Below are 116,592 nucleotides of genomic sequence, written 5' to 3'. Positions count from 1 at the left end.
CGTCTCCGTGGTAAATAGGTACTCGAGTCAATATTGCCAAACAACAAATTCATCTGAATCAATTGCATGTTCTTTGAGTTTGTGATTGCCGAGCGAGTGTCATTATGCAGAGGTTAAGCCGGGGAAGGGTGGAGTGGAGTCGGGGTGCCGGTTAGTTAGCTGTGAACGGGTGCCACAGGCTCTCCCCAATGATCAACATTATAAAGCTATCTTTTGCGTTTTGGGGTATATCGTTCAAACAATTCAGGATTAGGGCTGTGTCTTTTTCCCTCTTCATAGGATCAAGGCCAATGTTAACTCCACCCTCCGTGACAGCGTGTGCAGGTATACATGTATGATAATATGTTGGGGGGGATAACGGTAATAAACACAATACGTTAACAATAATTACGCTGATAGGGTTAGTACTGCGTGGATATTTTGTACTCAAAAAGAAATCTTGAAAATATAGTTGCACGAGTTTTCATTTTGTTTTTAAATCTGACTTTGAAGTGGGCGGGAGGAGAAGGGGAGGATTTTTAATTTTATTTTACCAAGTCATCCAAATTTAGAAGAGGACGCATGTTCGAATAAGGCCGTTGAATGTGAGAGTGATCTGTTTCTTGTTGTTTTCAGATACACTAGAAAATATAAAAAATAAACAAGTTTTAATTAAGTGTGAGAATGTTAGTTTTCCCGGCTCCCTAAGTAAATCAAATAACGTGGTCAGCATCGACGTTCATTATTCATGCGTCACAGTGCAAGTCAGTAGACTGTGTTCCCAAAGTACACTTGGATACATATTTATTCTCTTGGTATGGTTGTTTTTTTAAATCAAGCCCTTGGATCAAACACTCCAATGCATAGACCTCAAATCAGAAGTGTGATTTTTTGTTAAGACTCGTGGCAGAACATTTTAAAAATTGTTCGAAAACGCTGCATGTACCGTATATATTAAAAATACTGCAAGTGAGACTTGCGCAATCTCCCTGACAGTTTTTTTTATAAAGTCAGTGTCCCTAACCAAAAATGGAAGATTTCTAATGTTTTAGCAATAGTGAACTTGACCTTTGACTTGTCGGTCCCAAAATCAATAGGCTCGATGAGACTACCAAGAGCAACCCACAAACCAAATGTGAAGTTCCTCAGTAAAGTATTTCTCAAGCATTCGTGCTGACAATATTTCTATTGTTTCAGCAATAGAGACCTTGACCTTTGTCCTGTCGGCCCCAAAAGAAGTACGTTTCTTAAGGTCACCACGAACAACCTGAGATTCAGGTAACACAATGACTAACACAAAATAGAGGAGGTCTCTCTGCCCATGGGTGTCACAAGGATGGGGCAATAGGGGGAGGTAAAAATGAGGAATGAATTTATATTTTTTGTTAATTTAATACATATTTAACAAAATGGGCGTCTGCAGGGGTGTCAATGAAGATGGGATGGGTAATGACCCCCGCCCGGTGCACCCTCGAAAAAAAAAAAAATATTGAGAATATATGCCATACAAAGGAAAAGGCTTTTGAGGAAAAAATGTACTTTGTCCCCCCCCCCCCCACACACACCCATGAAAAAAAATCCTAGCGACGCCCATGCGTCTGCCACATATCTTGCTATTAATTATAAGGGTGAGGAGAATTCCAGGTGCAACAACAATGGCATCGAAAATACTAGCCTGAGGTTATTCAAACAGGAGAAGGTAAGTATGTTTCAGAGATTCCGAATGCGCTGAAGTGCAAGTCATATTGCTTGCATGTGGCCCGCACAATGGGCCAGATTTTGCCCATTCATTGGCTTTTAGGGGTAAGATGAGATTTAAGCAATTCTAATCCACAAGGAACAGTCAATAGGGGGCGCTCTTGGTAGTAGCATAGTTGCTATAACTGACACATGAAAACACCAACTTTTCAGGGAGAGGTGTGACAAGCTGCGCCCCCACCCCTAATACGCCACTGAGGGGGGCCGGTTTCTTTTAACTCGCAATAGTCCTCGAAGTTTGTTTTCTAAATAAGAAACAGCAAAAGTCTGCAAAGTTTGTTTTCTAAATTAGAAGTCAACCTACCTTGCTCTGAAACTCCCAAATGTACCGGGTCCGGGACTTAATCCTTAATTTTCCATGTAGCACAATCCTGGTTCGTTGACACTTTTCTTGACACAGTATTGGCGGGATGGACACTCTGTGGTTAGCTCGCATTCCTGACCATTTGTGTACTCTAGATGGGATTTCGTGTCAAAAAAATGTCTTTCATTTTAAATTTAACAGTCGCTAGTTAGTTGTGCAGGTAAATAGTTTGCAGAATGGTTTAATTTTTTATTTTTTTGGGGGGGGACCAAGATTCCAAGATTCAATTTTGAAGCGAATCTTAAGGATTCAAACACCGAGTTACCTTTATTATTTTAATCACGTGTATTATGACAAAACATGGATGAAGTAAGACATAGTTGTGAGAGTATCACGATTTTAAGGGTAATGTTCATGTCACAAAAATGTAACTGAAGTTGAGTTTGAGCTTATAGCGAATATTAATTTCATTTACTTGGTTGCACATTTTTGGAATCTTAGCAATAATGTCATAGAGCAATGTGTTTAACCTGATCTTTAAAGGGATTTTCCCTGTGTATTACTGCGTGGGTTTGCCTGTCCTTAGTAGACTACGTGCCCATAGATCCTGTGTTGATTTAGGCCATCAGCCTGGGGTTTGGTCAGTATCAAATCAGGGCATAAATGATTAAAGGGCACATGCTCAAGGTATACCGCCCCTAGAGTGGTAACAAGCATTTTGATGGACATTTTGAAAAAAAGGGGTGATAACACCCAAAAAGCTGTCACCACTGCAATGCTATCACATATTTTCAAATCTGGAGGTGTATACCTTGCCAAAAATAGCTATTACAATTATTCCCCTCATTTGATACCGGTGGCCAACATTTTGGACCGAGGCTGATGGCCTATTGGGTTCATATACCACGCAACCGACTATTTAAGTTCTGTGCACGCCAACCAACCAGCGTGTGCATGCCAACCAAGTTGGTCCAGTGTGACACGACATACGTTGTTATGACGTGACCGTGAAAGACTTTATGACGTGACACAAGTCATTAGGACATGGCACAAATCGTTTTGACACGACATAAGTCGATATGACATGACATGAGTCGTTTTAACATGACACAAATCGTTAAAACATGACATGAGTCGTTATGATATAACGTGAGTCGTTATGACATGACATGAGTCGTTATGACACGATATTAGTCGTTATGACACGACATAAGTCGTTATGACATAAGTAGTTATGACATGGCATAAGTCGTTATGACATGACATGACCATGACTGTTTTGACCAATTATGACATGAAGACTGACTTACCTCTCTTTACTTGCAGGTTGTCATCACGACGAGCCCCAAGTGCCCCGAGAAGTTCTCTGATCAATTCTCTCTCCTCCGCTGAAAACGAAAACAGTATTTATTTTAAAGACGGCAAACCTTTTCGATACATGCATGTGACACATATACTTTTGGAGAGATAATCAACCCAAGTCCTTTGCACTAATCCCTGGTTAAAAAAAATTGATAGCCAGTCTGAGCTGTACTGAGCCTGCGTAATGCACTGTGTGTGGCGGGCGAAAACCTCGTTTTTACGGTTTGAAATTTCGAGGAGTACCTCGAAATAAATTCATGAACACGGAAAATACATGCAGAGACAAGAGCGATCAAGTTTTGTGAATTAACTTGCAAAAATGTTCTTTTTTCCATCAGTGTTTTCTTGGCATTTGTACGGTGTCTAATCTTACCATCTGCATCGCGCGGCCATGCCCACGCATAGACAGGTTACCGCATTTCCATCATGCCTTCTTTGCCTTTCAGTTCGCGGCGCGACGGGAGCCAGTCATCGCTAGCGCTGCATGCATGCAGCATTATACGCACGTTTTTCATATCGTCAGTGCGAGATCATCGAAAGGCGTTGTTTAATCGCGAAGCAAACTTCTAAAAGAAATTGCGAATGTAGGTAGGCAAACAAATAAATACAAGTATTTTTGACGCAAAAAGGTTGTTGAGAGGTGTTTTGTGAAGACAGAAAAGATATAAGTTTTTTTTATTTGTTTGTACATTTATTGTTTTATGTATACAAGTATATTTTATTTTACTTGCCGATAAAATGTTTACGGTCGCAGCCTTAAAATAGGGTCGGTCGGGAACCGGAATCAGAAGTATTTTTTGGCCTAATTTGTTGAGTAAAAGAGTGAACATGTCAAATAAGATATGTCTTTCTTCACAAATTTAAAACTATTGTTCTTGAATGCTGAAAAACAGAAAAACCCACAGGTTTTATCGTCAGAATAAATTAGAAGGGGTTTGTGTATAATGTCGACATAAAATGCTTAAAATTATACATACATGTGCATGTGTACGTCCACATACATGGTTCCACCTACCCTTGTTCGAATCGCCCCATGCAAAGGCACAGCCGATAACCACCAGCAGGACTAGGAACACAGAAGACTTCATCTTTGCGAAGTCTGTTCAAGAAAAAAAACAGTCAGGTGTATTTACAAACACAAATGCCCCGCAACCGTGACTGTTCCCATGACATGACACTACTCTTTTAACATCATCTTACATGTACCTGGGTAACATGGAACGTTCATTGACATCGTTGTTGTTTTCTGTTCGTCATATATGAATTAATCACTATAATCTCAAAATAAATATACAAGGTGTTTCAAAAAAAGGAAACCAACCATGCATCACTGAGCATCATTGTTTTGAAAACTGGATGCAAAAATGCAGTTGGTTCACTTTCATTAAAAAAAAAACACTGGGCCCGGTGTGCCTATTGTTACGGAAATATCTGTGAAATGGCTTGAATGTTAATCCTCGGGAAAATGGCACATTGTTTTGAAGGTGGCTTTGGCAAAACGAGAAATTCATGACAAACAATAAAATCCACTTTTGAAACCAACCCAACTTGTTTTTATTTTGTTTTTTGTTTTGTTTCTTTTTATGCACCCGTGTCCTCTTCTTGAATACTTATTATCATGCACACCATTCCTATTGTGTTTGACATGAAAGTGAACCAACTGCAATTTTGCATCAAAATCTCATGACAATGGCGCTCAGTGATGAATGACCCTGGAAATGTAGACAAGATATCATTGAAATGCACAAAGATTACGCTTTCAGATTATGCCAGTTTTATAGCCAGTAATCGTTTAGTCATACTGGTTCTTCAAAGTTGGGTCTGCTTTTTATTGAAACACCCTGTAATGTTTTGTTTTAATATTTTCTGTTGGGAAGTCATTGTATGTGATTTAAAAGAGCGAAAGAATGTGAAGAGATCCTGTACAAACAGGCTGAATTTAAAAACACACACACACATGCACATAAAACTAAGTAAAAGATCACATTTCTATTGTTTTAGACACTGTGAACTTGACCTTTGACATTTCGGCCCGGCTGGCAAGTCAGATACTATTGGGCTACGGCAAAGATGAAAGGACAGGAATAAATAAATCACTAAATTCAAAAAGCAAACCTCATCAATTTGTCTAATTTTATCAACTGTTTTAAAGGGTTAAATTAGATCTGTTTATTTAAAACACTGACAAAATTGCCTCCGAATTAAGCCTGAAAATACGGCATTTTGTATTTGAGCTAAACAACAATGCAAGCTCAGGACAATGCCCCCGGGCTAGTTAAGAGTCTGTTTCAGTAGCCCGGCTGGCTAGTGAACAAAAAAGTTAAGGTCGAACCCTGGCAATTTAGTTCTTGGGACTACCACTCGCAATCCACAAACCGAAATTGAAGTTCATACGTTAAGTATTTCTCACGTTATCGCGCTGACAAGATTTCTATTGTTTTAGCCACTGTGACCTTGACCCTTGACCTTTCGGCACCAAATGCAATAGCTTCTTAGGATCACCAAGAACAGTCCACAAACCTAATTCGAAGTTCGATCAGACGATCATTTAGATTTAGATTATTTTGTCATCCTGTTTCAGAGGTCTGGTTTTAAGGAATTTAACCCAATGTCGCACTGTTCCAGAGAAGAGACGAATCACCCAGTTGTTTACTCGTGACACGGCGGATATTTCTGTTGCCCACGCATACTTAATTCTAGCCGTAAATAATGGCCTCTTTTCTGTTCCCAGCTACCGTCCCTTTCATTCGGGTATGCAGGTACTTCCTAACAAAATTTGAAATGTTTCTCACTCCCAGATTCAAGCATTGTCAACATTTTTGCAATGACTTACCGTTATACATGACAATGAAGGGGAAAAAAGGGGGGCGTGAGGTTGCAACATGCTTTCCAAGAATGAACAAGTTGACGTTCATAATAACTTTCGAACGCTCTTTCCAAAGAACATCATTTCGCTTAAAACAAATTTGTAGCCCAATTGCGCTTTCCAGGACGCAGTTCCCTTTAAACAGTAAACACAGATCTCCGCGAAGAAATGTGCTTCGAGATGTTGTAAATGAATGCATACATCGACTAACTATCGCACGACTAAAGGCACGTCGAAAACATGACTAAAAGAACGTGAGTAATCTTGCATTGAACGGCTTTCCCTAATTATTGAGGCCTGTATCTGTTCTCGTGTACGGAAGCGTTAAAGGGACATAAGACCAAATAAAAACAAATAAAAATAAGTCATGACTTATTAAGTCATAATTATGACCTTTATCTTATAAATACGATTGAGTGTTAAGTCGTTATTATGATTTAGTGTTAAGTCATTATTATGAGATATCCTAATTCATTATTATAACATATGTCATAAATATGACTTAATAATAAGTCATAATTATGAGCATAGTCATAATTATGATTTAACAATTACCTAGTCGTAATTATATATCTCATAATGATGACGTCATAACTATGACTTAATAATAACTCATAATTATGAGATATAAGTCATAATTATGACTGAATTATTTTTTAGTCTGTATTATGTCCCTTTAACGCTTCCGTACTCGTGAATTACATTTGTGACAACTGCGTAGCATCATGTTCGCACGCATCAAAACTGCACATAGCCACGTTCACCAAACACGTACCTTTCTTGGTGATAGTTTTGCAGATAAGGCTACGAAATCAGCAGGTGAAGAGATGGCTGCTTCCAAGTCGATCTGTGCTGGAGACTCGAATGGTTTCCCAGGCATTAAGAAGGAGACCTTTTTATAAAGATCCAGGGGACTACAACACTAGCCATTTTCCTCGTAGTAGACAATGATGCAATCGGTGCATCAATTATACAAGGAGGCAGAAGAAGGCCGGACTTAGTGAAGGAGGTCGCAAAACAAGTTTCAACAATAGTTTCGCCCCGCGAACCCTTTTGGCGAGGAATTTATTACGTCTTCTGGGGGCAACCTCATTCTTTTCCCACTTGTGTTGATTATACAATGTAGATACTGGAACCACTGACAGGAATGCATTCCTCTTTTCTTCGTTTTTTATAATTGGACCCGTTTTGCCGGGGATTCATTTTGTCTTCTGGGGGCCACGCTTCATTCACGCCCCCTTATTGTTGAATTACATATTACTATAATCGGCATATATACATGTGGACGAGTTCAAATGAGAACTGAAAGCGAAAAACTCTCTCAGGTTTTTACCATTTTTAATTCTCTCAACAAGATACAGCACCGAGATCCTCAGATTAAGTGTCAATTTGATATTCCTTAGGCGATACTTGGGGAAAGAGGCCACAACATTGGTTTTGTTTTAATCAAAGAATCCCCATCTAACTTTCAAGTCGGAGGATCATACGTTCACGCATGAGAACCATACTAAAACGTCCGATATAATTTATGCCTGCAAGTAACTTTCATGCGTCCCCGTGCACTAGCCAATCGAAGACATTTTTGGAATTTGTGGAGTCTTTTGGAGCAAAAACTCGGCCAAAGCTGTTTTTTTCTCTTTTGCCCTTCCCAGCCTTTTATTATTGGCATTTCTCCAACATAAAATATTCACTTAGTTACACACTGAAATAATACTTTACAAACTTAAATCACAGAAGACAGATACATTGAAATTTGATGAGTGATTCAGTAAATTTAAGTTCATTTACAAATGTCGTCCAAGGAAACCCGAGGATAAGAATTTTCTTAGAATTGTGTGTATTGATGGCTCTACATTTGAAAACAGTAGAAGAGGCAATTATTATAAAAAGGTTGACATTATCGAAATTTGTGTCGTTAGTTCTATTACCTAGCACAATCACTTTGAAACTGATGTCTTTCTTAAAGTTAGAATTAACAGATAAAATAGTGTGATTTACACGTTTCCAACCTTGTTTTGGATCTTTAAGAAAAGAACAGCTTATGAAAATTGACAAGGACCACAAGGTGCGTGCGTACATCTGCACATACTTATACAGGGTATCAGTGTAAATCCCAATTATTATTATGCTTAAGCTAGAATAACGGTCAGCTAGGAATTAATCCTATAGCAATAATTGCTTATGTATGTAGGGTGTATATACACAAAAAGTAGTGCAAAAGAAATGGTTTAGCACGTGACAGGTGTGAACATGAACACTTTTAAAGTAGTGTCCTCGGTTTTCCAAGTAGGATTACTGACAGAAGATGGCTTGAAATTACAGAAGTAATTTGGAAGGACAAAACGCTGTTAAAAAAAAATATGAGTCCTACATTACACAACTGCCGAGAGAGATATGGTGAGAATACACCTGTTGATTCGTAATATATATGTGACACATGGACCCACCTCTTTTGTGTTGGTCATTGTGTAACCTGAAGTTCAGGAATTCTTTTCAGATATCTAGGGGATGTATTTTAGGTAATATATTTTATTATGTATTATTATACCGGAGTCTTATACAGGGTGGATAAAAAAAAACCCGAAACCGAGATATTATTGCTAATTGGAACAGAAGTAGGGCACATGTGAACCAAAGGAAGATATCCTCTGTTAGGGTCTCCTCTTTTACAATAACACCCTGATCATGGCTTTACATTTACGGTTGACTGAGCAGTGGCCAATTTTATGAAAGGGTATATTTTAGAGAATTATGCCACTTTTCAATTGTGGTTTATGTAAGTATATGCAGATGCACGCACGCACGTTGTGGTCCTTGTCAATTTTCATAAGCTGTTCTTGTCTTGAAGATCCAAAAGTTGGAGAGTCCATAATGCGTGAAGATTATGCAAGACAGCGCTGCGTCTTGCCTTCCAGATTCTGACCATTCAGCAGGCGCCTCCTATCGTGTCTTTGGTGACAATTAACAGCCATTCGCTCTTTTCACACTCCACCTTTGGGTATCCAGAGCCTCGATCTGGCAACTTTACGCAATAAAATAATAGCCCGTTCGCGTAATTTTTATTCCTAGGAGGGTTAGGGGCAATGTCATGAATAATTCATGTTTATCCATGAGAACGGACAATGACATCAACAGCATTGTTGTTAGTTACTCAACTAGTTACAATACATTAAAGCATTTTAAAGAACGGTTGTCGTCGAGCTACCACACAGTAGCCTAGTGGATAGCAAGATGAGCTATGGATACAAAGATCCCAGGTTCGAATCCACGTCGTCGCTGCTCATTTTCATCAGCTATTTTTCTTCTCCAAATTATCACTGAGATAATTTTAAATTAAGGGGAAAATAGAACGAGAACCTAAGTCTTGCAATGATTCAAAGGAAAAACTGAATTATTCATGACATTGCCCCTAACCCTCCTAGGAAAAAAAATTACGCAGCCCGTTCAGTGATCTGAACCTCGACACGGGAATCCTAGAACTGGCTATATTTATTGTGCAAAGTTGCCAGATCGAGGCCCTGCATGCCCATGGTGGAAGTGTGAAAAGAGTGCATAGACCAATCAACAGCTTTGGCCGAACTTTTGCTCTAAAAGATGCCACAAATGCTAAAGGTGTCTTCGATTGGCTAGTGCACGGGGACGCATGAAAGTTCCTTCCAGGGATATAGCAGACGTTTTAGTATGGCTCTCATGCGTGAAAGTATGATCCTCAGACTTGAAAGTTAGATGGAGATTCTTTGATTAAAAAACCCAATGTTATTGCCTCTTTCCCAAAGTATCGCCTAAGGAATTTCAAATTGACACTGAAACCGAGGATCTTGGTGCTGTATTTTGTTGAGAGAATTAGAAATAGTAAAAACCTGAGAGAGTATGAAACAATCCTATATTAATCGCTGAACTTTGAGGGACTCGCTTTCAGTTCTCATCTGAAATTCGTACACATGTATATATGTCGACTATACGGTAGTAATATGTAATGGAACGAGTGGGGCGTGAATAAAGCGGGGCTCCCCAGAAGACACCATTAATCTCTAGCAAAACAGGTCCGATTATACGGACAAAGAGAGTAGGAATGCAGTCCCGTCAGTGGTTCCAGTATCTGAAATGGAACAAGAGGGCGTGAATAAAGTGGCCCCCACAAGACTCAATCAATCCCTGGCAAAACGGGTCTTGCGGGGGCGAAACTATTCTTGAAACTCGTATTGCGATCGTTTGTACTAAGACCGGCCTTCTTCGGCCTTCTTGTACAATTGATGCAAAGATTTCATCATTGTCTACGAGGAAAATGGCAAGTGTTGTAGTACCCTGGATCTTTATAAAGGGTCTCCTCTTGAATGCCAAGGCAATCATTCTAGCCTCCAGCACAGATCGACTTGGAAGCAGCCATCTCTTCGCTAGCCCCATAAATGTGGCCAGTTTACTGGACTGCCTCCGTGAACATAGGCCACACATCCGCCATTACTGAAGCTACTCGAACAAGTTTGCAAAGTGATTTCCACATTGCGACTTCAGACCCAGTTCATTTATGCTTTAAAAATACACTCGCCCTCTTAAATAACAAAGTTTGAACCTGCTTCCAGTGTCAGTTGGCCAGCTGCTGCGTAATTTACGATATTTTCTGGAGGCTTCTTGGCAACTTTTCGGTCCAACTGAACAATAACCTCGCGCAATACCTGACGGGATACGAACCAATATGCAGGAATCGTTCACCTGTCAATCACGCGTGCACGAGGCACGCCGCAGGCCCGGTGGTAGTCCGGTTCCCAGACCAAAAGATTCTGACTATTCCTGATGAGGCCGTGTCCGAAACGGGCTTCAGAGCTACGGCTAGGTCTATAGTCAGCGCGTTCTCACGCATTTTCAATGGGCGTGGACATAGACCTAGCTCTAGACTGTTGATTCGGATGCAGCCTTATGCGTCCCCATGCACTAGCCAATCCAAGACATTTTTGGATTTTGTGGATTCTTTTGGAGCAAAAACTCGGCCAAAGCTGTTTTTGTTTTACTTTCGCCCTTCCCGGGCCTTTTATTATTCGCATTTCTCCAAGTTGAACATTAAATATTTACTTAGTTACACACTGAAATAATGCTCTACAAACTTAAATCACAGAAGACAGATACATTGAAATTTGATGAGTGATTCAGTAAATTTAAGTTCATTTACAAATGTCGTCCAAAGAAACCCGAGGTTAAGAATTTTCTTAGAATTGTGTGTATTGATGACTCTACATTTGAAAACAGTAAAAGAGGCAATTATTATAAAAAGGTTGACATTATCGAAATTTGTGTCGTTAGTTCTATTACCTAGCACAATCTCTTTGAAACTTATGTCTTTCTTAAAGTTAGAATTAACAGATAAAATAGTGTGATTTACACGTTTCCAACCTTGTTTTGGATCTTTAAGAAAAGAACAGCTTATGAAAATTGACAAGGACCACAAGGTGCGTGCGTACATCTGCACATACTTATACAGGGTATCAGTGTAAATCCCAATTATTATTATGCTTAAGCTAGAATAACGGTCAGCAGGAATTAATCCTATAGCAATAATTGCTTATGTATGTAGGGTGTATATACACAAAAAGTAGTGCAAAAGAAATGGTTTAGCACGTGACAGGTGTGAACATGAACACTTTTAAAGTAGTGTCCTCGGTTTTCCAAGTAGGATTACTGACAGAAGATGGCTTGAAATTACAGAAGTAATTTGGAAGGACAAAACGCTGTTAAAAAAATATGAGTCCTACATTAATCAACTGCCGAGAGAGATATGGTGAGAATACACCTGTTGATTCGTAATATATATGTGACACATGGACCCACCTCTTTTGTGTTGGTCATTGTGTAACCTGAAGTTCAGGAATTCTTTTCAGATATCTAGGGGATGTATTTTAGGTAATATATTTTATTATGTATTATTATACCGGAGTCTTATACAGGGTGGATAAAAAAAACCCGAAACCGAGATATTATTGCTAATTGGAACAGAAGTAGGGCACATGTGAACCAAAGGAAGATATCCTCTGTTAGGGTCTCCTCTTTTACAATAACACCCTGATCATGGCTTTACATTTACGGTTGACTGAGCAGTGGCAGTTTTTATGAAAGGGTATATTTTAGAGAATTATGCCACTTTTCAGTTGTGGTTTATGTAAGTATATGCAGATGCACGCACGCACGTTGTGGTCCTTGTCAATTTTCATAAGCTGTTCATGTCTTAAAGATCCAAAAGTTGGAGAGTCCATAATGCGTGGAGATTATGCAAGACAGCGCTGCGTCTTGCCTTCCAGATTCTGACCATTCAGCAGGCGCCTCCTATCGTGTCTTTGGTGACAATTAACAGCCATTCGCTCTTTTCACACTCCACCATTGGGCATGCAGAGCCTCGATCTGGCAACTTTACGCAATAAAATAATAGCCCGTTCAGTGATCTGAACCTCGACACGGGAATCCTAGAACTGGCTACATTTATTGTGCAAAGTTGCCAGATCGAGGCCCTGCATGCCCATGGTGGAAGTGTGAAAAGAGTGAATAGATCAATCAACAGCTTTGGCCGAACTTTTGCTCTAAAAGATGCCACAAATCTAAATGTGTCTTCGATTGGCTAATGCACGGGGACGCATGAAAGTTACTTGCAGGGATATATCAGACGTTTTAGTATGGTTCTCATGCGTGAACGTATGATCCTCAGACTTGAAAAATAGATGGAAATTCTTTGATTAAAAAAATTCCCAATGTTATTGCCTCTTTCCCAAAGTATCGCCTAAGGAGTTTCAAATTGACACTGAAACCGAGGATCTTGGTGCTGTATTTTGTTGAGAGAATTAGAAATAGTAAAAATCTGAGAGAGTATGAAACAATCCTATATTAATCGCTGAACTTTGAGGGACTCTCTTTCAGTTCTCATCTGAAATTCGTACACATGTATATATGTAATGGAACAAGTGGGGCGTGAATAAAGCGGGGCCCCCCAGAAGACACCATTAATCTCTAGCAAAACAGGTCCGATTATACGGACAAAGAGAGTAGGAATGCAGTCCCGTCAGTGGTTCCAGTATCTGTAATGGAACAAGAGGGCGGGAATAAAGTGGCCCCCAGAAGACTCAATTAATCCCTGGCAAAACGGGTCTTGCGGGGGCGAAACTATTCTTGAAACTCGTATTGCGATCTTTTGTTCTAAGACCGGCCTTCTTCGGCCTTCTTGTACAATTGATGCAAAGATTTCATTATTGTCTACGAGGAAAATGTCAAGTGTTGTAGTACCCTGGATCTTTATAAAAGGTCTCCTCTTGAATGCCAAGGCAATCATTCTAGCCTCCCGCACAGATCGACTTGGAAGCAGCCATCTCTGCGCCTGCTGATTTCGTTGTCGTCTCTGCCAAAAAAAAGAGAAAGGTACGTGTTTGGGAACTTGGCTATGTGCAGTTTTGATGCGTGCGAACAAAACGTTACGCAGTTGTCACAAAATTCACGAGAACAGATACAGGCCTCAGTAATTAGGGAAAGCAGTTCAATGCAAGATTACTCACGTTGTTTTAGTCACGTTTTCGATGTGCCTTCAGTCGTGCGATAGTAGGTCGGTGTATGCATTCATTTGCAATATCTAGAAGTCCATTCTTCGCCGAGATCTGTGTTTTCTTTTTAAAGGGAACTGCGTCCTGGAAAGCGCAATTGGGCTACAACTTTTTTTTAAACGAAATGATGTTCATTGGAAAGAGCGTTCGAATTCATTTCACTTATTCATTCTTGGAAAACATGTTGCTACCTCGAGCCACTTTTTTAATTTCATTATCATTTATAACGGTCAGTCATTGCAAAAATGTTGATAAGACTTGAATCTGGGAGTGAGTAACATTTCCAATTTTGTTAGGAAATACTTACATACCCGAATGAAAGGGACGGTAGCTGGGAACAGAAAGGAGGCCGTTATTTACGGCTGGAATTAAGTATGCGTGGGCAACAGAAAATATCCGCCGTGTCACTGTTAAACAACTCGGTGATTCGTCTTTTCTCTGGAACAGTGCGACATTGGGTTAGATTCCTCAAAACCAAATCTTTGAAAAAGGATGACAGAACAATCTTAAACCTAAAACTCGGTGACTCCAAACCGATGTGCCCCTTTAACCGTTCGCAATCATCAAGTGTTAAGCTGTTTGCCCTGTTATGCTGATATACGTGTAGCCGTGTGCTTGATCTTGTTTGAAAACATCATAGAGCAAGGACCCAAGGAGTCAGAACTCTTGGGCGATTTACATTTTGACCATTAACATACCAATCCCTCGGGAATGTCTATAGCTACAGCACTGTGACCGCAAGCCTCGACCATTCAAAGCGTGAATGCCAGCGGCCTTTAAACAAGATGATCGTCGCCGCCTTTTTAGTTGGTAACCAACAACCGGCCTATATGCTGCATAATAAGTCATGTCACGTCGCTGCTCTTTTTTGAAAAATATATTTTACGACAAGATAGGTTTTTACAACTGCGCAGTTGTTAGATGTGAGTTATGAACTCAAGTTAGCAATGTGCAGTTGTTGGTGCGAAGCGTTATCTGTCCCTGTAATTTGGAGATAAATTGGATTTCTTTCAGATAAGTTTTCATGTATTTTCAGACATTTTTATTTGGCAATATATCATTGATGAAATGTGTTTTTTGGGGAAAATTTCACAAGTGTTCACACTAAAGGTACAGAGCATTTTGTTCTTCACGAAATGATTGTTCCAGTGATGTTGACCAAATTTATATACAGTATCATCCAACTGCGAACAAACACTTCAAAATCATTCATTTTTAGCGATGTATGACAACTGCGCATGCGTATTTACCATGGTACTGTCTACGAAGCCATGCAAACTCCTTTTATCATTTCAACACCATTCTACACAATAAACAATCAAATCATCCTGATTTTGGTATTATATTAGTGCTTGCAGCAGCAGCAACCGGGTACGACGACCCAATGTTTTAATTACATCTTTCAATAATTCGAACCTTTAAAGACTTGATAGTATTTACAGAGCTATCATCTATTATCTAGGCGTAAGAGCCTTTCATTATAGACACATTTAAGTAATCAATTAATTATACAGAATTATACCTGAGACAACACTCTTTTTGCAATTGTTATGATTATTTCTAAATATTCGTACCCCATTTGATATTATGTTTAGTCTCATCGCTGTGATGACTACCAGGTACGAGAGTGTTTTAATTACGGTCATTCAAACATTTGAACCTTAAAGACGTTTTGATGGAGACAATATTTACAAAACTAGGGTCTATCATTTAGGCGTAAGAGCTTTTCATTTAGCATATTTGCGTAATCAATAATAGAATTAACCTTGAGACTTGCCTCCTCTTTACAATTGTTATGGTTATTTCCGAATATTCGCACCACATTTGATGTTATATTAAGGCAAGCTTTTCAGAACTATCTTTTTTGGTTTTGTACCATACCAATTACCTTCCGCTGATGATAAATCACGCATACTATTGTGCAAATCTATTCAAACTTGTTTGCGTTCTGAACGCATTAGATCGCTAGAACAATTCTAGCATCTCATCTAGTAGATCTGATCTTTATGAATCTTACTGCCAACCTGCAAATCTCGTTTTATACCTCCGTCAGAAACTACTCCGACCATACCTTGATTGCCACTTGTGGATTTCATTTGAACCTTTAAGCTTTACAGAACTTTACAGAATATTTGGAAAAATGGAAACGTACACCTGAACTATGCAAGACAACTCCTTCAGGCAAGGGTAGCAATGTTCGTCTCTTATAAATACTGTTTGAGACCTTGAACAACTATGAAATTACAACGAGACTTAACAACTGTGTTAAAAATTGTGTGTTGTCGTTGCTGCTCGCAAGCGTGAAGTGATCTACCTTCAATCCAACCACGCATGTGCCGCTCCCTATTCAAATTACCCGCCCTTAACCACTCTACCGTGTCTCATTTACATATCAATGATAAAGCAGATTTATTCTAATTCGTCCCGGTACTCAACCGAATAAGTCAATACTTTTTGGCATTAGTGAGCGCGGATCTCTATTGTGTCGAAATTAGCGTAGTGAGCAACTCAGCAAGCTGGCGCCAGGTGCTTTCTATTGTAGCTTTCGAGCGCGGCGACCATCATTTTACTTTTGAAGTCTTGGAGTACGAACTCCTTGGGTCCTTGCTCTATGAAAACATGAACACATTGTTCCATTTACACCCTTGTATCATTGAAGAACATGTTTCCCATCTATTCTGTACCCCCCTCCGTAACTCCGTAACTCTTTTTGGTTGAACCGACTCAGTCAGGATGAAGACTTCTGTGTTCCTGGTCCTGCTGGTGGTCATCGGCTGTGCCTTTGCATGGGGCGATTCGAACAAGGGTAGGTGGAACCATGTGCGTGGACGTACACATGCACCTATGTATAATTCGAAGCATTTTATGTCCATAACACAAACCACTTTCAATTTTTTCCGACGACAAAGGCTGTATGTTTTCCAGTTTTTCAGTGTTCAAGAAAATGATATATATTTGTGAAGAAAGACATATCTCATTTGACGTGTACACTTTGTTATTCAACCAGTCACTTTTGTTTGTTTTCCGTAAACATGACAACGACATAATTTTATTTCAAATGCCTGTTTATACAAAACAAATCTTATTCTTTTAAACGTTGTTTATTTATTTTGATCACATGTACAGCTCAAACTGACTGACGAGATATCCTGTTTTGTGTGTGTGTGTGTGTGTTTTAATCAGTGCATATGACTTCGATGTCGGGCGAAGTACATGCATGTAAAGTGCAAAATGCAACTCCTTTTGCAGTCTTTAAAATAAATACTGTTTTCGTTTTCAGAGGAGGAGAGAGAATTGATCAGAGAACTTCTCGGGGCACTTGGGGCTCGTCGTGATGACAACCTGCAAGTAAAGAGAGGTTAGTCAGTCTTCATGTCATAACTGGTCAAAACAGTCATGACGACTTATGTCATGCCATAACGACTTATGTCATGTCATAACGACTTATGCCATGTCGTAACGACTTTCGTCATCTCATAACATAAGAACATTCGTCATGTCATCACAACCTCTGTCATTAACTTGATCAGTCCTTGTTCCTCTCCTACCAAACCTTTTCGATGTCGGACATTGAAAAAAAGGTTTTAATCCAAAAGTTAGCTGTCCTAGCCTTTTTCGGACTAACATGACCTTTTGGCCAATTCACCGGTTAGGCCAAAAAAAAATAAGTCGGCCTCTGGTCAGCGCGGGCGTCGATCTTTTTTGTTTCCAAAATGTTCCGCGGTAGCGCCAACAGCGCCCTCTATTTCCGCACCTCCTCAATTTTTTTTTTACCAAAGAGCACCAAGGAATGGGAAATTGCACCAAGGCAAATGATCGAAAGCACCAAGGCAAATCATGGACGACACCAATGTACATGAGGACACCAAAAAAGCAAAAGGGAGTCAGGTTGGCGTAGCGGTACTTTCCTCGCCTTCCACCGCTGTGACCCGGGTTCGAATCCCGCCTGGGCCAACATATGGATTGGGTTTTCACTCCCTGCCTGATTCCGTGGGTTTTCCCCAGAATATTCTTCTGGGCTTTTCCTCCCACCTCTAAAACTGTAACTTCTTCTCATTGTCTTCTATCCACATGTTTCTCCAGGCTTGCGAGCTACAGTGCCAAGGGCGCTTTTGAGGAATCCTTGGTTTCATTACCAGAAATGATTAATAATAATAATAATAATAAATATAGTACCCCACCTTGTCTGTACAATCCAAGCTTGAAGGAAATAAAAAGCGAAAAAAAAAGAAAAAAAAAGCCGCGTGGCCGCGTCTTTTCCGGAACTTTGATCTGACCAGAGACCGAATATATATATTTTTTTGGCCTTAGTACCGAATTATTAGGCCTTGCATTGTCGACGTACCTTTTTAGGGCCCCTGTCTGAAAGCAATTTGCAGCCAAAAAGAAGGGGTTTTTGCCTTGACATAATAGGAACTCTCGGGAAATCTGACGCTCCGTGGAAGAGATAAAAGACGAGATTATTAAAAGTACATTTTTGACACACAATCTCGATCTCAGGTCAGGAATGCAGAGCTACTTTAGAATGTCCATCCGGCCAAGTCTGTGTCAGGCAAAATCGCCACGATCCAGGAAATTGCCAGTAGGGACATTATTAACTCCCGGAATCTGGAACTTTTGGGAGTTTCGGAGCACGGTAGGTTGATTTCTTTAATATTTTGAAAACCAACTTCAAGGATTTTTGCTATTTAAAAAAATGCCATCCCTCAGTGGCGTATGCTGGGGGGACGTTGTCACCCAGAAAAGTTGATGTTTTCACATGTCATCAGCAACTATGCTACAACCAAGAGCCCCCCCCCCCCTATTGACTGTTGCTTGTGAATAAGAATTGCTGAAATGTCACCTTATTGCCCCAAAAAGCCTATGAATGGGCAAAATTTGGCCCATTGTGCGGGCCACTTGCAAGAAATGACTTGCACTCGGAATCTCTGAAACAGAATTACCTTCTCCTGTGTAAATTAATTCCGGCTAGTTATTATCCTCGGTGCACCTGCAATTCTCCTCACCCCTATAAGTTATATGTACATGTACTAAAATATGTGGCAGAAGGACCCCCCCCCTTCTGTTGGTCATTGTGTTATCGGAATCATAGCAATTCTTTTGTGATATCTGGGGTATGTAATAGTCTAGATTGTATATAGTGTATAGGGAAATGGGGGTATTCCTCTGTCACAAATCGTTCATGGTATGCCACAATTCTGGGTTGGGTTTTTTTGTGTGGTTTTTTTTTTCAAAGAAACCTATTAATTACGGCACAAGGTTTTCAAAGAATTTCTTCAATGTTTTACCCAGAGTCTTTCCACTTGCATCATGAAATGGGCATCAATATAAAAAACACACACAATACAATCACACTTCTGATTCAAGGTCTGTGCATTGGAATGTTTGATCCCAGGGCTTTATTTGACCAACTGTATCAAAAGCATGTGTATGAATCCAAGTGTACGTTGAGAACACAGTCCACTGACTTGCACTGTGACGCATGAATAATCTCTCATATGGATTTATTATTGATATCAAGATGCGTTTATCTTGGTGTTGAAACTTCGTTTCTGTTTCACTTTTTCTTGCAGACGGTGACAAGGCAGATGGCTAAGATTTAGATGTTGACCACTTTATTTGAATTACTTAGGGAGCCAGGTATACTAACGTCCTCGCACTAAATTGAAACTAGTTTATATTTTAATCTTGCAATTTGTTCAGCGATCAAGTGTTTCTGATAAAAAAAAAATCAGCAAACCACTCTCACATTTAAAGGCATTATTCAAACATGCGTCCTCTTCTAAATTTGGATGACTTGGTAAAAAAAAAATGGTCCTCCCGTTCTCCTCCCGCCAAATTCAAAGTCGGATTAAATAAAATAAAAGCTCGTGCAACTATCTTTTCATCATATGATATCTTTTGTATATTTAGTTTATTACCGTATAACCCCGCCCCCCAACATCACAATGTACTGTGTTATTCACGTGAAGCAATCGATACATGTATACCTGAAAATGACGGCACGGAGGGTGGAGTTAACATTGGCCTTGATCCGATGAAAAACCACACTGCTAAAATCCAGAATTATCTGAAAGATATACCCCTCAAAGCAGAAGATAGCTTTATAATGTTAAAAAATTGGGGAGAGCCTGTGGCACCCGTCCATAGCTAACTAACCGGCACCCCGACTCCTGAATTTGTTGTTTGACAATATTGGCTCGGGTACCTATTTACCACGGTGACGTTTGCTGTTCATTTGTGATGATAATCTGGCAGTTATGTAATATATTTGTTATTCTCGTAATATTAAAGAAAATAACAGTTATAAAATACTATTATTTGTGTGTCAAAATGCTTTGTCCGTGTCTAAGTATTTTTCCCTTCCGAGGGACTATTTGCCCTTTGCATTGTTATTGTGTTAGAACAAGATGGCGTTCGTTCACAGCGACCATCCTGCGACAACATAACGGGTAAAGCCTGGTTCATACTTCACGCTAATTTGAAGTCACGAAGCATTCGCTGTGAAATTCGCCCAAGTTGAAATATGTAAACTTTTACGAATTTGCAGCGCGAATACTTGCCACGACGTCACACATTCGCGTTTGCGTTCGCTTTCGCGCCGAGTATGAACCGGGCTTTTAAGACCTAAGTGCTTTGGACACGATGATCAATAACCTCACTAAAGAATATCGTGGGACATCTCCAAAAACTTTTAATATGGAGGAGAGGTGTGGTTAATCGAAAGCGTACTCGAATGCGTATGAAGGATGGGGTATTGAGGATTTGTTTTAAAATAATCCAGTTTGTTTTCTCCATGCCCCCTTACTCCATTGGTAACTGATGACTTCCGGGTGATTTTTACGTGCAGAGATGGCAAGCCCTTATAGTTTTGTCGATAATTAATCTTCCTGAATGGGTCCAATTTGGTCCATGGAAGTACACCATCCTCGCTCACATTGTTCATGCATGCATTCATCTTTACCCTGTTTGAAACGGCCTGTAAAAATAAGTGCCGTTGCACTCTGAATTTCTGACTTTCGTCCTCTGAATTTCTAAATCGTTTTTTTTTCTTGAAGATCCTAATGGGGTTAAGAGTGTACGGTCCTTTCCCCCAAACATCGCCTACGTACGCTAATTGCTTTCAGATGAAGAGAGAATGAATGCATTCGGTTCGAGAACAGAACAAGTCGGGTGTGAATTGAATGAAGCGGGGCTCTATAACCCACAATGAATGCCTGGCTTAATGGGTCTTCTGGGGCAAAACTATTGTTGAAAATCGTAAACAACTTCCTTCCTAATAAGAGGGCCTCCGGCCCCTCTGGCCTTTTGTGCTGTTGATGCTACGATTATCTGCGGGGTTAATGGCATGTTTGCACAAGTGAGTCAAAGGACCTGGATTTATATATAAAGACTTCCTCTCTTGAGTCTAAAGACAGTCAGTTCCACTCGTCCCATCTTGTTGTTGTTTTTTTCCGAAGAAAACTATTAAAGGGAAGATACAACATTTACAAACATCAAAAAACGAAATGATCAAATTATCACGAAATACCGTACTAAATTGTTGGGGATTGACAGTCTAAAGCATCCTTTAAAATCGTGGCTCCTGGTGTACTGACATTTTCAAGAAAAACTGTATTTATTTAGCGTTTGTCGGCCGACCCGCGTTGGAGAAAACTGGACTTTTTTCAAAACCTGTACCTGAGTTTTCATATTATTTGTAGTTATTCTGACATTATTCTTTGCAATTGATTACACATGTGAAGGGGTACAAGCCTGCTACACTGATTCTCTGACCTTACAATTCCCCAAAGTGTATCAATTGCTCAGTTTCATCTTAACTGGGGTCAGGGAGCCAGACTACAAGAAAATGATAGGTTTTCTTGGTTTTTCCAGCATCTACAAGCCCAAAGCGTGAAACAAGTCAGTTGAACAATATTTTCTGTGACACACTAATCTTTCAAATCCATGTATTGCTTAAAATTGCAGCAAAAGCAAATGTTGTACATTCCCTTTAAAATGTGGTACAGGTTTGGAAAACACGACATTGAAGAATTTTCTGTCGAAAACATGTCTGATTGAAAGTCTATGTAACTGTTCAGTGTTTTTAAAGCTCTGTCAGGAGCTTCTTCATGTCACGAGGTCGGTCGGTTGGACGGTCAATCTGACCGTGCCCGATATTTACTAAAAATATTTGACCAAAAATTGACCAAATGCCATGCAGTCGTCAGTAAAAATAAGTCATTTTTTCTTATTTCTTAAAAATGTGGTTTCTGTCACGTCTGCGAAAGGCGAATAGCTGCAAATAATTTGATGACATCAGGATTTGCCAAGGTGTGATATTGGACACTCCACATTAGTCCCACCTACACTTATCTATATTCGCATACGAGGTCGTGCGCTAGAAATCTAGCGCAATATAAACAAAAACATACGCTTTTGCCGACGATCACAACTGAACCAAGGCTCTCGATCGTCCCCAACTGATTTGCATAAAAATAGTGGCCGCATGAGGTCGCTGTTCGCGCTGTATTTTTTACATGCACTGCATAGCGGCAGCGCACGAGGATGGCCGCCGATTGATTAACGAGAGCATTGACCAAGGCTAGGACAATAATGGAACCTTCTATATGTTTAAAGAAGTGCACTTATCAATAAAATTAACCAAAAAGGGATGTCAAATGGTTACCATACATTTAAGATGTGTTCCTAAAAAAAAAATCACTGCACTGCCCTTTAACATGGTACGTCAGATATGTGATGGGATTAAGCAATTGATGATACGTGCATGGAATTTGGCACACAGTCATAGTATGTCATGAGAAAGGTATTTGGCTCTGGGCTCCGTGCGCCGACTAAAGAGGGCGTCCTTTTACCTAGCAACAACGTCCCATGGGCGGGACATTTCGCTGGTTGACGCGCACCGTTCGTTGTGTGACGCACGTACACCAGGGGATTTGTACTATGTGCACGCATATATAATCAGGTTATATTGAACAATAAAAGAGATATTTATACCTTTGAGAAAACTGTGAAATATAATGCGTTTCCATTTTGCTCGACGTAAAGCGAGATTTTCTTCGAAAGCCCTCCCTTCCAATATGTTATTCCACTAGTATGTTTTAACTTGCGCCCTCTTGTGGTGTGATCCCAGTTAGTCACCAGCTAGTTGAGATGATTAATCCACAGGATGTTTGATCCTATAATTCACTAGCAACCAGGTGGGATATTTCATAATATTCTGGCAATTTCATTTGGAATGTTTACAAAATGGTCCATTACCGGTATAAACCTTAAAATAGTCTGGAGTGTTCATATATGGGGTGAGTAAAAAAAACAAAACAAAAACAAATGTCGGGAGTATTGTTTTAGTGAAGTTTTGCATGTATAGCACTTTCAAAATCTAAAATGCTAGTATATTTATGAAAGCCCAATTCATAAGCTTTCTTTTAGTACAAGAATCATTCAAATCACTCATGTACTTTTTAAGTATACAGAATTTTGAACACAACCACCGTTTTAAAGTTGTGTCCACGGATCACAAAAAAAGGTGTGCGTTCTTTCAGCAAAACGAAAACAATTCACACACATCCCATGTGATGTGCTGTGTTTCAAATTCCTTAACCTGAAAATTAAGAGAGTGATTTGAAAAATTGTTATATTAAAAGAAGGCTTATGAATTGGATTTTTATATCCTATATTTTGAAAGTGCTACATGCAGAACTTCACTAAAACAACGGTCCCGACATTTGGTGGTTTTTTTTTTTACTCACCAGTCTTTTTTCTCTTTTGTTTATTGGATCATCTCTTTTTCCCCCGATTAATCTGAACGCATACCCGTTAAAGCCGAAAAACAAACCAAAAGAAAACGAACTTAGTTAAGTATAGTATAGCCCTTCTCCCACGAATAAACTGAAGTATCATGACCAGCGCCAAATCCGGCCGTTATCTGTCCATTACCACGTCGTCATCTGTATGAAAGAAACGTAACAGAAAAGAGCTTTATCATTTCAACACCATTTTACACAATAAACAATCAAATCATCCTGATTTTGGTATTTGTGCTTGCAGCAGCAACCGGGTACGCCGACCCAAAGTTTTAATTACATCTTTCAATGATTCGAACCTTTAAGACTTGAAAGTATTTACAGAACTATCATCTGTTATCTAGGCGTAAGAGCCTTTCATTATAGACACATTTAAGTAATCAATTAATTATACAGAATTATACCTGAGACAACACTCGTTTTTGCAATTGTTACGATTATTTCTAATTATTCGTACCCCATATGATATTATGTTTAGTCTCATCGCTGTGATGACTACCAGGTACGACAGTGTTTTAATTACGGTCATTCAATACTTTGAACCTTAAAGACGTCTTGATGGAGACAATATTTACAGAACTAGGGTCTATCATTTAGACGTAAGAGCCTTTCATTTTGCATAATTGCGTAATCAATAATGGAATTAACCTTGAGACTTCCCTCCTCTTTACAATTGTTATGGTTATTTCTGAATATTCGTACCACATTTGATATTATATTAAGGCAAGCTTTTCAGAACTATCTTTTTTGGTTTTGTACAATACCAAATATCTTCCGCTGAGGATAAATCACGCATACTATGGTGCAAGTCAATTCAGACTTGTTTGCGTTCTGAACGCATTAGATCGCTAGAACAATAATTCTAGCATCTCATCTAGTAGATCTGATCTTTATGAATCTTACTGCCAACCTGCAAATCTAGTTTTATACCTCCGTCAGAAACTACTCCGACCATACCTTGATTGCCACTTGTGGATTTCATTTGAACCTTTAAGCTTTACAGAACTTTCCTTTAGGCTTCAGAGCTTTTAGCTTTACTTAATTGAATAATCGCAAGATACCACTCGTCTATTACATTATGGCTGTTTCTGGATTTGTACCCCATCTAACATTGCTGTGTTGACTGCCAGATACGAAAAACCAAAACCATATTTGGAAAATGGAAACGTACACCTGAACTATGCAAGACAACTCCTTCAGGCAAGGGTAGCAATGTTCGTCTCTTATAAATACTGTTTGAGACATTGAACACCTATGAAATTACAACCAGACTTAACAACTGTGTTAAAAATTGTGTGTTGTCGTTGCTGCTCGCAAGCGTGAAGTGATCTACCTTCAATCCAACCACGCACACATTCCTGTGCCGCTCCCTATTCAAATTACCCGCCCTTAACCACTCTACCGTGTCTCATTTACATATCAATGATAAAGCAGATTTATTCTAATTCGTCCCGGTACTCAACCGAATAAATCAATATTTCAACTCTAACAACAAAATGCTTCAATGAATCCAGAATGACGAAAAAAGATATATTTTGGGGGGGTTGGGGTGATGTGCAACTATGAAAAAAGACTTTCAGTCTTTCACGTTGGCTTGCTTTTGTAAATAGACAGGTACCAGTCTACCCAGCGATAACTGTATTATTAAAAAGATTTGAAACTTTGCCTGGCGGTAGTGTAAACTATAGTGAGGGTTTACGGTGAGAACTTCTCGTGACAACGATCAGAGCATACTGATCGGAACGTCGAGTTAGTTCTGAACCAACCGGTTCATTTCAGAACCACACATCTTCTCGAAAGAGATTTTTCCACATGATGTTACCACAGACCCTCACTAGTTTAACACATACACTCACTAGTTTAATGCAGACACTCACTAGTTTACGCAGTCACTCACTAGTTTACGCAGACCCTCAATAGTTTAACACAGACACTCACTAGTTTAACACAGACACTCACTAGTTTAACACAGACACTCACTAGTTGAACGCAGACCCTCACTAGTTTAACGCAGACCCTCACTAGTTTAACGCAGACCCTCACTAGTTTAACGCAGACCCTCACTAGTTAACGCAGACCTTCACTAGTTTAACTGAATTATTGTCGGGCCTCAAATAATTCGCAAGTTCCCAGTAATCTCTGAACACAGACGGCTTTTACTGTGAAGTCTCTTTCAGGTATAAAATTGCTCGGAAAATGTCAACTTAATTATGCGTGTATTTTATTTTACCCTAGAAATTCGAAAATAGCACGAACAGTTAAAGTTTCAAAATAAGGAGTCGGTAGCTACCTCGTTGTACAGGTCTAGTCTCCAGAGTTCAACGGTTTTCTCTTTACTGGCAAGTACCAGGATCCATAGGGTGACTCTTGATGCACCGTTTATTGCCTGGGCACTCATTGGTGGAATGACACCCTTTCGGAGAAAAACAAATAACGAATGAATACAAGAAAATACGTTGGGGTGATTTTTAGTCCCTTTTTTAAAATATAGTTCCCAAATTTGTGGCGCCAATTGTCTATAAGAATACAGGGTGACATGGGCGTCGCCAGGATTTTGTTCTAGAGGGGGGCAAAACATATTTTCCCGAAAAATTCCTGTATTTCCCAACATATTCTCGATTCATCAGTTTTAGAGGGGGGTAGGACATTCCCCCCCCCAAAAAAACACCCCATTAAATTAACAGCAATATGACTTTGCGCCTCTTTTTTTCTCTTCTTTTCCTCCTTTTTGGGGTGCTTTTTCAGGGGATGGGGAAGCCCCCGCCCCCCTTGCCCCCTCCTCACGACGCCCATGCAGGGTGAGTCAAAAAGAAAGTGAGCCTAATTCAATTTATGCATGTATTAAAAGAGCATGTTCTCCCACTCATCTGAAGAAAGGAAATACAAGAATTGATCCATGCCATCAGAGGTTATGCATGTTTTCATGGCTGTCCATGCAATACCAATGGTATCTAATTAATGAGCTGATTGCAAATTACACATTACACATATATATTCAAATACAAATGAGACTTTAATAATTGAAATCAAGACTGAAACATTCTTTTGACTGTCAGATTTTGTGTTTTGAATATGAGGAACAAGTCGACTCTTATATTTTGTGAAACATTGCAAGCAATTTTTTTTTGTATGTGTTCCTTCGCTGAGTTTTGTGATTTTGTTATTGGAATAGCCATAACTTTGGAATAGAGTATGCAAATTACGTGAGATTTTCACATTTATAAGATGTACTTTATCCTTATTTTTTATGAAATGGAGCAAGCTAAATATTTTCAAAATTGGTCACTCTCTTTTTGACTCACCCTGACCTGTATATTGTATGCTAATGACGTTTCGGACATTGATTTTGCTTTTGATGATTGTGTGGATGTATCAGTTCAATATAACCAACATAAAGCATAGGTTTACCTCCACGTGCAACTTCCAAGGGTAAAGGAAGAAAACATGTCAGCTATTTAGGTGTAGAAAATAGCTATCAGTGATCAGCGAAGTTCTTATTTGAACTGTCCATTTCTGACTGGATGTTGTACTACAGGGTGAGTAAAAAAAAAGAAACCCAAATGTCGGGGCCGTTGTTTTACTAAAGTTCTGCATGTAGCACTTTCAAAATCTATGATATAAAAGCTCCATTCATAAGCTTTATTTTAGTACAAGAATCATTCAAATCACCCATGTATGTTTTGTGTTACGGGATTTTAAACACAACCACCATTTTAAGGTTCTGTCCACGGATCACAAAAACAAGTTTAGTGTTCTTTCAGCAAAACGAAAACAAATCAGATAGGGATGTGTGTGAATTGTTTTCGTTTTGCTGATAGAATACACACCTTTGTTGTGATCCGTGGACAGAACCTTAAGACGGTGGTTGTATTTAAAATTCCGTAACTTGAAAAGTACAGAACCGATTTGAATGATTCTTTTGCTAAAAAAGCTTATCACATCATAGATTTTGAAAGTGCTACATGCAAATCTTCACTAAAACAATGGTCCCAACATTTGAGTTTTTTTTACTCACCCGGTAGACTGCAAGTTTAATGATGTGTCAAAAGTACTGTTTTTGTTAAACGCGACAAAAGAGGAATTATGACCAATTTTTTAATAACTAGAACCATTAGCATTAAAAGAGATACACCTGTAAATAATGTAGAGCCCTAATGAAGACTGCACTCACGTTTCTCAATGGCCGTGTCAAGACGATCTTCAAGATTTGCAAGAAGTTCTCAGATCAACTCTCGCTCGTACTCTGAAAGGGAGGAAGAGTGCCGTTTTATAACACAGCCTGTTGGACTGTTGCATGGGTATGTCCAGTGTTAGGGTGAGGTTGGAGTGGAGATGGGGGTGGGGTGGGGTGTGATAATGAAGTAATGCCAGAGGGACCCTAACGGGGAAGGAGGGGGAGTGACATAGAACGCCCTGGCAGGTAGCAATTTAACCTCTCGTGCACGAGGGGGAGGGGATATAGTGGCCTGACGTCATCCCGAACTTTGACGCATTGACGAATTTTTTTGTTGGATATTTGTGACATTTGCTTACTAAATTTGATTCAAAATGTGCTGTAACGTGATGCAAACGGCTCTCTTCTGCTCTGCATGTATATCTCTTGAAATGTGATTTTTGATTAGGTGGCGACATAAAGTGGGCTAAAGAACATGTACAATATGTTTAAACATTTGGGTTGCCCTGCGGTTGCCTGTCGGCATGACGTCACAAGACACATGGTCTACACAAATCTGCGTTGTGTTTGTACTTTTTTGGTTTTCCGACAACAGATAAGTAGGTTGTCACACCCTAAACCATTCCAGTGGAGCCCGTTGGTTGATATGCTCAAATGATCATGCGAGTGGGCGAATATTACAGAAATAAAGAAACATAGACATAAAGAAACCTTCATAATGTTTACCACCCCTTAAGAAACCTGTAGATATTAAAGCCTATTTTGAAGTGATCACATTACAAATTCAGTTGTTTGTTAAAAAAACAAACATATTACCTCTGTCGTCTTGCTCTCGGAGGGCTGAAAAGAAGAGAAGAGATACCAAACATGTTTTGAATATTTAGTCCTTATTGTAAAATGAGCGACACAAATCACACTCTTTCTTTGCAGGGCGCCCCCAGTACTGGTCTGCCATACCGATGAATAACACCCAAGGTCAAAAACTCTGCAAATTAACATAATAATAGCTTTTGTCTGGCCTGTTGTTAGCTTTCGATGTCACGAGATCACGTACGTTAATCAGAAATCACGACAGCCCCAAATCCAGTGTGTGATTCTCGCTCTCAATATCTAAGTTTGGGCTCTCGGATCTTACAATTGGCGACGAGCACGGATCCTTCGCAACGCTGAGGAACCCTGCAACACTGTGAAGTTGGTTTTGACCGCCGATCTCGAGAATAAAACAGTGCATTTCCGCGTGGGAAAGTCATGAGTGAGTGAAACGTTTTCGTACACACACCCCACATGTACAGTGGCATTGGCTATACACACACCGCCAGTGAGGGTGACCGCAACGTCAGAGCCAAATTCTGCTAAATGCACATAAAAAATCGGTCAGATCTATCAAAAATTTACCAAATTCCCCAGAATTACTGGAATTACACTATAAACACTTACGATGACATGCAGATGGGTAGTTTTGCCTTAATTAAGATTCAAATGACATAATTAACAATTTATAGTCACATACAAATGTTGTGAAATTATTGGTAAATTTTCGGCAAAATGCGGATCCGGCCACGACGAAGTAAGTTTCCCAGTGAACCCCAGCACCTCGACCAGCCAACTTGTCCCATTGTGCAATGTTTTTTTTTTTTTTAAAGGATTGAACCCTTTTTTAACAAATGTACACTTTTTTTTTCAAATTTGCTGTTTTTCTGTCAAAATTATAACCATTTTTGACAATTGTGCCAGAAATCTGCCAAACAAAATCCATTCTGTAAAATTTGCTGTCAAACTCGTTTTTTAACAAAAATTCTGCCAAAGTTAGCCGAAAATCGGCTAAAACGGTCACCTTGCACAACGCATCCTGTACGTGTATTGTTAATGTACCCGTGTTGCAGCGAAGTTTAATAGGAATCCGCCGAAACTTCAGCGTGTCCCACAAACATATGTGTTTTTTTGGTTTTTTTTGTTAGAATTTGTCATCACGGCCCATACTTTCAATGATGTTTCACTCAGGGTCGCTTGACAGTGTATGAAAAAAAACTTGGCAGTAGTATGTTATATAATGATGTAAATGGGGATATTAGTAGCTTCGTTGCGACGAAATTAGGAATTGTTAGTGTTTTTCTTGGAATTTCTGATCAGGGCCCAAGCATCCAAACTTTCTCATCATTGCCCATATTTTCGAATTTTTCACTCGGGGTCTTGATAGAGTACTACAAAACTGAAACAAACGTTGGCAGTAGTGTGTTATTCAATGACGCAAATGAGGAAGTGAGTAGTTTCGCCAGAAATTCCTAATTTTGTTGCAAACTAAATTAGGAATTTCTAGTTTTTTCTTAGAATTTGTCGTCACAGCTAATATTTTCAAATGACGCAAATGGGGATACAAGTAGTTTCGTTGCGACAAAATTAGGAATTTTTAGTGTTTTTCTTGGAATTTCTGATCACGGCCCAAGAGTCTAAAAAAGGTCATGGCAGTGAACTCAAAGGCATCCCTAATGGATCAGAGGGAAGTCACGTCAGAGTTAGACTCAAATGATTTTTGCAAAAGATGCATAAAGCTGGAGAGCGAAAACAGCAAGTTGAGGACCCCCAAAATGAGGCTACAAAGCCAACTTTTGGCAAACTTAGTAGGTAAAAAATTCAGGGATGATGTACTTTTAACCAATACTATAATTTTACACCGTGCCCTGCTTTATTGGAAGTTAGTACAATTAACTTTACCAGTACTTGTGCTACGGTTAAAACTACTACTCTGCCAGTGATCCCGGAGCGTTCGCCTTGGGAAAATAAAGTGCTCTGTCACCTCGGGAGTCGTACTATATACATATAGTACTCAAAGCAGTCAATGTGTACAAAATAGCACCTATACAGGTGAAACAAAGGCCTTTATACCTGCCCCCTGCAGCAGTTGAACCAAATTTGAGAGAAATAGATGACAATAATTCACACGCAAATACCCAACTTGACTCAAAGAAAAAGGGGCTAAATTCCTGTACTTGGTTATGAAAACAGTCTGTGATGATTTTGTTTGTTCTTACGTATTTTTTCCTCCTTTATATTGATTTATTATTCAAGGTGACAATGCCCCAGTCTCCACAGAAATGCAACAGACAGTATCCCCTCCTCCACCTGAAGCCAATGAAACAAGCGAGTGTGTAAGTTTATCATTAATTAAGAACCAAGCTTTTACGCAGGGGCAGCACAAACTCCTGTAGTATGGGCTCCGTGCGCCGACAAAAGAGGGTTCCTTTTCACCTAGCAACGACGTCCCATGGACGCAACATTTCGCTGGTGGACGCGCACTGTTCATTGTGTGTGACGCACGTACACCAGGGGATTTATACTCAAACTCCAATAAAGTAGAGAGACACCAAAGTTGTGTGTGTGTATGTGCCACAGCTCCAAATTTAATTTAAGAAAAATTACCGGAGTACCAAAACGTTGGGCAAACCGGAACATTAGGCGGTACTCCTGACCACCGTAAATCATCAATGAATAATGATATCTACAGGCTACATGTACATGTGTTCCGATAGTGATACCAATACAAGATTACCGGAATACCAAAAAAGGTTGGGCAAACCGGAAACATAGACGTTACACCCGAACTCATAAAGGACTCAATGATGGATAGTGATACCCAAGACCATTATCCACACAAACCATCAACAAAGAACGCAACAATGGATTGTATGTATAAAAACTAGTAAATGCTAGGAAGTTTAAGCAAAAAGTAAAAGCATTTACTTTGGAGTAAAAGCATTAAGGAAAAGCAAATGCTTGATTTCGTATGAATAAAAGTTTTCCTTTACTGTTCAGCATTTACTAGACAACAGGTAGCAAATGCGTCTTACTGTTGGATTGTTTTCATGGACGAATGATTGCCAACAATAGGGTTTCTTTTGTGTGTACGAACTGCCGCACACACACACAGGTTTACAGGTGGTGTAATAGTCCAAATCAAGGTGATGCACACAGTACATGAAGTAGTACAAACATTTTGATCCTCAAATCCAGCAAAAATGATGACACTTTTCGGCAGTTGCAGAATACAAAAAGTATACTTTCATCATTCATGAAAATTGTAAAGGTCCACAGTGTCCTGTAGACGTCTTAATTGCATACAAAATCACAGACACACCAACATTCGATAAGATTCGATAAGAGTTTTGTTTATTGAAATATTAAAAAAATAATAGTTTGCAAAGATTGGTGACCTAATAAACTAAACAAATGATTTCATTTTGTTCAGTCCCCAGGGTGCCGTTGGATAAAATGTATCTTTAATCATTCTGTGCCGCACTGAATTTTACGCTAACACTTCTCATATCGTGAACAAAATGCGAAATTATCGTTTTTAATTCTAGTAATAAAATACATAATAAAAAAGCATTTAAATTGCGCATAAATGTTAGTCAAAATACAGTGTATGGTATTATATGTAGTTTATTAACGTTTTGTGTCAATTTTGGGGCAATTAATATTAATAAATGCAGCAGTTTTTGCTTATATTTTCAAGGTTGCCCCAACCTAGCCTTGAAAAATGACCAGTAAAAATGCTTGAAATCTGAAGCATTTACTCCTTTTTATTCATACGAAATGAAGTAAACCCTTCTAGTCTAGCGAAAGCTTGCAAGTAAAAAGTAAATACTTTTAGCTTTCAGCAAATGCTTTCCAGTTAAAGCATTTGCTACATTTTTATTCATACAAATGTAAGTAAATGCTTTAAAATGGGTAGTAAAAGCAAATGCTAGTTTTTATACATACGACCCAGTGGCTCAATGATAACAGTAGGCCTAACCACCATATAGATAGTGATACCCATGACCACTGTCCACACAAAACCATCAAGAAGGAACGCAACAGTGTGACTGTTCTCTACTCAATAGGAATCGCTACAGTAAAACCATAGACCATAAAGGTCAACAAATTAGTTATTCCAGAAAACTTTCTTGGAATAATAAATTACAATCAATTGTTCCAACCACTGGAATATGCGGCTGGTATAATCCATGTGGGATGTCACGGGTCACTTGTTACACATTCATGTTTACAATAAGGATAAACTCCCAGGTATGGTAGGGAATGGGCCGTCACGGCGCTATATTGTTCCATTACAAAATTACATCTAGCACATGAAACTTTAGAGGAATATGTACAAGCGAAATGTCCCATCCTATTGAAGTTAGGTAACTCCATATCCAAACAAATTTGGTGTTCGACTTCTTATTTGGCACGAAAAAATGCCACACGCGAGAATCGCGACCCACAAAGAAAGAACGAACACACCAATTAAGGCACTTCCAAGTGTGTTCAAACACCCTGGCCCTTCGCCCTTGTTGTGAGAAGCCATGCGGCTTGCCTCATAACGCACCGCACTCTCCCACAACTCGGTCTACGTATGTGCACCAAATACAGCCGAACCCTGATAAGAAGATCACTGTCGATACAACACCTTGCCTATAACAAGGAACATTTAAGGTCCCCAGGCTTTGCTTTCTTTGTTTTCGGTTACTGATAATTAATACAAGGTACCTGTTACAACAAGGTAATGTATAAATTCCCAAGGTCATTGCATTATCGTCAGAACAACCTCCAACACATTTGCGGAGTGAAAAAAAAACCTCAGGGCAAACACACCCTTTCTGATTAAAAAATTGAAGGGTCAAAATCCAAGAGGGACAAACCCCACATATAAGTGCTGAGAAACAGTCCATCGGAATGCAAAAGTCCGGTTGGCTGTAAAAGAATTCGAACTCAAGACTTGTGTAACTAACTTTGAGTATAAAATTATACAAATACAAAAAGGTGGACAAACAAAATATGGTTTCCTGAAACTGGTACAACATTATGCCACAGGTGCGGTTTCGTGATTGAAGGCGAAAAGTTCAGCAAGGCCCAATAACTGATACGTGCACCGAGTACTACATGTACCGCGATTAATGTTGAAAATGCTCTCACAGGCAACGAACGTGCGGCAAATTAGGCCGCTCATGGTAAATTCAACATTAATAAACAAATACCTTCCTTTCGAAAGTATTGATGTACAAATAAAAACAATATTTGGTATTCTCAAAATGCAGAAACTACGACTGGACCATATGGGTTTATAGCTGAAAAATACGCCCACCACAAAGCCACGCAATCATTCCAAGATACTTTGAAATATGAACGAATACCATTTGTTTACAGTAAATACCTACAAGCCGTACGGGGCACTGGTTCGACTATGTAACCCCAAATGATCCAATCTTTCAAGTGCAATCACCCATGCAGCGTAACATAAATTGGTCAATTTAGAATTTGGTAAATGTCAACTCATTCATTCCGTCAGGTTTTCTCCTCATGAAGATCAGAGCCTTTTAATCGGAGCAATAATTTCACGAACAAAGTTGGTTGATCTTCAGATGCACTGATGCAGTAACCCTGAGCATACTGGCTGATTGCGCCATGACGACCAAACGGTTGTTTCAGAAAAACCCCTATAGTCCCCAATGATATTAATACACCTGCTGTTGTCGCACACCCTCATAGTTTACACTAACCCCATGCCAAGAGTCAAACCTTCCCATAATTAACTGGCACTGTACTGAAATTATTATGAATGATCTTCTAAAAAAGCATGCACCCGTATGGTGTTACAACAAACGGCAGGTATATTTAAATGACCAGTGATAACTCATCAAATCAGTGTTATCAGCCAGCTGCATCGCCGACACCAATACACAGTCGCACCCTTCGTCTAACTATGCATAGATGTGACATGTAAAAGATGTATTCAACATGGCCGGCCCAACACTGGCCAAAAAGAAATACGTACTTGGTTTGCATAGACGTTCATTTCACCAACGATTTGTAAATTAAACTCTGCATCTCTTCCACAAGTATTCATATACATGGTGCTACCGCAAACTATCACTAGTTACCACTAATCCAAGCGAAGGTACAAATGTTATGAATCCTGTATTACAAGACATGTACATGTATATACATGTATACCCACAGTGTTACCTTTTAGCCCCTAAATGGATGTTAGACAACTACAACCTGGAGCCACACAATCGGCCTTACGTCGGCCAAAATAAATACATTTCGCTTCACAAACTAACTTCTGATCAGTGTTCTAAAGACGGCAGAACTCAAGTGTAGCATTCATTGAAAGACGTTTATTAACAGCCCGTAATAACATCATATAATATGGATACGGTGGCCGCGTAATGCCACTCCATAACATCCCCTTTCCTTAAGATAAGGAACAGTCTTTAGTTGTTGCTGAACTTTCACTTGAGACTGAGTGTAAAGCGTGTTCTGTTACAGTGGTGATCACGAACGCTAAACCTTTGTGAATAACTCAGCAAACATTATGAACGCTTTAACACTAGAACGTATTTGGAACAGCTCTAAACCTTTAACACTACTTAGTAATAAGGTTAGTTTAAGAACAACTTTAGTAAAAGCAACTTTAACCAATAAACTGCATGCAAGCGTAGTCTATCTAAACTAAGTGCTGGCCTATGGCCCTAAGGCTTTGTGGGTGAGTGTCCCAAAGTTGGTGGTCTGGAGATGCGACCGGATCTGGTGATGGTAGCGTTGGTGTTCAGTCCTGGAGGTTTGTCTGTGGGAGCGGAAGGTCCATCTTGTGCCTTAGCGACTGGACTGGCGGCACTCGAGTTGGGTGGCTCGGTGCTAGCTGGTTGCTGCATGAGCTGAGGTTCACTCACACGTGACTGGTGTTGTAGGTGGTTTCGCGTTTTCCCGACTGTCTCTGAGGTGTATGCGGTTGCGTCTGTAGCATTTGCTACCGACTTCTACGATGTAGCTGCGTGGCGCAACTTTGGCTTTTATCACTCCCTGGGTCCATGGGGAGCCTTCAACCTTGGGTCGAGTTTTGGCAGGGAGGGAGGCTTTTGGCAGTGCGGTCGTGATACAGTTTAGCTGTCTGTCTTTAGGTCACGACTTGCTCGGTGACGGCCTCTACAACCTGGGGATTGTACAGTAAGCTCTTGCAAGGGAGGAATGAGAGCGTTCGTCGAGACATTAAGCGCTGTGCCGGAGAGCTGGACATTCCCGGAGTAGTGGTGTTCCTCCATTCAAGGATAGCCTTCCCACGTCACTGTTGTCTTGGCAGCTTTGGTCACAAGTCCCTTGGCGATTTTGACCGCGGACTCTGCTTTTCCGTTGGATTTGGAGTGGTAGGGGCTTGAGGTAGTTTGTTCAAAGTCCCAGTCATTTGCGAACTGAGTGAACTCGCGTGACTGGTAGTTTGGTCCGTTGTCTGTGATCAAGGTGTGAGGAATGCCATGGGTGGCAAACACTGGCTTCAGTTCCTTGATTAGCGATTTGGAAGTCATGTCTTCCAGGGCGCGCACGTCGATGTAGTCTGAGTAGAGGTCTACTAGTACGCAGAAGTTTTGTCCATTGACCTCAAAACAGTCACTCGCGACTAGTTGCCACGGTGTCTTGGGTACTAGGTGTGTCATGAGAGGTTCCATGGGGAGAGCTGATTGTGACTCCTGGCAGATTGCGCAGTGCTGGACTGCCTCAACCAGTGGTGTACTGCACGCCCATGTGAGATGCATGTGCCCTTGCTGTCATGTCTGCACGGAGAGCTGTTGGGATTACAATACGCGTTCCGCGAAAGATGAGCCCGTTTTGTGTTGACAGCTCATCTCTGTATGGCCAGTATTCCCTGATACACATGGGAACTTGAGCCTTGTCCCCTGGCCAGCCTGCTTTGATGACCTGCATCAGCGTTTGTAGGGTTTGGTCAGCGAGCGTTGCCTTTTTGACTCTCTGCAGACACTCGTCTGTGACGAAGATGGTTGGTTCGATGTTCTCCAACTCCATGTTGAGCTTATGCTCCTGAGTGACGGAGAAGATCAGATAGTCTGGTGTCTGGTCTGTGACTTGTCATGTTGGCAACGATGCTCGCTACAGTGTATCGCTCAAGTACATTCGCGAACCCTGCTTGTACTCTACGTGTAGTGAGTACTTCTGTAGGCGGAGTAGCATACGTTGTAGACGCTTGGGGCTCACCAAGATTGGCTTTCTGAAGATGTTCATCAGAGGTTTGTGGTCGGTGAGTACGAGCACTTTGTCGCGGCCTAGGATGTATTGCTCAAAGCGCTGTGTGGCAAATACGATTGCCAAACACTCTTTTTGTATTTGAGCATAGTTGTGTTCTGTGGCTGATAGTGCTCGTGAGGCGTACGCGACTGGACGGCCATTTTGTGCGATGACGGCTCCTAGCCCAACCTCGGAGCTATCACACTCGATCGCGACGTCTTGGTTGACATCATATTAGCTCTGTACTGGTGCTTTAGTAAAGAGCTTCTTGATCTTGTCCAGGGCCTCGTCATGATGTGTCAACCAGTCAAATATGACGTCTTTCTTGGTGAGACGTCTGAGTGGCTCGCATACTGTGCTCAGTTCTGGCAGAATTTAGCCAGATAGGTCACCACTCCGATGAGTCTCAGCACTCCCTGGACGTCTGTAGGGCGAGGCATGTCGAGTATGGCCTTGATTTTCTCCGGGTCTGGAGATAGTCCGTCTGAGCTGAAGACATGTCCCATGTATGTGACACTTGGTAGCTTGTAGCTTGGCTGCGTTCAGCTTCAGATTCCGCTCTCTGCATCTCGAGAGAAGAGCGGTGAATGCGGCGTCGTGTGAGGCTTCTGCTTCAGCCTGCGTTTCTCCTGAGCCGTAGACTAGGATGTCATCTGCAATCACTGCGATGTTTTGCAGGCCTTCCAGGCACTCATGGAGCCTGCGCTGGAATTCTTCCGGTGCTGATGAGATACCAAAGGGCATCCTCAACCAGCGGTAACGCCCATAAGGCGTCCAGAATGTTGTCAGATAACTGGAGGGCTCATCCAAGGTCGAACCGTCCTTGGCATCTACCACCGAGAAGAGCTTGGCGTTCTTCAGTCTCGGGGCAACTTCGTCTACGGTGGGAATGGGGTAATGGTTGCGCTTGATGGCCTTGTTCAGGCCGTGTGGATCCAAGCATACCCTGATCTTGTTTGGCTTTCTGACGACTACCATGTTGTGGATCCACTTGGTAGGCTCAGTCACCCGGGCAATGGTGCCTTGGGCTGCCATGCTGTCTAGCTTTCGTTTCAGCTCTGCCCGCACCGGGATGGGTACTCTGCGCATGGTGTTCTGCGTTGGAGTGACACTGTGATCAATGTCTATGTGGTAGTGACCTGGTAACCGACCAAGGCCAGTGAATACGTCTTTGTACTCACTGAGGACCTGTTCATTGGTTTGAGTCGGTGACTCTCTCACTGCATGCACTAAGCACTCCTGTGCGAACTGCATTAGTCCCAGAGCTTCTGCTGCTTTACCTGACAGCAGAGATGAGGGGGCATCCTCCACGATCTCGAAGTGGATTTTCCTGGTGACCCCTTTGATCTGGCATCTCAAGCTGGCAGCTCCAACGGGATGAATAATCGTGGCATTGTACAGTTTCAGTTTAGTCCTTGATGGCACCGGAGGTGTGTCACTGAGCTGCTTGTAGTCTGCCAGCTTCATGGTGCTGCAAGTTGCACCAGAGTCTAGCTGAAATCTGATGGGCTTTGTCAGATCCCTTGTTGGCGTCTCCACTGCTAGCTCAACAAAGTATTGCTGCTTGGGCTTTGACTGCACTGTATAGATGCTTTCGTCACTGCCGCTTTCGTCTCCATCCATTTGGTGGAGCTTCTGTGTGGTTTCTGTGGCTGACGTTTGGTGCGGTGTGTGCCCGATGACTGGCAAACCTGTGCATAGTGGTTGCGTTTGTGGCACTTAGAGCAAGTTGTCCCGTAGGCTGGGCACTTGCCTTTGCTGTGCGATTTGCCACAGTACTTGCAATTTATGTTCGGAGGCTTGCTGGCTTTTCCAGATTTCTGTGTCCGCTGCTTGTTTTTCACAAAGTGTGCTGTCTCTGCCTCTACCGGATCCATCTGCTGAATGTGGATCGCTGCCTGTTCACTGCTGCGGCATATGTCTATGGCTTTCTGCAATGTCAGTGACGACTCATGCAGCAGACGAGCACGGATGCTGTTGCCTAGTCCTATGACCAGCCTGTCTCGGAGCATTTCATCGAGAAGCGCTCCATAATTGCATGTGGTTGCCAACTTTCTCAGCCTGTTCAAGTGTCAATGTTCTCTTTGGGCTCTCAAAATGTGCTCCAAGGCTGGTTAGGATTTGCTGTGGTGATTTTCTCTGTTCATGGCAGATTTTCGTACACTTCATAGCACTCCTTCCCCATAACTGTGAGTAATGTAGCCACATGGATGGAAGTATCTTTCTTATCCAGTTCTGTGGCCACTAGATAGTTCGGCCAACTTGCCTTGAAAAATTGCCAGTTGGAAACCTGGTCTCCTTTCATGTCCATTTTCGCCGGTGGGGGAATGAGCGAGTGCGCCATGGTTAATATGCAGTGCGTGCGTAATGTACACCGCGATGTGTCCGTTACAGGCCTCCGTAGTTTACAGCGAAACGCACGTTGACGACAATGGCGTGAACTCGACGTGCAATGTACGTGTACATGTACAGTCTATCGGTCACAGTGTAATACGCACGTGTTCAATGGCGGAAACTCCGCGCGAAAAAATGCACAGTTTATCGTTCTCTTGCACAGCCTACCGTGTATGACAGGATCGGTCTGTGCTGCCGACGGATGCCTTGTGATCCGTTCTCCAAGATTGCCGAGGATTTTGCCGGTTCTTTGCGGTAATGGCGCTGGATTCAGGACTCAAGTGTAGCATTCACTGAAAGACGTTTATTAACAGCCCGTAATAACATCATACAATATGGATACGGTGGCCGCATAATGCCACTCCATAACAATCAGCAAGCCTATATATAGTGCCGTAAGTAATATCAAAATGGATACTTGGGGTCAAATACCCGGTACCGGCATTCGCTGCAAAGCATAGGCCTAGTGGAATTTGAAGTTGCGCATTTCAAGGTCAAAGGGTACAATATCATTGTTTACAAAGCAATATATTGCGACAATTATGCATGTACATGGGTTTAATTGCAAACAGGAAACACATATCTTACTGAGTATTTTACGGATACTAACCATTGTCTTTTGGAAGTGAGGGTATTTCTCAATTTCAACTATATCAACCAGATAACCAACAAACAAATATACATTACTGTTTCCATGAAAAAAATATTAATATAAAAGATGCTGCCCACGCCCTGCGAGTCCGCTTCGCTCAACTCCACGCCGAAGTAGTTCTAGATATTCTTCCTTAATCCCTCTGTTTAGGGCTACTAGCTATCCACCTTGACCACTCAGTGCATGGGGTGCAAAGCTGCCCTTCGTGACTCCGCGTTTACATGTTCCTATCCTTAGATGTGTTTTTCCAAATGTTTACCTGGTCACCCTGCAACATGATAATACTCAGAGCAGCAGCTGTATATGTTTATTATTATTATTATTTATAATTCAGCCGTATTTCCGGGAAGGTTATTCATGTAGTTGGGCCTATAAATTCCATTGCCATAAATAAAAACTAGAGCTCGTGCAATGACCACGAATGTATAAAAAAGGTTCATGCACTACCATAGTTCAAGACGTGAGCTCAGCTATCCATTAGAAGACCATTCACGAAGTAACTATGTGTGTCCTTGGCAGGTAAATATGTAAATTCTAAAGTGTCGATTTATCAGAAATTTGATTTTTAGCCAATATCTCGGCCAATATTGCAGCTAATGTTGACAGAAGGGTTTTTGATATTAAAGCAATAATGATCAAAGTTTATTTTAAGCCATCATATTCAAAATAAACTGTAATATTGGCTGAAATTGAATATAATTTGGCTGAAAATCATTTTTTTTTGATAAACCGGCAATTTAGAATTTACATATTTTCATGCCAAAAACACACATAGTTACTTCGTGAATGGTCTTCTAATGATACATGACCCTCAAAACATGGGTTTAGACACCTTACTTATGTAGTTAAGTGCAATTTTGGCCGAGATATTGGCTAAAAATCAAATATCTGATAAACAGACTCTTTATAATTTACATATTTTCATGCCAAAGACACACATAGTTACTTCGTGAATGGCCTTCTAATGATACTTGACCCTCAAAACATGGGTTTAGACACCTTACTGGTGTAGTTATGTGCTATATTGGCCGAGATATGCCAAAACATGACTTTCCGGTATTAGCGGCACTAATTTGCATATTCCTATGCCACAGACACATGTGGTCACTTCCAGAATATTCTTATTGTGATCTCTGACCTTGAAAACATGGGTTTAGACACCTAGTTTGTTCAGTTATCTGCAATATTGGCTGAGATATAATTAAAAATAGATTTTTCGGTAATGGCGGCACTAATTTGCATAAAAACAATACGTGGGACATTTTTTGAATTTTTTAACATAGCAAATCGTTTTCTACGCATTTTTTCTGACCTAGAAACGTTGATTAGAAATTGATTTCCGAGGGTGCACGATACCCCCCTTTTCCGACTAAACTATTTGCGATCTGTGCAAAACATCAGAGCTGTAGGCTGCCATATTGACGGCGGACCGCTGAAAATGTATTACATTTTGTGCACCTTCGAGAACAGTTGTATGCCGCGCCAACAAGCGCTAAATTAAGTTACAGTATGGAGCGCCGACGGCTACAACAATTAATATGTTTGGCAGCAGATAAATTGACGATCGAGTACGGAACTTTACCCAAATGGAGCAAGTGACTGCAAATGAAATTCAATGTTTCAAGAATACCAGACTATTATTGGAAAATCCTCACCGATTCAACTCTCTCCAATAGCTGGACTGTGGCACCGACAGAACCGTAGATAACTGACGCGGTTCACTGCCTGGAGCCTCGGAGCCTTCCGCTTCCTTCGTGTGGCCGGCCGGACGCGCCGCGGCTGCTGCCTGGGTAGTGGCGACGGTGTCACGGTGCCGTCACCGATCGTGCCCGACCGAGTGTCGAGAACTCCGTAAAATATCTCCACTGAACCGCAGTATCATACTTAAAATATGTCCACTGAATCCCAATCTCACAATCATACGCAAAATATCTTGACTGAATCCGCAATACATACAAATACTGAGTATGATTAAAAGCAGCATAATGATAATTAAAAATTCTTTTAAAGCTAAACTTTCATGTTCGTCTTTTAAAGCCGTGACATAAAATAACACACATCTTTCAATACGTATTCCTGCCTACGGATTGGCCTAGCATTTTGGCGGCAACCCACTAACGATGATTGGCTGTCTACAATCTCAACGCTGATGGCTGCCTAGAATCCCGACTGCTGCTATAAAAAGGCGAGATATTCATACAACGTCCGCAATCGTAAGATATAAGACGGCAAGCATGGAAATTTGCACACGGCACCAAACCTATGTTTTCCGTTGAGTATAATGGATTTTATCATTTACTTGATAATATTTCTTGTACAATGTACATGCAGCGGCTGCGCTTCGCAGCAAATGAATTGCGTTAAGGCCAGATGGCGTCTGTCGATCACCCCCAACTCAACCTCGTCCCCAGGGTGTCGAGCAGTACGCACCCACCTCTACCTGCTCTCCCACCCTGGTATTGGATCATTTGCATGTGCAAGATTTTTGAACACGTATGCAATGACAGTCTGGTACCTGGATATGCGTTACACATTAGCGTTTGTTTTTTTGTATGCAGTGTCTGGGGTAAAAACAGAGTCAATTCGTAGCAGCGCAAGCACTGCGTGGGTTACGAAAACACGATTTTTGAAATCAAACTGTTACGATCTTATCAGACAACATGCAGTATCATATTTCATATTAATATGAGCAACTTGGAAAGGAAATTAGTATTTTCGAGAAGGCGTGGACGAATGATCGCGAAAACACGTACTGCACGTTGTGAATAATAGCACCAAGTACACGATAAAAATCCATTACTAGCCAATTACGGTATCCAATCAGGATACAGGAAGAAAGTTTCATATCCAGGGTTTACTATTGGAAACGCGGTTGGAAATAAAGTAAGCACCGGGGACGAGGTTGCCCCCAACTGTACTCTCTTTGCCGGTGAGGGGGTACTTGTTAATGGAGCGGATACACATGTACATGTATTATTGGCGAGCTGCGAAGCAGATGCGAGCCTATGTAATACCAATTTCCGTCCGTCTGTTCGTCCGTCCGTCGGGGCGTCTGGCTAGACCGTTCTGACCATACCACCCTTGTGGGGTGATGTTCCTTTCAGGACACATCACCCCATTATTTTCACAATAGAAAAACATCACCCCAGAAGGGAATCTTTAGAAAAGGGGATAATGGGAACACAATGCTATCACCCCACAATTCCGTCTGGCTGGAACGGACGTCCGTCCGTCCGTCAGGGCATTGGGACGTCCGCGTTCTGTCTGATAAAAATGTTGAAGTTTTTGGTTGTAGCTAACTTGGGGAAAAAATTAAATGCAGTTTACATGTATCATCTTCATAACTTCAGTTAGGTTCATAATCATTGCAGCAGTAAATTTTATTATTTTATTGAGGATTTTTAATTCAAGGAAATGTTAAACTGTTTAATTGTTACATGTAAATGTATACCGGTAAAACATGTGCATGTATACCGGTATAACATGTATAGATATACATGTATACCGGTATATACCAGTATAACATTTACACTATGCATTTTGGGGATGTCATTTCAGTGGTCACACTGACTTCCATTGTTCTTGAAAATGGTTCATCAAAACTCGCTTGAGACGGTTTATGAATCAATTAATAAATTTGTAAAAAAAACATTTTTAAAAGAAGTGTAGTTTACTTTTGAAATAAACTAATGTGAAATCTACTTGAATTGTATTGTACTGAAATTGTGTTTTCTTAAAATAATTGTGCCAATTTGTTGCCATGCCCAGTTTAACATTAATTCCAACCAGAAATTGCTATCTTGGGTCTAGTTTTTAAAGCTCCAATAAAACCCAATTGGAAAGAAAAAAAAATATTTCATGGTCAAATTAAAAGCGTTTATTTTTCCTATTTGGTTCTGATTGGGTCTAACTTGGACAAAAGTCCAATTAGGTTTAAAATCATTTGGAAAAAAATCCAACTGAATCAAATTGGGTTCAATTGGGTCCAGTTGCTGGGTCTAAACTGAGTTGGAAAAAAAACTGTATCCAATTGAGGCCAGCTGAGTCAAATTGGGTCCAAAATAAGTTGAAAAAAAAATCCAACTAAATCCAACTGAGCACAACTCAGTCCAATTGGTTTAAACTGAGTTGGGGAAAAACGTCCAACTGAGTCCAACAAAGTCCAATTGGTTCCAAGTGGTTCCAATCGGTTCCAATTGGTTTTGTGCCAATTGCCAACTGGAAAAATTCCAATTGGTTCCAATTGGAAAATTGAATTGGAAATTTTAGTTTTTAGTTAACATACTGAAATTCGTGGGAAAAGGACAAGGAATATTGGGTTAGGGCACATTTAAGTTTGAAAAGTTTTGTGCACAAGTCTAAGGAAATGTCTCCCAAAAGTCCAATCCAAGGTAATTATTATTATCACAAGTCTGATCTCGAGTAAATCACGGTTCACAAGTTCGGGATTACAGTGACAGAGGCACGCCTTTTCACAGTTCATTAGAGTAGCTTGCGTCTTAATAATTTGTAACGTTAGTCATGTGTTAGTGCTGGTCTGTTCTAAAAAAAAACTACGTTTATCATGGCTTATTTTGTGTGTTCATTATTTCCATGCAGAGTGCTCGTAAGAGGTGGGAGTTCAATCGAGACAATCTGAGTGTAGAACGGGAGAAGCCGCTAGGGGAAGGTTGGTTTGGCAAGGTGTACAAGGCACTGGCCAAAGGGATCAAAGGTCGAGAAGGAGTCACTCTGGTGGCCGTTAAGGAGCTCAAAGGTTAGATAAGGTGATTGGTGAGATAAACAAAATGGAAACATCCGAAGGCAAGACAGCATTCAGAATTGCAACTTATGTTTATACAGATTGAAAGGTCTAATTATAGGGTACTTGTCAACGCGGCAGAATTTAGAGCATGTGCTCAAGCGAGATTTTTATTATACCTGTTTTTTAGCAAATTCCAGTTGCAAACAATATTGCTGGATCGAGAAAAAAAACCACAATTTGTTAATTCCAACGATCAACAAAATTGTTATCAAGGAAATGCATCACCTTTTCACCCCAACAAAAAAATGATTACATGTATGTATTCATAATTGCCCCTTGAACAGCCTTCGTGCCTCATTCAATGCGAAACCACGGTGCTCACACAATAATTGCATACATTATTGGTATAAAACTTTGAAACAAAAACACTGGTCATTGCAGCATTTATTTTAAAGCTAACCTGAGGCCGGTAACAAGAATAACTATGGATAGGCCTTAACACACACAAAAATAGCTCGAAATGATTTAGGAAGCTGCGACCACATGTCGTAGCATATACGTCATGTACATGATGTTCAAGTCTATTCTTAACTTATAATTCACAACTACTCACGTGATCGCGACTGTCCATTGGAAAGGATTCCCATTATTTTGTTGTACGTGAGTTGATGCATGGAGCGATTTACATAGCATGTGGAACACCCAGTTTGATTTGTGTGCAGTGCCGTGCTAGCCCCAAAGCAAAATGAGTAAACTCGTTACCCAGATTGGTAGCTGGTCAGTAAGGCCAAAAAAAAAGGTCTCCGGTTTCTGGTATGGAGCTTGTCCAAAAAGTGGTGCGGCGACGCGGTTTTTTTTTTACCCGACTTTTTTGCTTCAAATGTCGGCTGATGACTGCAAATGGTGCCCGACTATTAACTTAGTGCAAATATATGGGAGTCCAGAGAGGCCACATCAAGCTTATTCTCGATCATAACCCCATCTAAAAACACGTTAAAATTGTGCAGCAGCAGGATTCCAGTCAAACCAGTGAGTTTGGCGGTTTACATCATCTTAGATTGAAATAAAAAACGTTTTCATTTTGCCGACGCGCATGGCTACGGCGACGCGCGCGCATACCAGAAACCGGAGACTGTTTTTTTGGCCTAAAGTGGATACCTGAAGCACGTGTTGTTGCGAGAGTCTAAGGGACAAGATGATTGGTTGCCATAAAGGCATGTGCTGGCATTTGTTACTAACTAACCATTAGAGAGACATGATGATTTCTTGGGCTGCTTTCCGCAACCTAAAACAGAAATATTAGATTGAAAACAAGAACATTAATAAGCCAAATCAAGGTTTTGTACGAGCAATCAATTCAGGGACAGAATGTTTGATAAAAAAACCCATGAGAGGCTGAAAGTTTTGGAATGGGGTTACATGTCGTCTTTTGTTTACCCCCCCCCCCCAAAAAAAAAGGTTCAGGGGATATGGCACATGTCAGATGCGCAAGCGAAACTTTTGACAGCAATGTTCACCTACTTGTTGAGCACATTTCCAAAATTTAATTTAATGGTTTTAAAATATCGACCTTGAAACATAATGGACAAACTAAATGGTTACAAATGCATAATTTGTCTCTAAGATATGCATTTCACGTGCCAGACCTGTTTGTCCACGGACGGCTTTATTCCATCGGCTTCACTGAGCTCTGGAGCTTGATTTGAAGCTGAATACCACTAGACTATATACTTATACGTGGACAATAGTAATGTTGGTGATTTGTATTCAAATTAGCATAATAACACTTTTCTTGCGCATTTTACAGATTTTTTTTTCTCCACGCGTGGTTGAAGAGCTATATTTCACAACATTATAGAAAAAAGACCAGGTAATTAAGTTAAGTAATACATGTAGCTTAAAATTCCTGTCAAAAGTGTTTTTTTTTTTTTTTTTTTTTTTTTTTGCACGCACCACCCTGTGTAGATGGAGCAAGCACGGAAGAGAAAGATGAATTCCTGAAGGAGCTTGCTATCCATACCATCATGAAGACACACCCTCATGTAGTGGAGCTCCTGGGTTGCTGCATACGAGACGGTGGGTCATAATACTCTAATCCTTATACAGGGTGAGTAAAAAAAAACGAAACACAAATGCCGGGACCATTGTTTTAGTGAAGTTCTGTATGTAGCACTCTCAAAATCTAGGGTGTAAAAGCACAATTCATAAGCATTCTTTTAGTACAAGAATCCTTCAAATCACTGATGTTCTTTTTTAAGTTACGGCGTTTTAAGCACAGCCACCGTTTTAGAGTTCTGTCCACGGATCACAAATAAGGTGTGCGTTTTTCAGCAAAACGAAAACAATTCACACACATCCTTTGTTTTCGTTTGCTGAAAGAACACTGAACTTTTTTGTGATCCGTGGGCAGAACCTTAAAACAGCGGTTGTGTTTGAAATTCCGTAACTTGAAAAGTACATAAGTAATTTGAATGATTATTATACTTAAAGAAAGCTTATGAATTGGGCTTTTATGTCCTAGATTTTGAAAGTGCTACATGCAAAACTTCATTTAAACAATGGTCCCGACATTTGGGTTCCGGTTTTTTTTTACTCACCCTGTACATTACAAGCGGGATGCCGTGCTTCGCGTGGCACCCGCTAGCTAGGAGCAGTGGTAAAAATTGTATTGTTTGCAGGTTGTTAAAAAAGTTGTCAGTGGGAAAAAAAATGAAGAAATTGCTTTCTCATCGTTGCATTCGTATCTAACGCTGCTGACCAGTGCCCCTTCATATTGACGTAGTACTGTCATGATTCAAAATACCCTGTAAAACCCGGATTGCGGGTCAAATCTGACGGGGGCATTTTACAGTGTGTCCTGCTGACACCTATTTTCTGCAGCCTGGTTGGTAGGAACTGATTATAATTTGCATCTGTCAGATACCATCTCGCATAGACCTTTCTTGAACGATTTTAGTAAGATCATGTTCTTCTATGTTTCTCGGGATTACCCTCCTTGCAAGGGCTATGAGTCACGGAGAAACAGGTGGAAAGTATTTTGGAACCAACAGGTTGATCACAAAAAATCTTGATATGAAACCCTCATTAATAAAAATAATAATACATTATTTGATTGAGATTCATCTCTTTATTTTTATTTTTATACATACATTTCGCTTTGAATTAATCTTTACGATATCAACTTTCAAACCTCCCGTTGTTCTCGTGTGTGGTGGTGACAGAGCTAATATGCATCATCACGGAGTATCTGTCTGGCGGGAACCTACTGGGTTTCCTACGAAGCAAACCACCCAGGGAGACCGGGAAAGACCTGATACAGCACTACCTCGCCAAGTTTGGGCTTCACATCTCCAGGGGCATGGCCTATGTCTCACAGATGGAGGTCAGTTGTCTTAAAGCCACCTATAGGAACATTTGAAATTAACCGGGAAAAGTACCGTAGCAGTCAACGTGCCAGAGACCGTTTTAAGGGTTCGTGGCTGATATTGGTTAGTCGTGATAACGCCCTCTCATGGCAGCAGGTTATCGCTGCAGCAGGTTATCGCGTGTCAAACATAACAACGTCTAACCCCTAGACTAATGCCAGGGTAGAGTGTCGCGACTCGTCTACGACAACCCACCAGTTAAAACTTTAAGGCAGCAACCTTGCTCCAGGTGCAGATAGGAACGGTATTATACCCTGTGAAATTATTCCGCCTAGTATGGCTTTGTGTGGAACAAAAACTGTCGTTGCTGGTGGTTTGAAAGATATGGTTCCCGCGGTCAAAATACAAGACCAAAAAGTGTGCATGCTGTTTCTCTGTAGCCAAAATGTGCAGTATCCACTGAGTTGAAACTTCAGTCACATACAACCAGATTTTTTAGCAATATTGTTGCTTCAAACAAAAGAAATACACACAACACATGGATGCTACGTACATTTAAATCATGGTGGATTTCCATGCAATACAGTATTGTTGTGTGTCCAAAAGTCCAGAAAAAGCAACATTCTAACTATTTTTTTTTGGCGGAATATTCTGAATTGGATTGATAAAATACATATATACATATATCGGCAACCACCTTCCAAAAAGGGGGCCGTATCATATACGACGCCTCATAGCTCCGACGCCTCATAATGTCCGAAATTGTGGACTTATGAGGTGATGGACTTATGAGGCATAAATTCCGCCTCATTTGTCCGACACCTCATAAGTACGACACCTCATAAATCCGACAATATTGACAAACGCTGTTTCGGACTTTAGAGTCGTCGGAGCTATGAGGCGTCGGACCTATGAGGCGGAATAAATAAATTGTATGCCTCATAAGTCCGACGCCTCATTGAGGCGTCGGACCCATGAGCCGTCGGGCTTGTGAGCGGACCCCTCAAAAAGTCGGCAGCAAATTAAAACCGGATGACTGGTGAGTCCTTTAAACATTCGGGCTTTTCATTACTTTTTTGTCACAACGACAATAGATCGTTCATCGTGACCTTGCCGCTCGCAACATTCTCATTAGCGAGGAGGAGGTGTGCAAAGTCTCGGACTTCGGTTTCGCTCGGGACATCTTCGGCATCGGCTGCTATCCTCGCGCCCCGGATGTAAGTTGCACTTCTTACCCAGAAGAAAACGCATTGAAATTCCTCATTCAAACGACAGGATATAAATTATACTCATACAAATGTAAGGTTACATTATCATAAGAATAGTGCGCTGGATTTGAATCAGCGGGTCGAGGACAGGTTTTCTGAATTGGTCTTGACCAAATGAATGGATTCCCCACTGCTAATGAAGTATGGAAGACAATTATTTTTTATGAACGAAATATCTTTAAACATAACAACACTCCATATACAGCTCTCAAATTGTGCTTGCTCCTAGAATAATCTACTGTTTTCATTATGTGATGAAATAATGCCCATGCTATGCTTGATGCGCACTGACAGAAGAAGCTGAACTCTCCTATTAAACTCGCAAATTGACACGTCTCAAGCATATTCATTACTTTTAATTGCATGGGTTCACTTTTTAAGTTCAATATCTTATAGTAGAGTTCATGTCTCTGCTTCAAAAAAAATAAGTATAACTACAAACAGACAGTAAGCCCCCCATGCTTAAAAAAGTACGGATATACAAACCTTAATTAAAGAAGGGTAGTTAAAACTTAGAAGATGCATTTGAGTCATTCAGATCATTGATCGATTGCAATTTTGAATTGATCTACTTTAAAAGAACTATTTATATAGCCCATCTATGCCCCGAATGATTGATGATCAAAGACAAACAAAAACTCGGAAACAAGATCGGTTATTCTTCATCGTTCAGTTATCTTTTTGTTTTGGAGGAGCGCTTGAACTCCCTCCTGTAAGAAAAATTTCACTCGATAATCCATTTCCAAAGTAAAACTGAAAGCAGTACCGTTGCGCGTTTACCCGTCTGACAGTAAACGCGCCGCCATTGTTCGGCCGCGCATTCGTGCACAAACACTGCGCGATGTCCTATCCAGTCTGTGTATATGGAGATCGTAAGTCAGTGACCGAAAGTCACACGATTTTTGTTGTCACAAATCAATGGGCACAGACCTTTTAGACCTTCAACACAGTAGGAACGGTATAACCATCTCTATTGTTTCTCTCTTCATACAGAAAGCTCCGATCCGCTGGTACGCGCCCGAGTCGATCCTAGACAACCTGTTCAGCATCAAGTCCGATGTCTGGTCTTTCGGCATCTTGCTCTTCGAGATTTCCACCCTAGGTACAGACAAAACATTTTGTCAACATAGATTTCATACAGACTGAGAAGATGAAAGTAGTGCCGTTGTCATATTCTGAGCTTATTGTGCTGTCTTAATTGGTTCATCACAGGTAATCAACAGACAATCGCAGACAATTATCGCAGACAATTCACATCGAATCACAAGCAATCTACATCCAATCGCAGACATTTCACATCTAATTACAAGTAATTTACAACCAATATCACAGGCAATTCACATAAAATCACAATCACCTCACATCCAATCACAAGCAATTCACGTAAGAACACAAGCAATTCACATCCAATCAAAAGAAATATTCATACTATCACAGGCAATTTGCATTCAATCACAAGCACCTCACATCAAATCACAAGCAATTCACATCCAATCACAGGAAACTCACATATCCAATCACAAGCAATTCACATCCAATCACAAGCAATTCACGTAAGAACACAAGCACTTCACAGACAATCACAAGCAATTAACTCAAAATCACAAGCAATTTACATCCAATCACAAAAAAATATTCATCCTGTCACAGGCAATATACATCCAATCACAAGCAATTTGCATCCAATCACAATCACTTCACATCAAATCCCAAGCAATTCACATCTAATCACAGGAAACTCACATATCCAATCACAAGAAATTCACATCCAATCACAAGCAATTCACATCCAATCACAGACAATTCACATCCAATCACAAGCAATATTCATCCTGTCACAGGCAATTTACATCCAATCACAAGCACTTCACATCAAATCACAAGCAATTCACATCCAATCACAGACAATTCACATCCAATCACAAGCACTTCACATCAAATCACAAGCTATTCACATCCAATCACAGGAAACTCACATATCCAATCACAAGCAATTTACATCAAATAACAAGCAATTCACATCCAATCACAGACAATTCACATCCAATCACAAGCAATATTCATCCTGTCACAGGCAATTTACATCCAATCACAAGCACTTCACATCAAATCACAAGCAATTCACATCCAATCACAAGCAATATTCATCCAATCACAAGCACTTCAAATCCAATCACTATCAATTCACATCCAATCACAACCAATTCACATTCAATCACAGAATGTTGGTCATTTGGGAGACATTCCCATAAACTTGTGTACACAATTTGTCAATCTTTAATGTCACCCAACGCAAATGGTACCCTATCCTTATCCAGGAATCTCGGTGTATTTATGTTTTAGACCACGAGCAATCAATCTAGCCTATTTTGGACACTAAACTTTTGCTTCCCTAATGTACGGTGTCTCCCTATGGTATAATTATTGACGTCGAAATGTCTCCAAAAGGTACCATTAACAGGTATTTGGCTAACTTTGTATAATTCAGCTTGATGACGTTAACCAGCATAATCTCTATGAAGTTCTCACTGTAACTATAATAATTATTTTGTTTGGTCGATGTGACCATTTTGTGATAAGAATGGTCTTCTTTTTTGTGTGCTCCAATCAGGGAGGGTGGCGCCCTACACAAAGTGCAGTAACGAGGAGGTCAGGTTGAAGGTGTCTGCCGGAATACCTCCGAAGAGACCGCCCAATTGCGACGACGAGCTGTAAGTAGCGCAATCATCGAGATATTGGCGCTCTATTGTATTATGCCATCAGCTTGGGGGTTTGGTCGGTATCAAATCAGGGCATAAATGATTATAGTGAGCATGCGCAAGGTATACGGCCCCTAGAGTGGTAACAAGCATTTTGAAGGACATATTGAATAAAGGGGTGATAACACCCAAAACGCTGCCACCGCTGCAATGCCATTACATATTTTCCTACTCCGGAGGTGTATACCTTGCCAAAAATCGCTATGACGATTATTTCCCTCCTTTGATACCGGTGGCCAAAATGTTTAACTGAAGCTGAAGGCCTAAAGTTATTTCATGAAACATCGGCTACAGAGTGGTGCAATGAAATTTAACCTCCATGTTACAGACAGTATGAAAAGTTTCCCACAACTCGCCACAGCTTGATCATATTATATTGAGACGTGTCTCCTGCTTGTTCTTTTTACTACTGTATTCATGTAGCTTAATGTTTTAAATATGGATGATTGAGTTATACTTGGACCCTGGACCCTTAAAGCTTAAAAAGTGACTTCTCAAATTTCGCCGAATGATATTTCGGAAAGAATATTGTATTCTCATGCCATTTTTTTCATCATGTGTTATCTCAATGAATGTCAGTTATTATATACACACATTTTGAAAAGACGTGAATCTGTGACTGAGACACATTTCCCATTATTTTAGAAAATACTTTGAAAAAGCACTTGACTCAGTCTCCAATGCTGTATCACAACCAAAGAACGGGCGTCTGGATACTATATTCTTTGCGATGTTTTAAACTACATATTTTCCCATATAATTCCTTTTTTCTAAACCTCTGGCAGGAACTTCTACATGTCACTTTGTGGTCGGTCAGTCTGTCTGTCCAAAAATAAGCCCATTATGGTTTCCATAAAATATAATTGTCAAAAAAGCAAACAAAATCAACACATAGATAACAAAAATTGTTTGTAACAATTCGGAAAGATATTTATGAAAAATTGGTAAATGGAAGCAAAATATGTGCACTAATGTTATGCCCACGTGGTATATTGCACGGTATAATTTATGGGAAACTTAAGGGACTTGTTTTGGTCAAGGTTTGGGAACATACTTGCGCAGCGTGATTTTTTACCTAGGACGGCGGCCTGGTACGCACAATCTCCGGTCAACGTGACCGTCCGTTGCACGGTGAAATCGTTAATGTGCCAGCGTGGATGAAAGTAGCCCGGCGTTGCACTTTTGGGTGTCGCACTTTTAAGCTCTGGCAGGGATCATTTCGATGGATAACGTGCAAGACAGCCAGAGATTATTGTTTCTAAAAATAATATCCACGATGGCCTGTTCTCCGCTAAAATGCTGTTAAATATGGCGTGCTTTCTTGACATTTAATCCAAAACAAGAAAAGATTTATCTCTGTTTCGGGCGAACAAAGTTAACAATTAACTCCTGTTATATGAAACCAGGCAATAGAGGTATTTAAATATTGAGAAATCTCTATTAATAATAGAGATATATCTATTCTTAATAGAGATGTCTTATTTTGGATTAAAATGTCAAGAATGCACGCCATAATTCTATACCCACCTCCCATGCACCCCCTCCAGCAGTTTGTCACACAGAAACACATTTCACGTTAAAGACATTATATTATTAACATCGTTTGACCTTTGAACTTTGACCTTTTAGCTTCAGCATCATGGCGAAGTGTTGGCAGAAGAATCCAGAAGATCGGCCTTCGTTCAGCGAGCTCGTAGATATCTTTGAAGACGTGCAGGACATGTATCCAGACCCAACGTAAGTCCTATAATACTCCGCCCTCAACGTTGGCTAGGACTAAGGATAGGGTTGGGGCAACCTCGTCCCCAGGGTGTCGATCAGTACGCGCCCACCACTACCTGCTCTCTCACCCTGGTATTGGATCATTTTCATGTGCAAGATTTTTGCACACGTATGCAAATGAGGAACAGTCTGGTGCCTGGATATGCGTGACACATAAGGGTTTGTTTTTGTATGGGGTGTCTGGGGTAAAAACAGAGTCAATTCGTAGCAGCGCGAGCACGGCGTGAGTTTCGAAAACACGATTTTTGAAATCAAACTGTTACGATCTTATCGAGACAACATGCAGTATCATATTTCATATGAGCAAATTGGAAAGGAAATTAGTATTTTCGAGAAGGCGTGGACGAATGATCGCGAAAACACGTACTGCACGTTGTGAATATATAGCACCAAGTATACGATAAAAATCCATTACTAGCCAATTGCGGTATCCAATCAGGATACAGGAAGAAAGTTTCCTATCCAGGGTTTACTATTGGAAACGCGGTTGGAAATAAAGTAAGCACTGGGGACGAGGTTGGGGTTGGGGTTACAGATTGCAGACCAGTAAATGACCTTCCATTGACCCCAATGGTAAATGCTGCCACCTCAGAAATTTGGGGAAAATACTCACAACTCTCCAAGGTTTTCGAGACACACATCAAATTAAAGCATATTTCATCATCTTTTATTTTTCTTTTCAATTTACGGGGGTCAACTGATGACTTTTAGGGAAAATTTCGATCCGAAGATGATCACCCCTTAAAATAATCCTGAAGCACATCGCCATTTTGAAAAACAACGTCTACACTTTTAGGGCCCCGATTTCATCCAAATTGAACGGAACTACAAGCTCCCAGTCCTGTGCACGGCTTCCACCCATATTTTTTTTTTACAAACCCTCTAGTACTCGTGGCCCACAGCATACTCAAATACTGAAGATTTTGAGGGGCATGCGAATCGTAATTTGGCCGGCGTAGGAAATTTCGGACCGACTCTGGTCTGTATTTTCAGGAACATGAGCAGTCGGAATATAGGGGTGTCGGAACATAGGTGTGTGACCGCATAGGCCTATTCAGTGACCGTACAATGTACGAACCTGGAGCCAGACTGCTCGCAAAGCGGATCCGTTTGTGCTCAAAACAAAGTTTTTTCAGAGGGTTGCTGACGTCTAAAAAGCGGGTGGGAGGGGTTTTGGGTAAAATAAAATATACAAGTTGAAAATCAATACAATGAATGGTTCCAAGAATATAGCATTGCATGGACAAGTCTCGCACCTGCCTTTTATAACAGTGTAGACCTTCTCTGTTATATTGTGTAAATACAGGAAAAGGACGAAGTAAAGAAAAAGCCTTCTAAAAACGAATCATGGAGTCGCAAGAAAATAAAGCCAGCAAGTCAATTGTCTGCGGTTACGATCAGCAACTCCGCCCCACCCCTCCCCCCCAAAAAAACCAAAAGAAAAGACCATTGAACTAGACCCAAGACGTTTCTGGTGAAAGAGTTTCGGAAAATATGGCCAAATTGCTTGTTTATAGCAACTGATTTTTTTTCCATGTAAATAATAAATTATACTCAGCTGATGTGTCATTGAATGAAAAAAAAAATAAGTAATGGAAAATGTTATACTTTTTTAGCTGAATATTTTATCCCTATATTTTATAAGAACGGATTGTATTTTTATATAAAAAAGTATATACATGTACTTTGAGATGTAAATACACTGTCTACGCACGGGTTTTCGTATTTCCTCAGCAATATGAAAACAATTGTATTGTACATGTACTTTAAGAGGTAAATTCGCTGTCTTAGTGTTTTCATAGTTCCTCAGCAACGTGGCTGGGACTGTTGGGTCTGCTGCTTCGAACGTTCTGGTATTGCACACGATCCAGGCACGTATCACCGTCAAGAGGCCCCTTTTAATGGAGAAACCGTTGTGCAAGCCATTGTCCAAAGCAACTGTCTCTTGACAGAGTATCTGGACAATAGTTTGCACAGTGATTTCGCCATTAAAGGGGGCCTTCGTGATGGAATTGATTATCGTCATCGTGCTGTGTGGTTAATTGGCAACTGTACTTCTTGCTTATATCGTGTACCAGACGCGATGCAATGAAAATAATCATAATTAGCCACAAAGTATACATCCAAGTATTGCATATTATTTTTCCACTTGCACAGCCTTCTCGTAACATCACAGTGCAGTCCCATCATGCAACAGTGGAAACAAATTGCAATATGACGTCATGTATTTCTCGAATGTAATGAACTTGTAATAACATTAAATACATTGAATCATTTGCTATCGGGGCCCAATTTCACGGCGCTGCTTAACAGTCAGCGGACAAAGTTGTGCTTAGTCAACCTTCAGCACTATTTCACGGCGTGAATGTGCTGAACGGTCGCGCGTGCATTGAGATTTCTATTGATGCGTCACGAAACTCAGCAAATTTTCTTCTGAAATAAGCGTGCTTTTGTTGTGCTCATGCTTACGGTCTCCAAGAAATAGACGGAGGCTCTGTTAGCAGCAAATGGCGTGTGCTTAGCAGCGCCGTGAACTTGGGCCCTGGTTCGTAAGTGCCGGACTGCGTCATACAAGCAGTGCACGCAATACTGATTACCTTTTGATAGAACACGCCACCTTTTACTGCTGAGATTTAAATTTAGATTTAGATTTCTTTATTTTCACACCAATCGTGGCCCTGAGGCCAAAATTAAAAGTGTGGTACATGCAATATACATTGGCAGCAAAATACGCATGTACATGTATGAAATAAAACAGTGGATATTAAAACACTTTTGTAAGACAAAAAACGATATTAAACGCCGGGGGCGGATCCAGAACACAATTTTTTGGGGTGGGGGGTGCAAAAAAAACATTTGGGCCCCCCAAAAAAGTGGGTCCAAAAATTACGGCGTGATGTTCGGGGCCCGCTTAAAAAAAATTGGATTCTAGATGCTCTGTGGTGCGATCTGAGGCAATTTCTGACCACTTTAACCAATGTTTTTTTTTTTGAGGAAAAGATGGTGGTGTACTCGTTGCCTGCCTTTATTGCGATGTCACATAAAAAAAAAATTGGTTTCGTTTGTTTTTTTGGTTTTTTGGGGGGGTGCATGGCCCCCTTTGCCCCCCCCCCACCCCACCCCGGATTCGCCCTTGATAAACGCCTTAATATATGTTTTCCCGGCTGATTTAACACTTCTTTCACACGAATTCCCTATATCGATACTTTAATTTCGTTCCCGAACATCGTCAATTCTCAATTTGAATTTCAAAAAGCCACCACTAGATTTCATTTAAGGTTTAGTATAATTCAAATTGTTAGCATTCCGATTCGTCCAAAATCTTTGAAATTCGTCTCGTGAAGCAATCGGCGTTTCCAAAAACGAATGCACGGACAATGAAAACCATTGAGCTTTCGTTGAATTGAAATGGGATTAAAGGCGTGCATTGAATTTCAGACGAAACCAAATGACCAATTTGCTGAAGTGAATGAACATTTGAGGAAATTGGCTGGGAAAACCTATATTATGGAACTATGGAGCAAAACAGATCTAGAGGTACCACTTTGTTGTTAGTTTGAGGCATTTTTTTGAGAAAGTTGTATTAATCAAATTTTATTCTATCTTTTATAAAAAAAACTTACAAAATTAATACACAGTAAAAACTTGAAGGAGATTATTATTATATTCTGATTATTATTAGCATTATCATTGTAGTTATTTATCAATAATTTCTGGTAATGAAACCAAGGATCCTCAAAACCACCCGAGGCACTGCACAGGATGAGTAAAAATAAAGAAACCCAATTGCCGGGACCAGTGCTTTAGGGAAATTCTGCATGTGGCATGTAAATGCTCAATTCATTAGCTTTCTTTTAGTACAAGAATCATTCAAATCACTTATTTATTTGTCAAGTTACGGAGTTTTAAACACAACCACCGTTTTAAAGTTCTGTCCACAGATCACAAAAACGTAAGTGTTCTTTCAGCAAAACGAAAACAAATCACATAGGGATGTGTGTGAATTGGTTTCTGTTTGTGAATGTCCCAAAGCACTCCTGGTTTTTTTTTCATCCATGTTTGAAATTGTAAAACTGAATGTTTGCACTACCTACAGGGACTTGCTGGTCGCAAAGATGCCCAAACTGTATGCTAAATCATTCACAACTATATTAACGATTTGTTTCTTATTAAAGAAAATAGCTATGCTTATTGCAAACTATAGTTCTGTGTTCTTCTCACCTCTGAGGTTATTTGCCACAGTTGCAACGTTTCTGAAGATGGAATTTTGAGAATACGGAGTGGTAATTTATCCTCTTTGCTGAGAAACCATCCAAAATCTCCCACTCTGCACTGTGTGATTTGGATGAACGTAACTATGGTGCCAGACTAATTGATTTTTTTTTAAAGAGGGATTGGCCCGTGTAATTTTGTGTGTGCATATAGAAATCACTCTTCCTCGCTGTTTTTCTGTGACTTGAGCACAGCTGTCCGTATCTGGGTTGAAAGTTGTAAGGTTGTAGAGGAAGACAAAACCAATCTTTGTACATGTTGGACTGAGCTTTTAGGATGAAATTACAACTGTGAATAACTAATGTGCATGTGATTTAGGCCAAAAAAGTCTTCGGTTTCTGGTATGGAGCTTGCCCAAAAAGTAGTGCGGCGACGCGGCTTTTTTTTTTAACTGTTTTTTTTTTGCTTCAAATTGGCTGATGACTGCAAATGGTGCCCGACTAAACATAGTGCAAATATATGGGAGTCCGGAGAGGCCACATAAAGCTTATACTCGATCATAAACCCATCTAAAAACACGTTAAAATTGTGCAGCAGCAGGATTCTAGTCAAACCAGTGAGTTTGGCGGTTTTGAGACATCATTTTTTATTGAAAAAAAAAAACGTTTTCATTTTGCCGACGCGCATGGCTACGGCGACGCGCGCGCATACCAGAAACCGGAGACTTTTTGTTGGCCTTATGTAGTTATGCATTAAAATGTGCCTTGAAACAACTCATAGCGTTAGGAAGAAACTAGAAAAATATAAGAAAGAACCATTTCACAAAACTTGTTTTATTTTATCAATAATATGTATGAAATACAGTGTTTGTATTTTGAGTTTGGGCTAATCTACCCTAAAAATGATTCAATTGAAACTCAGAAGCAAACAACAGACACAAGTGTTTCATTTATGAAAAATATAATAACTTCAAAGACATAATATCTCTGCTTTTAATTTTGTTAATTTTCTCAACAACTCGTATTATTGACTTAACTGTCATATCCAAGATTTTGAAAGTGCTACATGCAGCACGTCAGTGCAACAACAGTCCCGACATTTCGTCGCAGAGCTGAATACCGACGAAGAAGCAAAATGGTTGATTCGCCGGTATGTCAGCTCTGCGACGATTTGGGTTTCGTGGTTTTTTTTTTACTCACCCTGTACTGTAGCTCGCAATCCTGAAGAAACCTGTAGAGAGAAGACAACGAGAAAAAAATAACAGTTTTAGAAAATCCCGGAAGAATACCCACGGAAGCAGGCAAGGACTGAAAACACAATCCACATATTTTGCCCACGTGGGATTCGAACCCGGGTCACAGCGGTGGAAGGCGAGGGAAGCATCGCTACGCCAACCTGACTCCTCGAATTATTTGAGTAACTCAATTTAGAGTAACTGGGAGGTCACCCCCTCCCCCTCCCCAGAATGACATCCCAGGGTAAACCCCACTGAACCCGGTAGAGACTGGAACCACAACCCGTATATCATCCACAGTGGGAGTCGAACCCGGCTCACGGTCGTGGAAGACGAGGAAAGGACCATGCATATAGCGCCTTACTACTCTGCAAAACAAACTTTCAGTCGTTCCAGTAAATTTAAAAGCTGTAAATGTTGCACAGGTGTTTGAATAAAGCGGGTCAAATTTGACTCTAATGTTTTGTTTACTGTGATTCTATTTATAAGTACAGATCTCAGCAGATTTCTAGATGACTATTGTTTAAAAATGTATATTGTTAGTAATTTTCAGGGTCGAGCGGATTTACATTGTTTAATGTTCATCAAAATAATGTAAGAATGTTTGATTCACAAGAATGACACAACATTATTATACATCTGAAACAAAACAAAGCTGAATGCTCTAACCACTTGAAGTAAAATTAGTCGCTCACTGCTGTAGCTAACCATGGTTGTAGTGACCTCGGACTTCTTTGGTTAAGCGCAAAAGTCCAGCAACATCACTTGGTGATAGCTGCACGGCATCCGGCCGCTGCCTGCCTAAGCCTACCGGTGCGTTGACCGTGACCAGTCGCATTCGACTGTCGAGCCGGTGTGGACGGTAATTCTGTCCCCCGGTAAAAGTGTCCGGGGGGACAGAATTACCTAGGTAAAAGTGTTCCCCCTGTCCCGTTAATTCTATCCCCCTCCAGGTAATTCTGTCCCCTCCAGTTAATTCTGTCCCCCTGGTTTTGCACGCATAAGTTGTTATATTGATGTTATTATAATGAATTCAGCGCACAGGGTATACATTTTTAGATTTTTCCCACCCTTCATCAATGATTATCAAAATGAAATTAACGTTTGGATGTTAATCAACCGATCTATGTTTCTGCAAGAAAGCAGAAAAGGCACGCGTAGTAATACTCAACCTATCGCTAGCGCTCTCCGTAGGTGCGGTACACTCGCGCGCCCGCCCACCATGCATGCAAATCGCTCGCTCCCGAAGTCGTCATCAAAACGGGAGTTGTGTTTTGACGTATAAGCACCATTCCCGAATTTAGCCCTTGCTGCGCCGCGCAGAAACAGTTAATAAATATACAGTCTGGGTGCTAGACTTGAGACGTTGCACGGGGACACATTTACCAGGGGGACACATTTAACGTCGTGCAGGGGGACAGATTTACCTAGAGGGGGACTGGTTTACCTAGGTAAAAGTGTCCCCCCCCCCCCGAACAGATTTACCGGGTCACGACCCGGTAAATCTGTCCGGGGGGACACTTTTACCAGGGGGGACAGAATTACCTGCCACAGGATCAAAATTAAATCAAATTCGAAAGTTGAAAGCCCCCTACCCCCCCCCCCCCCACCCCCACCGCCCGTAGAACCGCCACTGTGTAGGGAGGATAAGGTTTTGGACCCTGCATAAAGGCGGTTAATTATAGTGGAGACCCATGAGACTGAACAACAGAGGGCCCGGATCTGAGGGAGGAGTGCATATACCTGGGCTTGAGGGACAAGGTGATTCATAGCCATGCAAGGCTGCATGCTGACGTTTGTTACAAACTCACCAACCAATGAACCGACAAACGGAGACACACACGACTTGTTGAGCTGCTGTTACAATCCTGTAACAATTTTACCTACGCGTGCGCGCGTAAACTCTCGCCACATGTGTGGAAGTATATAATTTATGAATTGCAGGATTTGGTCGAGCACCGCCGTTGCCTAGTGGTTAGGCATGCTGGCTAACGATCAGAGGGCTCTTTTTTTCCAAAATTTTAAGTTTTATCTTAGAAACGTTATTTTTCAGTCGGGTACTACTTGTATAGCAGCAATTTTCTTTCTCTTTTCTGATCCGAGGCTCTGGAGGATTTTTTTAAAAAGGGAAATAAAGTCCGAAATCCGTACCAAGTTGAACAATAGTAGCCTCCACTCAAGCCTGGTGTTTTTAAACATGCTCCATAGGAAAGCGCATACGTTGGCGGCGCTATTCTCAGAACAAAAATTAGGCTGGTTCGGTAAGCTGGGATACACACATTTCATTCGTTGAAAAGGGGTCCGACCTGGAGCAGTGTAACCAGATAGTTGTGTAAAAAAAAATATCGCGTCCGATCACCGTCCGTTTTTGCCGATAGTAAACATTTTAGATTATTTGCCGGGGGGCGTGCACCCCCTGCGCCCCCGCTGGATCCGCTAATGCGACTAGTTGTGCTAAATTCACGACGCCGAAAAAAATATATATATATATTCCGGGCATGTTATGTCCCTTCAGGACCACCATAGACTAGCGTTTCGCTTGGCGTACGTGGTACGTTGGCGGCGCTATTCTCAGAACAGAAATTAGGCTGGTTCGGTAAGCTGGGATACACACATTTCATTCGTTGAAAAGGGGTCCGACCTGCAGCAGTGGGCAGCACAAAGCGTGCGGAAAACGTACATCGCACTTGTGAAATATTTTGTGATTCAGTGTTTCGCCTTTCCTCACAATCAAAATGCCAAAGTAAGTACATTTTTTGAATACTTGTGTAATTAATAAATCAGCTAATAAATACAATCACGTGTTATTTAGGGAAAGAATTCCAAGTCATTACGGACGTCACTTGTGACTAATTCGGCGACCGTGAAGTGTCTGGCATGTCTGGGGTTCAATTAGCTGGAGTTACCCGGTTTCGATCCAACTCGGACCCAAACCAACTCGGACCCAAGCCAACTCGGACCCATGCCAACTCGGACCCACTACCAACTCGGACCCATGCCAACTCGGACCCACTACCAACTCGGACCCACGACCAACTCGGAACCACTACCAACTCGGACCCACAATCAACTCGGACCCACTACCGACTCGGACCCATGCATTACCAACTCGGACCCATCGTTTTCAATCATTCGACATCGTTTTCAATCATTCATTTCATAAAGTTTGTCCACTTCTCATCTGTTATTACAGTGATGCTGTTTAGTATAAATTTTCATTGTAATTGTAAGGTAAATTATCTCCTATCTGTCATGTCTGTATTGCAGCAGTATAACATTTTTGTTGTTGTAAAGCGCATTAAAATGCTATTTTGAAATGCGCTTTAAAAGTGTAATTAATTATTTATTATTTTTATTTGTTTCCATTAAAACATATTATGCTTTAAAAGTTTAACCAATTATTTATTTTCATTCAAACATATTAATTTACATCGTTTACACCATCTTGCTAAATTTAACAGCAATTTATTTCTTTTTTACTCCAAACTTCAACATAACGAGTATACAAATTAAGAACAGATCTTCATAGAAAAATTAAATTGGAAAGTATGGCATTAAAACAAACACTTTCAAACATAACATTAGAAATCAATAAATAAAATAAAGGTTCCATATTAAACAAAAAAGTTACATCAAAAGAGTATAAAAAGTTACATTTGTAATCGGATTCGTAAAAAAAACCCACAAAATTCAAAGCCAGCATGTGAATTAAAAAATGATCAAGTTTAATCCCCTACAAATAGATGCAATGTCAATTATTAAAAGTTAAACAGATTCATAAAAAAACCCACAAAATTCAAAGCCAGCATGTGAATTAAAAAACCCCAAACAATTACATGAAATGAAAGGCCCAAATAGTTATTTTAAATTAATAACTTCCTCACTGAAACAAAATGTGCCACTTAAAACCACTTGTTACACGACACAAAGGCCTGCAAAAACAAACAAGTAATTTATTTTTTACTGAAAATTATAATCCTTTGATTTTCGTTTGGAAAAGAAAATCGAGATTTTGAAAAAGCACGTATATATCAAGTTGTACAAATGACATACGATATGCCTAACCTATACTATACGCTATTAATACCTCTTGGTTTAGCTTCACAGGTCACGGTTTCAAAAAGCTAAGCACGTTTAGTTTCATGACGTTCAAAACAATAAGCGTTTAGCAACAGTATTTACTGTACGCATCATAAAATACCGCTCCACACAGCGGCAATATTACAAGAAAACAACAAAACTAAAAGCCCCATTCTGCCCAATGTAGTTACAGAATATCTTCACTTTATAAGCACTAACGTTAAGATCACCTAAAAAATATAATCTCTAAAACTAATGATTGAGTCATTGTTGGGTCCGAGTTGGTCGTGATTGGGTCCGAGTTGGTAGTGGTACCGAGTTGGTCGTGGGTCCGAGTTGGTCGTGGGTCCGAGATGGTAGTGGGTCCGAGTTGGTAGTGGGTCCGAGTTGGTAGTGGGTCCGAGTTGGCGTGGGTCCGAGTTGGCATGGGTCCGACTTGGCATGGGTCCGACTTGGTTTGGGTCCGAGTTGACCTGATACCAGTTACCCAGCCCTGAGTTTTATCATTGGGTTGTCATCTAGGGCTGGAGCGTATTTTTCTCGTAACTTGTAGTATATTCAAATTTTTTTGGAAAATGTTCAATTTTGTCCCCGTTACACACTAATTGCAACTGCAACTCACCCCAAACTTGCCTGGAATAACCATTACACAGGTCCTTCAAGTAAAAAACGATCCACGATGAAGATTCAGCCTACAATTGCAGTGAAAACAGGAGGAATAACCGCTAACTTGACAACCTTCCTGGATTGGCAAGGACCGCCATTGGTTTGTGCACAAAAAAAATTGTGTACAATGAATGGCGGTCGATTAACAGGCACAGAGAGCGATCGCTGTCAACTACTCGGTTTTGCCGGCTGCGCTGGCTGTTGGCGCATGACGTCACGCGGAAGCGTGACACCCGATGACTGTTTTATGCACTAATATAAGGTTTACCACTCGGTACTGGAACCGCAACCAATAGTGCATGAAACAGTCTAGCTATTGCACATCTCTTTCAGAACCATGTCCTTTGCAATATATTCCTCAAAACGGCGAGAATTGTTTTAAAATCTGGATAATAATAGTTGCTGAACTTGTTCCAGTACTTGACTGATAAATAAAACCAGAAATGTTCACTACTAACGGATATTTTGGCTGAAACTGAGGAGACCTTTGTTACCAACATGTCAACAAATACGACTGCCTTTTCATTGCCTCATGCATACACATTTTCTTCCTGGCTTAAACGTCGCCACCATGCGGTCACTTCAAGATATTAGGATCGTGTCCCCAACCCCACAATACCATCCGGATTGTATATGACTGTTGTATGTCATATTTTGATATATTTATTGTGGTCCCCTGCCGTGTGTGCCATACACATCTCAACTAATAGTAACAGGTAACAGTCGTCTGGTATACATATTCAGCATTGAAACAACCTTGTCTCCAGTGCTTACTTTATTTCCAACACGGTTCCCAAAAGTAGAGAGCAGGTAGTGATGGGCGCGTTCTGCTCGACATCCTAGGGACGAGGTTGGCATCGAAAATATTGGCGGTGGAAGCGCACCCGACCATGGCTTAGCACTGGTAAACAATGCGTGCTACTTAATGCAAAGTACCTGCATTGACCTGTGACATGTGTTTACACTCGACAGTCATTTCGAGAGCGCTTCAGTGTGGGTTGATAAAAACAGACCTCCAAAAATTATTTGGAAAAACGTGAGTTGTCAGTATTTTACTATTCATCTTTTCATCATTTGGTGCATTATAAGTCTATACTTCATACTGTATTAGTATAATACTTCAATATTGAATATATTATAAACTTTTTCGTGTCTGAAAAAAAATTGCCAGTTTTGCTATTGTGAGTTTCCTAGCGTTATGCATAAACATAACGCTAGGATCATCCTAGCTAGAAACAGTCATGAACTAAATAATGCATATTCATTATCTTACCCAAGCATGCTCGCAAATGCATACATTACAATGCGGCCGCCATTTTGAAATCGCATGGAGGACATTTTCAGGACGATATTTGTGGAAGATGATGACTAAAAGTCGTCTTTTGGCCAGATGGATGAAAATATTGAGACCAAAGAACTTTTTTTCGAAAAGGTATGAGTTGCTCTACGACTAAGCACCTTAACTTTGGAAATTTGTGTCCTGGATGAAAAGATAATCTCGATCAAAATCTGTAGCAAAATCGCTACATCAGCGGGCAGGGCTTGATTTACCCGGTGCACGCATGCACCAGTGCATGTAGATTTTTGCTTGTGCGTAGCTTTTTTACTGAGCATGCACGACGTGCATGTAACTTTTTTAGCCACCAAAATACTCATTTCATGCATATAATCCAGTGAGTGAGAATAAGAATAAAGTTTGTTGAATACTTGACCAGATAGTGTACAAACGTGTTTTATAAATCCATAAATCCATAAATTATTCCTCGCACCATGCTCGCACAGTCGCAGCAGATTCAGAGTACGAGGTAAAATCTCGACGTACGTCCTGCAACCTCCAATCATGCATGTGATTTACCACGTGATACATGCTGCGGATAATTTGGTATCGCACTGACGCTCCGGGCATTCCTTATGTCCGGATCATAAGTACGATTCCAAATTATTAGCTGCGTTTATCACGTGGTCTCATTATTGGCCAATCAGACGCCCCCTATCATATGCGCCACATGAAGCAGACGGGTAGCTCGGAGGGCTCCGATAATTTTGCACGCAAATGACCCTGGTCACTTGTCAGATTAAAATCCAATTATGGTGCATGTGGGTTTTTCTTGGTGCATGTAGGTTTTTTGGTCTACATGCACCAGTGCATGCCACTTTTTTTTTGTAAATCGAGCCTTGTCAGCGGGGAAAAAAATGCAGTCTTTGTGGAAGCATTGAGCGTCTGGCCGTACCACAGAGCTTGTGATAGTACTGTACGGCCAGACGCAGTCGGGCTAGTGTTAGCTAGGCCTAGCTAGGATGTTCCTTAGCGTTATGTTTATGCATAACGCTAGGAAACTCACAATACCAAAACTGGCAATTTTTTTTTATAATATATTCAATATTGAAGTATTATACTAATACAGTATACAGTTACCCAGCCCTAAATTTTATCATTGGGTTGTCATTTAGGGCTGGAGATACATGTAACTGTTCACGTAACCGAGCAGCGTAGGCAGGTCCCAAAAAAATTGCGAAAATGTTTGGTAGGTCCAATAATTTTAAAGTGGATTTTGTTCCCTTAGGCCTATAGGAACCGGGCCCTACATGTACACTACACGATCGCCAAGATATTTGTACTGTAGACTTGCAACCGTTGTTAAAAGCCCGCGGTTTTGTTCACTTCGTAACACACCAACCGCACAATGCGCAACTGGAATGGAACCTTTTCGCTTGGGAGTAATGGCATCGGATTTTCACCATTTTTGCCAAATAATGAAATTTGTTTGGTGCGGGGCCAAAATCACGTGCAGGCGCTGACGAAAAACTAGTAATTTACTTTCAAAGGCCTTAACTAGTGGAAGTGAAAAGAACAATTACATAAAGTGTGTTTTATCTGCTCTGTTTTATTCAAACAGGTATTATTGTGACTACTGTGACACCTACCTCACGCATGACTCGGTGAGTAGCAGACTTGATCATGGAACCAGTCTAATTCTGTGACATACTTTTGGAAGATTAGTAATTTAAATAATACTAATAAAAAAAATAGACTGGAGCGGAGTTGAGCCTGCAACCTCCGGATTGCCTTTCCGGTGCTCTACCAACTGAGCTATCCAGCTCCGTATGTGAGAGGTTCCCCATTTTGTCTTTGTTTAAGGGGCGCTAGTCAGAAGCCATGAACCTGTTTGTGCCAGTGCTTAAAGGTACAGTCCATCATTTGTAATTTGTGCTTTTTGTTCATTTGAAGCAACAAAATTGCTCATTATCTAAAGAAGGGTATTGAACAACTAACCTGATGAAGTTTCAGCTCAGCTTCAGCTGTAATTTCGAGAAAAAACAACATTCTAGGATCTCGATTTCAAAACAAAAGTTGCTGAATCATGTTTTGAACTGGGCTTGAATTCAGCGTCTGAGACAGGTTCTCACTGAGCCAATTGCAGCTACGCGATCCGACGAATTATAGCAACCGCGCACGCTTGTGCGTCGTGTCAACGCTTGCGTGCACTTCGCCGAAGGAAAAAAACGAACTACTAACGGAAATTTCCAACTGTGCGTTTTTAGACGCATCGTTTGAAAGTCCTTCTTTTGTTGATTTGTTCAAAATGACAGCATGCCAGAAAGAATAACTTTACAGGGAGTTTAGTTCCCTTTCTATCTTTCAACCAAGTACGTTTTTTCTACAATAATTACGTCAGTTACTTTTTGGATAGCTGCAAATGATGGACTTCACCTTTAGGTCAGACCCCAGTAACTTCATGGTACAAGTAATTATAAGGAAAGAGGGTTTGTAAATAGCCTGAATTGCAGTGTTTTTGGTTTCCTTTTCTTGTTTTTCTTTGTTAGCCGTCAGTGAGGAAAACACACTGCAATGGCAGAAAGCACAAAGAGAACGTGCGGATCTACTACCAGAAATGGATGGAGGAGCAAGCGCAGAGTTTGATCGACAGAACAAGTAAGTGGGATGTAGCTGGACCCAATTTCACAGCTCTGCTAAACAGTTCGCAGAAAAGTGGAGGGGTGACCACTGCCTCAATCCTTCTAAATCCTCCGACTCACTTTTGCACACTTTTAGCTGTGGGGATGATATCCTGAAGCAGTGCAAATGATATCTAGAATAATCTAGGCATAATTTATTTAAGACATATAAAACATAGACAACGCATGGTTTACCTTAAGACCTTAACACAATGCATCCTCTAAAATGAACTGGCACTAAGACCAAAAAAAAGAGTCTCCGGTTTCTGGTCTGCGCGCCCGTTGCCGTAGCCATGCGGGTCGGCAAAATTATTACTTTTTTTTTTCAATGGACATTTGTAAGATGATGTCTCAAAACTGCCAGACTCAATCATGCACTACCCAATCATCAACACTATGATCCAACACTATGATCCAAATAACAAATACTTATTGGGAATATTGGCCCATAACCATCTCACAAGCCATTAGACAGCTGTTTTAACCCTTACTCTCTGAGGGTAGTTTACTGCATGTCAGTTGGTTATGCCAATGCCCTCCAGCTGCAGTTTATTGGCAGATAGTTTTATTTAACAGTGAAGGCTCCAATTGGCAGGAGTTGGAGGCCCTGGAGGGTGCCTGATACTGACCAGCTGGGGGCACTCACTTTGTTATCAGAGGACTCTCATTGTTCTCTGTGGCATGTATTGGAGTGCCTGTCCAGTTACCCTTGAAATGACATGGCAGATATTGGAGGGCCATGCAAAAAACATAGGAGATTTTCTTGAGGCACATATTGGCATGCGTTGGAGGGTCTAGTAGGGTAAGGGTTAAAGAAAAAAGGCACATTGCTATTCCACAATTCACAGATGTCTATTTCTCCCTTCTCACCAACAGCGGCCGCATTCCAGTCTGGTAAGATCCACCACAACCCCTTCAATGAGGGGGGCGGGCCTGGCGGGATGCCCCCACCCCCGGGGGGTGCCGCCGTCCCCCCTCCCTCCAACTACGGTGGACCAAGAGGGCCCATGCCACCCAGGGGTCCCCCCATGGGCCCGCCGATGATGGGCGGACCACCAGGCCAACGCCCGCTTATGCAAAACCCACCAGGCCTGATGAGTATGGGTCCCAGACCGCCAAGTAAGGAACCAATCTAAAATCATAGCTTAAAGGGGCACTATGTCCTGAAATCCCCGAAAATTTCATATTTTGGATTGTTTACTCACCTATTTCAAACATCTGGTTGAAAAGAAACCAAAACCTAATGTCTTACCGTTCTCAAGAAAAAACGGAAAAAATCTGGTTGTTTACATCGGACACGACAGAGTATGAATATGCTTTTCCTGTTGTACTCAAGAAAAGACGGAAAAAACCTGGTTGTTTACATCAGACACGACCAACGACAGAGTATGAAAACGCTTTTCCTGTCGTTTTTTTAGTCAATGTACGATATACACGTTGTGTGTGTCATACAGCACCGTGCTTGCGAACAGCGGTGACCAATGACCAATGCACAAAATGTGGTTTCTTACACGTCCGCAAGAGGCAAACATTTTACGGATGAAATCACAACTAGCACCCAAACAGCTCGACTTTTTTAGGGTCGCAAAAGTTGATCCCAAAAGTCGTTTTAGCACGCATAATACAGGAATAACACAAAAACGTCCAGTTTTTAAAGGATAGTTGTGTGGATGTTTATATCCTACTTTTGAATATTCTTTCCGATTAACATTATTTCGTTCAAAGTGCGTTTTGTAGCCCAATTGGGCTGTTCCAGGACCCAGTGTCCCTTTAACCCTCCTATGCAAACATACGTTCTGTGCCGAGTCGTCCTCTCAGTCAAAATTAATCAAGTGACTGTTTTCAACAGTTAAAGGGAATAAACGTGTACATCATTTGCAAACATCCAAAAAAAAACTACCGCATTATCAAAAAATACCTAACTGGACTGTTAGTGAAAGCATCCTGCAAAATGGTGCTGACGTTTTCAAGAAAAGTGGTATTTTTTGTATCAATTTCCAACACTGGTCAGCCGACCAGCGTTGGAAGAAGAGTTCCCAGCCTACATATTAAAGCAGGATTGACTGGCTGTGACTGTTGATACAGTTATGCTGTGACTGTAGATGATGGATAAGCCAGCTGTGCGCACAACCGTGACAACTGGCCTGCTTTTGTCTGTTGACTGAATGGCCACTATGGCCTGTGCCCATTTCCGTCTCATTTTACTAGAGCACCTCACATTTAAAAAAAAATATTTTAGCATTCCTCAACTTCAAATGTTTCTTATTCTCTTACAGTGATGCCACCCATCGGACCGATGCCCCCAGGTGAAATGCCGCCCCCTGGTGGACTACTCCCCAGACCTGGTCTGCCCATATCAAACGGACCATCCTAATATATTTCTGTAATCGATGCTTTTTAGCCATAGAGCTATATTAAACAGGCATGTAACTTTTCCTCGGATCAGCTGATTTCCTCTTTTTTTACTTCCCATGTGTGTCATTGAAAATAGAAAAACACTGTACAAAGTCTGGGAAAAATTTGAATTTCCTCTTTTTTGTGATTTCCCAGTTGCATGCCTGATTAAATAACTAGAGCGCTGACTCGACGTACAAAGTGATGCCTGCTGGACGCATCCATGTTTGTAGACAAACCTATGGAAAACTCGAAATTTTGTACGGCTTTTGTACGGCAATTTATCTGCGTTTGTATTCTATACCGGTGCGTTATCAAGCCGATAAGCCCAAAACTGAAATGCGCAATCAGTAAATGAGCGTTTCGCAAACAACGCAAATGCGTGCGCGTGTCCGCTGCAAATGATTTTTGCCGTGACATTCTTTAACCGTCATGACGCGCGCTTAAGTTGTTTGCGTATGTTGTACTTACACTTTCCAAATTCACCCATCTTGTTTCGCTATGTTTCTACAAACATGCACATGAATTCAAAATCTCTGCACCTAGGCGGCTTCAAAGTATCTCCGCACCGCAAATGAGGAGTTAGCGCCGAGTTATTTAATATAGCTCTATGTTTTTAGCCATACACATTTCATTTGTGAGTTAGGAAGAGTCTCATATAAATCTGGAATGCTTTGATTTATTTAACTGGCAACAACACTGCTTGCTCTGCTATACCCTCCTAAACACTTCAGTTGACGCTATCAGGGCTCCCACAGTCTTAGGAAAAAAATCCTGGAAAATCTTGCAAGTTATTAAAAGCTATCATGGAAAGTCATGGCAAAGTCGTGGAATTTGGTTATTTTTCCAAACGTCACGGAAAGTTGATATTCCAAGAAAAAGGTCATGGAATCCTAATAATAAGCCAGTTGGGTATTCTACCGTAACTGCACATGTGCACATCAGAGCACAGCGAAGTGTTTTTAGGTGGCTTGTGTGTCCCAACTTTTATGGGAATGAAAGTTTCCATCTCTTTTTTATTGCACAAAAAATCACACAGAATGCAGATTCTGTTACCACGCCCCCCACGTGTGCATTTATCTACCATGCTTATCCCAACAAAAATTGAAATACTGAACTCACTTATTGGCTATGGCAATCTTTAATTTGGTAAATACAAAAATGAATGTTTGTGAGTGCAATGGAAAGAATAATTTCAAGAGGTGACTGATGAAATGTTCCATTCCACGAGGCGAAGCCGAGTGGAATGGAACATTTCATCTGTCACCTCATGAAATTATTCTTTCTATTGAAATTATTCTTTCTATTGCACGATTGTAAAACATTCATTATTTGTTTTATATAACACCTGAATAAATCCTCGTCATCTGATTGGTTGACTTTTAATAGCCACTTTATTCAGGTAAAAAATTGTTTACTAGTTTGACAAGTTCAGAGTTATCATATTATGCAAACTGTTCAACAGGTTGAGAACTATAATATTCAATTTATCTCACCTTAAAACTTTTCCATAAGTTTAGAACTCAAACAGTTCAATAAGTTCAGAACTTTTATTGCCAATTTAAATACCACAGCGCCACCTTCGGCAACATGTGCAGTGACAGTGCAATGGTACTTCTAATCACAGTGCACTGCGCGTTGCGCTCCACGCGCGCGCCGTGCATTGGTACGAATAATTTGGTACGAATAATTCAAGACGTGATCAACGATCCACCAATCAGATGACAGGGATTTATTCAGGTGTTGTATAATCCAGTTTATTACACTTCATCTTTAGATACATGCTGTATACTTGTTGCAAGTTCAGTGCACCATTTTGATGCTTTTCTGCCAAACTGGAAGGCTGCAAGGCTGCAAGGAAGTGGCGTCCCTTCCAGAGCAATAGGCTCCCAAAAATGGCAAAACAGCACAGAAATTGGTTGTGGAAAGCCTCAATTTTCGCCCGTCTCAAGTCATACCCGGGACGAGTTCTGACAAAGTTGCGGACATTGCATCGAGGAAAAAACTCCCATGGTTCTGAACAACTTCCCTTCAAATCTTCCTGCAATGAAGTCATCAGTATTGGCAAGTCAAGCAGTTGCTGATGAACATTTCCCCAAGAACATGTCCAGGACAAATGCAGAGCTTCTTCCAGACAAAGTGAATGATTCTACCCGCAACTTGTCCAGAACTCGTCCCTGATATGAATTGAGACGGGGCCCCAACTCTGAAACTGGTGTGAAACTTTAATCATATTTTACTTTTACTTTTTGTCCATGTACAAAAAATGAAATAATAGCGAAATTTCAGGTGAAATTTGCTGAATGACTATCTTGTGTGTTTATACACATGATATGAAACAGTTTCCAATTGTTTTAAGTATCTTTTAACAAAAGTGAGTCACTTGAGATTAATTTTTTTTTTTTTTTTTTTAATATAAAGTTGTTTGTTTTTGTTAGTTGCTAGTAATTTGTAAATAAATTGAATGTGTAGTTGTCTTGGTATGTGTACAGTCAGCATTTTGAAAAAAAAATAAAACAACCATTTGGAGACAAACAATTTTTTCAGGAATGTTGTTTATGTTCTGTTTATCAATACATGTAGTTGAATTGTACATTTGTGACCGGACTCCAGAAAATATGAACAGTTCAGCTATCATCCCGCAAGAAGTTTGGCCATGTTACAAAAGTTTCAACAATTGAAGTTTTTATTCCCAAAACACGATGTGACGCCACTTTGATCCATTTTATCTCCTGGCTGCCCAAAGGCAATTTTGACGGCTGTTATCTACTTAAACGCAACTCGGGAATACAATAAGGCAAAAAATGGAAGTTTAAAGACCGCTGTTCTTTTAAGTTTCATAACCTTGCAACATCGTCACTTTTTTATTCGGATACATGTATGTCGCGTTTTGGAAATAAACTCTTACATTTTAGTTTACACCAACTTTTCACACGAATTATGAAATACTTGTACTAGATTTTGTTGAAGGAGTCCTTTTTATAGCAACAAAAACACTTTCAAACTCTTGTGGGTTCATGAAATCGAGGAAGCTAATAATAATAAGTACATGTATAAGCATTTTTAGAGCTCTCTGACACATAAGGTATCACAGCGCTTGACGGCAAAGTAAGTTGCAGAAGCAAAGACTCGTAATTGGTGGAAGCAGTTAATAATTGAACAGAACGTCTTGAGACAGTTCTTGAACCCTTGAAGTGTTTGTGCTGAGCGGATTTCCCTTGGAAGACTTTTCAAAACCAGTGTATGTATAGTAAAATACCGGTATGAAACTTGCTAATTAACAGTTTAAAGATTTTTACTTAACAACTATTTTTTTTTTACATGAACCCATTTATGTCAATTGAATCCAATCAAGTTTGAACATGTTAGTTTGGCATTAAAACCTGATAGTTTAAAATAAATATCAAAATTGTCTGCCAACAAATCATTTTTTTTAAAATTATATCTTTTTTATAGTCGTCAATTCGCACTACATAATCCAGGTTCATATCCCATAGCAGCAGTCTTGTAGGACCCAAGTCCAGGACTCGGGTTCGAGTCCGTTTCAAGTTGCAATTTCTGTGACTCGGACATGACTCCAGTCACATCACCAAAAGACGCGCACTCAGCCTCGACCATCATAAGTCAGACTTCAATCAAATGATTTGTGATTTGGACTCGGATTTGACCCAAGTGACTCGAGACTCGGACTCAAGTGACCCAACTTCAACACTGCACACCAGTCCATTTCTTTAGTCAACCTAAGATTCACTTCTTCTTGGACGACTTCTTAGTTCTCTTCTCCTCCATCTCGCCCCGTTTCTTCTCCAGTTTCCTCTCCAGGTGTGCCCTGCGGGTTGGGTCCACCTTCCTCTCCTTGACCCCTGACCCCGCCCTCACCTCCTTCTCCCTGTGCACCACTTTCCGGGCGTGGGCCCGCGCCATCTCGCCGCAGCCGTGCACCTCGGGCATGTTGTGACCGAAACAGTAGCGGCGGTTGCAGAACGCGCAGTGCACGCCCGTCAGCGTGATCTTCTCCTTGCACTGGATAAAGTTACAACGGTTGTCAGACTCCATTGCTACGGCAATCAGTTTATCAAAATCCTCTTCAGTGGTGTTCTCCAGGGCGTTCCGTTGCTTCGTCTTGTCCATCTTCTTCTTCGTCTTAGAGACCTCCCGTAGGCGTCGCTTCTCTTCCATCTTTTTCTCGCAGTGGATCTCGTGGAGAAAGACGCTTCCGGAAGGAAGTTTCTTCTTGCAGAATTGACACTTGTAAAACTCACCCGTCCCCCCAGATGTGGTGTTCGATTTCTGAGGTTCTGTTTTCTTGGGTGATATTGAATCTAACTGACTGTTTTGATCCTCATCGGTTCTCACTCCATTGTTCAGTGTGTCGGTGGTGTCATCTTCAAAGTTCCCTTCTGCATCTTGGGATAGTACGTTTGCCTCCTCTAGGCTTGTAGCACCAATGACATCCATTGGGTTTTCTGTCCTCATTTCCTCAATGACAGTATCGATGTGTATATCGGCAAGCCTTTCCTCTGCAGCACTTGCAGAGGCGTTTTCCTGGGCATTGTGAGAATTGGTTTCCAACTCTGGAACGCCAGTCCTGATTGGCTGTTTGCTGACGGTGATATGTCTGTCTTGACCATCCCCTGTGCTGGAATGGTGCAGGCCCAATGTTTCGGCAACCTGAAAAATCAATTATGCAGAAAACAATGAGCAAGTCCCAATGGATTCAAAGGCAAGTTATACAGTTCTTGCGTGCCAAATTACTGGGGTCTGAATCCAAGTACCCAGAAAGGCGACAGACAGAGGCAAGTTTGATTCATGAGTATTCCAAATTGGTATGTCGCTTGAGCCAAGCTGAGGTCTGTCTGTTTAGGGGCCACTTTCTAGTAACTTGAGGACAAGACACTAGACAGTTGTGTTTTTATCAGTCGGTGCCCCCAATGTCTACTACCACGGTGTAGTGTATCATAGTTTATATCATGGTTATTATGATGTTGCGTTTGACATGTCTAGTGACTTGACTATAAACATGATCTGGGCTATCCCACGATAACGGCTGAAAAGTGGAAATTGTATGAAATCTTCCAAACTACAAGAAACACAACATCAAATGTGGTGTCAAATTAAAGGGGACAACAAGATCTTTCATTTGAATGGTGTGCCAATGAGATGGAATGTATTTAAGTACTGGTTTGAGTCAAAAAATGGGGGGGGGGGGGGTTTGGGGGCTAAATTCAAGGATTTTTGGTAGTCATTTCGGCACTTTGTTTTAACATGCAAAATGTGACTGTTATTAAAGAGTTTTTGTGCTTAAGGCAGAGAGAAAGGTTCATATATTATCAGAAAAGAGTTTCATTATGTTGCAGTTCATCAAACTCAGATTTTAAGCCATGCTAGAAACCATGAAGAGGAAGTAACGTGAGTGACGTAACGTGAGTGACGTTACCTCCCTGTAATCTAATGTCCATTGCATCTAAAATACACGCTTATTTGATTCAAAATGGGTTTTTATATCTAGTTATGGGTTGAATGGAAGGTAAAATAATGTTACTTCTAAGTTGCAGACTACAGTTTAGGACACTGTAACAACAAAATTGCAGGACAATTTTCCATGTCCTTTATTTTTGGTAACGTGAGGGACGACCAACAAAACACATGTTTTCAAAAAGTGAATGAATGGATTGAATTTTTCTTTCCATGTTTGAGTACCCCTTACCCAAAAGTTGTTGTATGCCTGGTTTGATTCAGCTTGATCAAATACTTATGAAGCAATGAGAGGTCAAAGTAGCCTCACAGCATGTAAATGTAACGTGAGTGACGGTGGAACTGACCCATCTACGTTCTAGTGGCGTCCAAACATCAACAATATTCCCCCACGATACAGGCCAGTAAATAGGCCCAAAATTGACTGCATCGGCCAAATCACGATTGAGAGGCCTTGCCATGAACTTGAGAGTTTGTAAACAAAAAAGTTGGAAGCCGTAAACAAGATTGTGAGCTGGAATTGAAATTGGACGCTAGAAAATGCTCTCCTGTGAAAAGGAGCACCCTATGTACATGTAGGCTTTGTTTTTTTGAAAAAGGCGATGGAATACTTGAAAACCTGAAATGTACATCATGTCTCAACTTGGTGGTCCACAAAAGTCACTGTGTACATGTATGTACCACATTTCGGAAGGATCAGCCGCTCCTAATGAGTCTGAGGTTGTCATTCGAGTCCAAGTCAAGAATCTTTCATGTCTCACCTGATGAACAACTAAGCGATCGTGGGAGTTCAGGGTTGGGGGAAAAGCCAGATGGTCTCTCGTTTGATCCTCGGCAAATCTCTGCACTTGCTCTGTGAGCTCAGCCTCCTTCTTTGCTGACGCTTCCCTTTTTACAGAACGGTGGAGAAAGAGAAATCAGACTGACGAAAAAGGGAAAGTGACGAGGGGGATGTTCGATCAATTTTAGGTTCAACAAAGGAAAATGATGAAAAAAAATTATGATGTTCTACATCTACTATCTCACATCTTGCATCTCACATGACATGAAGTCATGGTGGACAAGGGTTCATATTTGTACGAGGTTTCATCTTCATCCCTTGAACCGTTGGAAGAAATTCTGTTTTTTGTTTCCCTTCTATATCGACACTTCTTTTGGTATTGACCTTCTGGTATGGTCATTTGTTCATGAGTTATGATTGAAACTAAAATCACATGTAGTTTAATACAGGATGACGTCATCATGACTAGACTCACAGTTGTGTACAAGATACGAGTTGCGAGATACGAGATGCGAGATACGAGATGCGAGATACGAGATGCGAGATACAAGATGCGAAATGCGAGATATGAGATGCGAGATGCAAGATTAGAGATGCGATATGCGAGATGCGAGATATGAGATGCGAGATACAAGATGCGAAATGCAATATATGAGATGCGAGATACAAGATGCAAGATACGAGATACGAGATACGAGATGCGAGATCCTATATATGAGGTGCGAGAAACAAGATGCGAGAAACAAGATACGAGATACGAGATGCGAGATACAAGATGCAAGATACAAGATGCGAGATACAAGATGTGAGATTCAAGATACAAGATGCGAGATCCGATATACGAGATGCGAGATGCAAGATATGAGATGCGAGACGTGATATACGAGATGGTAGATGCTAGATACGAGATGCAAGAAACCAGATGCGAGACAAGAGATAAGAGATACAAGCTTCGAGATGTTAGAAACGAGATGCGAGAACATTTTAGGCCTACCCCATAATATTTACGGGCTAGAAATGTGAATGTTTACAAACCTTGTCTTAGCGTCTGGGATGTTGTGGTATCTCTCCTTGGGGCGAGACTGCTTGGGTTTAGCCCCCCTGTCTTTCCTGACAGACGGTTTGCTCTGGCGGAACATGAGATAGTCAGGTCTAGGGACATCACTGCTACTCACATCTATTTCTGTGAATGACAGAAAGAAACAATTAAAGCGATTATGTCACAGAATGTTTAAAATGCAGTCCTTTTAATGCACCTTTGTGTCCCATTTATCTTTATTTTCAATATTCATATTGCCCTTTTTCAAGGGTGTTTGGGTGCCTCTTTGATGCCCCCAAAACTATGACGTCATTTTAGGCAGAATCTTCATGTTAGAGCTGCAATTCAGCCTCAACAGTTTCAAGAACGTTTTTTTTTTTTGGATTTGGTGATACATTGTATCAGTGAATTAACCAAATTTTATCAGTCTATAAATGTGACCTGTTATGTCAAAATCAGACTTTTCTGGACATAAGGTCAAAAATGAGATTTTTGCATATTGTTAAAATATGTTCTGTTTCCTTTTAATAAGTGGTTTAATTTTTTAAACCGGTCATTCTTGCGCAAAGTTATGCTAGTTTGAAGTTCATTGGGTCGAAAAGTAGAAAACAGAGAAAATGGACACGAACGTCACAAAACAGACATTTCTTTAACTGATATACCTTAATAAATCATCAAAAATACTATCATTAGAGATCAAATTAGGGTTTCAAACTTTTATAGTATATTTTAGACATGCTCAGGATTACAAATATGCAAAAATTAGAAAATGAAAAAAAAATTACCCCCACAGCGTTTTTTGGCCCTATCTCAATTTCAACCTCTGCCCAGAAGCGTCTGCTTTTGACAGAACCAGTCACAAATGGTCGAGTACATCATTTGTCATTTGTGCATTTTTTTCTTCGTTTGAGGCAACAAAAGTGCTCAAATCTAAAGATGGTTGCTTAACAACTAACCTGATGAAGTTTCAGCTCAGTGAATGCTGTATATTCCGAGAAAACAATAATCTAGAATCTCAGTTTCAATTCAAAAGTAGCAGAGTCATGTTTTGAATTGCACCTAAAATCAGCATCTGGGACATGTTTTCATCAGCTGATTGCAGCTACGCAATGTCACGCACTGAACTGACGAATAATAGCAACTGCGTGCATGTGTGCGTTCCGTACATGCAACCGAAATAAGTGTCCTGGACACGTTCTCATAGCCGATTGCAGCTGTGTGATGTCACGCACTGAACTGACGAATAATAGCAACTGCGTACACGTGTGCGTGGTGTCAACGGTTGCACGCACCCATTCACAGATTCGCCGAATTACAAACAAACTACTAACAGACTGCCTTTTCAAAAAGACAGCATACCAGAAAAAAATAATTCCACAGGGAGTTTCTTGGCATTACTAGCTTTAAACAAGTAAGATCTTCAAACAATACTTTCCGTCAGTTACGACTTCTTGGAAAGCTGCCAATGGTCTGCTCTAAAATTCATGCACAAATGTTTTTCCGTAACAACAATTTTGGTTAACCCCTAAAATGTAAAGTTTGTGGGGATTATTTTCAGCCTACCATCCTGATACTGAAACGCACTCCTGACCTCCCCGTTCCGCTCCATGTACTCCACAAGGTTCCTCAGGAAGCCATGATGGCGGACCGTGTCTGAGTCGCAGACGACCGCAACGTGGCGGCGAGCTCGCGTGACCGCCACGTTGATCCGTCGATCCTCAGCTAGGAAGCCAACCTCCCCTTAGAAGGAAACAAAAAATCGAGTTGTACAAAAAATCAAAGATGGTACTATGAATCCCCTGCTTGTTAGTCTGTAGTCGACAACTGTTTCTTAACCAGTTCGAGTCGGATGACGTGTGATCACGCAAAGGTTTTGCGGTATTTGGAACGGATGACGGATAAACATGCAACCAGCAGGGCTCGAAATAAATGTCTGCAACCCGCTTACAGCGAGCGAGGCCGGAAATATCAGACCTGTCCTACCAATCGCTAAATTACAATTCACCTTTTTCTACTCACTCATGGCTCTGGATGTTTTTTTTTAAAAGGGAAGTTAAGTCTGAGGACCATTCCATTACCGACTAGGCCCATTTTGTGCTAACTGCGCTAGCAGAAAAATTCTGTGATATAAGCACAGAATCCTTAGCTACGGGATGTACACAAGCGCAAAAGCCAAAATTCATCTCTATCCTGTAATGTCTGTGATGACTTGTGAATACTAATGATAGTTTTTCAATGGTTTGTACTAAAAGCCCTAACTCCCTAGGGGATGTGCAAAATCGTATTAAAATTGACGGATTCAGGACTGTTAGGGCAATGTTGTGCAAACTTGACCCGAAACTGACCCTTCGGGTCTAGTCGGTTTGTTCATCATTTTCGTTGCGTTGGGTCGGTTTGGTTTTTTTCCTTTTGAGATCTTTGGCTCGGGTCGGGTTGGTTAAGCCATTTTGCTAAAAACCCAAAATAAACCAAAATTATGATATCTTGTTTTGACTAACAATGATTTACAATAACTGTATGACCCCTACCTTTGTTGTTTGAGCGTACTAAGGAGATGACCACGGCTTCCTTCTCTCTCCCTTGGAAGCCATCAACTGACTTGATCTCCAGCTGGGGATGCCTTCCACTCAGACGCAATCGAAGCAGCTCAACCTGTTGGAAGTCCCAAGAGACAGTTACCATGCAGAACCAGACGTTCACACAGATTTGGCAATTGATTGTGCAAGATAGGTGCCTCTTGATCTTCCAATTGTGAACAATTACTGGGCATGTATCTAAGCAGGTCAATGACATATTAACCCTTACTCCCCAGTGTCTTTTACTCAGCACTGGACCAATTCCGCCAAAGTCCATCACTGACTCTGCTTCACATAATGCTTTAGGACCAAATCCGCTGAAATCCACCACAAGACCACCACTACTATAGGTGGATTTTGATGGACTAGGTATTCATGGCTTGCCCACCAAAATCCCCAAAATGGGAAGGGGGGGGGGGTTGATTTTGAGTTGGGCAGGTTTTAATGGAAAACATGGCACATACATTTTTGATAGGTGCTGCTGCTGCTTTCACGATTGTTGGAAAACAAATCACAATTCTCTGATGTGTATAAATTGCTGCATTGTGTCTACAGTAGGGTCAGGGAACCAGACAACGAGAACAGCATTTTTTTTTCTTGGCTTTTCCAGCATCTATGAATATGGGTACATAACTTGAAACAGGTCATCAGTGCAACAATATTTGCTATAAAATGCTAACCCCCAAATCCATCCATTTCTAAAAATTACAGCAAAAGCAAATATTGTATATATTACCTTTAATAAATACCTCACATATTTATGATGTCATGACAATTATGTGCACTGTGAATTCGTAAAAAACAAAATTGAACAATTTCAATTCTAGGTGAATTTTGCTGTGAATGTTTTGTGTTGCATAACATGTATAAAATACCTGCAAATTGTAGGGTGCAATCACAGCGACCTGCGATGCTGGTACCCCGCTGGCGAGGAGCCGCTCAACGTGCACAGTGACAAGGTCCGCCTCCCCTTCGTTGCCTTTAGACACCTCTGACTCCAGGTCTAGTTCCTCCAGACCGCAGCCTGCCGTGTCAATGAGTAGCAATGGTAGGCAGGTGTCTTCTGTTTCATCAACTCCATGAAGATCTATAAAGACGTGGGAAACATCATCCGTAATCAGAAAACCAAAACAAGTAATAAGGTTTTTTTCCGGCTATTATAAAGCGTTTATCGTTCCAATTCACCATTTTGAATATTCAAATCAATTGTCCATCACCATTGAATAGTGCACGTCCAATGTTTAGTTTCGTCTTTTGTCAGACAATTTCAAATTCATTTCCAGTAAAATCAAACAAAAAGCACACATTTTCATCCCCGAGTATTTGATTTGGTCTCGCCTACGCCAAACCTTGTTATTCAGAAATTAAATTTGTCTAATTGATTTATATCAAGCAAAATTGATCTCTGAATGCTGCCATTGGCAACCTAATAGACGAATTTCATCTGTAATAACGAATATTCTCGACCTGGTGACAAAAGAGGGTGACCAAACTTCACAATTGAATGGTAAATGACTAAAATGGTTTGGTTAAAAGCGTGTGAATTTTTTTGCGGATAAAATTTAACGATAGAGTTCGTGAATTAGATTCTTTTAAAATAGCCTGGAAAACCTATAATATGGCCTGTCACCGCAAAAAGTCGCAAATGACCACTAACCACTTTGTGATACAGTGGGACAAAGCCAAAATATTAAGGGGTGGTTGATTGTTTCGTTTTTTTGGTAGTACATGTACCTCGATTTTCTATGATTTTTGATTTCAGGTGAACCTCAATCCACAAGTCCTCAATCCACAAGTCCCCAATCTATTTGTTCTAATAAACGTTTCTTTCTTTTACCCTTTTTACAAGAAGCCTTTGGATGTACAATTTGTCACCCTCAAAATGCCTGACCAAAGCTCTGTACATGTACCATTCCGGTATCGTCTCAAAGCCCAGCCATCAGCTGTTTATTTTTAGCATCTTAACCCTCCACCGTTCATTCATTGTAGTAAAACTGTAGAATTTTAAATTAAAAAAAAAAAAGCATGCAATTTTTCATAGTTTCAAAAACTGTAACCCCTCCCCCCCCCCCTTCCCCGGAATAAATTGTTTTCTAGTGGAAGACGCCACTGTGTGAACATGTAGGCCTATGTTGTATCCAAAAACAAAAAGATATTCATCATCCACCAGCCACTTCACATAAGTTTGACAATATGTACTGCAAGAAATTGGGCTTTAAATGCGGCTTACGTTTATACATGTAGTTGCATACCATAGACATCTCACAAAACCTAGACCGGCCATTTGCCTACCATTTTCATTATCAAAATGCTGCGTCCTATAACTGCCATTATATGTGAACGCTCATTGAGAGCATTTTTTAAGAGCAGAGTGAGCATTCCCCCCGCCCCCAAGCTGGTCTGATGGTCCAGTGTCAGGAGCAAATGCGCCTCCTATGGCCTACCTACCCTCAAGAGTGTACCCTAATCATTGTAACTGCAAAAGCAGTTAACTTACTGCATTGTAAAGCCCCAGTCACGCATTCACCGTTGGAGCTGCGAATATCCACGGTTTACCAAGAATCAATCGATCACGATGAACCGTCGAGGTTCGTGGAGAAATTGACTTTCTAAAAATGCACTACGTTTTCAGGACGGATAGCCACGATTGTCGTACGGTTTCTCTACGAATACACCACGGTTTGTCAAGAATATGGACAGATTGGTGAAGAATATCAACGGTATTACTAAGAATAATGACGTTAACGCCACGGTTGTCTGAGATTGGGTCACGGATGACCAAGGTTCTCCTACAAATAAAGCGTGGATATTCGTAGTAAGACTCTAGGAGAACCCAAGCACATCCGGGCATATCCGTAGGACATACGTAGCAAATTCGTAGCGATTTCCACCACGCATGAGCTACGAATCTCCAAGAACATGTACAAATAGCCACGAATAACACTATGAATAAGTACGGTTGTCCTACGGATGTCCCACGGTTGCACTACGGATTAATTTTCATGACGGTTCACCACAGAAGTTATGAACAGTTCCAAACTTCTGTGGCCCCTCCACGAATACCCAAGGAAGATGATGGATAACCACGGATGTACTACGGATGAATACGGTACCACGGTTTATTACGAATTTCAAACCCTGGAGATATGTAGCTCCAAACCGTGAATGTGTTACTGGGGCTTATATGACTGACTGAAATGTGGTACCTTTGAGGAGGTGTCTCGCAACAGAATCATCGGCTGTGAGCTTTCCGTCATAGAGAGCGTCTGAGCTCCACTGCATGATGGCGCTGTTCATGCGGTACTGGGTGGTTAGCATGCGGGTGATTTTGTCATCATGGAGCTGGATGGCGCGTTCCATGAGAGAGACCGTGAGTCCGTCCGTGGCAGCTCTAGTCAAACAAAGACAGTGAAGCAACAAATTGTTTGAGGTAATCACTCCTTAACCCTAAAATGACTGGGGGGGGGGGGAATCCGCCCGCCCCCCCCCCAACTTTTTCCAAAAAAAGCATTACGAAAAAAAAATTTGCAACCTGAGCTGTTATGACTTTTTAGCCTCAAGCCTTGCATATCTTTTGATACCAAACCATAAAAACCAGGGGTTGCCACATAGCGAAAAATTTTCGGCGCGTAGTGAAAACTGAATTTTCCCATATACGTCATGTACATAGAGCACAATTACCATTTGTACATATTAATTAATAATACTAATTAATTAGCCATAATTCCAAAATCCTTTGACCTATAGTCAATAAATTTCTTGGGTATGTTTATGATGAGTTGCTCTATGCATGTACCAAGTTTCAAATTTTTCGTCACTTGATGGTCGAGATCTTGGGGGGGGGGGGCGGAATCCGCCCCCCCCCCCTCCCCGGCCGAGGGATGGTCAAAATAACCCGGCCTGATTAGGGTTAATTAACTATTCATTTTCAATATTCAATTAATTATGACAATGTAATTATCTTTCCTGTATTATAGCACACCTGCCATCATTTGCAAGCCGGAAATACAGGGTGGTTCAAAATAAAGGAAATCCACTTTTGACAGAAATTTTAACATATTTTAAAAAATTATTTTAAAGTTTTGTAGCTAATAAACTACTGGCCTTTGAGCATAAGTGATGAAAAAAATTGGTGCAACTGCACATTTTGACAGCAATTTCCACTTATTTTTATAACTTATTTTTAACTTTTGGTTAGTAGCTATTAAAGTACCGACCTTTAAGCGTAAGCAACAAAAACATTGTTGCAATTGCATATTGTCTCTGAGCTATGGTAGTTTGAATATTTCATGTGCGAACCCTGTTTGTCCACGGAGGTATACATTCCATCCGCTTGACTGAGCTCAGCTATCGGAGCTTGATTTGAAGACAAAATATCAGCACACTTCAAATAAGAGTTCTACTCTTTTTTGAAAGGGTAACAATGACGAAATTTGTTTATGTAATGTTATGCAACGATGAACGTAAGCCTACAGCTCCTTGGGAAGATGATCTTAACACTGACAGGACTAATCGGATTTTGGTGATTTGTATTCAAATTAGCATAATATCCCTATTCATGCGACTTTTAATAAGCTCTTTTTCACCATGCATGGTTAAAGGGCCATACTTTACTACTATGTAAAGAAACAATTGAAGTAAGTTAACTAAGTAGGAAAAAAAGTGGATTTCTTTTATTTTGAACCACCCTGTAGAGACACTACTGAATGGCGGTCCACGGATTTGTAATGTTAAAATGCCCATAAGCGTGAACGTGTTTAGTTTTTCCATGTAGCCTGGTTCTGATTTTAAAATTTCCTACGATCTGGCATTCAAAACCTTTCCTTTTTTTTGTCTGAGAGGTTACCAAGCAATTTTTTAAGTTGGTTACGTTAACCCAATCCCATAATCTGGAACAGGTTTTTGACATTGGCGGTCGGGTATCGCAAGCCGCTATTTTTCCGTGATATGATGAACATTAAATGGGTAAAAACTGTTACCACAATATTTTACAGAAATCAGAAAATTCTGATTTGTTTCAATCTGAAAACTTCAAAACAGGGACGATTCCTATTTAATAGCGACGGTTGGCAGGTATGTTATAGTGATTAATTATGTTATGGTATGAGTATATAGCATGGTTTTGAGGGTGGATAGTCAGTATTACATGTACCTCTACACCAAAAATGTGTTTAACACTAACTCCTTACTGTCTTTTACTAAGTATTATACCAAGTCCGGCAAAATCCATCACTGACACTGCTTCACAAAATACTTCAGGACCAAATCTGCTGACATCCACCACAATACCATCACTACTTCTCTAGGTGGATTTTGATGGACGTGGCACTCATGACTTGTCAGCAAATCCATACACAAAGGGGGATGGATTTTGATGGATTTGGGAAGGTTAGGATTAAGGGATTAAGTTAAAGTCTCAAACAAAAATATTGCAGTGCGTGCTGCCATCTTTTCATGTAGCTAGTATACACTGGTATAGGGTGATGTTCGCACATGCATGCTACCCCCTGCAATTGCTCTGTGATAGCTTTGTATTGATCTTATGACAGTATTTGTGTGGCCTTGCTAAGGCCGATGACCAATACATTCTATTATTATTTATATCAGGCTTCCAGCGGTAAAAATAAATCAGCGTATTGTATGCTTTCATAAAAAGTACCGGGATGACTGCAATATTACTGTTAACAGTGATGTAGTGCCTTGATGCTGGGCCTTGGCCTTAAGGCTGCCTTAAGGCTGGACTTTAGGGCCTTGGCCTTGAGGCTTGAGGGCAAAAGCCTTGGCCTTGGCCTTGGCCTTGAGGGATCAGTGCCTTGCAATTTTCAGTCAAGGCTCTTCAAGGCCCATAGATTTTTGCATTTTCCAGATAAATCTGTTTGAAATTTTGCTGTTACCATTTTAATCGGTTTACCATGGAGGAGGGAAACACTCTATAGATTTTTGTGTTGGGCACACTTCCACTTTTATAGCATCATATTGTGTTACCATTGTAGTAGATTTGCTGCAACAATATTCTGTACACTTGTGGGGCTAATGAGATAATCACTTAAATTGTATACTTATGGAATAGATCTGATTGGTTGTATATGTCTCCCTGATAAGTGCTAAAGATTTGCATGTACATGTATCTGTTTTAGATAATGCTAATATTTCTGACCATGTTGGCCCAGCAAATAAAAATTTCCCAAATCAGTTTCTTGGATCCCCCTTTTGTTACACTCGGGAGAATTGTGCGTCAATATATTGTTATTTTGTTTTAGTTAAACCATATTCATGAAGACCTGAACTTATACTTTAATAGATACAATGCAGTCATAAAACATTGTATGCGAGCATGTTGATTGCAATTAAAGACAAGTTGTTCTTCTTAATGAGCGATTCGTGATGATGTGTCATGTGACTATAATTAGTTCTATATTAGTGGTCATTTTATAAAACAGGGCCTTGGCCTTGGCCTTAGCCTGGAGGGTTAAGCCTTGGCCTTGGCCTCGAGGCTTGAGGGTCAAAGCCTTGGCCTTGGCCTTGGCCTTGAGGGTCAAAGCCTTGGCCTTGGCCTTGGCCTTGAGGGTCAAAGCCTTTGCTCCAACACTGACTGTTAACCACTCAACAGAGCGTAGCGCGCGCGTACCGTCAAACACGGAACACGCTGTGCGCATGCAGAGCGAAGAAAGCGGCCGGGTATGCGCACTGTTGTCAACATTACAGTACATACAGTAGCTTCAAATAGTTTGATGAAAAAGATGAGGACTGTCTTGAATTGTATTTCTTGCGAATCAAGTCAGCCTGATATAAATAATAATAATAATATTGGATGGCTTGTTTTCGGTGGATACCAGAATATATTGCACTCGCTGTGACAATATTGCACTCGTCTTCGACTCATGCAATATTGTCATAGCTCGTGCAATATATTCTTGTATCCACCTCAAAGCCATCCAATATTATATAAATATTGCTCATTTGACGCTGAAAGTTCCTCAGGACACCAGGATGCTATTACTTGTTCATAGTCATTTCTTTGAAACCAGGACACCAAAACTTAAACGTAAGTTTTACTCATAATTTTCGACCTCTTGCTCATACTTCAGATTAGGTTTTGCCCTTCACTGACGTTTAAACAGTGAATACTCAATGTGTTACCTCCTGAGTGTCAAGTGGCGTACGTTCATCAGATACATCAGAATCAAACCAGCCAACCGATCCCGTTAGCTCGATGGTCGAGTGGTAAGACATCTGTACTAGAATGTAGAAAGCAGGAGGTCGTGGGTTCAAGTGCCACCCGAGTGATTTTTTTCCAACTTTCACTAGGGAGGTAACACACTGAGTATACAGTGTTTAAACGTCGGTGAAGGGCAAAACCTAATTTGATTTATATCACCCCGACGCAAAATTCCATCTTTAATAGTTTTTGCGGCACTTGCTGCTATGTACATCAGATTTGAACCAGCCAACCGATCCCGTTAACTCGGTGGTCGAGTGGTAAGACATCTGCACTAGAAAGCAGGAGGTCATGGGTTTGAGTTCCACCCAAGTGATTTTTTTCCAACTTTCACTCGGGAGGTAACACACTGAGCATACAGTGTTTAAACGTCGGTGAAGGGCAAAACCAAATTTGATTTATATCACCCCAACGCAAAATTCCATCTTATGATTGCTCATACTTGTCTGATAGAATCGTCGGTGGCAGCTGCTGGTGGTCTCCGGCTAGGATGCAGCGCGGAGCCAATGGGAGCGGTATCCAACAACTAGCTTCCAGAGCCTGGGCGCACTCGTCGATGACCACCAGGTCAAAGAAGTCCTTCGGCAGATGACCCAAGGGCCCGGAAGGCGAGGCCCCGGTGTTGGTAGCCAGGATGACGTCTGCTCTCTGCAGGATCTCTCGGATGGCGTGCTGCTCCCGTTCTCGGAGCTCTTTGCGTAAGGTCTTGGCTTCGTCGCGAAGCCGGCGCTTCTCGCTACCTTGTTTTGATTTGGAGAGCTGGGTCTGTATGATATGAGAAAGGAACTTTGGAATTGCAAGCAGAGAGGGCAAGTTGGAAGGTTGGTATGATTCCATTGCAAGAAATAATATTCAAAGTAATGTAAGAAATAACCAAATGTCCATTTGACCAATTCTAGTGATTGAAGCAATAACCTCAATGACTAAACGACATTACTTGGATTTATCATTTTTGAAATAAAAATATGCCATATAGTCTACATGTAGTAGAATTTAACCTGAAACTGAAGCCCTGCAAATATATGAAAAGTTTGGGTTCGGTTTGGATCAATTGGGTTCAGTTTATGGGTAGGATTGGGTTGAGTTGAGTACATTTGACATGATTTGGACTGAGTTGAGTTGAGTTATTATTTATTATCAGAGTTGGGCTGGGTAAGGTTGAGTTGGGATAGGATGGGATGAGTTGAGATGGGTTGGGCTGGGTTGGGTTGGGTTTGGTTAGCTTGGGTTATGTTTGGTTGGATTGGAATGGGTTGAGTTGAGTTGGGTTGGCATGGTTGTGTTGGGTTAGGATGGGTCGGGTTAGAATGGGTTGGGTTTGGATGGGTTGGGTTAGAATGGGTTGGGTTAGAATGGGTTGGGTTAGAATGGGTTGGGTTAGGATGGGTTGGGTTAGAATGGGTTGGGTTAGGATGGGTTGGGTTAGGATGGGTTGGGTTAGAATGGGTTGGGTTAGAATGGGTTGGGTTAGGATGGGTTGGGTTAGGATGGGTTGGGTTAGGATGGGTTGGGTTAGGATGGGTTGGGTTAGGATGGGTTGGGTTAGGATGGGTTGGGTTAGGATGTGTTGGGTTAGGATGTGTTGGGTTAGGATGGGTGGGTTAGAATGGGTTGGGTTAGAATGGGTTTGGGTTAGGATGTGTTGGGTTGGGTTAGGATGTGTTGGGTTAGGATGTGTTGGGTTAGGATGGGTTGGGTTAGGATGGGTTGGGTTAGGATGTGTTGGGTTAGGATGGGTTGGGTTAGGATATGTTGGGTTAGGATGTGTTGGGTTAGGATGTGTTGGGTTAGGATGGGTGGGTTAGAATGGGTTGGGTTAGAATGGGTTGGGTTAGGATGTGTTGGGTTAGGATGTGTTGGGTTAGGATGGGTTGGGTTAGGATGGGTTGGGTTAGGATGGGTTGGGTTAGAATGGGTTGGGTTAGGATGGGTTGGGTTAGGATGTGTTGGGTTAGGATGTGTTGGGTTAGGATGGGTTGGGTTAGGATGGGTTGGCATGGTTGGGTTGGGTTAGGATGGGTCGGGTTAGAATGGGTTGGGTTTGGATGGGTTGGGTTAGAATGGGTTGGGTTAGGATGGGTTGGGTTAGAATGGGTTGGGTTAGGATGGGTTGGGTTAGGATGGGTTGGGTTAGAATGGGTTGGGTTAGGATGTGTTGGGTTAGGATGGGTTGGGTTAGGATGGGTTGGGTTAGGATGGGTTGGGTTAGGATGGGTTGGGTTAGGATGGGTTGGGTTAGGATGTGTTGGGTTAGGATGGGTTGGGTTAGGATGGGTGGGTTAGAATGGGTTGGGTTAGAATGGGTTAGGTTAGGATGTGTTGGGTTGGGTTAGGATGGGTTGGGTTAGGATGTGTTGGGTTAGGAAGTGTTGGGTTAGGATGGGTTGGGTTAGGATGGGTTGGGTTAGGATGTGTTGGGTTAGGATGTGTTGGGTTAGGATGTGTTGGGTTAGGATGTGTTGGGTTAGGATGGGTGGGTTAGAATGGGTTGGGTTAGAATGGGTTGGGTTAGGATGGGTTGGGTTAGGATGGGTTGGGTTAGAATGGGTTGGGTCAGGACGGGTTGGGCTAGGTTGAGTTGAGTTTGATTGGGTTGGGTTAGTGCTTGGCTGGGTTGGGTTTGGTTAGAGCTTGGTTAGGTTGGGTTGAGTTTGTTTGTGCATTCAATATGGGACGTTGAAGTGCATGCACAAACAAAAGAGGGAAAATAAGATTGCAGGAAAATGCACACATGGGTGGGTTGGGTTCGTGCTTGGCTGGGTTGAGCTGGGTTGGTTCGGGCTGGTATGGATTCAGTTGAGTTACATGTATGCTGGAACATATTGCTTTGGATTAGTTTGAGATGGGCTGGGTTGGCTTGGGATGGGCCGGTTGGGATGGGCTTGGTTTGGTCGGGATGGGTTGAGATGGGTTGAGATGGTTTGGGATTTTATGGGATGGGTTCTACTACTTCTGCGTTCATGCTTGGCAAAGTCCCCACATTGGGATATCTTGCCAAGGTTGTGAATAAGACTGATGACTGAGGCTGTTTTGAATTGGGAAAATGGAATTCAGTTGATTGAAATTGGATTCAGTTGGGTTCAGTTGGCTTGAGTTGGGTTGGCATGGTTGGGTTGGGTTAGGATGGGTCGGGTTAGAATGGGTTGTGTTTGGATGGGTTGGGTTAGAATGGGTTGGGTTAGAATGGGTTGGGTTAGAATGGGTTGGGTTAGGATGGGTTGGGTTAGAATGGGTTGGGTTAGGATGGGTTGGGTTAGGATGGGTTGGGTTAGAATGGGTTGGGTTAGGATGTGTTGGGTTAGGATGGGTTGGGTTAGGATGGGTTGGGTTAGGATGGGTTGGGTTAGGATGGGTTGGGTTAGGATGGGTTGGGTTAGGATGGGTTGGGTTAGGATGTGTTGGGTTAGGATGTGTTGGGTTAGGATGGGTGGGTTAGAATGGGTTGGGTTAGAATGGGTTTGGGTTAGGATGTGTTGGGTTGGGTTAGGATGTGTTGGGTTAGGATGTGTTGGGTTAGGATGGGTTGGGTTAGGATGGGTTGGGTTAGGATGTGTTGGGTTAGGATGGGTTGGGTTAGGATGGGTTGGGTTAGGATATGTTGGGTTAGGATGTGTTGGGTTAGGATGTGTTGGGTTAGGATGGGTGGGTTAGAATGGGTTGGGTTAGAATGGGTTGGGTTAGGATGTGTTGGGTTAGAATGGGTTGGGTTAGGATGGGTTGGGTTAGGATGGGTTGGGTTAGGATGGGTTGGGTTAGGATGGGTTGGGTTAGAATGGGTTGGGTTAGGATGGGTTGGGTTAGGATGTGTTGGGTTAGGATGTGTTGGGTTAGGATGGGTTGGGTTAGGATGGGTTGGCATGGTTGGGTTGGGTTAGGATGGGTCGGGTTAGAATGGGTTGGGTTTGGATGGGTTGGGTTAGAATGGGTTGGGTTAGAATGGGTTGGGTTAGAATGGGTTGGGTTAGGATGGGTTGGGTTAGAATGGGTTGGGTTAGGATGGGTTGGGTTAGGATGGGTTGGGTTAGAATGGGTTGGGTTAGGATGTGTTGGGTTAGGATGGGTTGGGTTAGGATGGGTTGGGTTAGGATGGGTTGGGTTAGGATGGGTTGGGTTAGGATGGGTTGGGTTAGGATGTGTTGGGTTAAGATGTGTTGGGTTAGGATGGGTGGGTTAGAATGGGTTGGGTTAGAATGGGTTGGGTTAGGATGGGTTGGGTTGGGTTAGGATGGGTTGGGTTAGGATGTGTTGGGTTAGGATGTGTTGGGTTAGGATGGGTTGGGTTAGGATGTGTTGGGTTAGGATGTGTTGGGTTAGGATGTGTTGGGTTAGGATGTGTTGGGTTAGGATGGGTGGGTTAGAATGGGTTGGGTTAGAATGGGTTGGGTTAGGATGTGTTGGGTTAGGATGGGTGGGTTAGAATGGGTTGGGTTAGAATGGGTTGGGTTAGGATGGGTTGGGTTAGGATGGGTTGGGTTAGAATGGGTTGGGTCAGGACGGGTTGGGCTAGGTTGAGTTGAGTTTGATTGGGTTGGGTTAGTGCTTGGCTGGGTTGGGTTTGGTTAGAGCTTGGTTAGGTTGGGTTGAGTTTGTTTGTGCATTCAATATGGGACGTTGAAGTGCATGTACAAACAAAAGAGGGAAAATAAGATTGCAGGAAAATGCACACATGGGTGGGTTGGGTTCGTGCTTGGCTGGGTTGAGCTGGGTTGGTTCGGGCTGGTATGGATTCAGTTGAGTTACATGTATGCTGGAACATATTGCTTTGGATTAGTTTGAGATGGGCTGGGTTGGCTTGGGATGGGCCGGTTGGGATGGGCTTGGTTTGGTCGGGTTGGGTTGGGATGGGTTGAGATGGTTTGGGATTTGATGGGATGGGTTCTACTACTTCTGCGTTCATGCTTGGCAAAGTCCCCACATTGCGATATCTCGCCAAGATTGTGAATAAGACTGATGACTGAGGCTGTTTTGAATTGGGAAAATGGAATTCAGTTGATTGAAATTGGATTCAGTTGGGTTCAGTTGGCTTGAGTTGGGATGGGCTGGGTTGGGCTTGGGTGGGAATTTGTTTTGTTTGCTTTATGATGGGTTTTATTTATTTGTGTTGGATTGGGATTGGGTTGAATTGGGTTGGGTCAGGTTGGGTTGGATTTGGTTGGGTTTGGATTGAATGGGTTGAATAGGGTTGTGTTGGTTGAAATGGGTTGGATGCGGCTGGTTTGTTTGGGTTGATAGAGATGTTAGTTTGGCATAATAATTAGAATGATGGATAGCAGGACAAAATCTTGGGTGTGAATCATCCAGTGAGCCTGAGCATGTTTGTCTGAGCTAAAAGTGACCCTGCTTCCGTTGAGCCGAGTTTCTCCTCAATCAAGCTTACCCTCGTCTGATCAATCTCCTTCCGCACATCTCGGACGATGCCCGCCTCTTCGCTAGATGCCAGGATAGCGTCCAGTGAGTACCTCTGGATTGAATGCAGGAGCCTGGCAGGGTGACCGAGGCGAACGACCCGCACCTTAGCTGCCACAAGTCTCTCCACCAGATTGTCTACGGCAACGTTGGATGGCGCACAAGCTAACACCTGCGTTAAGAAGCAATGTCGTGCTATTCAACAAGTTCTTTTTTTTCCTCCTCAAAAGGGTTGAAGTTTTGAGTATTTAACCAAAACATTTGCTTTTTATCTGTTTCTGGCATTGTATTATAATAATATAATAGTTGGTATTTATAAAGCGCATGTATCCACCAGGACTGGTGCTCAAGGCGCTACATCATTATTACCCCTGATAATTGGGCCCATGAAACATTCCAAATACCATCTCAGCTCCCTGAGGAGTATACAGCTTGATGCTGTTAGGCAATAACCATCTCTGCCCTCATAGGTACCCATTTACTCCTGGGTGAAGAGAAGCAATGAGTGATAAAGTGCCTTGCCCAAGGGCACACACACCATGACCCCAAGATGGACTCGAACCCACAACCTGCAACTTTACCCGCAGACCACGAATCCAATGCCCTTAACCACGAGGCCACAGCACTCCACCTATAACGTAAATCCTCATTTGGTTTATCGGCACTGTAAACCAAACACAAGTGCTGAAATTGAGTCCATCACAAGTCAAATCACAAGCCCATCACAAGTAGGGTCACAAGTCAATCGCAAGTAAAGTCACAAGCGACAAAGGATGAAGAAGGGCAAAGGACAGCCTTTGTCACAAACGCATGAATACATTTTTACTTCACTTGAGACTGAAGGGACTTGTGACGAACTAGTGACTGAGTTGAGAATGAGTTGTGATAGACGTGTGATGGACTTGTGATTGACTTGTGATTGTCATGTGATTGACTTGTGATCAGGATGTGATAGACTTATGACTGACTTGTGATTATCTGTAATTGACTTGTGATTGACTTGTGATTGTCATGTGATTGTCATGTGATTGTCATGTTATTGACTTGTGATTGTCATGTGATTGACTTGTGATCATGTTGTGATGGACTTGTAATTGACTTGTGATCTTTAGGGTATTGAACTGAGTAAATCACCGCCATCTTTACCTTCAGTTTGTGCTTGACAGCCTGCCGGATGATCTCCACAACAGTCGTTGTCTTCCCCGTGCCGGGGGGTCCGTGGATGACGGCTATGTCACGCTGGCAGAGGGCAAAGGTCACAGCCTCCCGCTGTGATTGGTCCAGATTCTCATTGAAAAACTGCAGCTCTGTCGACGCTGATGACAAAAGACAGAGGTTTACATTCCTTGATTTCCAAAAGTCAAAGTTTAAGTTACACCACAAATGAACTAGAAGCTGACCAACTGTCCTTGATTAAACTTGCTCATACCCACAGGTTCTTGAGACAGGTTCGTCGGCAGCAACGGAGAGCTGATGTCCGCTTCCCCAAACAAGACATCCACCAGGTGACTGGCCCTGCCTGCGGTGTAAGAATCCAGATCTGAAAGGGCCCTGACAAAAACACCAAAAGAGGAATTCGGAATTTGAACACAGAAGTTGACTGCTGTGGGTGGAAACCTGTGACCTCTGGATTGCCGTTACAGTGATCCAGTTCTTTATCAAGGGGGGGGGGGGAAATTCTGAAAAAGTAACCGGTTTTTGGGCCGGATTCACACCGAAATAATTGAAATTGTTTGAATTTCTGAAGAAACAGGATACATTTGTACTTGAGATATTTTTGGAGGGACAGAAATGAGATATTTGACAATCTGCTGACAAAAATCAGAAAACAAATAATTTGGACCTTTCCTTTTTTGTGTGTGTGTGGGGGGGGGATACGATATCAAATCAATTCCCATGATGTGGAAACCATTTGCCCTTTGTTAAGTTTTCAATCCATTGTTTTTAACAACACACTTGTTAACAATGTCACATCTTTAATCACCTTTTCAGCCTCCTGTAGGTGACATCGTTGGCAAGTTTTGTCAACCTGTACAGTCCCTCGTGCTCGAAGGTGACAGGACCATCGGTGTCCTTGTGATCAAATGCGACAGTGACTGACGACTGAGTGACTCTTGAAACAATGCCCGATGGCTCATCTGTGGACGAGGCTCCACCCCCATGGGAGGAGCTGACACCAACAATGTCTCCTTTTGGATCAGACAGAAAAAAACCTCATGAATATGCAATGAGTGATGAACAGGATGACTTTTATAATGTAAAATGGTCATCCAGTTGAGGCTCCGCCCCCATGGGAAGAGCTTACACCAACAATGTCTCCTATTGGATCAGACAGAAAAAAACCTTATGAATATGCAATGAGTGATTAACAGGATGACTTTTATAATGTAAAATAGTCATCCAGTTGAGGCTCCACCCTCAGGGGAGGAGCTTACACCAAGAATGTCTCCTATTGGATCACACAGAAAGAAAACAACCTTACTAATATGTAATGAATGATTAACAGGATGGCTTTTATAATGTAAAATAGTCATCCAGTTGAGGCTCCACCCTCAGGGGAGGGACTTACAGGAACAAAGTCTCCTATTGGACCAGACAAAAACAAGTTCTCATGACTATGCATGAGTGATTGCTAACAGGGTGACCTTTATAGTGGTGCATTCGTTTAGCTCACCCTGGTCAACATGGGTTAGCCCCGTGCCGTTTGATTAGTACTGACGTCATTCTCGGGGCTTAATCGGGTCAGCCACCACAGCTCGTGGAGCAGAGTCACTGGTGGAAGTACGTCACGCATACATTGTTCATTCCCTAGAAACGGACAATATGGCGGCTGGACAGCTAAAATCTCAAGTGGACTTAAAAGTTGACTTTATTTGAAGTCTAAAGGTAATCATTTACCGACTTCATTGCGACTTTTGAGGCTATGATTCCAGCCCAACTTTTTTGAGTTTTGCAAATGACTACAAAGCAGTAAATCTCAAACTAAGACCAAATCCGAAACGGGTGTTACACCAACAATGTCACCTGTAAGATCACACGGGCAGAAAGGACATCATACACAATGTACATGTACATGTAAATACCAGGGTGACCGTAAGGCCAGGGCAAAATTCTGCAGATAAAAAATCTGTCAGATTTATCAAAAATCTGCCAAATTCCCCAGAATTACTCGAAATATACTATTAACACTGAAACTCACATGCAGATTGGTACTTTTGCCTTAATCAAGGTTCAAATTACATTAACAAACAATCTATAGTCTCATAAAGATGTTGTGAAATTATCGCGTCAATTTTCCGGCAAAACACGGATCCGGCCACGACGACAGTCCGTTTCCCAGTGAACCTCAGCACCTAGACCAGCCAACCTCCCTTTATGCAAGGGTTTGTTAGAAAGGATTGAAGCTTTCTTAAACAAATGTACCATTTTGTTTGTTCTAATTGCTGTTTTCTGTCGAATAACCATTTTTGCAGAATTCTGCCAGAAATCTGCCCAAAAAAATCAATTCTGTCAAATTTTCGGTCAAACTCGTTTTTTTAACAAAAATTCTGTCAAAGTTAGCCGAAAATCGGCTCAAACGGTCACCCTGGTAAATACAGACTGAAGCTTACAACATTCCAGATTGGTGTAATATTTATATGGCCCAAAAAAAAAAGTCTCCGGTTTCTGGTATGCGCGCGCGTCGCCGTAGCCATGCGCGTCGGCAAAATGAAAAAGTTTTTTTTTCAATGAAAGATGATGTCTCAAAACCGCCAAACTCACTGGTTTGACTGGAATTCTGCTGCTGCGCAATTTCAACGTGTTTTTAGATGGGTTTATGATCGAGAATAAGCTTTATGTGGCCTCTCTGGACTCCCATATATTTGCACTAAGTTTAGTCCGGCACCATTTGCAGTCATCAGCCGACATTTGAAGCACATTTGAAGCAAAAAAGTCGGGTAAAAAAAAAAAAAAGCCGCGTCGCCGCACCACTTTTTGGACAAACTCCACGTGGTGTTTTTTTTTTACTCACCCTGTATTTGTAACAATACACATTCCCAGTCATCCAGTAGTAAATGGCATATCAATTTATCAATAAACCTTAATTCTGGAACTTACAATATTTTTGTGACGATTTCGTAACTTTTTAAATATTGCATAGAAACTTTGGGACTTCACTTGTAACCATGGTAACCCAGTGAGCTGCAAACAACGTCTGATGGTTTTAGACGCAATAATGCAAAAAAGTGCAAAATCCAAAGTTATAGAATTGGAGTTATTTGATATTTCACATGTATTTGTCAGGTGTAAACGCTTTGTAGGGTTTTTGTACCTGAGCTGATGTTATGTGTTGGCAGTGTGCCATCCCCGTGCCCTTTATTCGGTGCGAAGGTTACCAATGTCCTCCCGTACAGCCCTGTTGATTGGCTGGCTGGGTGGAGCTTCAGCAGACACACTCCACGCCTCTGCAGTTCCTTCAGGGGGACATTTTCCACTAGCGCACTGTTGAAATGTGAAGTGCATTCAGCCAAAGCAGAGAAACAGTTGTGAGTCTAATTAGTTTATAAAATACAAACAACATTTTTTTTTCTCTCTTTATCGTATCTTTCTTCATAACAATTGGCGATTGCTGCCATCTTAAAATCGATGTAATTTCACACCTTACAAAAATTATGATGATGGTTTTCAACGATTGTTTGCCATTTTATACTCAATCAGTACAATTAATGTAGGTGGGGGCAGATATCTGGGAATTTTTCTACATTGGAAAGCAGTCGTCTTGCTTTCAACGACTGCTTTCCACGACAACGCACCAGACGAAAATTGAACCGACTAGCGGACCTGAAAGCAGTGTGGTACCCACATGCATTGCTCGCACAGATTTTCGAATGTCATCACGTGATGCATTGCATTTGCATAATTAACCAAACAACATGGACAATTTTTATGTACAAGCCACAGAAATCGTCAACATTTTCACATTTTAGGGTTTTTTTGGTTCGGTTTCAAGTTGATCATTAGCTTCGTGAATGACTGCTGCATGGTTATGAGGTATGTAAATGGAATGTTGGTTGGGATAATTGGGGGGAAAAGGACAATTTTGGGGAAGCAATTTTTGAAGGGTCTCTTAAGATCTCACTTTTAGTTTTGACGTAGTTATGTCTCCAGCGTTACATGTGAATAGGCGGCGTCTGATTGGCCAATATCAAGGCCACGCGATAAATGCAGCTAATAATTTGGAATCGCACTTATGATCCGGACATCATCAGGAGTGCCCAGAGCGTCAGTGCAATACCAAATTATCTGCAGCATTTATCACGTAGTAAATTACATGGATCAGGAGGAGGTTGCAGGACGTTGAGATCTTGCCAGATTTTACCTCGAATATCGTATAAATGCCAGATTTGGCGTAAAAGCAGATTTCAACATGTTCAAGAAAGGTTGATGTGTGAATACTTATCACACGGTAAGGCAATGTTCAGTCTGTGTCACGGAAGGACGATTGCGCTTGGTTAGAACATGTACAAGAGCGTGGCGTAGTTTACAAGCCACGTTCACGGGTCTAGTTGTATATTAGTATCTATGACATGAACGTCACCAACACAACTCACAAGTTTATCATGTCAGGTCAAATAATTTTAAGGTAGTGTATATTTTGCCGGAGGTAACGCCGGCAAACTAACGTTTACTAAGGGTTTGCTGGCGGCAATCCATATCAACAGAGGGCGCTGTACTCTTTAAGATAGGGCTAAGTTATAACATGTATTAAATTCCCACCAAAGTTGTGTACATGTAGCACAGTCAGTGCAGTGGTTAAGCAATAGCTTTAGTGAGTGGGATGTCCCGAGTTCGAATCCTGACCCCCGCCACAATTTTAAGGTTTTTTTTCCCATCCCCAAATAAATAAGAATATTCTGCTTTTATTATTTTAATATGTCTCAAACATTTTATTGCAGAGTATTCCTTTTTCTTGTTCAGATTTGTGGCTATGGAGGATTTTTTTTAAAGGGAAATAAAGTCCGAAATTATAAAATGGTCTGATTCCCATCTTGTTAATACAAAAATACAACGATAATATTGGCATGGAGCCAGACTAAAATTTGTCACCGGAAAATGTTTAAGTACAAAAAACAGTAACTGCGCATGTTCAGTGCATATCCGGCAAACTAACGTTTACTGAAGGTTTGCCGTCTCTGGCAAAATATCCACTGCCTAATTTTAAAGTGGATAATGTGCTGTTAATCCATAACAACAAGCATGAAAAGTTGGACCACATGTGGACATGCCTCACGTGATCATCAATCAGTGTCAATCATGTTAATCATGAACACGTCATTATCAGACAAACATGACTGCATGATCGGCCATGCCTAACCCTAGGCATGCTACTGCTAGGCCAGATGACAAGAGGATGGATTTTTTTCCATAATTCCTCCGTCATGTGTTGATGTAGCCTACCTTGTTTCAGCAATTTCAGCTTCTCTCTCAAGAGACAGCAACTCTGTCTGTTTCTTGACAAACTCTCTCAAAGCCATGTTCCTTAATTAGAAGCCATCACAATCTGATTGAAGAGTGAAACAGTTTTAATGCGAGTTTTAAAATTTGCTACATGGGCGCAGCCATCTTGTTTTACAAATAAACAGCGCCACCAAGAAGCCATAATTTTGATTGAATGAGGGCGCTGTAACGATGCTTTTAATAATGACAGGTTAAGAAACTGTTCACGTTTAGGTCTCCTCAGGGCGAGAGGGATGTAATAGTCTGAGCATCACCTTACCTCGTCTCCAGGGTGTCGAGCTGTACGCGCCCACCACTACCTGCTCTCTCACCCTGGTATTGGATCATTTGCATGTGCAAGATTTTTGAACACGTATGCAAATGAGGAACAGTCTGGTGCCTGGATATGCATTACACATTAGCTTTTGGGTAGTGCGCCCAATTAAGAACCGATGATTCACTCTCTATCTTCAACTTATATGAAATAACAGCGAAGAAAATAAACATAATTAATCTTTTTTGTGGATGAAATTTTGTGTGAAAACTTGGGGGGGGGGGAGCAAGGAAACAGCTTTGGGACTCCCCCCCCCCCCCCCCCCCCGTACGTAGCGCCGCCACTGGTTACAGTGTGCTTTCTATAATAAAACACCGAAGCCTTTCATTTTTCTAAGGACTAATAATATTTCACAATTGCACCTAATACTTTGAAATATAGCTGTGGTAAAGACAGGGACGTCATGAGACACTTTTTACGTATCGAAAGAAACATGACATACCGCGCTATGTTCCCAGTCTTGACCCAAAATTGAGGCTTCCATGCATCTTTGAGCTGTTTGTTACAGACTAACTAATTTATTGGACAAAAAGCATAACAAGACAAAATAAATAATTAAAGTAAATTTCATTCAAAGAAGTCGTTCCCCTAAATATTCCCTTACGATTATCTTAGATTTATCAAAGTAGAGAATCTAGGAAACGCAAAGGATTGTGGGACCACTCGACAATCGTCACCAGCTTATAACAAGTAGAACAGAAACAGCAACGAATCTGAGTGCATTAATTGTGTACAATGATAGCAATAAAAGTGTAGCAAAAACAAATCTGAATGATCCAATGTTGTCTCATCAATTTTCTAAGAAGTTTGATATGACCGATTAATTATATTTATATATACAAACACAATTTTGTGTGTCTTAAAGTGGCTCTACCCGTGCTCTTCAAAACATTCTATTTATTTTTCTACTGACGACTTTTCAATATTTTTTTGGTCAATTTCAGATGCTTTTATCTTTTGAAAATACCCGCTTTTGGGGGGTTTCTTTTCAGCTTATAAGACACAAAAGATACGATTGTCGGGCTGCAAATAGCACGGATCAAGACATCACTTATTTTCCGTTAAAGGAGATAAAACCAGAACAATAAATTACTTCAGCTTGATTCAATTTATACAACAAATTCAGGCAAAGACACTTCGTCAACTGTACTCGTTTCGACTTGAATACTCGCAAACAGTGTCATAGTTCACATTTGGTTTAAATATAAAAGTCTGGTAAACACTTAAGAAGAAACAGACTCCGAGGCTAAGAAATAAAATTCAGGCACATTAGTATGGAACTCTTCATAGACAAGTGCAACAGCTAAAGTGTAAAAGGCAATGATGAAGCGTTTCTTTTACAAGCATGGAACAAATGCAGCTCCGACTTAAATTTGACAAGCGAAATTGTTTCTTTTTTTATGTCCAAACTAGAAACACTTCCGATGGACGATAGCGGGCCCGTTCTCATCGTACTCTTGCTTAGAGATCCACATCTGCTGGAAGGTGGACAGGGAGGCAAGGATGGAGCCACCCATCCACACGGAGTACTTCCTCTCTGGGGGAGCCACGATCTTCACCTTCATGGTGGGCGGAGCGAGGGTGGTCAGCTCCTTGTTCATCCGGTCAGCCATGCCGGGGAACATGGTGGAGCCCCCAGACATCACCACGTTGGTGTACATGTCCCTACGGATGTCCATGTCGCACCCCATGATGCTGTTGTACACCGACTCGTGGATGCCGACGGATTCCATGCCGATGAAGGACGGCTGGAAGAGGACCTCCGGGCACCGGAACCTCTCGTTGCCGATGGTGACGACCTGGCCGTCCGGGAGCTCGTAGCTCTTCTCCAGGGCGGAGCTGGACTGAGAAGACGCCATCTCTTGCTCGAAGTCCAGGGCCGAGTAGCAGAGCTTCTCTTTGATGTCACGGACTATCTCCTTCTCGGCTGTTGGAAAAAAACAAAGTTTCGAGAAATATGAAACATTTGTTTGAATTGCCCACTCGTATTTAGAGTCCCGGGTCAAATTTCACCTGGAATCCCAATCATAACGACCTGATATACTTGTTGGGGTCAATATGACACGGGTTCCTTTCCGGATCATTTTGACCCGGAAACCCAGGCAAAAGTCGGATGACGCGGAACTTTTAAGAGTGCATTGCAAATTGATATTTGGAATTTGGTCTGCAGAAAACGAAGCAACTTTTTTAGTGTTAAAAAAAAACGCACTTGGACAAAACGAAGCGCTACAGGACTTCCGAACTGAGAAATGACCGGTAAACAGTTTCTCGTGGAATTTTTCGATACGTTTAGAAAAAAAACAACTCAAAACACTCTTTCTTAAGACCAGCTTCACAGTGTGAAAACCAACATTTTTAACACAACTGGACTGCCCTCCAAAGTACTAATGGAGATAACCTTTTTAGACATCACGTTCATGGGCGGATCCAGGAGGGGATATTTAGCCGTCAAAACGGGGGGGGGGGGGCAATTTGCTGCCTTTGGATTTGAGAGGGTAATTATAGCAAACGTTGAAGCTCACCTGATGTGGAGAAGGCATATCCTCGCTCCGACAGAATCACCATGAGGTAGTCGGTCAGGTCGCGGCCGGCCAGGTCAAGCCTCTTGATGGCGTGGGGCAGGGAGTAGCCCTCGTAGATGGGCACAACGTGAGACACGCCGTCGCCGGAGTCGAAGACCACGCCGGTGGTACGACCGGAGGAGTAGAGAGACAGGACGGCCTGGATGCTGACGTACATGACCGGCACGTTGAAGGTCTCGAACATGATCTATAAGAAAGAATATTGACGTTTAAGTTAGCTAAACATGTATGACGATAGAGTTTCATCCCGAAAGTAGATATTTTCGAGTTTCATCCCAATAATATATTCCTGTTCTAAATTGTGTTTTTTTTTTCTTGGAAATTAGACATCTTCCCAAATAAGAATCTGCTCAGGTTTATCTGCGAAAGATAATTTCGTTCTGGTGGGTAGACTAGTCCCCACCCTACAATCGTTGTCGTTAATAATTATGTGGACCGGGAGCCAGTTTGCTCGGAAGGTAGATATGTTTGTGACCAAAGTGAAAACCGATTTTTCAGAGGGTAGCTGACGCAACCCCCTCCAAAACGCACTTGTTTTTTGTTGGATTAAAACACACAAGTTGAAAATATATTAGACACAAGTGCACGGGTAACGCATTAACTATAAACATGTATTCCCATCAATGAATTTCTATCTTTTAAAAAGAGAAGTCAGATTGTACATGAAAATAGCAAAACTCGACTTTATTTAGAGTAAGTTCTTTGCAGTTGAAAATCAGCCGGAATAGTTTTAGTCCTAGTCAGGATTTATGAGGGCGGATCCCGATTTTTCCAAAAAGGAGGGGTTAAATGTTTCAGGTATAGAATTTTTTTTAATGTTCAGATTTTCCAGTAATATGTAAATAAACATCATCGGCCGAAGTAATTAGCACTACCCATAATCTGCCTTTAGACTAGGTTTCAAACAGGTTTAAAAAAAACCCCTGTAATCTATAGAGAAAACATTCACTATTGTTTACTTCAAAGAAAGAAACAGGCCATCAAGGTTTTTCTTCAATCACTAGCCGGCAACATTTGATGCTTATTGGGACAGTATTCATTTGTTACACTCTTTTTGGAATGATTAACGAATTGCTGACTAGACATCAAGTTTTCCCCCGGAATTTCAAATGTCACAAATCTTCAAGTTCTTTGATGTTTTTGGAACTTACCTGTGTCATCTTTTCTCTGTTGGCTTTGGGGTTGAGCGGGGCTTCGGTCAGCAGCACTGGGTGCTCCTCCGGCGCCACGCGCAGCTCGTTGTAGAAGGTGTGGTGCCAGATCTTCTCCATGTCGTCCCAGTTGGTCACGATGCCGTGCTCGATGGGGTACTTGAGGGTCAGGATGCCCCGCTTGCTCTGCGCCTCGTCGCCGATGTAGCTGTCCTTCTTGCCCATCCCCATCATCATTACCTTAATTCAATTTGAAATAAATGAATGTAAAGAGCCAAGAGTTGAAACAATGCTTTGAACCACAATATTTACATCAACGTACATTGTATTTTGAGCAACACCAACGGGGGATTCATTTTCTGTTTCTGGTGGGGGACAAGGGCGGATCCAGGGGGGCCAACGGGGGCCATGCCCCCCCCCCCCTCCAAAAAAGCTAGCAAACGAACCCATTTTTATAAGTGACGTCGCAATAAAGGCAGTCACTGCGTACACCATCATTTTATCCTTCGAAAAGTTGGTTGAAGGGGGTCAGAAATTGCCTCAGATCGCACCACACGGCATCTAGAATCCTACTTTTTTTTAGGGGCCCTTACGCGGGCCCTGAATCTACGTCGTAATTTTTTGGACTTTTCCGTCTTCACTTATTATTGTTTTGCAAGCAAAAAATGTTTTTGAAGAAAACATGCGTCGTAACAAAAAAGTGGTTTGTAAGCTCAAATTTACCAAACAAAGCGAACAAAATAATAAAGTAGCATACATATTGCCAAGGAGTGGGGTTAGTGATGGCGAGGAATTTGCTCCCTCCCGAAATTGTATTTCAAAGGAATGATAAAAAATAGTCTAAGCGGTACTCCCACACACAGCTAGCTGCGCAACTTAAAATCCATTTTTTAGCACAATTTGTTTTAACAGAGAAAAATTGATCTTTCAGGCCCTAAAACTCGGACTTACAACTGCGCAATTTTACACCCTGAAAATAATAAAATAAATTTAGAATTGTGTAATGGACCGATCTAGTAGGCTCCGCCCCGTGCGCACGTGGGCAAATTAACACGTGCTCCGCTCCATCCAATGCCACGCTGCATTTTCCTTCCGCGCGCATCATACGCGCGTGCACGCATGTCGGACTTTAGTGCACGCACGTCGGACATAAATCACGGCTGTGATTGGTCGGAACACCATGGGGCGGTGCTTACTAGATGGGTCCATTGCTAAGCTGTTGAAATACCTCATGGCGAGGCCTCCCAACCACTGCAGGGAAGACAGCACGTGGGGCATCATCACCGGCGAAGCCAGCCTTGCACATGCCCGAGCCGTTGTCGATCACAAGAGGGCAGACTTCATCTTCCTCGTGAAAAGACATGATGCTATGGGTTCTTCAAGGATCACGAACTAGAAATACACACCTGCAAACAAGAGACAAAATAATTACACTATTATTATAAGACGTATACTTAACCCGAAAAAAAGCAGGGTTATTTTGACCATCTCTCTGCTGGGAGTGGACCCTATGAGATCTCAGTCATGGAGTGAAGAAAAATTATGAAACTCGGTATATAGAACAACTCTTCATAAACATACCAAAGAAATTTCATGACTATAATGTCAAAGGGTTTGGGAATTTTGGCTAATTAATAATTCATATGCACGAATGTTAATTCTGCTCCGTGTACACTACGTATATTATGGGAAAATTCAGTTTTCACGGGAAATTTTTTGCTGCGCGGCAAACCGTCCGATTTTTATGTTTTTGGTGTCAAAAGATGCGCAAGGCTCCATGCTAAAAAGTCATAACAGCTCGTGTAGCGGGAAAAAAAAATATTTCGAGGCTATCGCGGACAAAGTTGTGGGGGGGGGGGGATTCCGCCCGGCCCCTTTAGGGTTAGCAAAGTGCATGATTTATAATGTTTAAACGACAATAGCAACAATCGCATTTTGTTTGGCTATTGAAGCCACGACCGTCGAAGTATTTTGTTTCAAGAAATAAAGCATGAGTAGGCCTATCCACAAAACTACTTCGAAAGCTTCTTAATTGATTTCATCGCATTTCTTTTCTATAAATCCAATTATCTCCAGCACTAAATTCAATTCAATTCAATTTAATTCAATTCAAGAAAACGTTCATTTTCACCGCACTTGTCCAGCACATTGAATACTACAATAAGACAGGTATGGAGGCATCCTGAAAAGCTGAAGCTTGCGGTGAATGTGTCCAACAAAACAAGACAAAACAACACACTCTAAAAAACCATTAGTCAGATTTGACCAGAAACCAGTTCCATTTGATTAGCCATTCATTTCAGGGTCAGTTGGGTGCAACTGAAAATCAGTCAATAGGACTACATTTTTCCAGTCAGTATTGAAAAAATAGTTTATATAATTGACTAAAATTGGAGTGAAATGGAACCACTTTTTCAAGTCATAGAATGAAACCTAGCATGTTTAACTAAATTTCTAGTCAATTCTCAATAACTATAGGAAAACCAGTCAATATTTTGACTAAGTTGTTTTTAGAGTGTGCACTGATTATAAGATTTAGTAGAATATAAACAAAGCATCGCAATTTGTCAGGACATGATTTATACGTTTGTTAACTTTGAACGCATAGACACATTGAAAAAAAGAAGAGTTTTACCGAGGAAAGTTGTCGAATAGCGCTTCAGCTAAGCTCTTGATGAACGTTGAAGTTGTATCGTGTAGAATATGCAGAAGTAGCTAGCTTGCAGCTCTTTTTCCGTTCTTCGGATCAGTTAGGATCGCAGGTGGTTTTCTGGCTTCAAGGGAGCAAGCCCACCCCTATATATACCCCTCGAAAAAGAACATTTGATACCAAATAAGGCGAAGATGGCCCGACCATTACTTCATATTTTTGAGATTGTGCCAATGTTTGTTTACATCCGATGACTAAGATGTATTATTCATGAGTAAGATGTATTATTCATGAGTTTAATGGAAGCCTCGTGCAGCAGGCAGGAGCTGATAACAAAACACAAAGCCATTATTTATATTGACACAAAGGTTTGGTGATGGCCTGGTTTATTTTGGGCGATGAGGCTGCGGTGTGCGCAGGCGCACAGATCCCAGGGGCCGCCTGATTTCAACCATCGCCAAATAAGGCAATAATTTTCTTCTCCTGGTCACTCCTGATTGGTCGGGGTTATAAAGCAACTAGATTTGAATGCATAAATTACAAAAACTATCACCCAGAAAACCGTTATCGATTTAAACCCATGCGTATACTGCACCACGTACAGGTGCTTGCAACGTAAACAAGTACAAGACTTAGACTCCCCATCCAGTCGTAGTGTTGGAACACTATATCATGTAAACTGGCGCGGCGTTGCATGATCATGCACATTTTGTGATTGACTGAACTAACAGACTGAAACAAAATTATGAGAAGGCGCTAATTACTTACATGGAAAATACAGTTGTTATTGTGCAGTAAGCAACATATGCCGCGGTCTCTACCTTATAATAATTGCCAATGCAAACAACAGGGCCGAAAACACGATAGTTTAATTCACCATTATAAAGTAGCCTGATTTCATTTTTCTTTAGGCTTTAATTATACTGCAGAAAGAAAAATCTGCCCCTCGCTAGTCCGTATTACGAACCAAATACATGTGCCATATTTCAGTTCAGTTAAACACTAATCTATTAATCAAAAGGTACGTTTTCCCCCACCTTCGAAACAGACAGCGGTAAAGAGAGCTCAACGGCTGATTAAACGTCTAAAGATCTAGGGCTATCCCGCTGTGTCCATATTTGGTAATGAATAGATTGAGCATGCGCACGGAGTGTAAACACTGAATGGTTGTGAGTCAGCGTGTATATAGCAAGGTCGTTGTCCGTACGTTGTGAATAGAAATACACTACAGTGTACATTTGTATGTGTTCTTAGTACACAGAGCCCAATTTGTGTTTTTCGATGTTTGATGCCTCATACTAAGTTAAATTATTGAGAAATGATACAAAAAACTTTGTTCATTTTTCCTTCTTCCTTAAAAAAGGCAGTGCTCATCATTTCTCGCGGCTAACGGATTATGACAAATTATGAATTTCTCCTGCAGTCAGCATGACCCTTGTTCACACTCACAGAAGGAGATAGGTCCAACTAATTTTTAGAATTATAAGCTCGTAATTCACTTATTTTGAAGTATTAATGTTTATCACTGTGGGCCTTTTCTGTTCGCTGTCTAGGCCTCCTTTTAGAACCAGTAAGATTATACTTAAGTTACAATGAAGCTTTCACTCGAAATTATAGCGTCTGTGACGCAGGCCCTATAGACAGAAGAAATAAATCCACCAAAAAATCATAAAATTTCCACAATGTCTTACTGATTCCAAAAGTAGGCCTACGTAAAGTCTATTTGGGATTCCACGTACACATCCTTGTAATAACATGTTATGCTGCACAGAAGTGACTGGATAGAAACGATGAAATCTGAAAGATCCAAAATGGCTGCCATTTTACCCTGAAATTGCTCGCATTCATTGTTTCCGGCTAGATATCATCAAGTAGTCTTGCCAAACCTCAATATTGATAATCTTCAAGTTCACAAAGTTCACAAAGTTGCTAATTGGCGCACAGTTACCCTAATTAAAATATATGGAAAGCCATGTGAACAATGATAACTTCATGATATTTAGCCCAGAATAAAAGGGGGAAAAGGAGGTGTCCGTCAATTGGGCTAAACTTAGGCAAAGGGTTGCCTGACGTCGATGGGGGACTTGAATAGGATCAAAGAAATCCCAAATGTACGTGTAAATAAAACATTTTGACGTATAATCATGATAATTATTAACAACCATAATCTCTTAGTTTTGGGGATTTCTTTGAACGTTCAAGACTCCCACGTTAAGGCAACCAGGCTTCTCCCAATGTTTAGGCCCATAAATAACTTTGTAAATTTTAAGCTCATCAATAATGAGGTTTGGCAAGACTATCTGATGATTTTTAGGGAAATGGTAAATGAGCGTAACTTTAGGGTATATGATTAGATCTTTCATATCCTCATAATGGGATATCTGACGTTGGTGGTAGCAAAAACACAGCTCTTTTTCCAATTGCTTTCGTCATATTGAGCATGCGCGCCTTATAAACGTGACGTAAACAGTAGAAAAGGACAAGTGTGTTGCTGCCACCAACGTCTCAAAAGTCTAAATACAGGCCTATCAAAATTGGAAATAAATATATTTCACGGAGGCTATTGACGATCCCGGGTACATACCTATGTTCCCCAATACCGATGTTCCCCGAAATTCCTACCAATATAAACCTAGAAAAGAGTTACGTAACAACTTTTATGTGAATAGCCCGATGCATCTTTCGCGCAGCTGTAAAAAACAAAGTAACTCTCCCACTGCGGAAATGAATGGCCAGATCTTATTGCCACAGAATACAATGCATTATGTTAAACGCAAAGAGAAGAGCACCCCCTGAAATAGCCTACTGGTTAAGCTGTCTGACTGCGGACCCAGGGTAAGGGGTTCGATTCCCCACGGTGTCATTTTTGGTTTTCAACGCACGCGTCTTTGTCATTTAATTTAAGAGTTTTAATATCCCATCGTCATTTACCAACAGCAGTTAGCTCGGTCGGTCGGTAAGCTGACTCACAAGTTAGGACTGTCTGCGAAGTCCAGGTTGGCATCTGCGTACAGGTACGGGGTTCTTTTGCTGACTCGGCAGCAAGGCTTAGGGTGCTACCTCGTTTCGTCCCTTTATGGTGCCTGACTTTCGAGTTACATGGATGGACAGGGAAGGAGGTGTGGTGTACCGAGTCCCAGAAGAGTTCTATATGGAAGTCGGTAAGGGGCTCATTGAGTTAGGGTCATAAGTCCGACTCCTGAAGAGTTGGCCATCGCCACATAACTTCTTTTTTTTTTGTCCGAAGACAATTGCAAAAATGATGAATTTGTTACATTGAGAGCTTGTACTGTAATCGTTCGAAAATACATTTACAAATTTCTCGAAAATACCAAAATAATGCATGTAATATAATACAAAATCAGAACAAAATAATCAAATCAACTCGTTGTGTACGAAAGAAAATATTTGTGCAGCCTGATTCACCTTTTTGTGAAACGTAATCATTGCAAATAAATAAGGATTTGGCCCCGACGACACAGAATGCCTAAAAAATTGTTAACTTTAGTAGGCCTACCCCAACAGGTTGCGTATATCAAAAAATGCGATAAAAATCGCATTTGGTATCCTAATTCTGCTCAACGACTGTGCTGTAAGCAGAATTGAGGCGGAAATCGGCGGCGATCTATAGGCCTATTTCCCACGTGATTGGAAAAACAACTTTCGAGTTGGGAGTTAATTTTGATACGGCTCGACAAACCGAATGCGACTGGCCACAGTCAATGCATCGGTTGGCTTAGGCAGACACGGATGCCGTACAGCTATCACCGAGTGATTTTGCTGGACTTTAGCGCTTGACCAAAGAAGTCCGAGGTCACTACAACCATTAGATGGTTAGCTATAGCAGTGAGCGACTGATTTTACTTCAAGTGGTTAGAGCATTCAGCTTTGTTTTGTTTCTAACACGTATACTAATGTTGGGTCATTCTTGTGAATTAAGAATTCTTAGATGTGATGAACATTGTACAATCTAAATCCGCTCGACCCTGAAAATTACTAACAATACATTGCAAAAAAAATGACATCTAAAAGGCTGCTTAGATCTTCACTTATAAAAAGAATCACAGTAAACAAAATGTTAGCGTCAAATTTGACTTGCTTTATTCAAACACCTGTGCAACATTTACTGCTTTCAATTACTAGAACGACTGGAAGTTTGTTTTGTAGAGGAGTAAGGCGCTATGGTCCTTTCCTCGCCTACCACCACTTTGACCCTGGCTCGAAACCCACCGTGGATGACATACGGGTTGGGCTTTCAGTCTCTAAGGGTTTACACTGGGATGTCATCCTGGGGAGGGGGAGGGGGTGACCTCCCAGTTACTCTAAACAGGGTTACTCAAATAATTTGGGGGTCAGGTTGGCGTAGCGATGCTCCCTCGCCTTCCTCCGCTGTGACCCGGGTTCGAATCCCTGCCTGATTCCGTGGGTTTTCCCCAGAAAATTAGACCACGCGCATCAAATATAACCTAATAGCGACAATAAGATTTTGCCTCTAAAGGGGGCTGTGACATTAGGGAGACAGTTATGTGTCTCCGTTATGACTGGTGTCTCCCTATTAATCGAAGAAATTACGAAGAAGTGTCTCCCTACTGGTACTTCTAGTGGAATAATACTTGTAATAATAATATTAATAATAATAAGAAGAATAAAATATTTATATAGCACAATATGAATCAAAGATTCCTCAAAGCGCTGAACAGTAGAACGAGAAACAATAACATGAAAAAAGAATAATCCCAATTTAAAACCCAACTTGGCTACAAACTTAGGCCGGACCAGCTGTTGTCTGAGCTGAATGATTAATCGTTAAAAACCCTGTAAAATACTGTAAACTCGTAAATACGGCATAAGAAAATATTCGAATTTAAGAAGTCGAACATTTTTGTTTGGTTTCGTTTGTAAGACTGAGAAGTAAAAATATACCACTTGAAAATGGGGAATTTGAGAACTTAACGAAACACCTAAACAATACTTGTAATATAAGTTCATGTACATTTTGCCAAACAAATGAATTACTTCAAACGATTGATTCACTCTTTCACCAGACATTTATAACGTTTTGAAGGAAACGAATTTCTTGCAAATCGGTACACACATTATGATTATTTGTACATATTTTGTAATGTTTTTAATATACAGTATGACCCCTTAAAAAGGTGTCCATCTGACTACATTTTAAATAACTACCTAACATTGAAGGCAATCTTGAAAAGTTTAATTGTGCAAATTATCCTTATCCTTGGCCTAAAACCCTATGAGTTTCATTTAATTTCAGTCACGCATACTACACAATTGTCAAATGATCACAACAACTTTTTGGACACTGTGACCAAGTTCCTTGCCTTAATCAATTTTAGTGTTGCGTCATGTAGATTGAAGCTGTGTAAATATATTTTTCAAAATACCTATGCAACAATGCATGAACAGATAATATCTTAATCCGTGATACATCATGAGGAGAAATCAAATGAAAAATTGGAACTGGTACTCAGCCCCGTATGTTTGTGCACAAATTGCCCGGTTTGTTTGTCATCCAGACCCAAGATGCATTGCGAATATAGGCGGTATGAGTTTTGAAGTGCGCCATCTATTGGCGAACCCGCATTATTAAAAATGAACTTCAGCTTTTATTAGGAGAGTAAAAGGATCCTAACTTTTACATTTAATGTGACCACCATAACAAGGCTTTCATTCATTTTGTTGTAGGTATTTATCGTATGGACAAAGTTGAGGTGAGGAGTGAACCGTGTTACTTTTTGAGAATCAATTTTCTGGTTCCTGCATTGTGTGCAGGGTGACCACATCATTCTCAGGATCGACTTTACCCCTACCACGACAGATCAAACGGTACATGCTGACGCGGAACTCTCGGATACGCCACCAGTAGATGAATGGGTTAATGAGAGAGTTGAACATCAGTATGGTGGCAACAAGACGGGACAAAATCGAGAGGTTTCGGGGCCCAACGGACATGCGCATGCTCTTGCCACTGAAGTAAACCATGAAGTTGACGATGCAGTACGGGATCCAGCATGCGAAGCACGTGACTAAGATGATGGTGAAAGTGATCATCAAGTGGCGCGTCTGGCGGAGGCGCGTACGGGCCACGGCGTCGTCGGCCCGGGCACCTTCGGTGGATGCGAGCGGTGGAGTGTACCGGGACATTTTTCGAAACACGGCGCAGTAAAAGACAGCGGTGATGAGCAATATGCCCAGCGTGGTTGATGACTGCAGCATCCGGGCCAACAGCTTGGAGTGGAGCAGGGTGGGGACAAGGATGGCGGCAGAGATGATCCAAATCAACACGCAAGCTGCCAGCATGCGACCACGTGTCACCATGGCGTCATAGCGAGCTGGGGGCGTGATGGTCAGAGCTAGAAAGCGATTCACGGCAATCGCTAGGATGCTCAGCTTCACGGCACACAGGGACGTGCTATACAACGGCCTCAGCTTGGGAAGGTTGGCATTGATCAGAATTAGTATGGAGGCCGGAGCCACAATGTCGCCCAGAACGAGGTTGAAGGCGAAGGCATAGTACTTGACGCGGAGCTTCTTGGTAGCTGCGAATATCACCACAGCAAGGACGTTACTGACTACGGCTGCGCTGCAGACTACCAGCAAAGCAGTGTTGAGAGCTTGCAAAGTGTCAACCATGTTGGAGGCTAGTAATCTATGGGCATACACACCAAAAAAAAAAAGAAGAAACAACCGAGATTTTCTGAATTCTGAGATTTTTGGATATTCTAACATTTTATGATGTCCTCTACATGATTACCAAATTTCGAGACACAACATTCCATCGTTTGATAATTACGCAAATTGCACAAAGTGTTGAAAGTGCAACACACTAAGTTTTTCGTTTGGACGAAGTGACGAATCTCTTTGTGTCACTTAGTCTCATTGATTTTACACGTTGCTATATTTAGAAACATGAAGCCTCCACGATTTGCGTTTTTTACGAAGTGTCGCTAGGCGTTCTAAAATGTAAACATTTTAAATACGTGTAAAAACATATGCCTCATTTTTGCGAATAAAAAGATTTTCCGTTTTGACGAAGTGACGGATATCTTTAGTAGTTAATATTTCCTAATTGAACACGATTTTATGAACAGAGATAATAGTTTTTGTTTATCTAACTCCTGGGCTATTGTCTTAGTTATATATTTTTCAATTCTGGTGGACAAATGTACCCAAAAATGCAATTTGAAAAATCCACCATTTCAATAGCAATTTTCTCAAAACTCGGTTTTGCATCTGTGTGTGCAGATGCGTCACTTCAACGAAACGGTGACGCTGTGTGCATTCAAACACACGGTACACGTTGTATGTGTGTGTAACATAAAGTACACAACACGGATTGGCATGGCCTAGACAAATGTTGCTTCTTGCACGTCCGCGTAATGCGATGCACTGGTTCTCACAAGAATAACACAAAACACCGAGTACTACTTCGAGAAATTGACCAATCGCGGGCGCCTTCTTTAAACATCACGTCCACGATGAGTAGCATTTTTGTACAGGTTGTTGTATTGCAAAAACGTACCATCGACATGGATCAAACTGAATCTTAGTCCTGATTTTGGGATGAAATGACGTCGTGCATGCTCAGATATATCATATCAGACGTTCTCAACCGGAGACGAGGTATGTGGAGAACGGGTGATACTCAGACTAGGGGCACCCTTCCTTATAGCCCAATGAAATGACGTCATCGTGTTATACCCCGGTCACCGTACAATAAAATAAGATATTCAGTGTCCCATGTTCCCTACATATGATCTTTGTTTCTACTTACGATTTCCGTGAAAGGACGGAAGCTCTGTTAATAGCAGAACACTCAGTAAACGATGGAGAGTTTCCCTCGTTGATCGCTGACGACTGACAATTGCGGAGCTCTGTAAACAAGCGTCTGCCTTTCGACTCGTTATGAAATGCCTTTGTAGACTGCTGAGCGCGGAAAACCGACGATTTACATAAAATGCTAAAACTTTATTCACGCTTGTATTATTACTCAACATTAAAACATTATTACCATGTACTTTCTTGATCAGAATGAGCTTTATGGTGCCTGATCACGCAAGATGCAAGGCCACAGCACTTTTTGGGTATATTAAATATGCAACAGCCGTATGTATTTGCATTCATTGACAAAGATATTGAGACAGAATGACAAACGCTTGAATCGCCATAGAGGGCATGCAGGAGAAAGCATCGTAGATTTCAGAATGTTCCCGCTGGGCATACATACTCCGAACCCCCATAGCAGGGCGTGCATTACTTTGCCATGCTTTTACCGACGGATCCTACACACAGGATGCGTGATCCCGTTCAGTGCATTTTGTATTAGAGCTCAGAATGTCCACATAAACCAAGTTTCAGATACGTTATGTGGACCCCTATTGTCCATAATCATCATTCCCTTGTTTGTACTTGAACTTTTGGCAACAGTTCCCATTGGTTTTGTAAACACGATTATCGGTCAATTGTGGACGTATTGTTTGTGCCCTAACCATTTTGTTCTTGGTCCACGATTGCCGGTGTTTACACATGCAATGTTTCCCCTGTCTAAAAAAACAGATTCTGAGGTATTTATTGGTTATGTTTATTAGTCGCAAAATGAAGAGAAATACACAAGGGAATCATAGTTTTATGGGTTAAAAGAGTTTTCACAGCGAAAGTAAAATGATTTTTTTTCACGGGTTTTTCCTAAATACACAAAAACATACAAAGGAATTTTCTCACTATGTAACGTAAATACGTTGTTCACGCATCCTTGCGTGTAGGATCTGTGTTTCACCCAACTCCCTTCATATCAACCCCCCCCCGTTTCCTTTAAACTAGCTCCGCCCTCGTGTAGTAGAAACGAAACGAGGGAGCAGAGAGAGAGAGAAAATGCTATAGACCACCATGGTGCTGCCACCATTTCAGTCATGTTCCCTGTATCCAATAACAGTACTGAATGAAACTGTTTATTATGCAATAAGGAACCAGACTATTGTCCTTTCCAGTCTCGCTTTGGTTACATTGATTTGAATGGGAAAACAAACCAAGATGGCCGCAACATGATAATGGTCTATAGCAGAGATTACACATGCATTGTGATATGAACAGCGTATGTGTAGCGGCCATCCGTATCTTACTAGGCAGGAAGTACACTAACCTGTACGTTCATTGTGATTAGACATTTCCAGGGAGCGGTTGCTGATGAATTTGCATAACAGCGATCAAACCATGCAAGTCCGCCACAGTGACGCCCCCTGCCATATGTTAACAGTCAGACTCAGAATGATCAATTTTATGACAAACCTATAAAATATTGTACTATCGGGCCCTGCAGCGTCGTTTGCATTATGAACAGTTACACTACGCATTGCCGGTCTACTGTACATTCATGCACACAAAACTGATGCAAAAACAAAATGATTGTATTTTGGTTAGGATACAGAAATTGAATTGCTTTGGAACTGCTCCTAGAGTCAAAATTTTGAAAACGACTCTATTGTAATTAATGTTGATAGAATAACATCATGTTCATCATAACTTTAAGAACAATCTTGTTTTTATTGAGCCTGCCAGGATATGGGTGGTTGTATATGTATAGTACATGATGTGGTGGTCGGTGTGGTGCGCCGCCCCGTAGACGATGGGCCGGTGAATTTGGTTGGGATGACGCAACGGTTAATGTCATGGGTACTTGGCAGACCGGAACAATGTATACTTTTAACAGCGTCACCTGCACAAAAGTATAGGGGCGATTCTTATTTCCACTCAAGCTCAACCGCAGTCTCCACCCTTGGCTGCGGCTCAGCTAAGGGGGAGGGGAGCGGATAACAAAAACAAAATTAAACAAAAAATCGGGGTACCCCCTGTTGCCCCTCCCCTGGAAATTTGGCCATCGAAAAAAAGTTACGCGAAACCATGATTAGCTGGTTTATACTAATTTTGCCTTTTTTGCATTTAATATTTTTTTTTGCGGAAATCCTGTTTTTCTCGTGATTGGCTGTATATTTTAACGTCCCGTGTAACCACGAAACCAATTTTGAGTAAGGATGGGGTATGACATCAAAACAATGTTTAATATGTTAGTACCATTTTCCAAATTCACACTTTAGGTTTTATTATCACCACGCAACCGTTTGGAAGAAATCTTATTTTCTTTTTATTGAGTGCTCAACCCGACAACTGTTGGGAATACCTTGTTCGGATTAATGTTTAAAGTTTTTTTTTTCAAAAATCGATTGTAATTTGATACCTGATGGTTTCATCATAAACGTCAGAGTAATACGCACCGCTCGGGATGAGAGTCGATATGTTGAAAGTTACACCATAAACCGTCTAGGAGAAAAGCCGCACAGAGGTGAGGCAATCAATGGCTTTAAATGGGAGTTATAGCTACCGGTCCCAATATTTGAGGGGGGGGGGGCAGTACTACCGAAGTGGGCGCCCTTTAATATTACACGGTCCTGGGTTCCGTCACAAATGTTTATAATTCTATGGGTTCGTTTACCAAGTCAGGTT

The 116,592-nt window shown here is 41.2% G+C and overlaps 5 protein-coding genes and 2 long non-coding RNA genes across 7 annotated transcripts; 3 read left to right on the top strand and 4 right to left on the bottom strand.

Annotated features, from left to right (window-relative positions):
* Positions 1-13,512: 13,512 nt before the first annotated feature.
* LOC119725887 lies at positions 13,513-19,893 on the top strand. Its single transcript, XR_005270749.1, has 5 exons — positions 13,513-13,661; positions 16,569-16,646; positions 17,121-17,198; positions 18,341-18,476; positions 19,414-19,893. It is a non-coding gene; the product is annotated as an uncharacterized LOC119725887 (long non-coding RNA).
* Positions 15,823-25,005, bottom strand: LOC119725888. Its single transcript, XR_005270750.1, has 2 exons — positions 24,635-25,005; positions 15,823-15,942 (listed from the first exon to the last, which is right to left on the bottom strand). It is a non-coding gene; the product is annotated as an uncharacterized LOC119725888 (long non-coding RNA).
* A 3,871-nt stretch (positions 25,006-28,876) lies between these two features.
* On the top strand, positions 28,877-56,719 carry LOC119725886 (tyrosine kinase receptor Cad96Ca-like). Its single transcript, XM_038197483.1, has 10 exons — positions 28,877-29,072; positions 30,887-30,966; positions 44,523-44,679; positions 46,633-46,743; positions 47,889-48,049; positions 49,127-49,249; positions 50,294-50,402; positions 51,912-52,011; positions 53,689-53,796; positions 55,148-56,719. Exons 1-10 carry the CDS (start codon positions 29,069-29,071, stop codon positions 55,161-55,163), a joined length of 969 nt encoding a protein of 322 aa, XP_038053411.1. The 5' UTR covers positions 28,877-29,068; the 3' UTR covers positions 55,164-56,719.
* A 5,147-nt stretch (positions 56,720-61,866) lies between these two features.
* Positions 61,867-70,513, top strand: LOC119725885 (U1 small nuclear ribonucleoprotein C-like). Its single transcript, XM_038197482.1, has 5 exons — positions 61,867-62,030; positions 66,931-66,973; positions 67,859-67,967; positions 68,867-69,109; positions 70,267-70,513. The coding sequence occupies exons 1-5, from the start codon at positions 62,023-62,025 to the stop codon at positions 70,362-70,364; spliced, it is 501 nt and encodes a 166-aa protein (XP_038053410.1). The 5' UTR covers positions 61,867-62,022; the 3' UTR covers positions 70,365-70,513.
* Positions 70,514-72,777: 2,264 nt separating this feature from the next.
* Positions 72,778-99,522, bottom strand: LOC119725883 (DNA-binding protein SMUBP-2-like). Its single transcript, XM_038197479.1, has 14 exons — positions 99,319-99,522; positions 97,193-97,362; positions 94,865-95,069; positions 94,310-94,431; positions 94,027-94,196; positions 92,852-93,052; positions 87,917-88,239; positions 83,462-83,646; positions 81,131-81,342; positions 80,208-80,331; positions 79,243-79,419; positions 77,676-77,823; positions 76,621-76,747; positions 72,778-75,055 (listed from the first exon to the last, which is right to left on the bottom strand). Exons 1-14 carry the CDS (start codon positions 99,393-99,395, stop codon positions 74,132-74,134), a joined length of 3,165 nt encoding a protein of 1,054 aa, XP_038053407.1. The 5' UTR covers positions 99,396-99,522; the 3' UTR covers positions 72,778-74,131.
* Positions 99,523-100,185: 663 nt separating this feature from the next.
* On the bottom strand, positions 100,186-106,303 carry LOC119725884 (actin, cytoplasmic-like). The gene is made up of 5 exons (XM_038197481.1): positions 106,060-106,303; positions 104,653-104,830; positions 103,425-103,664; positions 102,214-102,460; positions 100,186-101,618 (listed from the first exon to the last, which is right to left on the bottom strand). Exons 2-5 carry the CDS (start codon positions 104,785-104,787, stop codon positions 101,101-101,103), a joined length of 1,140 nt encoding a protein of 379 aa, XP_038053409.1. The 5' UTR covers positions 104,788-104,830; positions 106,060-106,303; the 3' UTR covers positions 100,186-101,100.
* Positions 106,304-111,837: 5,534 nt separating this feature from the next.
* On the bottom strand, positions 111,838-112,950 carry LOC119725477 (beta-3 adrenergic receptor-like). Its single transcript, XM_038196885.1, has one exon. The coding sequence runs from the start codon at positions 112,822-112,824 to the stop codon at positions 111,838-111,840; it is 987 nt and encodes a 328-aa protein (XP_038052813.1). The 5' UTR covers positions 112,825-112,950.
* Between the last annotated feature and the right edge of the window lie 3,642 nt (positions 112,951-116,592).

The sequence above is a fragment of the Patiria miniata genome, unplaced genomic scaffold (assembly GCF_015706575.1).
Source record: "Patiria miniata isolate m_02_andy unplaced genomic scaffold, ASM1570657v1 HiC_scaffold_19, whole genome shotgun sequence".
In the NCBI taxonomy this organism is placed as follows: domain Eukaryota; kingdom Metazoa; phylum Echinodermata; class Asteroidea; order Valvatida; family Asterinidae; genus Patiria; species Patiria miniata.
Note: the sequence above shows the minus strand (reverse complement) of the source record. Positions and strands in the feature narration are given on the sequence as shown.

What these genes read in the sequence shown, in the direction of transcription:
- LOC119725883 (XM_038197479.1), bottom strand. Translation starts at nt 99,395, where the DNA reads ATGGCTTTGAGAGAGTTTGTCAAGAAACAGACAGAGTTGCTGTCTCTT. An exon ending in TGCGAGACACCTCCTCAAAG is followed by an intron (nt 81,343 to 83,461) that starts GTACCACATTTC and finishes ACGTCTTTATAG; the next exon opens with ATCTTCATGGAGTTGATGAA. An exon ending in TTGCACCCTACAATTTGCAG is followed by an intron (nt 80,332 to 81,130) that starts GTATTTTATACA and finishes GACTTCCAACAG; the next exon opens with GTTGAGCTGCTTCGATTGCG.
- LOC119725885 (XM_038197482.1), top strand. An exon ending in GAGTTTGATCGACAGAACAA is followed by an intron (nt 67,968 to 68,866) that starts GTAAGTGGGATG and finishes TCTCACCAACAG; the next exon opens with CGGCCGCATTCCAGTCTGGT. An exon ending in TATGGGTCCCAGACCGCCAA is followed by an intron (nt 69,110 to 70,266) that starts GTAAGGAACCAA and finishes ATTCTCTTACAG; the next exon opens with TGATGCCACCCATCGGACCG.
- LOC119725886 (XM_038197483.1), top strand. An exon ending in CCAATGAAACAAGCGAGTGT is followed by an intron (nt 30,967 to 44,522) that starts GTAAGTTTATCA and finishes ATTTCCATGCAG; the next exon opens with AGTGCTCGTAAGAGGTGGGA. An exon ending in CCTATGTCTCACAGATGGAG is followed by an intron (nt 48,050 to 49,126) that starts GTCAGTTGTCTT and finishes CAACGACAATAG; the next exon opens with ATCGTTCATCGTGACCTTGC.
- LOC119725884 (XM_038197481.1), bottom strand. Translation starts at nt 104,787, where the DNA reads ATGTCTTTTCACGAGGAAGATGAAGTCTGCCCTCTTGTGATCGACAAC. An exon ending in TTGGGAGGCCTCGCCATGAG is followed by an intron (nt 103,665 to 104,652) that starts GTATTTCAACAG and finishes AATTGAATTAAG; the next exon opens with GTAATGATGATGGGGATGGG. An exon ending in ATATGCCTTCTCCACATCAG is followed by an intron (nt 101,619 to 102,213) that starts GTGAGCTTCAAC and finishes TTTTTCCAACAG; the next exon opens with CCGAGAAGGAGATAGTCCGT.
- LOC119725477 (XM_038196885.1), bottom strand. Translation starts at nt 112,824, where the DNA reads ATGTTAGAATATCCAAAAATCTCAGAATTCAGAAAATCTCGGTTGTTT.